Genomic DNA, 144,179 nt, shown 5'->3' with positions numbered 1-144,179 from the left:
CCCTGAGCTCCAAAGTTGGGAGGTATGTGAAAGGGACTTTGATGTTGGAGCAAAAAAAAATACCCATATATTTCCCTGACTTTAGGCAATGCACAGAGTTATGCGAAAGTGAAGTATAACATCATAGACAAACCGAGGGGTGGTTTTCTTGTGCCTGGTAACCCCCCTCCCAGCCTGGGATACTGTATGCTTGAGGTGGCTGGACCCTGCTCCGGGACCAGCCACTTTGCAGCTTGTGTGCAGATCGTTTCTGTCTGCACTGTTCACAGCCATCTCTCCCCAACAAGTATTGAAAGCGGCAAGAACAGGTAGGAGAGAGCAGGACAGTCTGTCGACTGTTCTGACACACTCAGTCAGGACTTTGTCCTGATTGTAGAGGCAGTTGGGAGGTATGTCCCGCTTCACACGGCTCTGCTCGAAAAGGGAGAGCTATGTGCCCCTAACAGTAGTGCACGCAGCATTGCCCGTGTATGTGATGGGGATAGGAAGAGTTGGAGAGCAGCCAAGCACTGTCTAAAATTATAGCCAAGCCCCGAAGCATTGGAATTAATTGCACTGCAGGGGATGTGGCCCAAAATGACCGCTTCTCCTCTGATCTACGTTCCATCTTCTTCCTATTGCGGTCACCAGTGCTCGATGTGGGGCAGTATATGCCGATATAGCATACCAGCTCTTCTTCTCCCCATTTAGGCTGCACACATGCCCTGCCCTGCTACCCTTGCAGAGCATGTGTGCATTAGACTTGCAGCTGATCCGTTCCCGCTTCCCCCTCTTATTGTGTGTGTGACTATGTCCATGCACTACATGCGTGTGTGTCTGTGTCAGTCCTCACTGCCTTCCTTGTGTGTCTCTGGGTTCCTTCTCTCTGACGAGTCACATAGGGTGCATCACATGACTGGTTGCCGTGCCATGCGTGCAGCTATCAGAGAGACAGAGGAGTCTCCAATACCTCATTCACACTGCCTCAAAAACCTGGGATATTGCCGGGGCAAGCCCCAATGACCCAGGTCGAGGCTCAGTATGAATGGGTCCAGGCCTAATTCCCGGGTCGGATGAGGGCCCCAGGTAAAAGGATGCCAGGCTGCTGGTGACCTGCAGGCTGCAAGTTGTTCCTACACAGATGCACACTCCCAATCAGCTTGAAGTGCATCCATGCTGGCTCAACAATGTGTGGGATTGCAGTCTGTAAATAAAGAGCACAAATCTCCAAAGTAAATATGCTATTGTAGGGTCCATTAGATTTATGTGGTGTGCTATTAATGTAATGTGGCCACAGGTGGAGGCTATTTATTTAATGAGAGGGCTGGTTGGATCTACAAATGTAATGTGGAAGTTGGTGTAGGGTATTAGTATTACTGTAATGTGGGGATGTAAATATAAAGGGGCAGGGACTACTTATGTATAGTAGAGGGTGGTGGAGGCTATTCATGTAATGTGGTGGCTATTCATTTAATGCAATAGCAGGTGGGGGCTAATCATTTAATATGGGGTCTCTTGTTATTAAATGTGGGTCTATTAATGTAATGTGGGGTACAGGAGTAGATAGGTGTGGATCAAATGTGTCATATGTCTCTTCACAATTTTCTGAATAAATTAATAAAACACCCCTGCCTATCAGCTAAGAAGAAGAAGCAAAGGTTGTCATGTGACACAGAAACCCAAACATTAGACAGTGGTTAGATGATATAGCACATTTTACTTTCCATTGGGGAAGGACTAGTGAGTCTTGTTTGATATTGTAAGAAGAGCGAATCAAAGGACTCATTGAGGCAGATGTCCACAATATTGGTGGTGTTACATGTGTGATAAAAGTATATTAAAGATCCACAGCTTATCAACCATTGATACTGTCCAAAACCTTCCATGGCTCTTCCCACCTGTCAGTTTGTCACAAGCCAGAGATGGTCTACAAGTGGGTTAATGATTACATGTCTATGAGAGCAACACTAGGTTTCTCCTCAGCTTCCAGGTGTCCATTGAGCTCTTTACATGGGGTCTTCATCGCGGATCAACCTGCATCAACTGTAGATCACACTAAACACAATGCCACCATCTCCCCTTGGGGGTCTCCTTGTCATCCGTGCCTTCCCTCTTGGACTCCGTCGCTGGCGGACCTTCCCCTCTCCCCTCCCCCGCCCTCTCTAGCTGTGCTTTGAGCTCACTGAGTTACTGTGCTTATTGTTTACTGTACTGTGCTGTCTCACCTCGTATTGTAATTTTGTTTGTCCCTGTACGGCGCTACGGACACCTAGTGGCGCCCTATAAATAAAAATGTATAATAATAATAATCTTTATTTCTGTGGCACACTGGCAAGACCTTACAAAGTCCATGAAGGCTAATTGGAGAGAAAAATGGGGTAGCTACTTGAAACTACAAAGGTGTGGTTAATAATGTGGTCACATTCTTTACACTTAGATTTGTTATCTGAAAACAGTGCAGGAACTACCGTCAGACCAGCACATGTGTCTGTTATGGGGCCCGGTGGAAAGGAGGGCCGCGCAATGCTAGCCCACCTGCAAGGAGTGCATCCTTTCTGAGCATGTTCTTCCAAGGCTCACTGTTCATGCAGACTCCCTGGCATGGGTTCAACATCATCTGGCTACCTCCCCTCCCCATTTTTCTGGCAACTGCTTACCTGCTTACTATCCACTAAATGCACCCCTTCTCTGGTCCTTAAAATGTTCAGCTAGAGATGAGTAGATTGTCTCCTAGTGCAAAGTCACACTGATGGCTTTTGACCATTAAAACCGATTTTCTATTCATTTGATTATTTTTGGAGCTCATGAAATTTCCTACAGTAAATGACCTCATATTTAGTCTATTATTTTAGAAGTGTTATTCATTTTCTTACGGGTCTGGATGTTGTGTCATTGCACAAAACATCTGTGAATTTAAATTTTGCCATAACTTATAACGCTGAATGCTTTACCCCAATCCCTCCACTTTCTGTGTTACTAGAAAGTCATTAAGAAAGAAAATAACTATCTACGGCGTTGTGGAAATTGTTGGATCTTTGGAAATTACAGTCATTTATTTATAAAGCTTCAATTGACATGTGCTGGGGATGATGGAATTTTGTTCATCAAAATATTTGTAGAAAAATATATAATTTTTTTATTTTTTTTTCAATTTCAATCGCCAAGTCAGGTCCTAAAGGGTTGGTCAGTGGGCAACGGGGGGTGATACGTCTCTTTGTGTTTCCTTCAAGTGAGGCTCTTGTATGTTATGAGTGTTTTATCAGCACATTTCGGGGGCCTGGTACACGAGACGGACAACGTCAAGAACTATTCTGTTTCATGAGAGAACCTGTGGAAAAATAAATGAGAAACTTAAGAGTGAAACCAGAGAGTGCGGGAGAGTGGCCACATCAGAGGAGAACGCGCGTCAGTAGAGAGGGAGCCCCCACGGCAACGCTGACAGCGCGCTGCGCTTTACAAAACCTGCCGGGGAGGGGGGGAAGGGTACAACAAGGCTGCACTTGTTCCAGAAAGCAGCCCTGTGCCATCAGATTCATACACGGCTGGTGGAACAGGACCTGGAGCCAGGAGAGCTGAGCTGTGCATTCGTGGAACTAGAGGCGCAGAGCAATCGATACTCGTTTTCTGCACAAGGGGCCCCCACATATAACATCTATCTATAAGGTTAACGCCTTGCTGTCAGCGAGGTAATACCTCCTGGGACGAGTTTCCATGTACATGTACATTCGTGTGCGTGGCGAGATGCATATATGTCATTATTTGTGTTCTTATATTGTTCTTGTAGACACTGGGGTGATTAATGATGTGCAAATCATCCGCTTTTACAGCGTAAAAGCAGCTTTGGACCACTGTACGTGCCACCAAGGTTGCATTGAGTTGCATTGGAGCAAAGTGGCATTGTTTGTGTAGGAGCAGAAGGTTGCGGCCAGAGGGGAAGTGTTGGGCAGATTGATGGTGATTCTAGTAAATTGTGCTCCTTGTTTTTTACCTCCCTGCAGGAGATTAGATGCAGAAATTTTAGGTTGTAAAAGATAAAAAAGAATTGAGCTTGGCAAGGGGTATTCTGTCCCTGAATAGGGCTAAGTTTGGGAGCCATGAGATACTGGCGGGTCATTTGGGTGGCAATGATCTGGAAAAATTGAAGGTTTTAGACTTCATCGAGCACATTAAGTCTGATTTTAAGGTTATTTTGTCCTTCTAGCTTGGAATCTGTTTAGCCTGGTCGGATTTTATCTCCAGAAGGACATGGAGAGACATTGTTAACCCAGTTCGCCTCTTTAAGGGCCGTTCTAAGGTCAACCTGGCCATTGGTAAATTTATGACGGGAATAGGGAGTTTGGTGGTGACCCATCCGAACATTAAGTTTCAGCTTCCCAACTTTTTTAGGTCAGGTGGGGTGCATATGTTGGATGAGGGCGCAGCTTGATTTGTGGAGCAGCTTTTTTGGATTATTTTTGGGCTTTGAGATGTCACTATGGGTGGTGGACTTCGTTTCCTTTATTCGGATCCTAGCTTAGGCGGAAAAGCATGCCAATCAGCAGCCATAATGACACATTCGGGTGGCGGTTGGGCACTCTCCCTTAGCAGGCAGGTTCATTTAGCACTACTCTCCCTCGGGGAGTTATGGTACACCGCCTGGTCGGGTGGGCACCAGAGATTGAGCCAAAACAGTGTAGATTCAGGCTCCACCACCTAGAAGTGTCCGAATACGTTAGTTTGTTATAATTCTGGTTTTGGAATGGCTGATAGCTGGTTGGTCGTGCAACCACTTATATTTAATTTTCAGTAAAATTCATGACCTTTCATTTGCCAAACAAGAGTCTTGTGTCCTTTAGGTAAGTAAAAGTCTAAAACAACCGCTAGGCGACTTACTGTTTTTTCAGAGCAAGGATTTTGTAGTGAGATAAACATTGTCAGGAGTGTTCTTGGCCATGCGGAGGAGCACACAACCATTTTCACTCTGCAAAAGGATTTGAGTATTACACCAGCTCAGAGGTGGCCATCTTCAGGTCTCGTCCTGTACTGTGAGGTGCACTCCAAGCGATGGAATAGAACATTTCATAAGCATCGACCACATGTAATAAAACCAAGACAAGCAGTGCTATAGGACAAATACATAATAGTTTAACTTAGTGAAAGAGGTCGGAAGGTGGAGTTTGATGCAGCTTGTCTTCCACCTCTCTGGATGCCAAGGTGCACTGGTTTGAGGAGGCGTGTCCAGAGAGTAGGCATGCACTAATTGTGCCAGCAGATCATTCAAATGTATCGGTGCAAAACCAAAGCATTTCTCGCTGCGCATTAGGTGTGCTTTGTAAATTACCTCCACTGTTAGGTAATTTAGTTAGAGGCAGTAAAGGTTATTTATGGATGTGAAATGCAATTCAATAAACGCAGTAGAGCATATTCACACATATAGGGGTACAGCTAGGTTCTGTACTCCCACAATTATGTCTAAAATAAGACCAAGAGGACAATGAGTGAGAAAGTGGCTCTGCTAACCAGGGATGCCCTAGTAATAGTGCCCTCTCTACACCTTGAGGGGCATATTTATTAATTAATGGGGTTTTGCCAATGATCGTAACGATGACAGCACGTCCGACAGGTAGCTGTCCCGGCGATGATTTCAATTACCTTAAAATTCACGTTTTCTGTCTCTTCTCTCCGGTTGGTATGGCAAAGTTGCTTTGCGCATGTGTGACATATTTGCAATAGTCACCGGAGAGAAGAGCAGGTAAGTTGCAGTGAGAGATCTGAAGATCCATCTACCGCAATGGTCTTCCCATAGGATTCAATGTCTGGGGCCATCTTCAGATGATGTTAGCTATTACGGACAAGAACTTGAACTTGGTAAATCACGTAAAATAGCAGTCCCCGTAGAAACCGATGAGGACTACTTTTGCGTACGATAACAGTGGGACTGCACCAGATCTCTCTGACAGCTATACAACCTCTTTCAGAATCATGTAATTGCATCGTATTATAGAGATCTCTGAGGGGGAGATAGACAGCAACCAAGTGGGAGTGGAAAAGGACAGTGCATAGGAAGGGGGCAGTCTGGTGCCAGAGTGTACCGAGGGCTAAGGTTGAATGTGTAGGAGTCCTTGACCAACAGGTCTTTCAATCCCCAATTTATATTTACATTTAGAAATGCACCCCAGCTACTAAAGTGCAGGGGAAACACAGTGAAAGAAGGCGAAAAAAGCAATAAAAAGTGTCAAAGTCATGATGGTCTTTCCGCAGTAGCTGCGCAGCCACAGATTGTTAACCTGGGAGGAGTGTCCAGGAGTTTTATCCACGCAAGCGACCTATAGCATTTTGCTAGCTGCAATGCCATCCCACAGATGCCCAGTTCTGCCATGCCACTTGTAAGCTCCGTTTCTCCTACTCCTGTCCCCAAGTGACTGTTTCATTTCATGTGCAAATGCAATTTTTTTTTTCAGGATATTTTTCACCCAAAATTTTAGCATCCTAGTAAGAATCATAACAAAAAATAACATGGAAACATCTTTTGAATTTCCTAGAGGGCTTTGCGTGAGAAAATAAATTGGGTTTGTAGAGGAACGGCACCGTTAATCTTCTGTGTTTCCTATAGCGACAATTTTGCAAACGTTTCTTACGTAACACTGTTATATCTGTACTGAGTATACAGAGGAGAATATTTGCAGGAATGAAGCCCAAAGCGATCATTTTGAAAATGGTCCAAACCCCCCCAAGGTGCAAATATTCCATATGTTTCCAGCAGTGAAAAGGTTAATTATGTTATCGCGCAAAAGGAAAATCTTGCAAGTGGATTTAGCTCAAGGTAGATGAGAGCGCCCGACCAGGGTTTATGTAGGAAAAAAATCCCAGCGACTCTGATAAGATGTTAAATTTTGCAACCGGGTGGACGCTGCCATTTGAACACACAAATTTGTCCTCTGCGGGTGAATTTACGCAAATATAAGTGCATTGCTGGGCAACATGGCATAATGGACTTCGAGCATTCTTGCATGCTCCTCAATACCCCTTATGTGACTTCATTCGGCCTAAATATTCCTTGGCCAACATTATAGCTATGCTATACCCATGGGAACACTTGCAGTCATGCCCTGTCATAGTGGCCCTGATTTAAATGCCTCCTGCCACAATAACAGCATAGATCCATTACCCACGTGTCCACCACGCCCCATCTGTATATAAGACAAAAAACATTTACTGTAAACAGTAGTTAAAACAACACAACACCCCCCCCCCCCCCGCACACACACTGCCACCCTTGTACAGAGAGATAGAAATTAAATCCGTATGTACGTGAACTTACATGTCACCCATGTGATGTAAATTTCACCAAGCCTTGAAAGCCACCCCATACTTTATTATGACTGCTTATAAACTTATATAGGAACCCCTATCCCCACTTATCCTGAGAGTCTAGATTATGGGTGAAACATGCAGTGCACAGGAAATTTTTCCAATGGTAAAAACCAGGACTGTCTTGGGAAAACTGGGACATGTGAACCTAATTAAAGGACAGAACACATCATCTTTGTTGCATTCAGGAACACTCAGGAAAACTCGTTGGTCGAAATGTTCTTCTTTCTTTTTTTTGTGGGGGGGGGTAACTATTAGCAGAAGACCACACACAATTTCACAGTCTAAGATCAATAACACACACACACACACACACACACACACACACTATAAGAGACTTCAGAGCAGCACTGAGTTAAGGTTGAAATACCTCTGTCTATGGCACAGATGTGACAAACTGTTTCACAGTCCAGAAATGTAGAGTTTCCAACTTCAGTCCGTCCTGTGGGCTGCAGGCTGTGTTCAATACTATTTCAAAGAAACAACTAGATGTGGCTAACCATTGCTTTTGAAATATCTGCACTTGTCTGCCCTAGACCAGCAATCATTAATACTTCTTCCACCTTAAAATATTTTGTGTATCCTCCTTTTGTACATAAATGTCTCATTGTTGCTGAGACCACGCGTCAAACATGTCTCATAGCTCATTGCCCCAATCTGTGCTCTTAATTTGTCTGGCAGAGGTCTCTAAAGAGCAAACTGCTTGTCCAATTGTGCAAGCACCTCTGGAAAAATCCGCTATGCTTCAGAAAAATGCCAGATGTCTCAAATATTCAAAGAATGAACGAGATGCATTTTGTCCAAACTTCTATTTTTGTCTTTTGTGAGGGGGCAGGTGGAATCTAAATTAAGGAGAAACACAATTGCGCTTACAAATTCCGGGAGAAAAAACTTGAAGTACACTATGACTTTGCGGTTGCGCCCAGAACTATGGATGTAAATGATTTTCACACCGTTGATAAAAACCCTAAAGTGGCTTTAATTTTGTACGAACATAGTTAGTGTCTCTAATGAGAGGGCATAGATACAAGTACATGTTGGAGCGTGCGTTGCAAGGTCTTATGCTCCAAACACCTCATCTCCTCTGTCCGTGATTTGCTCCCAAATCTCTTTTCCAAGCCCCAAGGCTCTCGCTCACAAGGCTTGGCGTAGATCCATCTTCACTGTACAGACACAAGAAGTGCCTTATTGTCCGGCTGCAATTTTACCTGAAGCTGTGTTTTGATCGTTAATTGAAAAATTGAAGTTGAAAAGGCCAAAGCACACAGAAGACGGCAGCAGCGGGCACTCTGGCTCAGTAGCAGGTACTTTCTGGCTCAGTAGCAGGTACTTTCTGGCTCAGTAATAGGTACAATCTGTCACTACCTGGCTCAGCAGTCGGCAGAACCCATCACACTGGCTTCGTAGCGGGCACTATTTGTTCTTGCATTGGTAACCCTTCACCCTGGTTCAGCAGTGAGTCCTCTCACTTAATAATATTGCAATTCCCTCCTTACTGGTTTTCCCCAAAGCAAACTCAAACCCTACAATCTATTTTGCACGCAGCGGCAAGATTGATTTTCCTTGCAAATCGTTATTCCTCTGTTGAATCATTCTGTATGTCTCTACACTGGTTGCCTGTTTTCTACCGAATCCAATATAAAATACTTTTACTAACCTACAAGGCCATCAACAAAGCAGCACCAACATACATCTCCTCTCTTGTCTCAAAATATCTCCCAACTCGGCAACTCCGTTCTGCACAAGATCTGCGTCTCTCATCCACCCTCAATACATCCTCCCATTCCCGGTTACAGGACTTTTTTCGGGCTGCACCCACTCTATGGAATTCTCTCCCTCGCACAATAAGACTCTCCTCTGGTCTATAAACTTTCAAGCGTTCTCTGAAAACCCACCTCTTCAGGCAAGCTTATAATATTCCTCAACCACCCTCTTAACCTCACTACATTACACTATTACCACCCATTACACAATTTCACACAAGACAACTACCCCCTGACCAACATTGTTGTGTGACAGGATCATTTAGTTTATGATTCACTTTTACCTTTGTAGTCTGGCTGGGTCGAAATGCAAAATGTAGACTTAACCTCATGTGTCAAACTCCCATTGCCCCATAGATTGTAAGCTTGTGAGCAGCCTTCTCACCTCTTTGTCTACTTTACCCAGTTTGTTTATTAGTTTACTGTGTTTGTCCCCAATTGTAAAGTGCTACGGAATATGTTGGCGCTATATAAATAAATTATGATGATGATGAATAATAGGCACTGTAGACTTTAGATCTATGTAGTGTAGCTCACTCACAGAGTTAGTCGTTCGGTGTCGAAGCCCAGGCAACACTCCTCCTTTGTTTTGATTTTATATTTTGTCAGTATACCCATCAGCCAACCATTGACTTATTCAGCTACATACAGGATGGGAAATTTGACAGTATGATGATTTTAGGGCACTTAGATGTATGTTGAGTATTAACATGAAATAAAATCTAGCCTATCTATCATTTTCACCAAAAAACAATGTACTTTTTTACATACATAGTGGAATAAGAGTAATAATCACTGTTACATTGTATGAGCAAAGACTGCGCATTCTATTTCACTCTGACACAGCAAGGACACTCTTGGAGTGCACAGCTTAGCATAGTACATTCTAGTTGATACTTTAGCTTACCACTGTCCATAATATTGTATGGTCTTACATTTGTTAACCCAGAACACACCCAGCAGTCATGGAAGCACAATGTTGAGAAGTACCATGAGCAACCCGCTTTATCACCCACTGACTCTCGCAGAGTACAGTCCAATATTGTACATTCTATGCCAGACATGACCTTATGTGGTGGAAGTGGAATAGTATGAGGTGAAGCCGTGGCTATATGGTTTATGTGGTGGAAGTGGATTAGTATGAGGTGAAGGTGTGGCTACATGACCTTAGGTGGTGGAAGTGGATTAGTATGAGGTGAAGCCGTGGCTATATGGCCTTATATGGTGGAAGTGGATTAATGTGAGATGAAGCCGTGGCTACATGGTTTATGTGGTGGAAGTGGATTAGTGTGAGATGAAGCCGTGGCTACATGACCTTAGGTGGTGGAAGTGGATTAGTATGAGGTGAAGGCGTGGCTACATGACTTTAGGCGGTGGAAGTGGATTAGTATGAGGTGAAGCCGTGGCTATATGGTTTATGTGGAGGATGTGGATTAGTATGAGGTGAAGGTGTGGCTACATGACCTTAGGCGGTGGAAGTGGATTAGTATGAGGTGAAGCCGTGGCTATATGACCTTATGTGGTGGAAGTGGATTAGTATGAGGTGAAGCCATGGCTACATGACCTTATGTGGTGGAAGTGGATTAGTATGAGGTGAAGCCGTGGCTACATGACCTTATGTGGTGGAAGTGGATTAGTATGAGGTGAAGCCGTGGCTATATGACCTTATGTGGTGGAAGTGGATTAGTATGAGGTGAAGCCGTGGCTACATGACCTTATGTGGTGGAAGTGGATTAGTATGAGGTGAAGCCGTGGCTACATGACCTTATGTGGTGGAAGTGGATTAGTATGAGGTGAAGCCGTGGCTATATGACCTTATGTGGTGGAAGTGGATTAGTATGAGGTGAAGGCGTGGCTACATGACCTTAGGCGGTGGAAGTGGATTAGTATGAGGTGAAGCCGTGGCTACATGACCTTAGGCGGTGGAAGTGGATTAGTATGAGGTGAAGCCGTGGCTACATGACTTTAGGCGGTGGAAGTGGATTAGTATGAGGTGAAGCCGTGGCGACATGACCTTAGGCGGTGGAAGTGGATTAGTATGAGGTGAAGGCGTGGCTACATGACTTTAGGCGGTGGAAGTGGATTAGTATGAGGTGAAGGCGTGGCTACATGACTTTAGGCGGTGGAAGTGGATTAGTATGAGGTGAAGGCGTGGCTACATGACTTTAGGCGGTGGAAGTGGATTAGTATGAGGTGAAGGCGTGGCTACATGACTTTAGGCGGTGGAAGTGGATTAGTATGAGGTGAAGGCGTGGCTACATGACCTTAGGCGGTGGAAGTGGATTAGTATGAGGTGAAGCCGTGGCTATATGACTTTAGGCGGTGGAAGTGGATTAGTATGAGGTGAAGCCGTGGCGACATGACCTTAGGCGGTGGAAGTGGATTAGTATGAGGTGAAGGCGTGGCTACATGACCTTAGGCGGTGGAAGTGGATTAGTATGAGGTGAAGCCGTGGCGACATGACCTTAGGCGGTGGAAGTGGATTAGTATGAGGTGAAGGCGTGGCTACATGACCTTAGGCGGTGGAAGTGGATTAGTATGAGGTGAAGGCGTGGCTACATGACCTTAGGCAGTGGAAGTGGATTAGTATGAGGTGAAGGCGTGGCTACATGACCTTAGGCGGTGGAAGTGGATTAGTATGAGGTGAAGCCGTGGCGACATGACCTTAGGCGGTGGAAGTGGATTAGTATGAGGTGAAGGCGTGGCTATATGACCTTATGTGGTGGAAGTGTAATAGTATGAGGTGAAGCCGTGGCTACATGACCTTAGGCGGTGGAAGTGGATTAGTATGAGGTGAAGGTGTGGCTACATGACCTTAGGTGGTGGAAGTGGATTAGTATGAGGTGAAGACATGGCTATATGACCTTATGTGGTGGAAGTGTAATAGTATGAGGTGAAGCCGTGGCTACATGACCTTAGGCGGTGGAAGTGGATTAGTATGAGGTGAAGGTGTGGCTACATGACCTTAGGTGGTGGAAGTGGATTAGTATGAGGTGAAGGCGTGGCTATATGACCTTATGTGGTGGAAGTGTAATAGTATGAGGTGAAGCCGTGGCTACATGACCTTAGGCGGTGGAAGTGGATTAGTATGAGGTGAAGGCGTGGCTATATGACCTTATGTGGTGGAAGTGTAATAGTATGAGGTGAAGCCGTGGCTACATGACCTTAGGCGGTGGAAGTGGATTAGTATGAGGTGAAGGTGTGGCTACATGACCTTAGGCGGTGGAAGTGGATTAGTATGAGGTGAAGGCGTGGCTATATGACCTTATGTGGTGGAAGTGTAATAGTATGAGGTGAAGCCGTGGCTACATGACCTTAGGCGGTGGAAGTGGATTAGTATGAGGTGAAGGCGTGGCTACATGACCTTAGGCAGTGGAAGTGGATTAGTATGAGGTGAAGGCGTGGCTACATGACCTTAGGTGGTGGAAGTGGATTAGTATGAGGTGAAGGCGTGGCTACATGACCTTAGGCAGTGGAAGTGGATTAGTATGAGGTGAAGGTGTGGCTACATGACCTTAGGCAGTGGAAGTGGATTAGTATGAGGTGAAGGCATGGCTATATGACCTTATGTGGTGGAAGTGTAATAGTATGAGGTGAAGCCGTGGCTACATGACCTTAGGCGGTGGAAGTGGATTAGTATGAGGTGAAGGTGTGGCTACATGACCTTAGGTGGTGGAAGTGGATTAGTATGAGGTGAAGACATGGCTATATGACCTTATGTGGTGGAAGTGTAATAGTATGAGGTGAAGCCGTGGCTACATGACCTTAGGCGGTGGAAGTGGATTAGTATGAGGTGAAGGCGTAGCTACATGACCTTAGGCAGTGGAAGTGGATTAGTATGAGGTGAAGGCGTGGCTACATGACCTTAGGTGGTGGAAGTGGATTAGTATGAGGTGAAGGCGTGGCTACATGACTTTAGGCAGTGGAAGTGGATTAGTATGAGGTGAAGCCGTGGCTACATGACCTTAGGTGGTGGAAGTGGATTAGTATGAGGTGAAGGCGTGGCTACATGACCTTAGGTGGTGGAAGTGGATTAGTATGAGGTGAAGGCGTGGCTACATGACTTTAGGCAGTGGAAGTGGATTAGTATGAGGTGAAGCCGTGGCTACATGACCTTAGGTGGTGGAAGTGGATTAGTATGAGGTGAAGGCGTGGCTACATGACCTTAGGCAGTGGAAGTGGATTAGTATGAGGTGAAGGCGTGGCTACATGACCTTAGGTGGTGGAAGTGGATTAGTATGAGGTGAAGGCGTGGCTACATGACTTTAGGCAGTGGAAGTGGATTAGTATGAGGTGAAGGCGTGGCTACATGACCTTAGGTGGTGGAAGTGGATTAGTATGAGGTGAAGGCGTGGCTACATGACTTTAGGCAGTGGAAGTGGATTAGTATGAGGTGAAGCCGTGGCTACATGACCTTAGGCAGTGGAAGTGGATTAGTATGAGGTGAAGGTGTGGCTACATGACCTTAGGCGGTGGAAGTGGATTAGTATGAGGTGAAGGTGTGGCTACATGACCTTAGGTGGTGGAAGTGTAATAGTATGAGGTGAAGCCGTGGCTACATGACCTTAGGCAGTGGAAGTGGATTAGTATGAGGTGAAGGCGTGGCTACATGACCTTAGGTGGTGGAAGTGGATTAGTATGAGGTGAAGGCGTGGCTACATGACTTTAGGCAGTGGAAGTGGATTAGTATGAGGTGAAGCCGTGGCTACATGACCTTAGGTGGTGGAAGTGGATTAGTATGAGGTGAAGCCGTGGCTACATGACCTTAGGTGGTGGAAGTGGATTAGTATGAGGTGAAGCCGTGGCTACATGACCTTAGGCGGTGGAAGTGGATTAGTATGAGGTGAAGGCGTGGCTACATGACCTTAGGCGGTGGAAGTGGATTAGTATGAGGTGAAGCCGTGGCTACATGACCTTAGGCGGTGGAAGTGGATTAGTATGAGGTGAAGCCGTGTACATGACCTTAGGTGGTGGAAGTGGATTAGTATGAGGTGAAGCCGTGGCTACATGACCTTAGGCGGTGGAAGTGGATTAGTATGAGGTGAAGGCATGGCTACATGACTTTAGGTGGTGGAAGTGGATTAGTATGAGGTGAAGCCGTGGCTACATGACCTTAGGTGGTGGAAGTGGATTAGTATGAGGTGAAGCCGTGGCTACATGACCTTAGGCGGTGGAAGTGGATTAGTATGAGGTGAAGCCGTGGCTACATGACCTTAGGCGGTGGAAGTGGATTAGTATGAGGTGAAGCCGTGGCTACATGACCTTAGGCGGTGGAAGTGGATTAGTATGAGGTGAAGCCGTGGCTACATGACCTTAGGCGGTAGAAGTGGATTAGTATGAGGTGAAGCCGTGGCTACATGACTTTAGGTGGTGGAAGTGGATTAGTATGAGGTGAAGCCGTGGCTATATGACCTTATGTGGTGGAAGTCTTTTAGTACCAAATTATCTGTTGTTTTCCTTTTCAAAAATGGAATGGTACTCTCCTGTCCTGCAGTAATACAAATGAAAAAATCAAGTAAGTAATGCAAACAGACGGCCGTGACTTCATATAATATAGCTGCGACGGTAATGACTTATGTACTAACAGCTGGTGCTGTCAATGTGCAAGAAGTTGATCAGAAGTGTCTCAAGTGCTGCTAATAGTCATCGGCATTGCGTATCGTTGCACCAGGCCTGCCGCACCCGCAAGAGATACGCCCCCTAAAGGGCTTATATTCAGATGCACCTAGTCGTGTCACAAAAGTGTGAACACGCCGTTATAGCTTGCCCATCCCTGCCCTCCCCCTCGTTTCCGCCAATGATATGCAAAAATTATATACACAGCGGCCGAATTGGGGCTCTATATGGTGCTACGCCAGACCACCACTTCTCCTACTACCTTCATGTAACACTATACTAATAAAGCATGTTTTCCTTACAGCGCCCCCGGGTTATCGGCATCCTGAGGCGTCACTAGCTGTAGGAGGACAGCGGCTTTACCTGATAAATAGGCTGGCGATAGTCTTCACCTATCCGGGGCTTTGATAAATAGGAAGAATCCCTATATCCAATAAAAACTCCCTTTTCCCTGGATCTAGGGATTTTAACCTATTGATAAATAGAGCCGTATGTCTTACAGTATATATCCCAGCATTGAACATTCTATTTTACTTTTATTTATTAATAGCATATATGCAGTATAATAAACTCACATCATATATCCCAGCATTGAGCATTCTATTTAACTCTGACATTCTATTCAACTCTGACCGATTACTAGACGCTTTATTTAACTCTAACTGATTTGTAGACACTCTGTTTAACTCTGACTGATTAGCAGACACTCTCACTCGCTAATTACACTCTCGCAGTCTACAGCAAGGCATTGTGTATTCTTCTGCACTCTCCGCCAGACTTGTCAGTATAAATTATTCATTTTGACTTGGCCGTTGGCCCTGGTAATTAGAGTTTTCCGGAGGGCTCTTTATACATTGACTGTGGGCACATACTTTGGTTCACCGGTGATCAATCTAGTGCTGATGTTGCTGCAGTCCTTACTGTTGGCTCCACAACTAAAGAAACAGCTTGCTAAGTGTCTCTGATATCCAGCACAGAAAAAGAACTAGAGGCAGCTAACAATATTCCTGACTTACAGGAGGAACTTTCGGGTCCATCTTGGCCAACGGACCGACGGAGGACTGGAATCCTCAGACTTGTGCCCCCCCCCATCATATCATTACTTTACTGTCTGTGAGCTGATAGTAGTTATTTGTTAAGTTTAAGCAGTATCATCATCATCACCATTTATTTATATAGCGCCACCAATTCCGCAGCGCTGTACAGAGAACTCACTCACATCAGTCCCTGCCCCATCAGAGCTTACAGTCTAAATTTCCTAACACACACACAGAGAGACACACAAACTAGGGTCAATATGATAGCAGCCAATTAAACTACTAGTATGTTTTTGGAATGTGGGAGGAAACCGGAGCACCCAGAAGAAGTCCACACAAACACCAGGAGAACATACAAACTCCACACAGATAAAGCAGCATGTCAGTGTGTTTGACTATTATATGACTTTTAACTATAACATTGTATCAGGCTAGTGCCTATAGCTAGGTCCTGCTATCTAGTTGTGTGATATTGTTCTACTACCGTTTGCAACATACATAAATTTGCACAATTATTAAGTACATCTGGTTTACTGAGTGACACGGTGGTTAGCATTGCTGTCTCACAGCACTAGGGCCGTGCGTTTAATTCCAAGCAGGGCGCTATCTGTGTGGAGTTTGTATGTTCTCCCAGTGTTTGCTGGGTTACCTTTGGGTGCTCCGTGATCCTCCCACACTCCACTTCTGATGATATTAACCCTTGTGTGTGTGTCCATGTGGTAGAGAATATGGATTTGTAAGCTCCAGAGTCTGATGCAAATGTTTAAAATATCTATAATAAGTAAGCGCTATATCAGTAGTAATTACGCACTGTTATTCTGTTTTACCGCTGCTACACTCCTATCCTCATTGCCTACTAAATGTAAATAAATGCTCTGTTTTGGTTTTACAACTGTACCACTTGCACGATTACTCGGTGTTGCTGGTCAGACAGGAAATGGTTTTCCCAAGTTGATCCTAGACAGGTGAAACAATGATCCACTAACTTTTCCAAGACCATTTAAGGTTAGAGACACTGATGGCGTCAACAGTAAGAGAATTTACTCTCACCTTACAAAACCCGTGAGTGTCACCTGCACCGGTGTTAATACCAATTGGCATTGATCGGTGTACCACGGAAGTTGATTGTTACTATACAGATTCTCGCAACTTACATCTTGTAAAACTGAGAATATTTCTGGTATTGGCTCATTTATGATCTTCTATCAGCAGAGACAATATATTTGGGTGGACAGTGAACTCTACTGGTACACCCTCTTATAATATTACTGTAAATAGCAAAGGAAGAAAAGGAAAAAAAACAAAACTAAACCTAAAACCGTTGCCTCCTGAACAGCACTACGCTAACCGTATGTCTAGTTGGCCAATATGGTAAATACAGCCCTGGCAATTTCTGTTTTTGAGAAAGGTACTACTTCCCTTGGCCGTACATTTTATTAGGTCAACAATATTTTTTGGAATGAGCACTTTCTGGCACAGTGGGTGTTCCCCGAAGGTGATATCTAAGCTCTAGGAGCGCCCAGAGATGTCATCTGAGGGCAACAGTGACGGCCTCGGATGACATCCCGTATGGAATGCAGTGGGGTTGTGTATCTTCAAGCAAGTTTGTTTACATTCCGTTAAATTATTGTGATTGGGAACCTGATAGCTCTTTACCTTGGTAGCCAGATAAAAAAAGCTGTCATCTTTTTTTTTCTTCTGTTCTGAGATGATTCTTGAGAACCAGGGCCTCAGAATCTGTGAGCACGTTGTCTAGAGTCAGGGAGAAACCTGGGCGGAGGGGAAAGGATTGTTACAGCAGCTGCTGGATCAAAGGGAAAAATGTGTCACTGTCAATGTGCGGCTGATAGGTATAAGACCCTCATCACCTGGAAGCGTCATTAGCCAGCAAGGGTTGCAGAGTCCTGTGGGGAGGTCAAGAGGGTCAATAGTGCCTGGCATAGTAGTGAAAGTGAAGGGGAAGAGGGAGCAGGGAGTTTTTAGTAGAGAGAAGAAAAAGGAGAGCAGGGCAGGAGTTGGATGAAGGACAGGAGAGGCCTATGATGGTGAGGCCTACTGAAGGTGAGGACTACTGAAGGTGAAGGAGAGGCCTACTGAAGGTGAGGCCTACTGAAGGAGAGGCCTACTGAAGGTGAGGACTACTGAAGGTGAGGCCTAATGAGGGAGAGGCCTATTGAAGGAGAGGCCTACTGAAGGTGAGGCCTATTGAAGGAGAGGCCTATGAAGGTGAAGCCTACTGAAGGTGATGCCTACTGAAGGAGAGGCCTACTGAAGGTGAGGACTACTGAAGGTGAAGGAGAGGCCTACTGAAGGTGAGGTCTACTGAAGGAGAGGCCTACTGAAGGTGAGGACTACTGAAGGTGAGGCCTAGTGAAGAAGAGGCCTACTGAAGGTGAGGCCTACTGAAGGTGAGGCCTAGTGAAGGAGAGGCCTAGTGAAGGAGAGGACTACTGAAGGAGAGGCCTACTGAAGGAGAGGCCTGCTGAAGGTGAGGTCTACTGAAGGAGAGGCCTACTGAAGGAGAGGCCTGCTGAAGGTGAGGCCTAGTGAAGGAGAGGCCTACTGAAGGAGAGGACTACTGAAATGCAATCTCATGCCTTAGAGGCTGATGCATGTAGTGGTCATCAGGACAGACAGCATTACCCTGGTTCTGACATTTTCATCTTGGAGGCACAACGGGAAGCATGGAACAGTGGTGGGGATGGCACAACACTCAGCGCCTATGGACTATCCTCGAGCATCTCTGGGGCAGTAATTGATTACAAAGATCACACTGCTGCATCAGGCTTAGTGAGAGAAGTGGAAACAGAGCCTCTGAGTACTGTTCTATAGCTGAGACACAAAATAAGGATAAGCAATATAAATTAAATTCTTTTTAGTTAATAATTTTAATCAATTTACAGAAATCATTTACATTTGGCAGGTCCATGCCACTGTGAAAACCTGTAGTAAAGTACCATGTGTAATTTCTCCGAAATTGGAAATATGGCAGCCCAGGGCAGTGAGAACCATAATCTCCAGTTAGTCCTATTTCTAACAACCACTTTTAATTCTCCGGTGTGGATTTTTATGCACCTCCAGGTTGCCATGTTTTGGCTCTCTGGGCACGGGTGTAATGAGTCCCTGGATCTTAATATTATTGGTGGATGTTGTCTATATGTTGTTGAAGAGCGAGAGGTTCATTAGGCACCCCATCAATGTGACTTGCTCATGGATATCGAGAATCCTGTAGAAGGTAATTCCAGATACCAATGAGGGGTTCCTGGGTGGGCTTAACCTTTATTGACAGTACCCAATACTCATCTCTTATCACAGGGGATGAGGGCAAGCTGCCCTTAGAGAAGGTGGATTTTAGAGACAGTTTGGCAGATGGATGAACTTTGGCAAGGATGAGGGCAACAAGGAGTTATGTGAGAGTTGGAAGGCATAGTTGGAGAGACTTAGTTGTGAGATGAGTTTGGACGGGAATGGGAAGTATAAGGGGGATAACTGAGACTAGTGAGAAGAGAAGAAAGTTGGGTCAGAGAGGGCGATTGAGTTTTCTATTATTGCCTTGTCAGGAGTAAGATGCCATGGTAAGGAGGACTTGGCTCCAGAGCAAGGAGGCATCTAGATGTCCCACTGCCTTTTCAGGAATGTCTGGCAGACGTGAAACCCCTGCAGATATTAAGTGAATCATATGTTTGATCTGTTACACACTCTGAGAAGGGTTTTTTTTCCAATCATTAGGGAGTTGTTATGTTAATAGAAGACAGAAAGGCCATGCTGAGAAGTTTTGTGAATTCCCTTCAAACATTATCTATCTACCTTCTATTCTCTGGCTAGCATAATAAGTGAGACAATGTCAGAGCAATGATTGACCATTTTTTGCAAATTGGACGCCATTCAGTATGCCAATAGGACATACCCCCATACAGTGTTAGCGGATCGTGGCAGTTACATAATAGAGACATTGGTGTTTGGATAAGGGTCCTGCATGCAAGGGGAGTAGTACTCAGAATATCCGGGTTTGTTAGGGGCAGCCCCCTTTTCCATCAACCTTTAATGGTCAGGCCTTCAGTGCATCAGAATTACAGAAGAGAGGCTGTTGGTCCTTCAGTGACTCATCTCGTCACTGGGACACAACTCACAAGTTTCAAAATTACCGTTCAGGATGTAGGGTAAGTCACCCTATTGGCAGATGAATAAAGAGAGGTAAATCAGAGAGCAGTAAATCAGATGAAGCTACTAGAAAGAAGGGGACCCCAGTAAATACAGAGGCATGACTTGAAAGATACTGAATACTCTCCAAGTCAAGTGGTTGTCGTAAAACAAGTCAACATTTAAAGTCATCCAGGATACGTTCCGATGTTGTGGACTAAAATAACTGAAGAAAAAATTTACATTAGGGACGGTAAACTCCCCACTGTGAACTTAAGTGTGTCGACCCCGGGGAAGGTGCGGAAGAAAGAGATGCCGATGTTTTGGTTGATCCGTCATTCGTTGTTGGATAATGTTGAGATTGATAAGGTACTTTACTCTGTGCTCTATACTATACAATGGGAAGAGGGGCACTGGTGACAATGATGGACACAGAGGCAACTTTTTATCTGCTTTTTGTCCAACTGGAGAGCCAGGAGAGCCATCATCTTCTGGGGTTTCTCCTTACAGTATACTCAATTTCATGTTCTTACTTATTCAACACTTGGAATGGGTCGCAAAGGAAGTGACTCAGTTGACCATGGTCATCCATTATTTAGATGATTTCTTTTGTGTTCCCCTTCTGATTCTAGGCTGCGTACTGTCACGGGCACTAGGAGTCTTGCCCAGGATTTCACCAGATGACTGGGCTTACCAGAGTAGTGAAGTTCACACAACGGTCCTCTGGTAGCAGGGTGACTAGCGGAACATATATCACAGCAGATGGAGAGAGAATGCCAATAAATAATTGGAAAGTCAGTGACTTGCAGCAATCTTGGTCAATGAGTCAGCGACTAGCTGATATTGTGGAAAGGCAGATTTGAAGACGGAGATCAGGATGGACGTGAGTAGATGCGGGAAGGTAGTAGGGAAGTCAGTGGTCTGCGAACAGCAAGTTGTACCACTGCTAATGGTGAGAAGACTTGTCCAGGTGCAGGTAGGTAGCGGGGAAGTCAGTGGTCTGCGTACAGCAAGTTGTACCACTGCTTATGGTGAGAAGACTTGTCCAGGTGCAGGTAGGTAGCGGGGTAGTCAGTGGTCTGCGTACAGCAAGTTGTACCACTGCTTATGGTGAGAATGTGTGGAGGCATACAAGGATAATAGGATGCAGACACTGAGAGCACAGAGGAACTTGATCCCAATAGGTATACAGCGTATCCAGCAAAGTCTATATAACGGTATGTGTGGCGCTGCTTGGTAGAGACTTGCTCAGCACAGATATGCAGGCCAATAAAGGATAGTCAATCACAATTATGCATATAACGACTGAGTAGTACCGTTAATTCCAAACAGATATGCAGCGTAACAATAACAGTCTATAGCGGGTATGGATACCGCTGCTGAGAGTGGAAACTTGTCCTAGCGGATATGCAGAGTAAACGTAGAAAGTCAATAACAGATAGGCATACCGCTATTCAGTAGAACAGTCTGTCCACAGGGAGATGCAGGGACTGCAGAGACGCTGGACGGCAGAGACGAGTGTAGGAACCACAGGTGAGTAGATCCGGTAATCAGAGTCCAGCTGAGGACACAGACAGGAAACAGGAGACTGTAGCGGGTATGGAGACCAGCGATGAGTAGAACAGGAATCAGCAGGAAACTGAAGACACTAGTAGAACACAGGAGACACCTTCAGAGACTCATAGGGAATGAGACTCAAGATCAGGCAATGAGGTAATGAGCACAGGTGCCTTAAATAGGGAGTTGCCTGATCAACCAATTTAGATTAAAAGCAACAGTCACAAGAGTTCTTGGGGGCTGCGCATGCGCAGACCATCAGGATGGCGGACGGCCGCGGTTCAGGATAGGTGCCGGCAGGAAGGCTAGGGAGCCACGCACCAGCGCAGAGGCACTCACAGTCCGGTGAGTGACACGTACTATCTTGTTAAATACCATAGTCCAAAGGCACTGCAATACTTTCTAGGGATCAAGCACAACCCATGAGATATTTTCCGACTTGTGATGGACTGTGCCACCAACGTGACTGGTAAGTACTTTTTACAGCAGGATGGTACTGCTTTATCTGGGTTTAGTTTGCAGCAGTTCTTAGGAAGAGCTACGTGACCATAGTCCTTGATCACAGGAGTACAGACCTCCTTTATGGTTGAGGCGACCATGCAGGTAGCAAAGCTGAGGATAGCAGAAGAGTCAATGAAGAGAATCGAGAGGTAAGCATCTAGGTAGGTGACTATGATCCTAGATATACACAGTATGTAGGGTGGGGCAAAATACAGATAATGGGGCATGTAATACGAGTTAAACCCACCTGTTATCCTAATTTTCTAAGAGGTGTCGACCATTCACTGTACCCAACCATTGTTTTGAATAATGCTTTAATTATGACCACATTCAGATGTACAACACAACAAAGGACTAATATGTTATCCTACTATGTCCCTTCACTTTTTCAGAATTTTGGATAATTTTATTGTAGAATCTCACTCCGCCCATTACTGTACAGTGATCAGGTTATTTGACTAGTTATGCAAATACAGGCCCACTAGGATAATTTCCCCAGGGAGAGGTTGGGATCCAGGATGGGGGAGGTGTTAAACATTTGGTGATGAAGGGATATGTTTTGTTGTGGTTGGGATCAAAGGAGGAGCTGAGACTGGAAATTGCAGGACTACCCAACTCTACGAACATGAACATTCTTCCAGTACTTTGGGTGGCAGTATGTTAAGGTATATGAGGTGAGCCGGTCTACAGTGGGGGGATTTGTACATCCCAGAGTCGAATAGCATTGAACAGAGGCCATATCAAAAAGACTTTGGTCAGAGAACCCAATAAGTTCCCAGTTGCTGCAGGAACCATCCTTCAAGTGTTCCCTGAAAACTCAACTCTTTAGGAAACCTTATTAAATTCCTGAACCATCTTCTTAACCTTCCTAGGCTATTCTATCAGATTACCATCCTGCTACAGTTCCCTCAAACTTATTACAATTGCTGTTTGAATGGATCACATAGCAGCACTAACAGCTTTTTCCATAACGGTTGAACCATTATGCAATCAGTGGGAACTAACCTCATGTATCCCATTTTCCTATATATTTTAAGCTTGGAACAGTGCCCTCTTTGACTGTCTGTTAATACCCAATTTTGTTGTATTACTGTGTCTTTTCCCAATGCTATGGGGTATGCTGGCTCTTTATAAATTTCGATAAATGTTATTAAAAATAACTTACCGTATCATTTCTTAGTTCTAGAAAGTGGGCACTGATGGAATTGTCTGTAAACAGTCTGGCATTCACTGGCTTGCATAAAGTTCTGCGCCATGCTTTGATACATTGTACCACAGCAGTCTGTCTCTGGTACTACCTTAATTGATGGCAATCACTCTTGCCCATCTTTGGTAGCTTATTGACACATTGACACAGTTTTAAATTCACTGAGCCTGAATCATTAAGGAACATAAATGCTGATACATGCTGTATTTTCTGTAAAATCGCTCTGTCCATGTCTAAAAATGGGCTAAAAGCCAGTGAACACAAGAACATCCAATTCATCTTTGGGAGCAAAGGACACGTTTGACAGCCTATGATTTCAGGTGCAGAACGTAGACAATGTACAGTAAGGGCGCGCCAAGCTCAAGTGCACGCTGCAGGGTCCGATTCAGGCTTTGGACGTCTCAAAGGTACGTGTCATACAACTTGCACCAGCTACAGGTCAGGTGTAAGTGTCCAATGATAGTGATGACGGCTGTTTATACAGCTAGACCATGTGTCTGAGATGAGGAGCAACTGTAATAATGTATTTTATGTGCAGTAGACATTAATAACATCCTGAGAAATGCACTTAATTTTTTCATTAATGACTATATGATTTTTTTCATTAATGACAGGTGAGGATAATGGAAAATATTGTTTTTTCTGTGGCTCTGCTAAGACTTTATATTCCACATATGTATTGGATGTACCCTGAAATGTATTGTGTCTGTAGGTACAAAGCGCATCTAGTTCTGTATTCAACAAGATGCGTTATTTTGAGATCCGCTTCTTGTTAAATACCGTAGTGAGTATGGCAGAATTCCGTGCATTTTTTTTTTATAAAAAATGTAATTTACGTTCGCTTTGCGTTCCTTAATGAATCAGGAACACTGTCTTAGTTTGAAGATAATCTGTGGCACTTTTTTGGCTGAGATGCCAAAGTTCGTCGAAGATCAATTTTTGGTTTATTTTAATAATCATGAGCTAATTGCAGATGTCTCAGTGCTCTGGGGACCAGACTTACACTTGTTTGGGGTTCACACAAACACCTATTCTGTTACTTGCATCTCTCTAAGCATACCACCCCCTAAAGCTTCACCAGGGGTGCACAGAATATGCTCCCCCTTTCTTTTCCTGTAGAATGGATTCACTTATTGCTCCTTGGCATCAACTCGCTAACCCTGGGCAGCCCTCGGCCATTTCTGCTCATAAATCCAATGCTTGGGGCCACTCCTTCAGGGGGCTGATGCCCTCCCAAGTAGACGAATGAGTGAGACTTGGCAAAGTATCTCCTGCAAATCCAACTCTGCAGATCAGCTCTCCCTCTGCTCCGGTGGGAGTCCGAGATTCAGGCCTCTCTCAGAAGCCACCGTGGGAGCTCAAAGTCGTGATACATAAATTCTCTATACGTGTGAAATGATTCTTTTCATCCAAGTCCTGCTCAGGTTTTTTTTTCTCCTCTGCATGTTCTGAAAAGCAGTCATTGATTAAATAAAAAATAAAAAAAACTTAATTTGAGGGCAGCCGAAAGCTGTGTGTGTGGGGGGGCCCCACAGAAGCATGGCTCTTTATCCTCTACTCTGTTCACCTGCCCCGAGCACCTAGGCCAGCCACCCATCCCCCCCCCCTCCTTCCCTCTCTCATTTGTCGACCTGCCTCCGTCACGTGATTTCCAGGCACTGAGCTTGCAATGAAATATCGCTGTTCACCTGGAAAAGAGACTCAGACATTCGAGGGAACAAACACACAAAAATACTTCAGTTCTTAAAACATTTATGGCAAATAACGGGATCTCTGTAATAAAATACCTTTCCAAGAAATAAAATGTGCTTTCATGGTGTGTTCCTGGTGGAGATAGAAAAAAAAAAAAAAAAGAGTACGCATTACGGCATTAAAGGGAACCAATCGCCAAAATCCTTAATCCTATCAAATAGATTTATGCTTTTAATAGCAAGCACCTTTGTACTTTAAGTTAAGGAATTCTCTTGTACCGTAAAAGACTTTTTATATAATGCCTTGTTTGTGCTTATTTTCAACTCAGTTGTACGGTGTAAAAGCAAAATGGTAGAGCTTTTATGGGTGGATGTGGGGTTATTGGACGTGTTTACGGTTATTAAAAGCTTATTGTGAAAAAGGACCAATTTATCAGTGAAAACTCCAGCGCGGCAATAAGACTGATCTTTTATTTATTGAGCTCACCGTGGCAATGAAATAGGAGATCACCACAATGTAACAAGAAATATCACAAGGGCAGTTGGGTGATACCCAGCTGCCGCAGCGACCCTGGCCCAGAGTGCCAGTTTGTTGACCCGTTGTCTGCTGATGAGCAAGCTCGTGAGTCGGCCGGCTGAATCTCGTATGCGCAGTGGAAATGGAAGCTGAGATGTGGCCTTTCACTTCATTAAAATAAAAGTATATAAATAGATAAAATTGAAAACATACCTCAAAAAGGGCTTTATTCAAGGTATAGGGCATTATAAAAAAAAATATTTCAACAGAAATAGGCTTTGCCGTGCAAGTACAAGGTCACCACAATGCAATGGCCAGTGGTAAATTCAGCGGTGGGATAGGGGGCGTGGCCATGTTATGTTGGAGGTGTGGCAACATCACTATGGGGGTGTGTCCCCAGATGGCTGCCTAGATGGAAAGTGCTAGGATGCTTATTAGGTATCACCCCCCCCCCTCCCAACATTAGCCCTAAAATCAGTACTGTTCCCGGGACAGTTGGGGGGTATGCATATATCGGGCAATGTGACAACAAGATCGCCCTCGGATACACCCGCTTTTTTAAAAATATAATAATTATCAGCATGGTGTCATTACAAGCATGTATACTTTAACATGTTAATTCAATTAATTATCTCAACTGAGTAAATACAATAACATAGATTGGATGACATCAAATCAATAAAACTATTGTACATATGTGTCTGTGTATCTCTTACTACTAATATAAAGGGGATACTTCACACCCTCTAATACATTTATTCAGAGACTTGAGTTTTCTCACATGTAAAATATAAACATATATAAAATCACTAAAAAAAATGTATTTTATTATCTCCATATTACTTTGTTTTCATTCAACAAATGTAAAATTAGTATGAATCAATTAGCCATTAGAGCTGTTAATTACATATTTATACATATAAATATTTTTATATATCTTATTACATGTGCCAAAAAGGGATTCTTATATGTTGCAAGTCAGTACGCAAGCTATGTAACACTGTAACACATTTGGGTGGTATATTTACTAAACTGCGGGTTTGAAAAAGTGGAGATGTTGCCTATAGCAACCAATCAGATTCTAGTTATCATTTTGTAGAATGTACTAAATAAATGATAACTAGTATCTCTTCCTAAGGATAACAAATCAATCATTTTAACTCTAATTTCTTAGTAATAATTTATCTTTCTTATGCTTTTCCTCCTTCAGTAATCATCATCATCATTTATTTATATAGTAAGTAATGGGTCTGTGAACCCTGACACCATCTCAGGAACTGAAGATTTTAAAATGAATAGGACTATTGCCCAGACCCTAGCAAATAAATAGTATTTGCTTGGGAAAAAAAGGTAGATTGTAATATAACCTTGTTTTTATATATATGATTTGTCATGTGTTTGGGATGGGGGTCAATGTTTTAAAATGCAAGAGCAGAATTGGTGGCTTCTAGTGCTACGTTTGGTCCACACTTACTCGGTAGAATGAACGGTCACCTCCAGATTGATAAGTAACGCTAATCGCTTCGGATATTTTTCATCTGGGCAGCTGAGTACGGCAATTCTACCACCGCAATAAACTTATGGTAAACTAAGTTTGACAGTTTTCGCTGTGCTAAGGACAATATTGATAGCAAAACAAGCCTGTATCCTGTTGCCTGTGTATTAAGAGCAGGGGAGATGTGTGTGTAATTTTTTGCAATCCTGATTGATTTTATTTTCTTTTTTTCTTGATTAATAGATCCTCTTCTCTTTTTTTTAGTTGATCTACTTCTTTTGATGGTTACAATGTTCCACTGCACGTTCAGAAGTCTGTGCGGACCGACAGTCCCAGACACCCCTGTGAGACCAGACACGTTACCTATGGATTAGAGCGGATTTAAGGATCCCCATGAAGTAGCTCGCCAGTCACCTCCCACTGAGAGATAAACCCAAATTACAAAGAGAGAATTGTGTTTCTCAAGTTTGATCAAAGGTGGCAGAGGTGCCCGCCCTTACCTCCCGAACCTGGCTCCGTGCCCGACGTCACTAAACTGCAGGTGTGCAAAACACTGTTATTCCAGTGGAAGAACATTGTGATGTTTAGAAATAAGCAGAATGTAATTGATATGTTTGGAGGTTATAAGGACCACCAGCGGATCATGTGTTGCCAGATTGCTGCGGTGCAGGGCGTCTAAGGGCATAGGATCAAACCTGAACTACCTTTTATTTATCCGATGCTCTGAAAGCTCTGGTAGAATCATAGCACGAATACTGAACAACTAGTGATACATTTGTTTGAACTTATATTTCAATGTGCATGAATCAAATGCAATATTTGTCTTTCTTTTGTATGATATGTAACATGCGAGTGGATGGATCTCTTTATTGTTGACTACAGATAAATGCAAAGGATTATTTGGGCGCAGCTTGTATGGGTTTCCTTTGCTTGCCCCTGATGTGGGTATGTGTTTGCATGCCATTGGTTGGGAAATTAGATTATAGACTCCACTTGGACAAGTGCTAATTTGCCTGAATTATATTCTCTGATTGTAAAGTGGTACAGATTTTATGTGGCTCTATTCAAATAATGGAAAATAAAAATGAAGCACTTGTAGAGGATGCGAGAGAAGCTCATTGTCCAAGGTATCGATAACCTTCCAACCTGCGCCATTTACAATCTCACCTCTGCAGACAGACGATTGATGGCATTGTCACTCAACACATGCAAGGAATGTGTATACTAGGTCTTGATTGATGGATTGCAGTCTTTAGTAAAAAACGGGTGTGCTGTACCTTTAAGTTCAAAGGGTGACTCCTGGGACTCAGGTAATAGCAAGTCCAGACACTAGCCAGGGGTCTGAGCCAGAGAGGTAGTGACACGAAAGCCAGGGGTTAAGTGCCAGAAAGTTTGTCACCATAAATCCAGGGGTCAAAAGATATGAAGGCAGCCAGGAAGGTAAAGTATCCAGACTGTGTTTCACAGAAATAAATATAATAGACTGGCAATTTGCGGTTCACAGGAAGCCGTTTATATAGGCCTGAACCTATGGTAACAAGTGAAGCCATGTAAAAAACAAATTCAATGCTGGTTCTGCTTTTTTTATAATGAATTTTTGGCTGAGGAATTACCATTCAAAAAGACCATGACTTTTAGTTATGACAGAAGCCCAAAATGTTGATTTTTCTGACTAGACACAAGTGTGCCAGTCACATATAAGACCCTGTATGAAATACAAGTGGTACTTTGTGCCCCTTAATTTAAAAAGTAGTCAAATGGTTCACTGTTGTGCAAACTTGCCTACTCTCCTGGAAAGTCCACGAGACTCCCAAATTTTGGGGAGTTCTCCCAGTCTCCCAGAAGAGCAACGCCATTTGGCGTTGGAGCCGAGAGAAAAAATGTGGAAGGGGTGGAGATGGGAAGAGAGATATAATTAAATACATCTGCAAAAGTGGCCCTGGTGGTCAGCTTAGGTTAACAATGTGCCCACCAACCGCCACAGCCGAATGCATTGATGTGGTCTACCCGAACCGCCCTCACTTTCAAATTCAGTTACTATGGGTTCTATTTACGAAGCGGTGAAGAGCCGAAAATCTGGAAAAAGTGCCAGAAAAAGGTTCTTTCACCACATTATCCCATTTAAAAAAGGTTTAACACCGGAGAAATCAGAGATTTCTCCGACCTTGAACATCCATCAGCTGTTTAACACTGTCCCCATAGACCTCTATGGGGACAGAGAACTGAATCACTCAACATCTTAACACCAAAGATCTGGTAAGTCTATATGGATCCTTTTTATTAATTAACAGGTTTTTGCCTTTTCAGCTACTTTTACTAATCAGACACGTGCTGTCCCGACGTGACTTATAAGAGGCTGTCCCGGTGATGACTTTTTACTACTGAAGATTTCAGGTTCTGACCTAGGTTTGCACATGTGCAGAAACCATTTGCGGAAAACAGCGCAGGTAAGAGGAGCAATGCTTTAATGTGGTAATTTGCCTAATGCCGGAGATATTTTAGATATCTTCTGTATTAGGCTGTTCTTAATTGAACATTTGCCTAAACCATGCAGAAAAAGCAGTTCCCGCATTTCTAGGGCTTCATATATACGTCCCATAGAGAGTTACCAGATCGGCCAAGTTAATATTCACATATAAATGATACATGCTACAAGGCTGAAATGCAATTAGTTCACATGACCAGGGCCGGATTAAGGGAATGGAGGCCCCTGGGCTAAGGGGCCCTCCATTCCCCGCGAGGCCCCCAATGTGAGCTGTCCGCCGCCCCCCACCCCCCGCGAGGAACCCCCCAAGCACTTACCTGTCAGTGCAGTCCTCCGTCCCGGCGCGCTGTAAGCTCCTTACTGAGGAGATCTCGCGAGAGTTCATGAACTCTCGCGAGATATCCTCAGTAAGCAGACTACAGCGCGCCGGGACGGAGGACTGCACTGACAGTACTCAGCAGCATCGATCGGGCCGGGGGCGCCCCCGCCCCCGACCGATCAATAATGCTGCTGAGGAGTTTGAAGGGCCCCCTGGATGCCCGAGGCCCCTGGGCTATAGCCCAGTTAGACCTCGGGTTAATCTGGCCCTGCACATGACATCTTGAAGTTTAGCAGCCATGCAGTATATATGTGTCCTATGACCAGAGCCGTAACTTAGAATTCTAGCGCCTGGGGCGAGAAAGACAAATGCCGCCCCCCTAGCCTTCAATTTTAACCAAATGAACCTAAAATATTCCTAAATTGCGCCCCCCTTCAGCGTTGCGCCCTGGGTGGTCGCCCCTATCGCACAGCCCTAGTTACGGTCCTGCCTATGACATCCAGACATGTGTAATCCACGTCTCGATTTATAAGTCGGATCTGAATCTTTCCTTTTTTTTTTTTTTTTTTTAACATGGGCGGGGCTTATCCTAGTTATTGCTGTATTGTTTAAAAATAACAAGTCAAGTTTTGGTATCAAGTCCCTTTCAGGGTTAAATCCGTCGGCCAGCGATGTCTGTAGGGATCTAGGAGTCATGGAAAACTGCACCCAGAGATCGGAGGTCAGAAGTTGACATAAAACACAGCGTCCTGTTACCTGCAGCCAGGAATATCAGCAGAGAAAGCCTGCGGTTGGGTTTGATATTCTACAGAACAGGTTTATTATAAATTACGGTTACACTTCCACTTAGAGCCTATCTCGCGGTGCAGAGTAAGTGTCTCTACGACCATCAGCCCCGGGACAAAGAGGCCTGTGTGTCCACAGCCAAACATAAGGAGGGAGACTCGGTGCCAACATGAATCTACTGGCACGAAGTCAGGGAGCAGAGTTACTGCATGTAACAAGATGGAGATGAACATGTTATATGGAGCGATAGAAGCAGAGTTTACATTATAAGATTTATGTGATACTTGTTTAGGTGTACTTACAGGAGAAGTTATAGGTTAGATGTGTGTGGTGTCTGGGAGGGAAGGAAGTAGCAGTTATCACATGTTTAATGACAATAAACATCTTTAATTTCTCCTTTCATGTGGTCATATTTAATGTTTTCACAGAACTCCGCTGCAATAACATCTTTACTCCAACTTAAAGGGACACTAAACTGAAACTTTACTTATTATAAAAATGATCTATGTTGTGCAGAGCTCTTTCTGCTGTATGAAACATGGGTACTTGAGAGATGCTTTCTATAAAAATGATTACATTCAACTGAGCAAGCTTACTATCCACTGCAGGGTGAATTGGACACAAATGTCACTGATCCATTTAAGCATACTTGCCAACTCTCCCGAAATTCGGTTCAGTCTCCCGGGCTCCCGAGCTCGTTGGCATTTCTCCCGCATCCTGGATTTCACAGAGAATCGCGTCAAATGACGCGATTCTCGGTGATTGACGCCATTTTGGCCCCGCCCCCCGGCGACGTAAATTACGTTTTCGTAGGTGGCGGGACCAAAATGACACGTTTGGCCTCGTCCCGCCCTCCAGTCACGCCCCCTCTCCCGGAAACTTGTTTCCGAGAGTTGGCAAGTATGCATTTAAGTCTATGGATAGTTTGTTGTACCTCAGCTGAGGTACCAGCATGGCAGCTTACATTCATGTTCTGTCTAGTTTGTTCATACAACCATATAATTATATTCATTACCCAGAGGCACTACTAGCTCGAGTCATTAAGGAGAGCAAAGCACAAAAAAAACTTTGCACCTGGGCAAAACCATGTTGCATTTGAGAAGGAGGTAATTGTAAACTGTGGGGACAGATTTATAGTTGGGGTAGGGCATGTCCTAGATCAACTTTACATTTCAGTGTAAAACCTATCAAGTATTTGTGTGCTACATGGCAAAAAAGTCATTATTTTCTTTATGTGCAAAATAATAAACTAATTTACACCCCTTGCATTGTAACATGGATTGTCCAGGATTAAATTTACTCTTTTATTTTGCCTTGCTCTCCTTAATGACTCAGGCCCTACAAATGCAAGTATGCTCAGCCACCCATGAGCTTGTAGTACCAAAAGTGCCCCACGGAGGACCCCACCCAATGCTGAGGAGGGCTTTTAGAAAATGGAGGAGAGGGGACGTTTCTCTTTTTGTTTTCCAGCAGTAGAGTGGGGTTTGAGCTATCTGACCTGTCAAAATGACATCCGCTCTCTATGTGCAGAGCGCTGCTGGGTACAGGGCCGAATCTGTAGGTTTCCCATCTGACATATTGCGGGTTCAGTTCGGGCGGTGTTGGCGTGCGCTTTACTGCACCTTAGTAAATGATCCCCTTGTAGGACGGAAATGAGGACGACTGTTTGTAGTGGGTAATATCAGATATGAGAGAGGACGGTATAAATATAGCTGTACAGGGGCAATGCTCAGCTTCTCTCCCTGGTTATATCCCCGGGGGTTCTGCTGCTGTATGAGGTGGAGGCGGCCGCTGACCACGTACCACAAGTATCTGCTGAGCTCACCAGAGCCTGAGAAACCCAAACAGAGAGTGACCGCAGCAAGCGCCACTAAGTGTGTACTACTGAGATGGACTATTCGAGTGCATGTTCTACACAGTGCGATGACAGTGTCATTCCACTGCACAATATACACAGTGTGGGGACAGTGTCATTCCACTGCACAATATACACAGTGTGGGGACAGTGTCATTCCACTGCACAATATACACAGTGTGGGGACAGTGTCATTCCAATGCACGATATACACAGTCAGTGTGGGGACAGTGTCATTCCAATGCACAATATACACAGTGTGGGGACAGTGTCATTCCAATGCATGATATACACAGTGTGGGGACAGTGTCATTCCAATGCATGATATACACAGTGTGGGGACAGTGTCATTCCAATGCACGATATACACAGTGTGGGGACAGTGTCATTCCAATGCACGATATACACAGTGTGGGGACAGTGTCATTCCACTGCACGATATACACAGTGCGATGACAGTGTCATTCCACTGCACAATATACACAGTGTGGGGACAGTGTCATTCCACTGCACAATATACACAGTGCGGGGACAGTGTCATTCCAATGCACGATATACACAGTGTGGGGACAGTGTCATTCCAATGCACGATATACACAGTGTGGGGACAGTGTCATTCCAATGCACAATATACACAGTGTGGGGACAGTGTCATTCCAATGCACGATATACACAGTGTGGGGACAGTGTCATTCCAATGCACGATATACACAGTGCGATGACAGTGTCATTCCACTGCACAATATACACAGTGTGGGGACAGTGTCATTCCAATGCACGATATACACAGTGTGGGGACAGTGTCATTCCAATGCACGATATACACAGTGTGGGGACAGTGTCATTCCACTGCACAATATACACAGTGTGGGGACAGTGTCATTCCAATGCACGATATACACAGTGTGGGGACAGTGTCATTCCACTGCACAATATACACAGTGTGGGGACAGTGTCATTCCAATGCACGATATACACAGTGCGGGGACAGTGTCATTCCAATGCACGATATATACAGTGTGGGGACAGTGTCATTCCACTGCACAATATACACAGTGTGGGGACAGTGTCATTCCAATGCACGATATACACAGTGCGGGGACAGTGTCATTCCAATGCACGATATATACAGTGTGGGGACAGTGTCATTCCACTGCACAATATACACAGTGCGATGACAGTGTCATTCCAATGCACGATATACACAGTGCGGGGACAGTGTCATTCCAATGCACGATATACACAGTGCGGGGACAGTGTTATTCTAGTGCACGTTCTATACAGTGCGATGACAGTGTCATTCCACTGCACAATATACACAGTGCGGGGACAGTGTCATTCTAGTGCATGTTCTATACAGTGCGATGACAGTGTCATTCCAGGACAGGTTCTACACAGCGCGGGGACAGTGTCATTCCCGTGCATGTTCTATACAGTGCGGGGACAGTGTCATTCCAGTACAGGTTCTACACAGCGCGGGGACAGTGTCATTCCAGTGCATGTTCTATACAGTGCGGGGACAGTGTCATTCCAGTACAGGTTCTACACAGCGCGGGGACAGTGTCATTCCCGTGCATGTTCTATACAGTGCGGGGACAGTGTCATTCCAGTACAGGTTCTACACAGCGCGGGGACAGTGTCATTCCAGTGCATGTTCTATACAGTGCTGGAACAGTGTCATTCCAGTGCATGTTCTATACAGTGCGGGACAGTGTCATTCCACTGCATGATATACACAGTGCGGGGACAGTGTCATTCTAGTGCATGTTCTATACAGTGCGGGGACAGTGTTTTTCAGTGCTCGATATACACAGTGCGGGGACAGTGTCATTCCAGTGCACGATATACACAGTGCGGGGACAGTGTCATTCCAGTGCACGATATACACAGTGCGGGGACAATGTCATTCCAGTGCACGATATTCACAGTGCGAGGCCAATGCCATTCCAGTGCACGATATACACAGTGCGAGGGCAGTGTTATTCTAGTGCATGATATACACAGTGCGCGGACAGTGTCATTCCAGTGCATGATATACACAGTGCGCGGACAGTGCCATTGCAGTGCACGTTCTACACAGTGCGGGGACAGTGTCATTCCAGTGCAGGTTCTACACAGCTCGGGGACAATGCATTCCAGTGCACGATATACAGAGTGCGAGGACAGTGTCATTCCAGTGCATGTTCTACACAGAGCGGGCACAGTGTCATTCTAGTGCACAATATACACAGTGCGGGGACAGTGTAATTCCAGTGCACGATATACACAGTGCGGGGACAGTGTCATTGAAGTGCACAATATACACAGTGTGGGGACAGTGTCATCCCAGTGCATGTTCTACACAGTGCAGGGACAGTGTCATTCCAGTGCACGATATACACAGTGCGGGGACAGTGTCATTCCAGCGCATGATATACACAGTGCGGGGACAGTGTAATTCCAGTGCATGTTCTATACAGTGTGGGGACAGTGTAATTCCAGTGCACGATATACACAGTGCGGGCAGTGTAATTCCAGTGCACGATATACACAGTGTGGGGAAAGTGTCATTCCAGTGCACGATATACACAGTGCGGGGACAGTGTAATTCCAGTGCATGTTCTATACAGTGCGGGGACAGTGTAATTCCAGTGCACGATATACACAGTGCGGGGACAGTGGCATTCTTGTGCACGATATACACAGTGCGGGGACAGTGTCATTCCAGTGCACGATATACACAGTGCAGGGACAGTGTCATTCTAGTGCATGTTCTATACAGTGCAGGGACAGTGTCATTTCAGTGCACGATATACACAGTGTGGGGACAGTGTTATTCCAGTGCACGATATACACAGTGCGGGGACAGTGTCATTTCGGTGCACGATATACACAGTGCGGGGACAGTGTAATTCCAGTGCACGATATACACAGTGTGGGGACAGTGTCATTCCAATGCACAATATACACAGTGCGAGGACAGTGTCATTCCACTGCACAATATACAAAGTTCGGGGACAGTGTCATTCTAGTGCATGTTCTATACAGTGCGGGGACAGTGTAATTCCAGTGCACGATATACACAGTGCGGGGACAGTGTCATTCTAGTGCATGTTCTATACAGTGCGGGGACAGTGTAATTCCAGTGCACAATATACACAGTGCGGGGACTGTAATTCCAGTGCACGATATACACAGTGCAGGGAAAGTGTCATTTCAGTGCACAATATACACAGTGCGGGGACAGTGTCATTTCAGTGCATGTTCTACACAGTGCAGGGACAGTGTCATTCCAGTGCAATATATACACAGTGCAAGGACAGTGTTATTCCACTGCACGATATACACAGTGCAGGGACAGTGTCCTTCCAGTGCATGTTCTATACAGTGCGGGGACAGTGTCATTCCAGTGCACGATATACACAGTGCGAGGACAATTGTCATTCCAGTGCATGTTCTATACAGTGCGAGGACAGTGTCATTCCAGTGCACAATATACACAGTGCGAGGACAGTGTCAAACCAGTGCATGTTCTATACAGTGCGAGGACAGTGTCATTCCAGTGCACAATATACACAGTGCGAGGACAGTGTCATTCCAGTGCAGGTTCTACACAGCGCGGGGACAGTGTCATTCCAGTGCATGTTCTGTACAGTGCGGGAAGTGTCATTCCAGTGCATGTTCTATACAGTGCGGGGACAGTGTCATTTCAGTGCACGATATACACAGTGCAGGGACAGTGTCATTCCAGTGCACGATATACACAGTGCGGGGACAGTGTCATTCCAGTGCACGATATACACAGTGCGGGGACAGTGTCATTCCAGTGCACGATATACACAGTGCGGGGACAGTGTCATTCCAGTGCACGATATACACAGTGCGGGGACAGTGTTATTCCAGGGCACGATATACACAGTGCGGGGACAGTGTCATTTCAGTGCACGATATACACAGTGCGGGGACAGTGTCATCCCAGTGCATGTTCTACACAGTGCAGGGACAGTGTCATTCCAGTGCACGATATACACAGTGCGGGGACAGTGTCATTCCAGCGCATGATATACACAGTGCGGTGACAGTGTAATTCCAGTGCATGTTCTATACAGTGTGGGGACAGTGTAATTCCAGTGCACGATATACACAGTGCGGGCAGTGTAATTCCAGTGCACGATATACAGTGCGGGGAAAGTGTCATTCCAGTGCACGATATACACAGTGCGGGGACAGTGTAATTCCAGTGCATGTTCTATACAGTGCGGGGACAGTGTAATTCCAGTGCACGATATACACAGTGCGGGGACAGTGGCATTCTTGTGCACAATATACACAGTGCGGGGACAGTGTCATTCCAGTGCATGATATACACAGTGCAGGGACAGTGTCATTCTAGTGCATGTTCTATACAGTGCAGGGACAGTGTCATTTCAGTGCACGATATACACAGTGTGGGGACAGTGTTATTCCAGTGCACGATATACACAGTGCGGGGACAGTGTCATTTCGGTGCACGATATACACAGTGCGGGGACAGTGTAATTCCAGTGCACGATATACACAGTGTGGGGACAGTGTCATTCCACTGCACAATATACAAAGTTCGGGGACAGTGTCATTCTAGTGCATGTTCTATACAGTGCGGGGACAGTGTAATTACAGTGCACGATATACACAGTGCGGGGACAGTGTCATTCTAGTGCATGTTCTATACAGTGCGGGGACAGTGTAATTCCAGTGCACGATATACACAGTGCGGGGACTGTAATTCCAGTGCACGATATACACAGTGCGGGGAAAGTGTCATTTCAGTGCACAATATACACAGTGCGGGGACAGTGTCATTTCAGTGCATGTTCTACACAGTGCATGATATACACAGTGCAAGGACAGTGTTATTCCACTGCACGATATACACAGTGCAGGGACAGTGTCCTTCCAGTGCATGTTCTATACAGTGCGGGGACAGTGTCATTCCAGTGCACGATATACACAGTGCGAGGACAATTGTCATTCCAGTGCATGTTCTATACAGTGCGAGGACAGTGTCATTCCAGTGCACAATATACACAGTGCGAGGACAGTGTCAAACCAGTGCATGTTCTATACAGTGCGAGGACAGTGTCATTCCAGTGCACAATATACACAGTGCGAGGACAGTGTCATTCCAGTGCAGGTTCTACACAGCGCGGGGACAGTGTCATTCCAGTGCATGTTCTATACAGTGCGGGAAGTGTCATTCCAGTGCATGTTCTATACAGTGCGGGGACAGTGTCATTTCAGTGCACGATATACACAGTGCAGGGACAGTGTAATTCCAGTGCACGATATACACAGTGCGGGGACAGTGTCATTCCAGTGCCCGATATACACAGTGCGGGGACAGTGTCATTCCAGTGCACGATATACACAGTGCGGGGACAGTGTCATTCCAGTGCACGATATACACAGTGCGGGGACAGTGTTATTCCAGTGCACAATATACAAAGTGCGGGGACAATGTCATTTCAATGCATGTTCTACACAGTGCAGGGACAGTGTCATTCCAGTGCATGATATACACAGTGCGAGGACAGTGTCATTCCAATGCACGATATACACAGTGCAAGGACAGTGTCATTCCACTGCACAATATACACAGTGCGGGGACAGTGTCATTCCAGTGCACAATATACACAGTGCGGGGACAGTGTCCTTCCAGTGCATGTTTTATACAGTGCGGGGACAGTGTCATTCCAGTGCACGATATACACAGTGCGAGGACAATTGTCATTCTAGTGCATGTTCTATACAGTGCGAGGACAGTGTCATTCCATTGTACAATATACACAGTGCGAGGACAGTGTCATTCCAGTGCAGGTTCTACACAGCGCGGGGACAGTGTCATTCCAGTGCAGGTTCTATACAGTGCGAGGACAGTGTCATTCCAGTACAGGTTCTACACAGCGCGGGGACAGTGTCATTCCAGTGCATGTTCTATACAGTGCGGGAAGTGTCATTCCAGTGCATGTTCTATACAGTGCGGGGACTGTGTCATTCCACTGCACGATACACACAGCGCGGGGACAGTGTCATTCTAGTGCACGATATACACAGTGCGGGGACAGTGTCATTCCAGTGCATCTTCTATACAGTGCGGGAACAGTGTCATCCCAGTGCATTTTCTATACAGTGCGGGGACAGTGTCATTCCAGTGCACGATATTCACAGTGCGAGGACAATGTCATTCCAGTGCACGATATACACAGTGCGAGGGCAGTATTATTCCAGTGCATGATATACACAGAGCGAGGACAGTGTCATTCCAGTGCATGATATACACAGTGCACGGACAGTGTCATTGCAGTGCGGGTTCTACACAGTGCGAGGACAGTGTCATTCCAGTGCAGGTTTTACACAGCTTGCGGACAATGCATTCCAGTGCACGATATACAGAGTGCGAGGACAGTGTCATTCCAGTGCATGCTCTACACAGAGCGGGCACAGTGTCATTCCAGTGCACGATATACACAGTGCAGGGACAGTGTTATTCCAGTGCATGTTCTACAGTGCGAGGACAGTGTCATTCCAGTGCATGATATACACAGTGCGGGGACAGTGTCATTCTAGTGCATGTTCTATACAGTCCGGGGACAGTGTTTTTCAGTGCTCGATATACACAGTGCAGGGACAGTGTCATTCCAGTGCACGATATACACAGTGTGGGGACAGTGTCATTCCAGTGCATGTTCTATACAGTGCGGGAACAGTGTCATTCCAGTGCATGTTCTATACAGTGAGGGGACAGTGTCATTCCAGTGCATAATATTCAGTGTGAGGACAATGTCATTTCAGTGCACGATATACACAGTGCGAGGGCAGTGCATGATATACACAGTGCGAGGACAGTGTCATTCCAGTGCATGATATACACAGTGCAAGGACAGTGTCATTGCAGTGCGCTTTCTACACAGTGCGAGGACAGTGTCATTCCAGTGCAGGTTCTACACAGAGTGGGCACAGTGTCATTCCAGTGCACGATATACACAGTGCAGGGACAGTGTTATTCCACAGCATACAGTGCAATCAGCCATTCTGTATTTAGACATTATAAAATCTGGAATGAAAGAGCAACTGGGATTGTACATTGTACAAGGCCGTCAACAAAATTGCACCAATATACATCTCCTCACTTGTTTCAAAATATCTCCCAACTCGATACCTCCGTTCTGCACAAGATATTCCTTTCTCTTCCACTCTCATCACATCCTCCCATTCTCGGTTACAGGACTTTATTTGGACTGCACCCACTTTGTGGAATTCCCTCCCTCGCACAGTAAGACTTCCTCTAGTTTTCGAACCTTCAAGAGTTCTCTGAAAACCCACCTCTTCAGGCAAGCTTATAATATTCCTCTACCATCCTCTTAATCTCCCCAGGTTACTTTATTACCACCCTCTACACAGCTAACACAAGACAGCAACCCTTACCTTTACATTCTAGCTGGTCCATTGTGCAATATGATGTAGCACATGCCCTTGTGTTTCTAACTCCCATTGTCCTATAGATTGTAAGCTTGCGAGCAGGGTTCTCTTACCTCTCTGTCTGTATGTATTACCCAGTATTGTCTTATCAATGTTTGTTCCCAATTGTAAAGCGCTACGGAATTTGCTGGCGCTATATAAATAAATGATGATGATGATGATACAGTGGTGTTATATGAAGCTGACCCTGGACACTCCGTAAGTTATAGCTCCCAATATGTGCTCTAGGCTGGTTGGGACACTACGTGGGGGGCTCATGGTCATTCTGGGGCTGTGATCCATCTTTTCCGAAGTGCTCAGCTGCCCTAATATCTCCTGCAAACACCTCTACCTAGAAACGCGGCACCTCTTCTCCGTGCTCAGGCCGCGCCTCCCAACATACATAGATTGTGTGCCGAAAACTTTACTGTACCAGTAAATACAATCTTCTAGTAAGACACCACAGTCCAATATCAATTTGGGGGCGTCTGTTCTCTTCAAGAAAACAAAATAAAAGCCTCCCCAGCTTTGATCTCCTCGCTGTAGGTGGCTACAGGTGTCTTGTTGACGTTAGAAAGCAAAGCATTAAATACAAGCAGGGAAATATGCTGTAATCTGCCAGTTTCAGGCCCCAAGCGTTGTGGATCAACTGTGTGGTTTTTAATGCAGGCTGGGTATTTAATGTTCTCCTTCTCAGATGCTATTTTTGCAGGCATAAATATTCTTTTTTTTTTTTTTTTATATCCGAGTGACAGTTTTGGATTAAATTGAACGTATCCGTGCCAGTGCGTGATGCTTTCCTGATCTGTCCCGCTCCGGTTCTGCATAAACACATTTAGGGAGATTTACAAAGGCACGAGCGGATTTAAAGGCTTTTTAAAATGACATTTGCATCCTCCTCATCACAGAGCTTTATTTTTGGGTGCCAAAAAAAAGATCATGGTGGTAGATTTATTAAACCTTTCTGAAAGTAAAAGTGGAGCTGTTGGCCATAACAACCAACCAATCACATTCCAGCGATCATCTTCTATAATGTACTAGATAAACGATAACTAGAATCTGATTGGTTGGTATAGGCAACACCTCCACTTTTACTTTTTAGGTTTAGTAAACCTACACCCTCTGGTGTTATTACAAGCGTTGTAGTATAAAGGACAATAGCTGTACAATACATATTACAGTGGACCTTTCAGCTAGGCACCGTGGAGGCAGCCATATTGTGGATGGAATCTAGCCACATCACATAGACATGCCTCACTAAAGCTCTAACTTCCCGATTCCGACCAGGACTTCTGTCCCCACTGCCAGAATTCTGGTGACTATTTGTAGGATGATTATCTGTTCTCCTGTTGTCTCCATGACAACATGCAAATGAGATTTATCCAACAATTAAAAAAAGGTAGGGATTACTACAGATGTGGGTTTGATGTCTGTGTGTAATCAGTCTGGAAGGGGTCCCTGCAGAGACGCATTTTCCCCATTCAACAGAACGAGTTCTGCTCATGACTGTGGTGTTATGTACAAGGGATTGCGATTGGTATAATCACGTTGCTACATTGTATGAAATCTACTATTCATTACCCTCCCTATAGAGTTCAGCAGTCATCTGTACCTGAATACCTTTACATGTAGATATGGATGCGGGGTATTTTCCTTCTGCAATTCAGCTCTTGCTCATCAGACCTGACTTTGGTTTAGACGTACTGTATCTGTAGCCCTCTACCAGTGGAGTGACAAACCGTGGGTCACCTATCGGAATTTTTTTTAACGGATGTGTCTCGCTGCAGGTAACGGTTTCATTTAATGAATTAATGTGCAAATTCTGCACACACATAAGAGGCCAAATCAGATACCAGCTGGCCATTCGGCCCCTGTCAGTGCGGTTTGATGATGACCAAAAGCACGGAGATAATGACCATCTACAATCATCTTCTGATCACACGTATAAACAGGCCCAATGGTGAGACTATCTCAAGACAATCATTACTGGGAATCGCAATGCTTTTTGGACCACATGTAATTTCCAATGAGAACGTACATTATAGAGTGCGATAACAGGGCACACGTCCTACAGAGCACAGATGTGTGATGACTGTCAGAGCATGCTGCAACTTGTAGTTCAACAACAGCAGGCTACCCCCTATACTGAGACTTTTTTTTGGGGGGGGGGGGGATTTGAACCTCCTCCGTTCTTACACATTACTGCTGCAATCAAAAACAAACTTGTACTTTATGGAAACTTCTGGGACATCACAGAATAAGGAACAGGCTTCCGCTTTAACCTGAAAAATCACTTTTTTATGAAAGAAACACGTTACATTCCACACTGTAACAGGTGAGACACAGACCAAGGGGTATATTTACTAAACTGCGGGTTTGAAAAGGTGTTGATGCTGCCTATAGCAACCAATCAGATCCTAGCTGTCATTTTGTATAATGTACTAAAGAAATAACAAGAATCTGATTGGTTGCAGTTTAGGTGTAACACTTTGGGGGTATATTTACTAAAGTATTTGTCAGATCTGTGACCTCACTAACGAAACAATGGCTGCCTGTGCGACCAATTAGTAATACCTGAACTGTAATGTACTTTGCACGTAGATGCTCCCAGGAGTGAGAGTACCTTCACTTTATTATGTAAAAGAATTCCAGAGTATAGTGGGAATCATATATTCACCAATTAAAGGGGATACATCGAAAACTTGGGAAAAAAAATAAATCCATAGGGGGGTATTCAATTGTTAGCGAGATCGCTGAAATACTCGCGCTCCAAAAATATTACCGTTAATACGGTAAAATTGCGCGTAAATACCGTTAATACGGTAATTTACTCGCTGGATTTCAGCTCAGCGAGATAGTACCGTATTAACGGTAATATTTTTGGAGCGCCAGTATTTCAGCGATCTCGCTAACAATTGAATACCCCCCATATAGTCTCAAAATCTGTTCTTTCTTAATAAATTGTTATTCCCAGGTTCGGATTATGCCCTGATCAAAAGTTTTCACTGGAAATGTCATGAAGACATTGTATAATTTTCTTGATGGTTTGACCACTGGGGGGCGCTACATAATGATTTAAACTGACCTCAGCATAAGAAAAATGCAATGGTCTATATTCTAAACAGAGTCACTCACAGCAACACACACACAAAGGTCTGAGTCTGGAAGAGGACAGGTTATATTGCAGATGGTTGTGGAGGGGGACAGCGCCACCTCCTGTAATAAGACATTATTAGTCTACTAAATGTTTCTTTGCTGGGGAAAACTTTAAAAATATAGGGGTCATATTTTCTTAATCAATTCTATAAATTGAAATATATAGTTTAATTATACTTTATATAGTGTAATTCTTGCTCTAAAATTATTTAATATTTTATCCAGACTTTGCACTGAAAACTTGGGAGAAACAAGGGATGGCATTTTTTTTATTTGTATTAATTACTATGGAGTAATCGTCTGCAGCCTCCACTTTTATAGTATACTCCTCAGTACGGCAGATGAGTAGAAACCAGCAACCATGGGCTTCGATTAAGGTGCGTCTGACACCTATTGCAGTAACTTCTACAGATCCTGCTCACCCAGGATGTCCTCAGTTTTGAAGTTGGTGGATAAAGAAAAACCTACAGCCAATCAAAGCACAGGGCTGGTTACAGTTGTACAGTAGATGAGGGCAGTGACCTGTCCTGTGATTGGGTGAGGACAGGACTGCATGTGACATGATGTGAGGAGGGGAATGGAGGCAGCAGGGAGCCACAGACTGAGAGTTATATAGTGAAAGGAGCAGGGTCCCCCAGCAGCACAGAGTATATCAGGAGATAAGTGATGTGTTAGTGAGGACAGGGCTGCATGCGACAGGGGCAGTGACATGATGTGAAGAGGGGAATGGAGACAGCAGGAAGCCACAGACTGAGAGTTATATAGTGTAAGGAGCAGGGTCCCCCAGCAGCACAGAGTATATCAGGAGATGAGTGATGTGTTAGTGAGGACAGGGCTGCATGTGACAGGGGCAGTGACATGATGTGAGGAGGGGAATGGAGGCAGCAGGAAGCCACAGTCAGAGTTTGGATGCTCTGGGACATGTATAAAAACTGATGCAAAAAAAAAAAAGTGGTGTTACCCGTAGGAATCAGAGTTCCATATTTTTTTTAGTTCGGTCTAAAGTTCTAATAGTGTACGACAGGTAACACCACCTTTTTTGTTTGCACCAGTTGTAGCCTTCAGCAGCTCTGTGTGGCCCCCGCGGTGACTAAACACCGTAATAAAGGTCCAGCATATACAGCGCTCACCTCACCCCGTAACACGGACATACAAAGCGATAACCGCTCTGATCAGCGGAGACAGATGAATTCTGCTTTTCGAGCTGCAAAGTAAAAGTTTCCTGTTTTTGGGCGACCTCTCCCTGGTCCCATCCAGTCTGATCCGACGTCCTTTGTCAACCGCCACAAGCAGCACTGAAAACTCACATGGGGACGAAAGTGTAAAACACCAGATATGTTTATTGTAATAAAAGTTCTGATCGCTCAAAGTGGGTCCGGGGGGGCGGTCTCTGCGCAGTGGTTGGAGGAGATATTGTGTTCGCGGTTGTCCTGGAAGACAGAAATGAGGAGCGGAACGTTGGCTACTTCAGGACCGGAAAATTTTGTGAACGAATTAAATGTCTATTTTTTTCAGTTTATTCACATAAATTTTACATTGTTTTGGGGACAGATGGGATGTCATTTGATAACATATTGGAATAAATAACGTCTCTCTTTAGTGTATGGATAAATATTGTAAAGACAATAAAACACTTTGCGGAGAATACTTGCACTCAGAACAACCCGGGAAAATTACCACAAACGTCACCAGCTCTTTCTCTAGTGTTTGGTAGAATTTTTGGTCAGTTTGCATTATTTTCAATTCGCTTTTATTTTTTTGTGGGGACCAGATCCATGCCCCCCATTACCCCACAGTGCATCGCTGCAGCAACAGTGATCTATTACCACCCATTTATTAACGATTCAGGTTGGAGGAAGCGGTTTGTAACAGGTTCTCAAACCTAACCCCAACGCGGATCCAGGTCCGTTCAACGTGGGCGCTATGTAAGTAGTGATCCGGTGCCCGTAGATGTTCCCACAGACACCCTGATGCCAGCGCTGGAAGGAGAGAGGCTCCTGATCTGCCGCCATCATTAAATGTCGCTTATACACAGCCGCTAAGTCTGCGCTGCCATTTATATATCACTGGCAGATGGTCGTAATTTACACCAATACACTCACAATCAATGAAAAATGTAAAGAGGTAAAGATGACAAGTATGAGGAATAAAAGGACAGCGAGATGGGCACCAGGTCTAACGGGACATGGATTCCAGAAATGACATCACACTACTAGGGTACGTACGTACAAGCTGTGATTACTGTAAATATAACCTAATAAAAGAAACATTACAGACAGATATAGTAAACAAACGATGGCGTACATCTTTAAACCAACATTATAAGCCGATCCCAAACACCCTGGTTTCCCAAGAGGAATCACAAGACACAAACTCACTTCCAGGCGACTGTAAACTCCGAGTCTGAAACGGCAGCAAACAAGATCCACGAAGAACTCGGCTAGTCCGTGTATCATGCCTACGGCGACAAGACAACACGTTCGTAAACTTGGCTTCTGCCCACGCGTGCGCAGCAGTGTACCGCCAGGCCGCGGACTCACCCGTGGTGGTGAAGATTCCTCCCACGATGCCACACAGCCGTACAAGAAACTTCCACAGGGGCATGTGGTCCTCCGTGACCGTCACCATCAACGAACTGATGTCATACTTCATAAATATCCCCGACACGCCGTGACTGCCGGTAGCGTGATTTATGGCACGCTCCTGTACAGGGGATAATGAGACAGAGTAAGGAGAGTGAAATCGGCCGGTCACTGGTACACACAGAGAGGTCGCACACCGATCCCACGCTCACCCTTTCGGTCACGGAGAACTGGTGCGTGTCTCCGTACACTTTGTGCGTGTTCAGTTTGGTCGGCACGATGGTGATAAAATACTGGTACATCTGATTACCTGCCGAAAGGTAGAAGATGTCAGAGTTAATGAGCCGGTCAAAAAAGTGGGCAGGGGAAAAAATGGCTCCCTGTGGAGACGAGAATGCAAAAAAATGGGTACGAGAAATGGCGGACAGGCTTTCATGCAACATTGGCAAGGAGTAGCTATCAACTGGCAAGACAAGCAGCAGCATGCAAAACAATGCTATCGATGGTATCTGATGGAAAAATAAAACCAAAAGCCACTTGAATCGAGAGTAATTAGCAGTCTGTGAGAGTGGAGGGTCTTAAGGGACAAGCTGCCTGCGAGAATGGAGAGACTCTTACTTTCAAGAGCTATTTTCTCGGTTCCGTCTAGCGGGTTGATGATCCCAGGCATGAGTTCTCCGAAAGACAAGTGGTCGATACGGTGAGAGAAGTTGTAACCTACAATAGTAATAAATGGAAAAGTGACTGTGGACTCTAGTCATTCACCTTACAGTGAGCAGAGCATTGGTTACCTGTTGTAACGCATAAGGATCAGAGCAATGACAAATCATTCATGATCTTATACTCACTGTCGTGGCTCACAAGAGCCGCCAAATGTGCGTGGCCCCTTGGATGTGGAATTGCTCTGAAAAACATATAAACGTACACACAATTACTTAAGCAAAAACAGAATAAGAAGTGGAAAAAACAAAAACATTCAAGTCTTGTACAACCAAGTTTCAAAATCCCAAGTGTGGTCTGCTGGCGGGCACCCTGCCACGTCTACAGAACTTTTGTCGAGTTCCAGGTTCAGGGTTTTTTTGTTAGTTAAAAAGTTTGAAGTTTCCAGGCAAGATTTTGCTTTTTTAAATATTGCCAATGCGATCTAGACATGGACTGAAGTTCACAATTTCAAATTCAGAGCCTACAAGGAGAATCTGTCGTCTTTCAGTAGAACTACTTTCTTGTACTATAAAAGCCATCTCTGACCGAAATCTGGCAACTAAAGATCTGAAGTCACCAGTACTCGAATATTCAGTTTAGTGGTTTTAGGCTTCATTTGTTATTTCTTCATAAACTGTTCCGCTTAGTTCCTTTTTCACATCTTACAAAGAAGGAACTCCTTTATCCCCAAAACCTTAGTTCACCTACAGAAATCCAGCTAATTTTTTTTTGGGATGTCTATTCCTGGAGAAAGTTCGACAACCAGCGGAGATCTGAGTACCCTACACTTCCAAAAACCTGCGGGGAGGAAGGTTAGACCCTGAAATAGAATATTTCACTGGACATTTTATTTCAAGGTTCAGCCGAGTCTTTCATTACCACAATGAAATTAGTGTTAGAGTATTTTATATATATATGCAAGGACTACAGACAGCGAGAATCCCCAATAAACGCTTGTCCCGTGCCCAGTCAATGACTGTAGAGATCACTCTCTGAGTCACTGTTACATGGGGTCCACGGACCACCCCAACACAGAAACGGTTTTATATTCTGCTTCATCATGAAGAACATTGATCAGACGCCCCTGAGAGAAGGACATACTTGCCCACAGTGATGTGGAAGTTCCCGGCAACTTTATTGATATCGAGATGGCCGTGGATCCGGCAGGAGCTGGGCGGATCAGACGGGGGAACCTCCCTGCAAGACACACAAGGCAATTAGACAATTTACACAGGTTGCCCCCTACATCATCTCATCCTATGCCGCCCCGTCTGCTCTGCATCGTATCTCTAGGCCCAATGGTTAACACCACACCCATTAACAAGGCCACACCCCAGTTGGTTGTATCGTACGAGGATTATCACACATGTAACGTATACAATGGCTCTATGGGCAAACTAACCAGATGTTGCTATAGAAGCTAGATATAGTCCTGCAACATGAATATTATTATACAATTGTCTCTGACCTTACATGAAGACACAGGGATTATAACACAGGGCAGCGTGCCCTTAGGGATAGTGATAAACGCAGGACCTCACCTAGGAGGTAGGGCAGTGACTGAACTCCTCATAGCGCTTTTAAACAGGAGATCCTGTAGAGACATCTCCTCCTGCAGCCTATTCTGGATCCGCTGTAACATCCTGCAAACGAAGAGGAACAATAATGTGAGACGTCCTAGAGGATCCCCTCCCACCGTTTAGCTGCTGGTCTCTGTGTCCCATTATCTCACCTTTGCCACTGTCTTTGTTGGGGGGACAGATCAAAGACCACCTGTGGAAATACAAGGCACAGTCAGTGTATTCACTATCAATGCACAGGACACCCCCCTCTCTCTGCACCCCCCCCCCCCCTACACGTCAGCCCCCAAAGTATCTCAGTTTTCCCAGCACAGTCCCTCTTTTTTTCTCTTCCCTCTGCCCAAATCTTAACCTGGTAATACTCATAATCCCACCATGTAAACTACTAATGAAGTTGGAATAGGATCAGAAACCTGTTATCTTATTTGGGACCTACAGGGAAAAATAGGGTGCGATTCATGTCCACAGCACACATGGGGGTGTCCCTGTTTTTCCATTTTAATATGATGTGAGCCCTACGAGTACATCAGCCGCTGACTAATCCCAGGTCCCTCGCTAGAGCGGACCACCTGCCACCCCCCCCCCCCCATCCACTCGGCCAATGCTGTACTTTAAGACAAGGTCAGGTTTCCTGTGGAACTACAATTCCCAGCATGCCCAAAACGGTTCCTCAACATATGGAAACCCTTTGTTTGCATAAACCAAGAGGAGACAAACTATGTGAGGAAAATGTAATCTCCGTTTCTAGGGGAATTTCAATTGTATGGTTTTTGTTTCCTTGGTTTTAGTAAGTTCTTGCCAACAACTCTGTAATCATAACACGTACAGGATCCTCCACCCATATGGCCTTACTCTAGTCTCCAACATATCAATATACCATTGCCTTTTCCTTCACCCATAAACCCCCAGCAGAACTTGTGTCCTGTTTGTCATCAACCCCCTTGTTTCTAGGTGTCCGACTGGTATAAACAATCACATTTATATTATTGCACAGTCAATCTCTATTTGTAAACTGCTACAATGTTGATGCTGTCATCTTCCTAATCGCATAAAATGCCACCAGCATTGGACAGCCTGATTTATACAGATACTTCATCATCATCATCAATTTATTTATATAGCGCCACTGATTCCGCAGCGATGTACAGAGAACTCACTCACATCAGTCCCTGAACCATTGGAGCTTACAGTCTAAATTTGCTAACACACACACAGAGAGAGACTAGGGTCAATTTTGATAGCAACCAATTAACCTGCTAGTGTGTTTTTTGGAATGTGGGAGGAAACGGGAGCACCCGGAGGAAACCCATGCAAACATGGGGGTAACATACAAACTCCACACAAATAAGGCCATGATCCTTGTGATATAGGACTGATGCTTATTCCAGGGAGACAAGTCCACTTTGGAAGGGGGTTTACAACACTCGCTTATCAGTTTGTACGCGTCCTACTGCAACTTTTACTTAACACACCATCCTTCTTTCCCAGATTCCTTGTATGTTGTTAGGTTATATCTTTAGATCATTGGGCACAGAGATTTACATTCATGCATTGTCCTGTAATGCAGGAAATATAAATCTATATATTTAGTATTAAAAAAAGCATAATGCTATGTACAAGCCAATAAAAAGGACCTCAATATGTAAAAACCCTTCTAAATTTTAGTGCGACCACTACCTCTCCCAACTCTGATCACATAAACAAGTTACTTGCTGCTGTGGTGTTCCGGCACCACCTTCAGTGGTTTGCAATAATGCTGCAAATAGGAATGTGATCCTTCTAAACCACTCAGATACAAGCTTGGTGCAGACTAACGACAGAACAATTCGCCGGTCGACACAGAAAAACAAGATTGCATATTGCTGGTCTCACCGGCTCGTACACGAGTCCTTCGGACGAGGTCACCATAGTTTCGGCCAGATCCAGAACATCGGCACCAACATCTAGAGAGCGCAGAAACCGTGTGAGCACCATGCAAAAGAGAACACAGAACAACAGCGCCACCTACTGTGGAAAACAAGACACTTACATTGACATCTCATGGCCACCGTGATGTCGATGTTAAGCCGCAATTTACTGCAAGATAAAAAATAAATAAATAAACAACATATGTGACATATCCATGTTCTGTGAGAGGTACTGGTGACCACAACTCCTCAATACCCACTGAAAAGAACAGAAAGGGTGAGCTACAAGCGGCAAACGTACATATAAAGTTAGGAACGCACCAGAGGTCAATGGTTCCTAGAGAATATTGGTGATATTGATTTTGATATTGATAGTGATAGTGATTTATATAATTAAGTATCATACCAGCCATCCCTTGTATATAAATGTACTAGGTTACTGGAGGGGAAGCACTTAAACAGATGTGCACAGTCGAGATTATAGTAACCTGGTGAAATCTTTGTCCACTTCATAATCGTATCTCATCCACGTGTCACGGTAAACCAGGAACTCCAAGACCGTGAGCACCGCCATGACGGAGAACGCCAGCAGGGAGACTGGAGAGAGAAACATGAGTGCGATTACAAACAGGGCCGAGATTCAACATTCTCCTGAAATAATTGCACATTTGAAGACAATGTCAGCACTGGTGAAAACAAAAGTGTCAGTGACTATTAGTAGCAGTTTGAGGGTGGGTATGATCACACCGTAGAACTGCAATGTGATAGTCATCCTCAGAGGCATCTTCTTCCCCATTAAAACATTTTAGTTATTAAAAAAAATATTGCATGCACACAAGTGAGAAATGTTTGCACCAAACAGACGTCAGACCACCACTGAGCATGGAATGACTGGAAATGTCTATCCTCATCCTCACTGTGTGCGATGATTTGATAAAGGATTGAATAGTAGAGATTGACGAGTTTCATTAACATCTGACTTGCCGACATGGGCAATTCCATAATTATTACTATGTTTATTTAGATAGCGCCAATCATATTACGCAGCGTTGTACAAAGGATACGCAGTCACTTACATCAGTCCTGCCCCATTGCAGCTTACAAGCTAAATTCCCTAACACTCACATACACACACAAGCACACATTAAGGTCCACTTTTTAATTAACCTATCAGTAGGTTTTGAACTGTGGGAGGTAACTCACAGAAATATGGGGAGTACAGACAAACATTACACAGATTGGAGACATCCGAAACCCAACGCATCCACCCCGGTACTCACCGGTCCCCCGGCTCGCCGACGTTTCAACATAGCTCTCGGGTACCTTGGGGAAAGCGTCCAGCTCTTTCACCATGCTCAGCGTCTTCTTGCGGTTCAGACGCCTCATGTTAAATGGATGTCAGGTGACGCTGACCACCAGAGGGGGATCTATGACACAAAGTAACAGAAAATCTCAACATTCCATTCACAATAAAGAGGATGACACTGGCAAGACATCATGTGACTTTCATTTACCCCCACCCCCCACCCCCCACCCCCACCAATCTGCAGCTCAGACTTAGTCCTCACACCCCAATGACGTGTGTATGTCAGACACCAATCAAACTGATCCGTTTCACCCAGGATACGTGTCTCTGCTTTTCTGACTGATTTAACCCGAGCTAAGTTCACTGGAGTAGAAGTTGGTTTTTATATCAAATTAATTAATTATACCCAGGTAACTTCAGTCTAAGTCGGTGCCAAGTTCAGGAGCAGACAAATGTCTCCCGGATAATGTCAGGTTGACATCTCTGAATTATAAGTAGGGAGTAATCTACACAACATGTAATCCTTAGTAGATGGCTTACTCTACTGACACTGTGTGCCCATATAAGCTTACATGACTTTATATTACATATGTATGTGTATGCACGGCCTGTGTATGTTGGTAGGTCAGCTTCCAGTGTGCAAAAAATATATATACTAATAATTCCCATAGCGGGCATCAGGTAACTAAATAAAGCATATACAGACAGGGTGTATCAGGGGACCATGCAAAACAGACCCAAATGTTTGTGTAACGAATATCAGAGGGCAATGTATATGTAAGAAAGGACATGTTTGTGTATTGTATAAAGGCAAGGGGACATGTACAGTAAGTATGGGAAGGGAGAGTCTGTGTATAACATGGAGGCTGGGGGCCAAGCGTGCATGTATATATGTATATATTTAAATGCACAGTCTGGAGGTAGGAGGCATGCAGTCTGTATATTATATATGGAGGTAGGAGGCATGCAGTCTGTATATTATATATGGAGGTGAGAGGCATGCAGTCTGTATATTATATATGGAGGTGAGAGGCATGCAGTCTGTATATTATATATGGAGGTAGGAGGCATGCAGTCTGTATATTATATATGGAGGCGAGAGGCATGCAGTCTGTATATTATATATGGAGGCGAGAGGCATGCAGTCTGTATATTATATATGGAGGTGGGAGGCATGCAGTCTGTATATTATATATGGAGGTGGGAGGCATGCAGTCTGTATATTATATATGGAGGTGGGAGGCATGCAGTCTGTATATTATATATGGAGGTGGGAGGCATGCAGTCTGTATATTATATATGGAGGTGGGAGGCATGCAGTCTGTATATTATATATGGAGGTGAGAGGCATGCAGTCTGTATATTATATATGGAGGTAGGAGGCATGCAGGTAGGAGGCATGCAGGCCGTATATTATATATGGAGGTAGGAGGCATGCAGGCCGTATATTATATATGGAGGTAGGAGGCATGCAGGCCGTATATTATATATGGAGGTGGGAGGCATGCAGGCCGTATATTATATATGGAGGTGGGAGGCATGCAGGCCGTATATTATATATGGAGGTGGGAGGCATGCAGGCCGTATATTATATATGGAGGTGGGAGGAATGCAGGCCGTATATTATATAAGGAGGTGGGAGGCATGCAGGACGTATATTATATATGGAGGTAGGAGGAATGCAGTCTGTATATTATATATGGAGGTAGGAGGCATGCAGGCCGTATATTATATATGGAGGTGGGAGGCATGCAGGCCGTATATTATATATGGAGGTGGGAGGCATGCAGGCCGTATATTATATATGGAGGTGGGAGGCATGCAGGCCGTATATTATATATGGAGGTGGGAGGAATGCAGGCCGTATATTATATAAGGAGGTGGGAGGCATGCAGGACGTATATTATATATGGAGGTAGGAGGAATGCAGTCTGTATATTATATATGGAGGTAGGAGGGATGCAGGCCGTATATTATATATGGAGGTGGGAGGCATGCAGTCTGTATATTATATATGGAGGTGGGAGGCATGCAGTCTGTATATTATATAAGGAGGTGGGAGGAATGCAGTCTGTATATTATATATGGAGGTGGGAGGCATGCAGTCTGTATATTATATAAGGAGGTGGGAGGCATGCAGTCTGTATATTATATATGGAGGTGGGAGGCATGCAGTCTGTATATTATATATGGAGGTGGGAGGCATGCAGTCTGTATATTAAATATGGAGGTGGGAGGCATGCAGTCTGTATATTATATATGGAGGTGGGAGGCACGCATGTATATTATATATGGAGGTGTATAACTATCCTGTATATATGGAGGTGGGAGGCACGCATGTATATTATAGGGGGCGGTATAAGTAGCCTGTATATATATATGCAGACGGACACCTACCGGTTCCTGTGCTCGGGGTCTCCCCCTAGGTGACAGAGAAGCTGGCAGTCGGATCAGAGACCATAGCTTGAACGAATAGATCGGAGTCACTTCCGGCCCCGTCAGCACTGTGCTCTGGATACAGAATATGCTGCACTGTCCTCAGTGACGGAGACATTTCAATAGCGCCAGCTGTGTGCAGAGGGATGAGGTATGGTCTTCAAGAAAATGGCCGCCGTCAATATTCCCAGGTAGTGCTCTAGTGCTTGGAATTAGCAGGTGCGGTCGGGAGGATTAGTCACATGGTATACTGCAGACGCCATGATTAATGAGGGCAAGTCATTCAGCATGTTCTGCGGTGATTTTTTTTGACGCTCAGTTGCCCATTTTACCTAGTTATAAATAAATATTAATGGGCTCTTGTTTTCTTGTTCCGTTGCTTATGTTGTAATATATATATATATATATATATATATATATATATATATATATTATACTTTTTATATTATAGCTCTATGTGATGCATGTATTGCAGTTCAGCCCAAAAATATATGTTTATTGTAATGTCAAGACTGATCTCCACGTAAAACAGACATACTAGAAATACATTACACATATTGGGGGGAATTCAATTTCCCCCATGGTACCGCCGCGTTAATTGTATTACTGTTATTACGGTAATATTAACCCGACTCGGAGCTGCGAGCAAAAAGCCAACGATAAAACTACCGTAATGGTATTTGTGCGCACTATTACCGTAATAGTACGGTAATAGTGCGCAGGCCACGTTACTTTTTCAAGTAACGCGTCCAATTGAATTCCCCCCCATTGTCCAATATATTACACAATTAGTATTGCCACCTGGCTATAGGAATTTTATTTTTCAGAAATAACCCCACACAGGGACACAGGTTAGATCCTGAGCCTTGGAGGGCTGGCAGATATTAGCCCAGGGGACAAGACTTAATCCAGCAGCCTATTAGGAACTTTTGAAACAAAAACAAATGCAGGTGGCTCAGCTCAGAGTTGCCCACTATGGGACTGTCCCTGGAAGGCACATGGGCCCCAGCCTCATCCTGAGCACTGTTCCTGGTAAATTGCACTGAATACCTCTCCAATAATTTCTCATCTGCTCCAGGTTTGCACAGAGGGGTTAGACTGGCCACCAGCAGCTGGAAGTTCAGGTTGCTGGGAGGTTAAGAAGAGTTGCGTCTTTCCTTCTCCAATACCTGATTGCCAGTAGTTAGTTCTCTCTTCTATGCTTCCTCTACAGGAAGCATTGAACAACTGGGCACCCTGTGACATCACAAAGTAGTGTAAGGGGTTAATTTTAGGAGGGGCTGACTGCTACTCCATCTCTGGAGGTGGGGGAAGCCAATTAGTATTCATTGGAATAGCCCAGACGTTTTGTCTGCATCCCAGCAGGAGGTTTCTGTTGAAGCACAGCACAGCTTATCTCCACTTCCCCCTCCAAACACCTGATGCAGGACCCACCAATGTTTCAAGAGAGAGAGAACCAGGGATTTGCCAAGGGAGGGGAAACACTGTGGAAATTTGTCCCTAGATTGAAGGAGCCACTCCAGGGGGGAAGGTGAAGTTCGTTCTGGGATTTCATTCATGGAAGGTAAAAGGTCTGGTTTTTGCGTTGTCATTCTCTATCAGAATCTACATATGCAGCTGACTTTTGCCTTACCAATTTTGTCACCACCAATGTTTTTTCTGAAGAGTTGACATGCCTACTCAGGAACACTTTAGTTCTCCCTTTAGCTAAGTTAATTTCTCACAACTTACTTTAATAAGTTATCATAAACCAAATGATCTCCACTGACCTAGAGTTATCATAAACCAAATGATCTCCTATGTTTCAGCTATGTAGTGTAATACCAAGCTAAGTCTGACACGTGAATTTAAAAAAGAACACAGAGACATGAACTTATTAAGTGTAAGTTAATATGGAAAATAAATCCACAATGTTTAAGATGAAAAACAATAAGCAAAAATAACATGTAAAGTTTATATACCATAATTTCTTATAAAAGAAAAGGGAGAAAACAATAGAAAAATGGTAGACTGACAAATGATCAGATTTCTGTCTGCTGGTAGAGCATGAATGTTTGAACACTTGTCAATATGAAATGGACTCCCAAAAGTAAACAAAACCAGTTAGAATTTCAGGATATTTTAAACATACTTCAGGTGCCCACAGCCCCTCTTTAACTACATTTACACAAATTCCTTTACACTGGCCTAACTTCTTACCAGAATGTCGTACAAAGATGGTATTACCTCCACACAACAGGTCATAGGTTTCCTTTGTTATGACATTTTATGGTGTCCTTATTGCACTTCATTCAAACTTATCCCAGCTGCTCCGCTTCTTTTCACCCAGTTAAGATGTGCACAGATATCACAGAACTACAAAGAATGTGAATGGTCTATTTTTAGATATTAATGATGTATCTTTAAAGAGAGGTTACAAGAGGTGTTAGCTTTTACGACCTGTGTCATAAATTGGTATTGGGCACTCATCTGGATATTTCTATCCATAAACACCTCATGGGTTGAGCAGAAGAATAGAGACAATCAAAAAGCAGTTTTATATGACTTGTAAAATAGCTTACTGTACATATGAGGCAGGAAGTAATATTTCCTTGAATTTCAGAACATAGTCTGCTTAATCTGTGATGGATGGCGTACTTCCATAGAAGGCTTCACCACATTTCTCTTCACAGACTTGGATCAGTGCATTAAATGTTGTGTTAATGGTAAGGTTACCTAGAGCAGACTCTTTCCTCTCTCTTCTATGCTCCAATAGCTTGAATATTACAGCCATATATCCTTACTGACACCAACAATACCCCCCCAAAAATCATCCATTTCCCTTGTTTTTCTTTTCTTTGTGCTGCAATTAGACACATGGTTACGTGACCAGAGAGACTTTGATCTCACCCTCTGAGTTCTGTCTGCACTGTGAAATCCACCCCCTCCCATCACATAACATGTTGAGAGTACTTGTTTCTGGCAGCTGTTTTTGTTAAATATTTGAAAATAATGATTTGTAAGAGGTTAGCCAAGAAAAATGTGGGATTTCTGCTTGCCTATTTAGGACTTTTGTGCAAGAGTGCTTTTTGCAAGTTTGTCTTCCAGTAGGTATGCAGTATTCACAAGGGCACCAATGAAGAATGGAATATAGACATAAACAGTGTGTGCAGTACTGAGCATGTCCACAATTTTTTGCACCTGCGTAGCGGCATCTTAAATCTAGCAATTACATTGCATCAAAAACTACATAATATTTCGTGATGCAGGAACACCTTTAGACAATCGCATTCTTTAGTTGTCAACCAACTCCCCCGTAGCTTGTTGCAATACCACATGTTACAGCTAGGAGGGGAATAAGCAGTAAGCACTATACAGAAGACAGGGGGGGCGGAGTCAGACCTGCCGGGCCAGAGGTGTTTAGTTAGTCTGATTGGACAGGAGCTACAGCCAATATCAGGTGAGACCTTCAATACCCCGGTTCTAGAAGACATCATCCCTCCAACAGATTTAGGGGCCTATTTAATAATTATTTTTCCACGTTAAATATTGCTGCGATGACAGATGACTTTGAGGCAAATTAATAAGCAAGTCATGTTGGGACAGTGCGTCCGATAGGCAATTCCTGTTTTCTAAGGAAGACTCTGTGTTCTGACCCGGAGTCTGTACTCCGCATGTGTGACTTAGAGTTGCTCATGCGCAGTTGCAATTTGCGGTATGCAGCACAGGGGAGAACAGCAACGCTGCCTAAGAGGGATCTGAGGATTACTCTCCTGCGATGCTATTCCCATAGGGTTGAATGACTAATGCCATCTTCAGATTGACATTAGCCATTGGGGTCAAGTCATTGGCGCTCGATAAAATTGCCCAGACCGCAGTCCGCATTGAATATTATGGGTTCTGCGGTTTAATACGGAAATTTGATATCTCCGATATCTCCTCTTAAATTAAGAGGTTACGGTTACTTAAACCACGTGGAAAAAGCAGTTTCCGTATGATTTAGGGCTTCATAAATACGCCCTTAGTCGTCCAACATTCCCAGCTTCTCTCTAAGCAGCACATTGATGGCCGAAATACAGTTACAATGGTGGGTATCAAGTGCTACGTGGGGGGTCTGACTGTAGGGGTCGTTTTAAAGTGGGCAACTCCTTTGAATGCTCATCTGCTTTTAGAGGCTGAAGAATGAGATGGGAATGACAAGGGCAGAGCGAGTTATTCAATCTTTTAATGGGCAGGAAAGTTTAAAGTCAATTATTCAGATTAATGTTAATCTCTTGCTGGAAGAACCTCGCACTGCTTTCACTGCTTCTGGGGGGGTTCAATCAACATAATCAGATCAAGATTTAAACATTCAATAAAAGCCATGGATTTTATTAGTAGATAATTTAAAGTACATTTTTCCATGATTACAATGCCTTGGAATTTTTGCATTTGGAAAGAGTAACGCGCTCCATCTCCCAGAATAATCAGCAAAGACGCTGTGTGACTGATGGAGGGAGATTTCCTTACATGTAACAAGGTAACTGCGGAGCTCATTAAGGATCTCCAGCCTTGGAATGTTATTGGCAGAGTATTAAAGCTAGCGCTGAATGCAGAAACTCGTGTTTAAAGTTCTGTACCCAACTTGTGGCAGAGATACATCTACGAATCTGCAGGAACACTTAGGGTCTAGAGCAGGCTCGGCAACCTGTGGCTGGAGAGGTGTTGTAAAACTACAGGTTTCATCATGCTTTGCCAGTAGATAGCCAGTCGATAACTGGCAAGGCATGCTGGGACTTGTAGTTTTGCAACACCTGGAGAGCCACAGGTAGGACAGGCCAGCTCTAGAGTCTTAACCTGGAGAACTTCAACTCCAGGGTGCCTGGGACAAGTTCAGGGGGAAATCAGCCTGTTAAATTAACAGTTTAATGTATTGGCAAAGAATAAACTTTCTAAATCACTTATTAGTTAGCCCATACTTGCCCACTCTCCTGGAATGTCCGGGAGACTCCCACATTTTGCGAGAGTCTCACGGACTCCCGGGAGAGATTGTTGGAGTTAATTCTGCCCACTTCACTAGGAAGTGGGCAGATCCGGGAGATTGCCAAACATGGCCCCACCCCTGCTGTAAGATGACGCGTTTGCGTCATTACGTCACGGGACGGGGCCAAAATGCAACGTTGGTAAGTATGAGTTAGCCCCAGAGTGGGCTTATGTTTCATATCATATCAAAAGAAAACCCTCCACCAGCCCAGTACAGTAGCTACACTTCACTTTGTATACAAATAGACATAGCGGTGCCAGTCATTCACTCCTTCATCCAACCTTATCTGGGGTTACGGGATTATAGGGGCTTGAAATTCTCCCGCTGAGCACAAATTACCGATTGGGAAGTTGCCAAAACAGTCAAACCTTCGTGCATTCACTAGGCTACATCCAAATGGCCTCTCTCCCAGGAATTTTAGCCGAGAGTAGGAACAAAATGGAGAGTTGAAACGAAAGTCTTGTTTTCCACACTACTTGACGCTCCTTTTGTGGCCAAAAAACCTGAGAGAAGCCATCTGTGCACCGGACACTGCACTAAACCACTGCAGACTATTGTAGAGAGCTGTTAACTATCTTAGGGTAAGATGATCTAAACCTACCATTGTGGGGTGGTTGCTTCATGTTTAGATAATATTTTATGTTGTGCACATATTGTTTAACATTTCAAAAATCGCCCGATAACTTGAGAAGTGTCGTAACCCATGAAAAAGATCTAATAGGAAGACAGGATTACAAAGCAGCGGAAAAAGACAGAAGATTAAGCAGAGCCTGTACCAGGCAATATGTTAAAGTCGTCTAGAGATGGAGCACGCTTATATTACTTTAATTAATCCAGAAAATAAAAGTTTAGAACCCATCTGAAAGAAAAATATTTGCAATGCGTTCTAATAAAATTTAGGAAAATGTGTTGGTACTATGGCTTGCAGTTTAGTTGTATATTTAATGTAGTATTTAAAATAACCAACAACAAATGACATAAGCAAAGCTGTGCTAACACGTACATAAAAGATTTTACTAACGTGCCTCTAGTCAGAGTTCCTGGGCGGAAAAAGGGGTAGTTTTTGGGGTTCCAGGAAAGGTAGGACAACAAGCTGCAATCTTAGTTATGGCTTGTGATTGGTCCTTCCAAGTTGGTGAACTGATTTGATTTGACAATTCCATAATAAAGAACGGACAGACCCCTGGGGAAAAAGGCTGCATGTGGCAGCCCCTAGGGATTTGGCAACTGGGGGGCAAGTTAGCGCAATCTTCCATGCACGTGATAACGCAGTTTTCAGTTCTATGATTGATGTCAACCGAAACCAGGTAAACGTCTAGAAAACTTTTATTAAAACCCAGTGTGTTGCTTAATCCAGTCTCTGTACTTGGATATGGCGGTGTAGACGGCCGGAGCGAGGGGGTCACAGGTATCGCTGCCCCAGCTGACTATTCCCACCAGCACGTATTTGTTGTGGACGCTGCAAATCAGCGGACCCCCAGAATCCCCCTGCGGAGAGACAGAATGACAGACTCAGCTCAGACATTGTAACAAGTTTCATTCATGTCCCCAAACTAATGAGGATTTGCAGATTGGGGCGATCACTTACCAGGCAGGAGGATGCCCCGGATGTACCCGCACACACATTGCGCTCTGTTATATCGGTGCCCCAGTAGTTCCTGCAGTCCTCTGTGGTCACCAGGGGGACTATCGCCTGCTGGAGTAACTTGGAGTACTGGGTACCTGAAATAGAGCAGAGAATTACACGGATGTCCGTTCCCAAAACTGGACAATATAGCTCCTATAACCCACCATTATCAGGCCGGACCAGTATACATGTATAGACTACTGTTAGTAAAATGACAAATTAAAATTTTTGCCTCAGTCTCAGTTTATTTAAATGTTACTTGTGTTATTTAAAACTAATTATATTGCAAAAGTGGAGGAATTTGGAAACGTCCTTAAAAATGTCTGAGCGACTATATAATTGTACACCATGCTCTATTAAAGAGTCTATTCAGGATGCAAAAACATTTCTTAAAATAAGTAGTATATATTTTTTCCTGTGTTATCCTAAGAAAATCAACATTTTATGGCTGCTTATTTTTTTAACGTGAAGTGCTGATGTGTTCAAATATTTTAAAAAACAATGACCAAATGCCATGTGACTTATTTTGGCGTTATTGAAGCCACTCCCACTGCGCCCTCATTGGCATAAGCAGAAGGGGAAAGAATGTTGATGTAACGTTATAAAATATGGAGAACAAAGAAGGTCAATCCTTAAAGTTACAGCTAAAATTTTTGTTTTATTATATACAATATTTATTTAACCGCCTTAAAAGAAAACGCTCACACATCATTTCCGTACTTAAAACAAACATTTACCCCTTGACATTATCACAAAAGTATTTGGCATTCTGACACCAATACGAAGCCTTCAGTAGCAATATCAAACATTTATTAAAAAAGTGGGCTCCAGTTTGTGTACCCCCCCCCCCCACCAGTTTAATATCCATCTCCCCAATGAAGCACTTTGTTGGGGTCCCGCGAAGTTACCCAGGGAGTAACTGACACCGCTTGTCTGAAGAGTTCTATTGGGAGGGGAGGGGTTCTTAAAAGGGGGTGGATTGTGCCAATGCAGAGAACACATTTAAAAAGAAAAAAAAAAAAAAGATGATACTTTATAAAAATAATAATAATAATTATGTTTATGAGACGTGGGGTTTTAAAGTCACATTTCACGCAAACACGACCATCAAAGTCTACATAATAAGTGTTAAACCCAATACCAGTTTTTATTTTCTGTAAACCCCTCTAGACACATTCACACGGTACAGAGACTGTGGATTAGAATTTTTAATGAAAAGATTATAAATCTGCTTTGAGTTATTCAAGAATTATTATCCGGTTGCATAATTAGATCAAATAACTCAGGCCGGTCGCAGACACAATTAAGAACAATAAAGATTAAGTGGGAAGATTCGGAGTGACATAAGTGTCTAGTTGGGTTTCATTATAGAACATCACAGAAGCAACACTTCACCCATATCTACGCTCTACGCAAGGACAGACATGGGGGACATGGGGGATGGGAACTTCCCGAGAGATATAAGACCGTACATCCTTATATATAAAAATATTAGCAACAAACTGGCATGTGGGCAATTTACAGAAGGTTTAGAAGAGGTCACGTTACCTTGTTTATTTAGGTTTTAGTTTTTTTTTTTATTACTAGAAGATTTGTGTAGTTTAAGTGAGCGCAGCGTTCCCAGGTACCTGGTAAGTACAAATAGTTGGCACAACTTTAACATTTTCTTTTTTAAGTTGATGTTTAGACGCACAGAGGGGAATTCAACTCCCACCGAAGTAGCGCAGCGTTAAACCAATTACCGTTAATACGGTAATTTAGCCCTGGTTTCTACTCGTGGCTTCCTGAGCCGCGAGCAAAAACCATTGTTAAAGAATACCGTATTAATGCGCACTATTAATATCGGTAATAGTGCGCAGGCTGCTTTACTTTCGGCAGTAACGCGGTCAATTGAATTCCCCCCATAGAGTCACTAAAAGATTTATAAACGAGAACTGATTCTATGGATAATCTTCCCACATGAATTTCCACCTCATGAACTTTGAATGGAGATCAATAGTTTTTAAATAAAAGGGAAAGTGACAGCAGAAAAAGGATTAATTAATTGATTGATTGATTGATTGATTCATCTTGTCCGCCCATTTCAGAAAGAATATTGTAGGGTTTCAGTTTGGTATTGTGGTCACGGTCAGGCTTTGTGGGTTTTTACACTCTATGGTTTCGGGAAGAGTTAGGTACGGAGATAGTTTTGCACTTTTCTATCCCTAAATAAATCTCTGACATTATTGTCAGCGAATTCCAGTAAATCATTCCGCTGTTCAACCACTGATACATCCCCACCAGATCCTCCATTCATTTGGCTCAAGCAGCTGTAGGCGTCGTTAACACACAGACACGAACATTAATCAGGAATTGGCAGATATACAGTATTAGATTATCCATGCAGTACATTACTTGTTATGTAGATAAAGATGAGAATCTTGATATTCTATTTATACACTGTACAGGTAATGTATTATCAGGGTTAGTTTAAGTGATATTTACAGATTTCAAGTATTTTATATTTAATATTTCACCTTATTATAGGTGCACTTGTGAGAGATCCCTGAATTTATGGTGCTTTAATACCACCTTGTGGCCAATCATAGGTACTGCAGCTTACAGCTGAAAAGAAAGCGTGTAATAAATACATTGTAAGCCTGTGTCTGTGTAGTGGACCAAGCAGAGCCAGATTTAGACCTCATGGGGCCCTAGGCAAGATACTGGTGTGGGGCCCCCTCCCTGAAAAAATCCATAGCACTATAGTTTTTAGCATAACATATACCCCTATTCAGGGGCTGGCTGACTTTAGCCCAGGGGGGCAAGCACATAGCACTGGCCCATAAGTAGCGGCCCATTTTTAAAGGTTGGAGACCGCTGGGCCCTAGGCAGTTGCCTAGTGGTAAATCCGGCCCTGGGACCAAGGGGCCTATATGTTAATGGCTACATTTCTCCATTGTTAATTATCATCCCTTATAGATAAGGGATGATATAACACAGCCATTTATTAAAAAAAACTCACCCCGGGACAGCAAACAGAGGCTGTCCAAGAGATAACCTTACTGCAGCGATACTCTCCCCATAGGGCAGAATGGCTAACACCATCGGACTTAAGCTTCCAAAAGCTAGGCGGTATAATGCGATACGTAGCCTAATGCAGGAGATATCTAGGATATCTCCTTTGTTAGGCCTTTGTTACATAGCTAGGGCACAGGAAACAGCCTTAATAAAGAGCCCCTTTATGTCTGCGCCTGGCAGACATTTTTGTTTGTCAAGATTGAAAAGCAGATAATGATTTGTAGGGAAGCTAAAATGATTATTAGATGCGTGCTTAAAAAGGTGCTTAAAGAATAATAATCTTCTATGTGGGCTGTGCTTTAATGATAAGTTGCAAATCATTCAGGTTTTCACTTACTCATGCGTTTTGTTGCACCCCATCCCGCGGTTAGACAGACATCATTCATAAGATCTTCCACTTCCTGGGGCAAACAAATCGCAGCAATCGATTCGCCTGATAGAAAGAAAAAGTTGAACTTATCGGTCTTAAATTGTATTCTACCACAGAACGATCTATACGATTGCATTTAATCAAGGAGCTAAATCAGTCATTACCAGCAGGCGGCCCTCCGATCTTTCACAATCTCTCTCGCGCTTCATTGTCAGATCTGTTATAGCGTGTAACACTTGTTTAAAACGCCGGCTGATGTGTTATTACAGATAGTTGTCTCTTTGATTACATGTATTGCTTTCATTTATTACAGATTGAGGGTAATGTGTAGCCCTTTTGAAGGTTAGAGAACCGCTAATAGAGGTGTGAGCTAAAATAAATTAGGTTTTCACTAGAGATGGTCACTGACCCCCGTGTTTTGGTTTTGGATTCGGTTTTGGATCTGGATTACCGTCGTGTTTTGGTTTTGGTTTTGGTTTTGCAAAACCTCCATTGCGTGTTTTGGTTTTGGTTTTGGTTTTGTTTGGTTTTGTTTTGCTATTTTTTGGGAAAATCCATGTTTTTGGGCCTAAATTAACCCAATTTAGTGCTCCAACTGTTTTAGAGACAAGTAATCTAATTGTTGAGGTAATAAATCATCCCAAAAAACAGTTTAATTCTTCGTTGGTAGGCCTATTCTACACACAAAACAGATTGTCTTCCTCTCCATCTATGCATATTGGCAATGCAGCCATCGTCTTTGAATGTATATTACACCCTACACTTATAGTTAAATATGTAAAGAAATGGAAAAAGCCAGTTTGGTTTCTGTCTCTCAAGGCCCCCCTCCACTTGTATAAAATACCAAAAAATTCAGCCATTATAGACTGTACAATATTAATTGACATGGAGAAAGCCAGTTTGGTTTCTGTCTCTCAAGGCCCCCCTCCACTTGTATAAAATACCCAAAAATTCAGCCATTATAGACTGTACAATATTAATTGACATGGAGAAAGCCAGTTTGGTTTCTGTCTCTCTAGGCCCCCCTCCACTTGTATAAAATACTAAAAAATTCAGCCATTATAGACTGTACAATATTAATTGACATGGAGAAAGCCAGTTTGGTTTCTGTCTCTCTAGGCCCCCCTCCACTTGTATAAAATACTAAAAAATTCAGCCATTATAGACTGTACAATATTAATTGACATGGAGAAAGCCAGTTTGGTTTCTGTCTCTCTAGGCCCCCCTCCACTTGTATAAAATACTAAAAAATTCAGCCATTATAGACTGTACAATATTAATTGACATGGAGAAAGCCAGTTTGGTTTCTGTCTCTCTAGGCCCCCCTCCACTTGTATAAAATACTAAAAAATTCAGCCATTATAGACTGTACAATATTAATTGACATGGAGAAAGACAGTTTGGTTTCTGTCTCTCTAGGCCCCCCTCCACTTGTATAAAATACTAAAAAATTCAGCCATTATAGACTGTACAATATTAATTGACATGGAGAAAGCCAGTTTGGTTTCTGTCTCTCTAGGCCCCCCTCCACTTGTATAAAATACTAAAAAATTCAGCCATTATAGACTGTACAATATTATGAAAAATGGACAAAGCCAGTTTAGGGTCACTCTGTCTATGACACCCTACCCTTAAGGATAAATTGCCCTAACAGCAGCCTTTCAAGATGGTATGTGATATGGAAATGCCACAAGTCCCTTTCCTCTTTGGGGGTAGATTGCACCCTACACTTACATAGAAAGTTTTAAAAAGATGTTATCGGCATCATCTTCAGCTTCATCCTCACCCTCATCAGTGTTATCGTCATCATCACAGACTATCAATTCATCGCCGCTTGAATCCGCCATTAGAGAACAGTCAGTGCTTGCATGTCTTGGATGGTGAAGGCCTTCCTCGTGGAAGATGTAGTTCATTTTTATAAACATCATTTTCTCCACATTTTTGGGAAGTAACCTTCTACGGCGATCACTGACTAAGTTCCCTGCTGTGCTGAACACTCGTTCAGAGTACACACTGGAGGGTGGGCAGCTTAGGTATTGCAAAGCAAGTTTGTACATGGGTTTCCAAATAGCTTGCTTTTCTTCCCAGTAAGGAAAGGGACTGTCTGACATTTCCATATCAACTACCTCTTGAAAGTAATCCTCCACCATCCTTTGCATGTTTATACTCATATTGGATGGACTTATGGGCAAAGTGACACTTTTTTTTGAAAAATCCTTCAAACCAGCCCAGATGTTAAATTGTTCTCGTCTGCCCCCTGTGTCTTCCCTGCTTCTTTTTTGGAAATTTAATTTTTTACGAGCAACAGCTTGAGAAAGTGAAGGAGGACACGTCGTCAAGCCGAGGCCCAGTTCAGCGGCCAACTTGCTGAGCAATAGCTCCTTGCAAAAGTTCACATCTCGCTCATTTACAAGTAAAGACTCAATGTAGGTTTTAAACCTTGGATCAAGCACAGTGGCCAAAACGTACTGATCCGAGTTCAAGATCTTAATAACTCGAGGATCATTGTGAAGCGAATTAAGTACTTGATCGACAAGGCCAACATACTTTGCTGAATTGCTTGCTTTCAGCTCCTCCTTCATTTTCTCAAGCTGCTTTTCCAATAGTCTAATTAAAGGAATGACTTGGCTCAAACTAGCAGAGTCTGCACTGACCTCACATGTCACAACTTCAAATGGTTTCAGCACCTTGCACAGCACTGAAAGGATTCCCCACTGTGCAAGAGTGAAATACATCCCCCCTCCTTTCCCAATGTCATGACTTGTGCAATATGCTTGGATGGCTTTGCGCTGTTCCTCCATCCTCTGAAGCATGTACAGGGTGGAATTCCACCGAGTTACCACCTCTTGCTTAAGTTGGTGGCAGGGCAAGTTAAACTGCTCTTGGAGCTGCTGTAATCTCCTACATGCTGTGGCTGAATGCCTGAAATGGCCTGAAATTTTACGGGCCACCGAAAGCATCTCCTGCACCTCACGGTTGTTTCGTAGGAAGCTCTGCACCACCAAGTTGATGGTGTGAGCAAAACAGGGAATATGTTGGAAATCACCCAGCTGTAATGCTCGCACTATATTGTTGGCGTTATCTGAAATGACATACCCTGGGGAGAGTCCGAGTGGTATAAGCCATGCATCAATCACATCTCTCAGTTTGCGTAACAAATTGTCAGCCGTATGCCTGTTAGTGAAGCCGGTGATACAAAGAGTGGCCTGCCTGTGACAAATGTTACGTAGTGGTGTACATGCTGCTGCTGTTCCTGCTGGTGAAGGTGAATGACCAACCCAGTGGGCTGTCACAGTCATATAGTCTTTGGTTTGGCCACTTCCACTTGTCCACATATCTGTGGTTAAGTGAACAGTGGGCAGAATGGCATTTTTCAGCGCAATCTCTACATTTTTACACACTTTTTGGTATAGTTGTGGAATAGCTTTACGGGAGAAATGGTGTCGCGATGGAATTCTGTAACGCGGACACAAAACCTCAATTAACTGTGAAAAACCAGCTGCGTTTATGGTGGAGATTGGACGCAGATCTAACACTAACATTGCAGCCATGGCGTCTGTGATTCGCTTGGCGACTGGGTGACTGCTGTCATATTTGCTTCCCCTCGCAAAGGATTGTTTCACAGTTAATTGCTGAAATGTAGGACTGCTCATTTTATTCACCTGCCTCTGGGATGACGATTCACCCCCAGCAGCAGCAACAGCAGCAGCAGGACTAACGCTTTCTTCAGAGGAATCAATAATAGTGCCGGAGTCATCCAGCCTTAAGTGGGATGCCGGGCTAACTCCGAGCGCTACTGAGGATATTGATGAGGATGGTGTGGTGGGTGTATTTTGTGGCCGTCGGTATGTCGGTGAGCGGAGGGTCTTAGCTGATGAGGGAGTGCTTGTATTCTTTTGGGAAGAACTTTCAGCTTTTCCCAACACTTTGCCATGAACTCTCGTTAAATGGCGTAACATAGACGAGGTTCCAAGATGGTTAAGGTCCCTCCCTCGACTGACTGTGGCTTCACATACACTACAAATGGCTATACAATTGTTGTCTGGATTTGGGTAGAAATAATTCCACACATAAGAAGTGGATTTTTTTGTTTTATGCCCAGGCATGACAATGGCCTTTTTCTTGTCACGTGCCAGAACTGCTGCCACTGGTGCAGGACTTACACAAACAACCTCATCCTCATCAACATCCTCATTAGCGCCCTCGTCGCCTACACAAATCTCCCCCTCATCCTCTTCTAATTCCAAAGTGGCATCCTCAATTTGGGTATCACCGGCTACACTCGGGCTATTAAGGCACACATCAGCAGAATGCTCACGATTAGACATCCCACTGTTGGATGGACTCTCCACAGGGATTGTTGTCATTTGTGAATCAGAGCAAATATTCTCCTGTAATGCCTCACTGGTATCTTGCAGCTCAGCTTTGACGCGTAACAGTAGTTGTGCACCAATTGTAGGCTGGGTAACTTTTTGGGATCTGCCACTAATAGCCAAAGGTGAAGGCCTCATTCTCTCTTTGCCACTGCGTGTGTAGAATGGCATGCTTGCAATTTTTTTTTTATCGTCACTTAACTTTTGCTCAGTTACACTTCGTTTTCGCTTCAATACAGTAAATTTTTTTTTGGTTTTTGTTTTTTGCACTAATTTGAAAACACTCTGTTGTTTGACATCGCCTTGGCCAGATGACGTACTGGGAACACTAACATCAGGACTGGTGACAGAACCTGGTTGCTCATTTAGATCATATGTGGACTGCTTTGAATCCATTGCGTAGATACTGCTGACAGATATGACTTTTGACAGCCAGAAATATTAATGCACAATTAGGGAGGACACCCCAAAAACACAGAGGAGTGCTAAAATTTATTGAGTAGATACTGCTGACAGATATGACTTTTGACAGCCAGAAATATTAATGCACAATTAGAGAGGACACCCCAAAAACACTGAGGAGTGCTTAAAATTATTGAGTAGATACTGCTGACAGATATGACTTTTGACAGCCAGAAATATTAATGCACAATTAGAGAGGACACCCCAAAAACACTGAGGAGTGCTTAAAATTATTGAGTAGATACTGCTGACAGATATGACTTTTGACAGCCAGAAATATTAATGCACAATTAGAGAGGACACCCCAAAAACACTGAGGAGTGCTAACATTTATTGAGTAGATACTGCTGACAGATATGACTTTTGACAGCCAGAAATATTAATGCACAATTAGGGAGGACACCCCAAAAACACAGAGGAGTGCTAAAATTTATTGAGTAGATACTGCTGACAGATATGACTTTTGACAGCCAGAAATATTAATGCACAATTAGAGAGGACACCCCAAAAACACTGAGGAGTGCTTAAAATTATTGAGTAGATACTGCTGACAGATATGACTTTTGACAGCCAGAAATATTAATGCACAATTAGAGAGGACACCCCAAAAACACTGAGGAGTGCTAACATTTATTGAGTAGATACTGCTGACAGATATGACTTTTGACAGCCAGAAATATTAATGCACAATTAGGGAGGACACCCCAAAAACACAGAGGAGTGCTAAAATTTATTGAGTAGATACTGCTGACAGATATGACTTTTGACAGCCAGAAATATTAATGCACAATTAGAGAGGACACCCCAAAAACACTGAGGAGTGCTTAAAATTATTGAGTAGATACTGCTGACAGATATGACTTTTGACAGCCAGAAATATTAATGCACAATTAGGGAGGACACCCCAAAAACACAGAGGAGTGCTAAAATTTATTGAGTAGATACTGCTGACAGATATGACTTTTGACAGCCAGAAATATTAATGCACAATTAGAGAGGACACCCCAAAAACACTGAGGAGTGCTTAAAATTATTGAGTAGATACTGCTGACAGATATGACTTTTGACAGCCAGAAATATTAATGCACAATTAGAGAGGACACCCCAAAAACACTGAGGAGTGCTTAAAATTATTGAGTAGATACTGCTGACAGATATGACTTTTGACAGCCAGAAATATTAATGCACAATTAGAGAGGACACCCCAAAAACACTGAGGAGTGCTAACATTTATTGAGTAGATACTGCTGACAGATATGACTTTTGACAGCCAGAAATATTAATGCACAATTAGGGAGGACACCCCAAAAACACAGAGGAGTGCTAAAATTTATTGAGTAGATACTGCTGACAGATATGACTTTTGACAGCCAGAAATATTAATGCACAATTAGAGAGGACACCCCAAAAACACTGAGGAGTGCTTAAAATTATTGAGTAGATACTGCTGACAGATATGACTTTTGACAGCCAGAAATATTAATGCACAATTAGGGAGGACACCCCAAAAACACAGAGGAGTGCTAAAATTTATTGAGTAGATACTGCTGACAGATATGACTTTTGACAGCCAGAAATATTAATGCACAATTAGAGAGGACACCCCAAAAACACTGAGGAGTGCTTAAAATTATTGAGTAGATACTGCTGACAGATATGACTTTTGACAGCCAGAAATATTAATGCACAATTAGAGAGGACACCCCAAAAACACTGAGGAGTGCTTAAAATTATTGAGTAGATACTGCTGACAGATATGACTTTTGACAGCCAGAAATATTAATGCACAATTAGAGAGGACACCCCAAAAACACTGAGGAGTGCTAACATTTATTGAGTAGATACTGCTGACAGATATGACTTTTGACAGCCAGAAATATTAATGCACAATTATGGGGGACAACCCAAAAGCGCTGGGGAGTGCCAAATATGAAGAAAAAATAATAAACCTCTATCCTCCTCTCTGCACTAGCGATTTTGGTTAGAGCAATTGCAAGAACAATATTGTATTCTTTCTCTGTCCCTGCTCTAATTAGCCTATGACTACACCCTGCTCTCTCCCTCTGTCAAATGGCGATGGATTGCTGTGGAGGCGTGTATTTATAAAGTTGAAGTATCGCGAGAACCGAGTCCCGAGATCCGACGACGTCACAATGACGTTCGGCCTCGATTTGGATTCGGAATTGGCGGGAGAGTACCGAGCTGCTCAGCTCGGTACTCGGATACCCAAAGTTCGGGTGGGTTCGGTTCTCGGAGAACCGGACCCGCCCATCTCTAGTTTTCACTAATGTAAATGCAGTGCAGACACATGGCCACGAGATTACTAAAGAACCTCGTGGCTAATTGACTTATGCCCGAATGAAGACAAACAATACACCCCACCATTAAATAGGTCTCACTACCCTCTCCCTAGTATCTAGCAATACTGTCAAACATACAATGCCCGATGGAAGCAGAGAATTCTCAGACAACCAGAACCATATTACCACTACTCATCCCACCGCAGGCACCAACACATTATCCCTTAAATACAGCAAACCCTGCCAAATAAACATATAAGGAAACTGATAGAAAGCATGTACTACCCATACTAAAGCAACCAACCCCATAGTCAATCACAAATAGAGTTAGAAAGACCATATCTATCCAAGACACACCAACAGACCACAAAACAGCAATTTAACATGCACCCTTTAAACAACACACCTCACTATCAAGACACTAAAGCACACAGCCTGCTTAATAAAGGGACTCACATTTGCCCCCACAACACACACATGAAGCTTTGACTCATTGATAGACACCAGCAAATTCTGCAGAAAATGAACACTTTCAAGATATTTCACCAAAACAAACCACCATAAAGAGGGAAGTATAACAAAACCACAAAGATACAGACAAACAATATAAAACACCACACCTAAAAATAAACCTAGATACTCCTTCCAAACACACAAAGGCAATGCAACCACACTCTCTGAAAAACTAGTAACACAATATATCGAAGATCTACGCAATCCAAAAAAAATCTAGACCTAAAATTTAACCTCACCAAAGACGAGAACAATGCGTTAAACTGACTAGAAAAGGACTTGGATGGAAATCAAAGCCAGTAGACAAAAAGGAGGAGGAATTGTTATTCTGTAGACAACCAAATACATAGAGTAATAAAACAGACTCCTGTTAAGCCCCCGCACATTCCAAATACTCACATACGACTCCGCAAGTAAATTCATCACAGAACTTGACAAAATTTTGGAAGAAGGAAACAACAACAAACTACTGAACCAAAAAGAATTCCAATACCTACAAACCAAACAATTCCAAATTCCTACATCTACTTCCTTTCCAAGATACATAAGTGAATCACAAATCCATCTGGAAAAGGAAGCATTGTAAGTAGCGATTTCATAATCCAAGCACTTACTACACTACAACTACATAGACATGTTCTTCTTACACCATATGCCAGCAAAAGAGCAACATACCTCATGCTATAAACTAACAAGTGCAAGTATAATAAAAGCTTTAAAGCACAAAATATCTACACATATTCTGCTTTTATCAAACACTGCACATATAAGGTAATTGTATTGTAACTTAATGTGTGAGTCCTTGTATTTTTATGATACTGCAACTCTGATATGAAGAAATAAGAGAAATAAGAGGTGAATGTGGGCAATTAGAAGGTAATGTTGTACTAGACACAGAGAGGAAAGATAAGTGAATGTTTTGCACATTCTTGGGAATCCTGTACTTTGTTCACCTGCTTAAGCAATTGTTTTTCCATATAAGCAATATATATATATAAGCTATATGTAAGATATATATATATATATATATATATATATATATATATATATATATATATATATATATATATATATATATATATATATATATATATATATTCCTTGTAGTGATTAATAAATCACTATTTTGAGGTCAGATTAAATTGTGTTCAACAGGGCAATGCACAATGGGTGGGCTTATACAAGTCATAAATTGCATCATAATAAACCCGACATTTGTTGGCAAATGAGGCAGCTGGTGAGCCAGGACAGAAGATCTCTCGTGATTATAGGCTGGGGGGTTCACCGTTCAACATGTGAGCTGCTATGGCAACAACTGCACTAAGAGAGTGAAATACGGTTAGGAAGACTTAAGATCCTTCCTTGTTACTATATGAAATTAGTCACTTATATTAAAGGAGCAATTAAAGTGCTTTACATGCTTAGATGAAGATTCCTATGCTACACTGATGAGCCCCAAACAGTGCCGAACAGTCTGTCTGTAAATAGGATTCTGCCTCAACACTGCCCAATGCCATGCTCCCAACACTTACAGGCTCAAATTGCAGCTTAACTGTTTGTGTACATAAACACTGGGTAGATTCTTACCCAGGACAAGAGGAGTCTCGAGCTCCAGTAGGCAGATGTCATAGTCGGGGGGTAGGAAATCTTTGTCGTACAGATCGTGGACGTAGGAATTTTTAACTATGGCTTCTGTTCTGGGTGTAAGTGAAAGGTCCGTCTGTCCCACAAACACTCTGTCTGACCCCACACTGCAGATACAAAAGAAAAATAAAATATAAGACATTTTTGTGGACGGCACGGTGGCTCAGTGGTTAGCACTTCTGCCTCACAGTACTGGGGTCATGAGTTCGATTCCCGACCTTGGCCTTATCTGTGTGGAGTTTGTATGTTCTCCTTGTGTTCGCGTGGGTGCTCTGGTTTCAAATAATTCTACACTGTATCCTTCAACAATAGGTGGAATTCACAAAGCTACCGCGTTATTTGTTTTAACACATTTCATTTAACAAGGAATTCACAAATAGCAAAAGTTGATGTATAAATGCAGAAAATAATGTAGTTTGACCGAACAGCAGCTAATAGGTTCTTTTTTATATTCAGCCATCTCTGACAATATCAGAAAAATATTATGATACATAGAAAAGGTAAAAGTTACATGAAGCCGCAGTGCGCTGCGGTCAGTATCCACTTTTCATGGATGATTGACGCCCCGCAGAAGAATTTTCCCCTCTTATCTTCAAGGCGGACTATCCAAGGCCAGGACTTCGAGGCAGCGGCGAGACCTCCCACCACGCGCGGTGTTGCTCGCTCATCGGTAAGAACTTCGGACTTTCCTTTCGTCATGGGGTCTACGTGTGTACTCCCGCAGTTCTCTGTGAATAGTACAAAATAAACTCTTTAGCTCTCACGCATATACACTGCAAAATAAACAGTATTTTATAATAAATGTTATTAAATTCCAAATTACCATAATCCTCCCCAGTCCCCGCTGTACAACATGTCTCCGTTGGAGAGGTCGCAATCTCACTGTAGTGGATGTGAAATCCACGGCTGACCACGGACTCATCGGTGTGGAAGTGGAGCGTTAGGAAGTTGCTGCTGGTGTGTAGGATCAGATTGGACTTGTTCCCGCAAAGTGTAACTGGAATAAAAACACAAAAGCAATTAAACGGTCCTTTAATTCCCCGGATGACACACAAGCTGGGCGGGTGCAAGTTCTGGGATCGCTAGAGATTGTACCAGCTTTATCAGGCTTTAGACACGGATATTAAACGCACGTGTGTACGGGCACTTACAATGTTACCAGCAGCCCAGGATATAGAACTCCAGTATGTTCATGCGTTAGGATAGTTTGAAGTGGGAGGGGCTGGACCAATCAGAGCATCTGAATATTAAGAGCCTGATTCATCCAGGAAAGCAATGTGAACGCAACTTACATTTTGAAGAAAACATACGTAACATCTACCGGTATTCAAGTACAAGCAGATCTCAGTTTTAATCTGGATACAAGTACGCTCTGGATATACATTACTTGCCGTATGTAGACAGATAAAACATACAGCATGATACGTACATACATATGTGCAATATAAAGTCCTATTAACACATGCAAAAAAATAAAAAAATTTATAGAAAAAAAAAGAAAAAAGACATTTAAAAGTATTAATACTATAATCATTAATAGAAAGAGAAGTAATTTGTTTTATTCCATGAAATATATACATAAGGATGCTCTTAATGCGTACTATACATAAAATGCATTTTTACCATTACTCTTACTTCCAAACACATGTTGTGGCATGCATACATGTAGACATCACTATCAGTCGGCACTTACACCAGACCTGCAGCCGGTGCAAAGGATACGGTTAAAAAAAACATGTACCTAAGAGATGCCCTGAACTCTAATCGGACAAATGTGCGTATGTTCGACCTCAGCACTCCGTACTGTGCACTGCCAACGTTAGTCCTCCCTATCCCACCTCCGCTCTGCCCTTCAAACCATAGGCAGTCGAAGTGTCATTGGCATGCAACCATGACTTGCATGCGATTGCGTTCACTGGCATTATTCTGGTGTCCCATTCTGGCGCATGCGCAGAGAGATTTCATGCAAGAAACGGCACGCTTATGGGCTTGCGATCATAGATGAATCAGGCGCTCAAAGCAGGGTAGTGATTTGAGGCTCCAGTCATCCTTATACAGGAAGATTTTGGTGTCATTCGCACCTCTATACAATACAAAGTTCATACATCACCTTATAGCAATTTGTTACTCATATTTTTTGTTATTTCCTTCATAAGGAAGTGTTGGGGGGGTCACGTACAGTACAGCATAGCGGAGGAAAGTTTTGCTTTTCCCACCATTTGCCAACTTTGGTGCCCAGCACAATGCAGACTTTCTGCAATTATTCCTTGTGGTCAATGATCAATGTGTAGTGCGCTCGACAAAAGTCAGGCAGTCATGTTTAATATGGGAAACGGTTTAAATCGTTCAAATACCTTTTATTCCAGAAACCTACCCAACAACCGTGTCTTGTTACTGGCTCCGTCATAAATGCTCAGAAAGTCCCAGGTGCAGTTTGGTGAACTCTCCAAAGCCAAATCCACAACGAGAAGCTCTAGCTGGTTTCCAGAGGTCAACTGAATGATCCACCAACAATCCAGGGCATTGGGGTAGGAGCTCGGATAATTGGGGGATCTCAAGTCTGCTGACCCAGCTGTGAGGAGATCCAGGGTGGGACAACCTGGGGAAATGGACAATTGACTGTAAGGAACCAAACCCATTTATTGGAGAGCAGGTCTGCGGAGATGTACCACTGGGATGTGTAGACGTAGAACCACCAATAGAGGGGCACACATGCTTAATGAGTAAATATATAATATATGAAATGTTAGTGGCATCACTACAGTACCCTACAAAGATAATATGCTCCACCCCACTCCACCAAAACAGATCTGTGGCAAGTAATCTCTTTCGGTTAATCCCATATTATATATTTATATATTATGCATTTCTAGCAAAATGAAAATATGAGGTCTTGGTTCATATTTTTAACAAAACCTTTAAGCCTGCATCCCAGCACCAAGGGCACCTTATTGTAAAATAACAAAATGTTATCATAAGAGTTTACTACAAATTATTTTTGAAATATTTAACTAGAAATGCTCTTCATACCTTAATGTTACAAGTTGTATCATACAGAAGTGATGATAATATACGTATAAATTCCTGGAAATAATATCTGCATAAATAGAGATATCTGCCATCATCGCTTCAGTGTATTATAAGGAATAGTGTACCCCCCGTGTATTATAAGGAATAGTGTACCCCCCGTGTATTATAAGGAATAGTGTACCCCCCGTGTATTATAAGGAATAGTGTACCCCCCGTGTATTATAAGGAATAGTGTACCCCCCCCCCCCCCCCCCCCGTGTATGAATAAGGATATTAGAAGCCACCTTAGATTCCTGTAAGCTGTATAAAAGTATTTGGCCTACAATGTAATTATCCCATTGTGATATATAAACACAAGACACACACAGACACATAACCACACTTACCTACAGCAAGCTGGCTATCGCCTGATGTCATAGAGTCTATAAATTAAAACACAAAAATATATACGTTTTTCAGACTGGAATTAGTTAATATTGGGCCACGTCTAGGAAATACATGTGAAGCGCAATAAATTTACAGCAAGAGGGAAGAGGGGTGATAATGTGAGTACGGAGGGCAGATTCTACTCCGGGCATCACACAAATTATACTTATAGGACCTATCGCCTATAGAAATGTGGGTTTATTTTACAGAGTGTTTGTGCCAGGAACAATATACAGATACACACTTTGTCGATGGATCGCAGCGGCCTTAATGAGGGAGGTATTCAACGCTGGCATGGAGGGTAATGAGATACAGTGCCACGGGACTAGAGTGTACAGTGCAGGAGGTGAATTTAAGAACCGCTTCAAGGATGGTACAGTCCCTGCTGCGACTTTTACGGAATACTGGTCTTAATCTTTCCGCCCGTCCTCCTATGCTTTTCAGTCATTATTTATATCATCAGGCAGAGTTCTTCCCATCTTGGTTCCCCCATTCCTTTGCCGACGTCAAAAAGCTGTCCCAAGCAACCTTGTCTTCACTAACGGTGCCACCGACAAGACCATCACACATCTTCTGAAACACACTGTGCTGCTCTAAACATCATGATGATCAGAGGCTACAGGTGGTTCAATTCAAAACTAAGGACACAGCCGCAGCCTCAATCCCTCCAATCGTGTGCACATTTAATGGAGACTCCCCCCTCTGACCCCATCGGTCACTTTAACTGGGGACACTTGGGGGGAAAACGTCAAGTCTATGGCTCTAATACCTGGTTGTAGCTTCCAGAAAGAATATCTCAGTGAAAATCCATTCATGACCACTCTGGAGTTTGTCGTAAACACCAAAGTCATCTCCGGGTCTTTCGACTTCATTGCGTAGCTGGACATGTTCCCACAGAGTGAACCTGTGGCGGAAATGTGTGTTATTAACAATAAAATCCAAGTTGCTGAATATGAATGAGATTAGATCAACTAAAAACAAAAGGAGGAGCCCCAGGCAAAAATAGACAAATGGTAGAGAGATAATAGGGGAAAATGAACCTTCTACTGTAAATAGTCTGCAAACTCTTGAGAAAAAGCAATAAATGATAAATAAAAAAAAACAGTGCTGGAACCAATAGCCAAACTAATTGAGCTCAAGAAATGGTAAAAAGCAAACAATTTATTAAAACACTCCTGAAAAACACTATCTCGGGCATTGTCCTGGGAATATCCCATAAATGCTCAATGGAATTCAGATCTGGTGACTAAGAAGGTCATGACATATGGATTCCACCAGTTTCATACTCATCAAACCATCGAGTGACCACATGCATCGTGTGGATGGGGCGATTGTCATCGTGGAAGACACACCTGACGTCAGGGAAGTAACGATGCAACATGGGGTGAAGATGATCACTCAGAGGGCAAGGTCTCTACTTAAGGGTACTAAGGGCATTTGCACCTAAATAATTCTGGAAAAATGCGTCCTTCAACTTCAAGGAACCACCAGAACCCAAGAGCTCCAAGTATAGCGTTGTTTAGGTTAGTGCCATGCATTGAGAACATGGTGAAGGTATATTCATCTGAGCGTATTGCCTTCCCACCGCCTTGTAGTCTATTGTCTGTGTTTTTGCACCACTGAACTCAGAAATATCTACTATATAAATGCCTAGTGGCGTGTGTGAAAAAAAAAAACCAGGCTGCAGCGCCACCTGCTGGGCAGAGTTATACACTGACCTATATATTTCTTGAAGGAGAAGAAGTGACAGTTGGGAGTGGTTGGTGGTTGCCGGGGGTGACAGTGGGGAGTTTTTAACACCTTAAGTAGCTTGATGAAAGAAGTGGCGATGAAGATGAAGGATGAGGTGATGGAGAAAAATGATGAGGTGGTGACATGTGGACAAAACCACGTTAAAAAAGGGCGCTTGCGTCGGGAAGTAACGCTCTTCCCCTGAGGAGGCCTGGGCTAGGCCCAAATGCATGACAAGAACCTTTTTAACACCTTAAGTAGCTTGATTTGACTAGAATGCATGAGTATCATGCACGGGTTAACTTGTAGCATAATATATTTCCAGGTGGGACGAGTGGCTTATGCCATATAAATTAATCGCAAAGGAATGTTATCCACTATCAAATAGTAGTACTAAGTGCCAAATATATACCAATATATATCCAAGCACGCATCAATCACATATTATGTACAATTGTATCCACTCTGTGGGATAAGACTTACTATTGCACAGAATGTCAACCATGGGGCAACACAGGAAAATCTGCCCTCGGCTAGCTATCAATGCTATATCTAATTGCAAATATTAAATTCAGTCTTCACATACACATTCTTGGTGAATTTTACAAATTTAAAGGTTTACAGTGTATAGACCTTCATTATTTTGTCATCGCCAGATCAAGTCTCTCTTTACACATCACCTAGTAAAATTTTGCCATCTCCGATGCCGTCGTAGACTAGGAGACTGTCCTGACAGCCCATTTCATCCTTCTCGGTATTCAGGTACTCAATATCCAGCCGTATGATGCTTCCAAGCGGGGCAATGATCCTCCATTCACATCTATAATTACAATTGCACAATGCAAATGAACGTTACGGTTATAGGGAAAATTGCAATCAAAATGCTTGAACAAGCACCTGACAAGCGTCAAGCTCTGTGTTGAGTCGTTGCATTTAGCTGAACTTGAATCAGGGCCCTTTTAAAACAGCCCCGTCATGCAGGGTTGAAAAACCTATTGTACAATCTAAGTAAAAGCATCTCTGCAATGAAAAGTTGATAACACACATACTATTCTTGATTGAAGCAGGTATAAAAGTGCCCCTGTGTCTGTGTGTGGAGTTTCCTGCAATAATTCAGCATTTCTTTTTAAAAAACATTAGCTGTTGCTTTAGCCAAGGAACCTGTGACACTGGTCTCATGTGACCTTTCAGAGCCAATCAGGAGCCTCTCCTGAAAGCTGGCAGACTTCCTACAGTTTGGTGACATCACTGGATGTTTCTTAGGAGCACGCTGGACATGCTAACACTAACACACAGTAAATGTGTATTGTCTGATTAGAGGACTGTCTAATGTGTAGTTGTGATTAGGGGAACAGGTACTCTTTAAAAAGGGGGATTATGGGGTAGTGATAGGGGCCAACTAGACTGTGCAGAAATGGATCCAGGATACTATTGGCGTTAACATAGAATTCTTTGTCATTCAACGTCCTACATGTGAACTTGACCCAGGTGATCCTAAGATTTGTTTGGTCAAACTGATAAACAAATTAAACTGTGCAAGTCCTGGTGTTTGGGATCCTCCTTCACTGTATTGGAAAGGTCTGTGACCACACCCAGAAAGCTCATTAAGGAGTTGAGTAGAGGGCAAAGGTGTGTCCTGCAAGAGTCTTTGAGAAGTCATCTCAGAAGAGAGCTGAGGAGATTGCTCAGTGGAGAGCTCGCTAGACAGCCAAGTGAGGAGCGATGGTGTGACCTGCAGAAAGCTGGTGAGAGAAGCAAAGGTGAGACAAGTTGGAGACAGGGGGTCTGTTTAACAAAGTTTTTTGGGAGGAGAGAAGAGGAGAGAAGAGGAGAGAAGAGGAGAGAAGAGGAGAGAAGAGGAGAGAAGAGGAGAGAAGAGGAGAGAAGAGGAGAGAAGAGGAGAGAAGAGGAGAGAAGAGGAGAGAAGAGGAGAGAAGAGGAGAGAAGAGGAGAGAAGAGGAGAGAAGAGGAGAGAAGAGGAGAGAAGAGGAGAGAAGAGGAGAGAAGAGGAGAGAAGAGGAGAGAAGAGGAGAGAAGAGGAGAGAAGAGGAGAGAAGAGGAGAGAAGAGGAGAGAAGAGGAGAGAAGAGGAGAGAAGAGGAGAGAAGAGGAGAGAAGAGGAGAGAAGAGGAGAGAAGAGGAGAGAAGAGGAGAGAAGAGGAGAGAAGAGGAGAGAAGAGGAGAGAAGAGGAGAGAAGAGGAGAGAAGAGGAGAGAAGAGGAGAGAAGAGGAGAGAAGAGGAGAGAAGAGGAGAGAAGAGGAGAGAAGAGGAGAGGAGAGGAGAGGAGAGAAGAGGAGAGAAGAGGAGAGAAGAGGAGAGAAGAGGAGAGAAGAGGAGAGAAGAGGAGAGAAGAGGAGAGAAGAGGAGAGAAGAGGAGAGGAGAGGAGAGGAGAGGAGAGGAGAGAAGAGGAGACCACAGGGACTGGTAGGAATACAGCACTTCTAAAGCTGGGGTTCCATTCTCTATGTGTGGCCAATAAAGTAATAGTGATAAGTGGCCTAGCTGCCCAGTGGTTAAATGGCACCCTGAATTGTGGCTAGGTGTTTGTTATTTTTAGTTATGGTCAACCTCCAATTTTTGCTGGGCTGAGATTTTTATTTTGCATCTAAATACCAGGCGCTGCAACATTTGAGCCAATTCCCATTATAATATACTGTATATTAGAACTGTCCAATACTCAGGACACTTCCCGCTGCACCGAGATCCGGTCCGCTCTCAGTGCTAACCCTCGTCTGCGGGCCTTACCTCAAATTATTGGGGTATTTCTTCGGGTATCTGGGAGAAGAAATCACCCCGTTATCTGTAGTTTCAATTCCATCATTACAGCTCTCTGCAGCGCTAGATCTCATCCCACTGATTTTCTCCGTAAATTCCCTGGCTGCAAAACACTGAAAATCAGTTAATACTACTCTCCCAAAGACAGGCATATTTTGGTGACATTCCATAAAATAATAAATCATTTTGGGTTGAATAGGAAGAAGAGAGCTTATGTAATTGAGGCAACTCTATGTCCCATTCAAAGGATTCATATTGTATTTTTTGTGAAATTATAAAATAAGGAGTGGCAGAGCGTTTACGTGCCTTAACCACAAAACATTGGGCAAGGATTAATGTGAAACAGAGTATTGGTTTCTTGCAATCATGTTTAAGTTACTTAATAATTCCAGCCTAAAACTAAATATTGTTTTGGGGAAATTTAGGTAAAATTGAATTAAATTCATAATGTTACTTACCTGCACTCCATGGATCCCCGGACTACATCTAAGGACCCTGAGCTCAAAATCCTCCTTCATGCTCAGATGGGGCTTGTTCACGCTACCAGAGGTGTTGTCAAGGTCTATGTGAATTTCCCAATCATGCAGATGAAAAGTTTACAGGGGAGGGGCTTTAACAACCAGGGCCCATTCAAGAAGGAAAGGGAATCTTTGAGCCATATTAATGGGGTGCAGATAAGGAACATTTCAAATTTTATTCTCTCTCACCTAATTCCACCCAAAAATTGCATATTTGCTTTGGGTGGCCTTAGCCCTTAATTATAATGTTACCTTGTCCGCCATATATTTTGTACTGTAGTACAAAGCCCCGTCTACTGTGCGTGCCTTCCCTGATAGAGCTGAAAACCACTCTAACCGCCGAACAACGACATTCATAAGTAGTCGGAGAAGACAGAAAGCCACACGTTCTACCTGTAGGGAAAATATTGCAATCAAAATAAGACAAAGATTAATATGGCCAACTTAAGCACTAAGAGGATATTCAATTCCACAAATTTATATTATATATATATATATATATATATATATATATATATATATATATATATATATATATATATATATATATATATATATAAATTATCGTCCCACTGTTCAGGCTGAAGGGTTTGGGTGTATTCCAAATAAGAAAATCTAGATATGCCACGTACATATTGCAGGACATACAAGCACTCTAAAAGATCGCCAATTTTCTTCACAGTTGATATAGTTAACTTAGCATTTTATTTAGTAATACTGGAAGATGAGCAGAGACAAACAGATTTCACACATTTCTAACATCTACATACTTTAGATGGTTTTAATGATTTCAGAAGATCTATTAATTTTAGAAACAAAAGGTAAGGATCTATCTGTCTTGGCGACACTAGAGAACTCGTCTTTATATTTTACAATAATTTGTTTCTAGTTAAAAGTTTAGTGTCTGAAGAAGTGTTGTCCAACAATCTTGCGTATCCTCTTTAAAAGAAAGTAGGACATACTGGGTTCCTCAAGCTATAAAAAATATCTTAAGATGTAAAATATTATTAGTGATTAAAATCATGCCACCTTGCCAATTAACAAATCAGTCCTCTATCTGCCGTAGAACACCACGTTCACCACCAAATGGGCATGACCATGTGTAATTTTGTGTGTAACCCCCATATATAGGTTAGCAAAACTTGGTACTGTAATGGGGACCAGATTTGCCACAAGTGTTTAGATAATATTTGGTGTTAAAGATTGTTTCAAAATACTATCCTAAATTAACTCATCACTGTGTAAATAGTGTCATATTGTTTCTATATCTTGGTCATTTGGAATGTTGGCATAAAGCGATTGCAAATCATATCAACCAAAGGTAGTCTTCTTGCCCTTAATGATATTCATGGTGTTCTATACTAAGGTGGTATTTCTGATGCAGGACGTCAAGAGAGACAACATGAAGCAGAAGATAAAAATCAACAAACTAATCTCGAAATAAGTTGACCCGGTGGATTCGCAAGATCTTTGTGAACTTTAAATAGATGATAATATGCAGTTGTGATTGGTTTTTTTTCTCTCCCCCCCCAATTTGGATATAAATACCACCTGCCTCTGCTTCTCCCTGCAAATTGGTACGGATAATTAAACATCACATTCCAAAAAGTGTATTTACTTCACTGAGGTTATCAATCTAATCTTACACCACAATGCTCACTTACCCCTCATCCTCTGGTTTAATGATGATTCTCTTATCAAACATTCAGAATGTAAGGCTGTATGTTCTTTCATGGATAAATTATATTACTTTCTGTATACATCATATAGCCTAGACTTAATATTGGTATTTACATGCAATTTTCTAATTTGCTAAATTACAATTTTGTGAAAACTTTCTACAGAATTAACGAAAAAGATAAAAAAATACATTTAGATTTTAAGTAAGTGATGGATGTTCTTAATCTTTATTAAGTAAATTATATATTGAGGTCACCAAGAGGTCCTTTAAATCAACTGGAATATGAATACCCTCTCTATAAAAATAGCTATTGCCAATATTACATTGTATAAAAGTAGTTTTTTCCTCCCACAATATTTCCAATGCAAGCAACATCTCATTATTGGTTTGCTTCAATTTTCATTTTTAAAAGGTTTTTTTCGGTGCAAAATATTTTTATTTTTAGGCATAATTTTCTGATATACCTGATGGTGCCAATGGAAGACAATGTACAGTAGTCAAGGGGTCATTGACCATTAACCACTATACAATGCAAAAAATACTAAAAACCCTGATAGTTTTGGGACTTTTCTGACCATCTAACGCTTCCATGTTGTAAATAGTTTTTGAGTTTACAAGTATTTCTAATGCAAATTATCTATTTTCTGATAGTCCTAACTACAAGACCTAATTAAGGGCGTCATAAGCTTTCTTTTAACGGCTTCATAAAGTCAGTTTTGTTGACGGGACCTAGATGCCCCATTTAGTGGAAGGATCCTGGTGGAGATGTCGGCCCATACCTAATAATTTACTTCCATTCTTTGCCTCCTGGTAGATGGACAGAGATTCTGTGACGCAGTTTACAGACTCCTCAATAGACTGATCTTCCACCACAATTTTTATGATGCTGGATGAAGAATTGGAAGAGATCACCCATGAGCAGTGCAGGTTACTGGCGTACCCATACGGATATCCTGGAGAGGCGATGGAGCCCATTGAATCGCTTACATGAAGCCCATCGGGACACCCTACAGAAATACACTTAGTTATTTTCTGGTCACAGAGATGAAAAAATAAAAGAAAGAAAGTTTAGGTAAAAAATTTTTTTAACCTTTTTTAATTTAATCTTAAAATACAGAATTAGATTTGTGAGAATTAGGAGTAAATGTTATTGGATGTCATTCACAATCAGGGGAAGGATAGTAAGGAAGCCCGAAGCTCTTCTACTAGCACACTGCAACATCAACCAGTCCCTTCTGACTAGTATTCAAAGACTACTTTGACTGATGTACAGAGAGCACTCTAAGTGACCAACATGCAAGACAGAGAGCACCCTAAGTGAGCAACATGCAAGGCAGAGAGCACCCTAAGTGAGCAACATGCAAGGCAGAGAGCACCCTAAGTGAGCAACATGCAAGGCAGAGAGCACCCTAAGTGAGCAACATGCAAGGCAGAGAGCACCCTAAGTGAGCAACATGCAAGACATAGAGCACCCTAAGTGACCAACATGCAAGACAGAGAGCACCCTAAGTGAGCAACATGCAAGACAGAGAGCACCCTAAGTGAGCAACATGCAAGACAGAGAGCACCCTCTGTGAGCAACATGCAAGACAGAGAGCACCCTCTGTGAGCAACATGCAAGACAGAGAGCACCCTCTGTGAGCAACATGCAAGACAGAGAGCACCCTCTGTGAGCAACATGCAAGACAGAGAGCACCCTCTGTGAGCAACATGCAAGACAGAGAGCACCCTCTGTGAGCAACATGCAAGACAGAGAGCACCCTCTGTGAGCAACATGCAAGACAGAGAGCACCCTCTGTGAGCAATATGCAAGACAGAGAGCACCCTCTGTGAGCAATATGCAAGACAGAGAGCACCCTCTGTGGGCAATATGCAAGACAGAGAGCACCCTCTGTGGGCAATATGCAAGTCAATGATACAATGTATTCATCATTTATTAAGCTAACCCAAGCCAGAATTACTTGTTTAATCAACTAGGGGTATCTGATAGCTCTCAGAGTTGACAGCCTCCTAATGAGGTACCTCTGACCATTTTGGCCACTTATGCCTTTTTTTTAATCTCTTACAAGCAGGTGGTGATAGTTTATTCCTACTTGCCCCTAGCTTCTTTGGTGGAGTGCCATCATTGAGGATTTGGATTATTCCTTCAAAAGGGAAATATCACAGATAAGTCCAGCAGTGGGACTGAAGCATTGCTTACTGATGGAGTTCTTTGCATCTCTCAGTTGATTACCTTGTTGGGTATTTTGTATCCAGCTCAGGAAGGAACGGACTCTTGCATACACCCCTGGCTTCTTCGCCCTAGCACAGCCTATGGCCCAGCTGACAATGCCATAAAGTACATAGGTTTTATTCACACTGGGACAGACCAAGGGACCACCAGAATCTCCCTAAAATAAAATGGTTTGACATTTTTGCCAACACATAATAGAAAGTACATTTTTCATCGGTCCCTGTTGCTTTGCATAGTCCCTGAACACGCAGTGGATTTGGAAACCCCACAAGAAGCTTAGACCATCAACTATGTAGCTTTCTCTCCACCCAGTTTGTTGTTCGACCCAACAATAACGGAAAATTCAACCACAAGGTGATGGGCATATTATGGCTAATGTAAACTTGCCAAGCGCACGGGCCCAGTCACCAGGGCTATAATATACATAACAAAATCCAGTGACTTCAAACTGGGATCTGAGGTTTAGTTTTGGGGTGTATCACTACCAGTAAATACAAATTATTAGTTGACTAATGTTTGCCCACAGATGAACCTACTAACCTGGCAGGAATCTCTTCCTCCAGTGTTCGGAAACCCAGCACAGATCATTCTCTCTGAGATCATTCCAGGATAATAGTAGCTGTTGCAGATTTTAGGGTCCAGAATGGGAACTTGTAACTGCTGCAAGCGACTGGATAGTTGGCCAGCTGGAGTCCAAGACAATCAAAGTGCAGGAGGACAACAGGGAATTAGTACGCAGAATGTGGACATACAGACTAATAAAAATATGTCTTTTTTCTTAAGAAAACAAAGTATATAGTTAAACAAGGTGAAAAATGTGCCCTGGGGCAAAGGTTCAAGGACTTCCCCGAGAAATAAGTTCCTTGACAGCTATAAGGCCTCCAGGAGGCTGGGGTATTCTGCACCCTTCATTACACATTTACTTCCCCCATCCCAGGACCATAAGATCATTTTAGGGCAGTGGTCTTCAAGCTCTACTTCGCTGTAATGCTAGCGAGGACCCTCTCCCATGAGGCTGGCCGAATCCATTGACCCTCTGCCATCCACCAACCAATCCCCCTAGAAGTCTTTTAACCCAATTTATTAAGGTGAGCATGAGGTGGGCTACAAGGAGGAAATCGAACATATGAAAAGCCATATAAAACAATAGCTAATCGCTAGTCACTTTAGTGTGGGTTGAGATATGGAAATTACTCCTTATGTGTTCCATTGGCCAACTTTGACTCCTAAGCCACTGGTATACCAACACAGATGCAGCCAGATACATATTGCCATGTATCCATTTTATACAAAGCTGTTTCAATCTCATTAGATCTCCTCAGTGCAAGATACAGAACAATGGTTTCTACAGTGTAGGACCCAATTAGTAACAATTATACGATGAATAGCCAACCTTCTTCAGTTTTGCCCCAGCCAGTGACCACGCACAGAGAAGACGGCTCAAGAGGTTCACCGATTTTGGGCAAACAGACCGGACGTACAAAATCATTAAACTCAAACTTCTCCTCCAGGCGGAGCAAAGCCAAGTCATAGTCGTAGGTGATGGCATCAAACATCCCATGAGCTGCAATGGTTCGGATACTCCTCTCCTGTAGAAGACACAATTGTACTTCACTATAACTTATTGTCTGTTTCGCAATACTTTAACTGAAGCAACGGTAAAATTGTACGTCTGACCTGCTTACTGGGCTCATCTCGGTGCTGGTCATGGATGCCAGCAAATATCGCGTAAAGGGAGACATCCTTGGATCTGTAACCACACAAACGGGATGTGACACGGAGCAGGGTTAGATGTTTAAACGTCAAAATGATCAGCGACATTGGCGCTAGATTCAAAGAACCAGCAAATGAAGTATAAATCAAATAACATGAAGTCGTGATTATAAAAATGAATAGTTATTAATAGTGGTGATAGATGGTTGTATACCAAATAGGAATGAAGTAATGGTTTCTTCTTTGCGAATGGCAAGTCTTTTATCTGCTCTGGTTTTTCGTAATCACAAAGAAAAAAGTATATACATAGAGTAGTCATTTCATATAAATGCTATAATAAAGATAATAGCGCACGTCAGTAGAAAAATATAAAACAGCTTCTCTGGATGACAAGATAAAGTCCAATGATACCAGGTGAAACGCGTAGACACCATCTACAGGACACCTATCTCCACCTGCTGACCTGGCTGATTCTTCTGATGCTGGTACTGCCTACACCCCAGTGTGAAAATTATATCCTGATGTTCCTAAAGGCAGAGGGAACCTATGGACACTCTGCTCCAGGAGTGACCGTATCATGGGACTTTATCTTGTCAAGGTTGGAAGGAAAAAGCTTGGAGAGGTTGGCATTTTTCCATTCTTACGGTAGGCAGTGAGCGGCAGTCAGGACCCACTCTGGGGAGACAATCACTCCTCCACACTCAAACTTATGCTGAAACATGAGCCCGACCTGCCAGGGCCAACAGTTGGGACAGGCCTCCTCCCCGCCAACAACGCGACTCAGAAGCCACTGAGCGGACAGTGGTGCCACCCCACAAACACCTGAGAAATAGAAATATACATAAATAATGAGAGGAAACGTTGGGCCAAATTTGGCTTAAACAAAAAAAACAAAATGGCAGCTGTGGCATGTATCGTTGGCATGGTCAAGTACGAGCTCCTTACACGCATCTATTTCTCCAATGAATTACACAAGTATTTCAAAACACAAATATGTCTGAAGTAAGATACTTTGGGGCAGATTCAATTGTTAAAAAATAAAAATTGCAACCTCGTGCCCGGAACGGGGGCAATTTTTTTTAGTGAAATAACAGCTCACTTTTGCTCATGTCCCATAGAGGCAAAAGTGAGCATTATTTTTTACCGTATAAACAGTAAAAATTGTAAATTGAATGAACAGTAAAATTGTATCTTATCCATTAACTTTTGTTTTACACTTTAAAAAGGTAAAAAATGTCAACTTTTAAGCCTATTGGAATAGTATACAATAATAAAAAACATAAAAATTTTAATGCAGAATGTAAATGAGTAAAAAAAAAAAAAACACACAATATATCATCTAATTAGCAGGCACAAATTCCATGGGGGAAATAATTTGTTTTAGGATAAAGGAGTCTATTAGCTCCACAGCTGGTATCTGAGAAACCCAAGTAGATACATCGCTCCCTCTACACCCATAGACCGTTGCTGTGGGGTGCATCCAGCAGTGTCAGAATGGGGGGGAATTCAATTGACAGCTGTTGTTTTTTCCACAGCATTACAAAAAAACAATCCTGCGTGGGTTTTTAACTGTTATAGCGACTGTTTTTAGGTAACGCAACGTTAAAACTCGTGCTATTCAATTGAAAAAGAGGCAACGCTGCCCCGCACATCAATCAATTTTTGGGGAGTGAAGGGGAGGGTTTAACATGGTCATGTATAAAAAATAAATAAATTAAAAAAAAAATGATTGGCATACAATTGCATACATTAGATTGCATTACACAACTGTTCTATTTGATAATATCTACATACAGTACTTTATTTTAGCATATTTTTTATTTCACTATTTTTTTTTTACTAAGGAATCATCTATACCATGTCAAAACACATTAGTACATACATATTAGTACAAAAAACATACATAAATATAATTAGTGATTTATTTTATTATTTTTATGGGGTTTCTTTTCATTATCTTTTTTTAAAATAAAAATCAACTTTTTCATGTTATGCATTACTGATAAATATAGCTTATGTTTTTGTTTTTTTTTCATTATTACATGTGGTACGAGATAAAACAGCAAATTGGCCAGTTTAATGCGCCACGTTAAAAAACAACTGAATAGCTTTTAACGTGGCGGGCTCTCACCCACCCTATACTTTCAATAGACCTTCTACTGGAGCGCGATAGGACCATTTGATACAAAAACCTGCTGCGTTAAAAATGAAATTGAATCGTGGGTAAAGTTAACCCACTCGAAAATTCTAACAAACCTGCGTTATAATGAATTAACGCGGTGTTAAAAAAAATTTTAAAAAAAAATTGTGGTCAATTGAATTCCCCCCATTGTGGCTGAAACTCATAAAATAGTGTCTTCTCTCTAAAGATAAAGTGGTCAGTACACACCAGTGGAGGGTGAGCGTTTTAACAGATAAGCGATAGATGATTACACCTTAGAGTAACAAAAAACATAGGTACAGAGAGTTTGCCTAAGTGTATGTACCTGAACTTACCCTACATGTACAGAAATGCTTACATTTTCTAGCGGTCTCCTTGTTATCCAAGACTGTTTCTTTCTTGAGGCGAGGTAACAAATTCATCATTGGAGACACCATTCTATGGGCAATAGAGATGAGGCCCACTTCTGCCCCTCCTGACACTCCAGGTTATCGCTTTGCACTGTCTGCCTGCGGAGGAAGTGCGGTGACACAAGTCACCTGCTCTTCATCCTACATTCGGTGTATCGGGATCAAGGAGTGTCCAAAACAGAATTACAACTGCTCCCTTAAGCAGAAAAGAGGGACGTTCACTGTTTAGGACGCTTGATTTGGCTCTCCTTGGACAGGGTATGTGTCCTCTTCCCTGCACTCTTTCTCAGACCGTTTTCTCACGGTGCGGCTGTGACGATTATGTATAATTGTTATTTTTCCCTTAATATTCAGGTATGACAATGTATATTGTATGTAACCTTGTAATGTAATCTCAACGTATACTTTGCTAAATGACATGAGTCTGAGCCTATGCAAGTGTCAATAATCTTTTGAAATTAGCCAGATCTAGGGATAGATAAGAATATATGAGGAGTTTTTTTTGTATGCAGAGGATGCGGACCTGACCTGCCAAGAAGAACGAGCAGAGGTGAGAACTCAGGCCCTGTGAGCATTCCAGATCTCAGGACATCCTTAACTCACTTTGGAAATCTCTGTGTAATTTTGGGAATCAATCTGACATAATTGAAAATGTAAATCCTAAGGTGGGGGTGCAGAGGCATGTAAGAAGGGTTTAAAATCTTCTGCTTTAGACATTACATTGTGCATTTTCTTGAGAGGCTCTACCAAGACTGAAATGTCTCATATTTCTCAATTGTGTTCCCTCACACAAGCCAAGTCTTAACTAGTAAGCAGTGACTCTGGTTTAATTTCCCATTTTATTTTCTGAAACTTATTTGTGCAACTTATTGTATGTTGCTATTAACTTTTTTTGTAACTAAGCCTTGGAAACATTTTTCAGATTAAATAAATTCAATCTAGTGTATTCTCCGTTATGCTATGTGAATTTACGAACCCCAGGGAGGCTCATGCTACATGTGTATATGATTTAAGTGTGAAACATTAATAAGTGGTTTTGGTGAACGTAAGGACACCATAGTCACGGCCAGCTGTTCAGATTGCTGTATCTGAGACAGGCTGGGTGTTCGTCAAAGCCACTCTTTTGGATGAGTTGACCCCCCCTCACCAAGATAAAGAACGTGTGTAAATCAGCCATATTACTTGTGATTGTGTGAAAACCAGGCAGGTGAAGGTCATATGAGGACCAGTAACCAACTTAATAAATTTTACATTGCCCAGAAAAGTGTCGCCACCTAGTGGTTTAGTTGGGCTAAGCAGGGGCGAGGAGGTAAGGATAATTTACCTACATTCAGTAAAAACATTTCTCCGGTTACTCACTTGAATCAATATGTTTTGGCTTTGGATCAGGGACTGGAGAAAGTCCAATGATGCTAAAAGGTTTCCTTTTCTCTGCAAAACAGCACAAAAATAATAATTAATAAATAAGTAAAGAAGCCTTAACGAACTCACAGGAGACTACGACGTGAGGACATCAGACATATAACGTTCCATAGACATAGGATTTGTAACAAATTAAATCAGTGATTATTTTGCTTATGATGAGGCAGAATGACTTGTTAGAGACGTCTTTATTGAGCTTTGGGTACCAACTAAATAGTGAGAGAACTTACTAGGGTATAAAAAGATGAATCTGGCCATGAATCCAGAATAATTGTTTTCAAGATCGCTTTCAAATTTAATGACCATTATGTTGCTTGGGCTGAAGACTTGACGATTAACCAAAAAGCCGCATAATTTTACTGTATGAAGGAGGAGGGAAAAAAGTTTAGGACAGAATAACCAATGTACTATCAGACTTATGGTGAATACGTAACTTTATTAGGGCTTGTGTCAATATTTTCTCAAGACAGTATTACATCGTTTCAGGGTAATGAACCAGGATAAAGTACCATGGTACGAAAGACCAAATTACCAGAGGTGGGCAACTTAACTTGGGTCTTCTTTGGGGGTCCCCACATAGATATGCAATATTATTAGTAACTGCCTCTTTCAGGGTCCCAGTACAAAAGGAATCTGACTCTTAGGGCTATATTTACTAAACTTCAGGTTTGAAAAAGTGGAGATGTTGCCTATAGCAACCAATCAGATTCTAGCTGCCATTTATTTAGCACATTCTACAAAATGACAGCTAGAATTTGATTGGTTGCCATAGGCAACATCTCCACCTTTTTCAAACCCGCAGTTTAGTAAATATACCCCTTAAGCTAGAAAAAAAAAGGTTGAGAAGCTTCAAGAACTTAACCTGATATAGAGGAACAATCCTACTAGTTTCTGGACAGAACGTTACCTTCTAAACAGTTTACATCAAATTATTTCCTGTCCTATAAATGTAAACTTGTTCTAAAAAAAATAAAAAAAAAGTGGAATAAAAAACGCAAAACAAATATTTAAAGACAAACAAACCTAAGATACATCAGTGATCAGTAGGTAATATGTGCGGATTTATACCAGTTATACAGTCTCAGCCAAAGTTCTAACTTGGAATTCTTTGTATCCCTACAAGTTGTCCCCACCACCATTATTTTTCATGGGGTTAGTAAAGTCTGAGGGGCTTAGAAAAGTAAATAAAAAAATAAATAAAATAAAAACATAAAAAATAAAAACATTATATACTGCTTCCTGAATAATGCGGCATTCGGTATATCTTGCAGATCTGGGTGCAAATAACAGGTACAAATAACTTTACTTTGATTTGTATCAGCAAATAGGAATTTAATGCATCAGGTCACCGATTTCTAATGGACTTTAACAGAAATATGTCAGTGTGTTATGAGCAACTTAGATCCACTCTAATGTTGGCCATACTGTAATATTAGCCACATATCACCGCTCCAATAAGGAGACCAATAGGCAAGAATAATCCGGTACAAATGGTTTAAATCATTTTCAGGTACGCTAGTAAATCTAGTGACCGGAACGGTCTCTTTGTGACCAGCTCAACAAAGATATTTAAGTTCCTACTAATTAGCTGCGTTTCGTCTCTGTCGCTGTAAATCGAAACGCGATCATAATCGCATTCCTCCTGGTATTCCAGAGAAAAGTCTTCGAAAATGAGCTGAAAAGGACAGAAAGGAACAGTGACGAGATTAGGACATTGACGCACACTCCCATGCCCCCTGATTGAAACAATTCAGATTTGTGTCGCAAAGATTAAGGTACATATATAAGAACAGGCAATTTAAAAATGGTCTCAAAATGAGACACATGATTTACGTTCAGGGACAAATGGAACTAGACGGGGGAAGAGACACATCTGTCTCCTTCAAAGGAGATTTCCAGGAAAATAATATTTTGGTCAATAATCCACCCTACATCCACCTAGTTAAACCATGGAGTCAAGGACCAAGACCCCAGAGATTCAGAAGCTACTCAACTCCATATGCACTTGTAACCAATGCTTATCCAAATTCCTGGAGAAGCTTAAAATGACACAAACCAAATCGAAGCATCTGATTGGACAAGCGAAGGCAGTTAGCCAATCAGCCGTGTTTACAGTCATTAAATTCAGCCAGGTCCCTTTTAATTTCCCCTAGGCTCTCAACCACATCAGGTTTCGGCTAGGGAAAGTATTTCTGTAACCACTGAATTCCTGGGCATTATATCATTATGGTGTTACTAGCTTTGGGGAGTGGTTTATTCAAAGTATAATTTTCCTGAATTTCTGCTTTATTGGAACTAGGGCAATAATTTCTCCACGCTCAGAAACTCCCTTTGGTACGTACTTGGATAATGTTGCCTTCTGGTGCTTCAATGACCCAGCGACACGTGGTGAGACTGGGGTACAACCCGGGGTAATTAAGGCTAAATATCTTCCCTTCCTCTTTCAGCACAGCGACACTGCCGCACCCGGAACCTGTACGAAAAGAAAGCAGAATTAATTGCCCCTGGAGGGAGTACCTGGCGACTGAAGACTGTCCCATGTATTCAATACAACATCACTGTGGCCAAAACACCCACCTGTCCCGGACGTGGCTGGCAAGGTGGAAAACTTGAACCGAAACCCACCACCATTAACCGTGCTATCCGAAAGGAAGGTCATCGTCACCTTATTAGATGGGATTATTAAAGGAGATGGTAGGATGGATCCACAAACCTTTCCTAAAGAGCAGAAATCCACACAGAATATATCAATCATTTCTTATATATTAATTACTACTCACGATTCACCTTCTCAGTTCCCAACACCGACAAGTCTGAAGGGACAAGTCACTCATGCTGGTACCCCAGACCAAGAAGGATTAATACTTTAGGATGAAAGTGTGGGGGTATTTACAAACAAAGATCGTATGGAGTATGTATAACATTGTATCACATATTTGGGCAATAATTCATGTAGCTTAATACTTGTGAATCACAAAGTTCATTGCATTTTTATATACAGGCATATAGAAGACCTTTATCATACCTATTATGTCCTAAACTGCAAGGTACAGATATTAAAATAATTATTTTTGACCCTCCTTAGACAATGATGAAATTTCCAGAGAAAAGCTTATCAAAACATGTTGAGAGTGACTTTTTCAAGGCAAAATATGATTAAACAAATTTTGCTCAAATCATATTCTAAGCTTAGAGACGGAATGAAACAAACATTAGAATATTCTTTACTACGCAGAGCTGCTGCCATCTACTGTTGTATGTAATGGCCTTATATTGTACGCTTAAGTAATGTTATTTTATTGGGCCTGATTATCTGTATAATTTCGAAGTGTTCCTGTTGAGGTTGTAAATGTATCCAGTGGACTGTACTGGTTCTTGATGCTTGTACCTATTTGATAACATAATCAAAGTTAAGTCCAACTCTTTAATCGTCATAACTCCTTGAACAGAACCACCTTGCTCGTCGAAATGCATTGTGGATGATAGCTAAGTGTGATTACAGGTGATAGAGCAACCTAAATTGAAGCTTTGTCCAGCAATACCCCAGGACATCAATAAAGATCTGCATTTTTTTCTATTAAATGTCATGTTTATCTATTTGAGTTTTCTGTCTAGTGTAATAAAAGTTTTGTTTGTTATCTTTGAAACATATTGCACTTATTTTATACACTATTATTATGATGAATTAATGAGGGAATTCCAAATCTTAATCTAAACTTTACTTGAAAGAGAACTCTTCTGCGGCATCCTAAAGACTATTATATCAAGAGTCGAGTATAAACAATTTATCTAGTAAGTTCAATACCTACAGGGGATACCTATTTGGAAGATGATCTGTTGAAATTATTGATATCACGCAATTGTTAAAGTACTTTTTTTGTAAGTTTACCCACAAGAGGGGGAAAAAAAAATCACTTCCATGAATACAACAATCATAAGACACTGTATGAATGAGAGCTAAAATGGACACATTATGGGACCCTCTGACATATCTCAGCAGCTACCATACTCTTGGCTAGATGGGGTCAACGACGGTCATGAACTTGGGCCATCAGGTTGATTGTCTACAACAGTCCGTTCCAGAATCCTATGAACTGGTTTCATTCCTGGTCGAGAGGTGACAATCTATAACTATTACCTCAGGATAGCGGGAAACCCTCATTCCCACCAACAGCTTCCCGTATAGGCCGCAGTCCTGTTTTTTGATGGGACATTCCCAATATGTGAGGATGAAGAGCCGATGGGCCACTGCAAACTATTGGTGTGGCTGGCAGATTAGGACATAGTTTGGGTGGGACAATTAATCCCTATTTTTTCTTAGTTTGAAATGTTAAGAGGTATTCTAAGACCACTTCCTCTCCCAGATCTTGGGAAAGCACAGGACATTATTAATGTAATGCTGCCCCTTTATGTCATAATGGGGCACAGGTGGCATGATATGGGCAGTGCTGACAACATTTGGACACTGCTAAAACAATAGTAGGCAATACAAGTACAACGTAACAGAGTCATGCTGGCTATTCATAGGCAAACCGAGGGGGTTCCTAGTACCTGGAAACCCCCCTCCAAGCCAGGGGCACTGTATAATTGAGGTGGCTGGACCCTGCCCCCGCTTCAAAACGGCTCTGCTCGAAAAGAGAGCTGCGTGCACTTAACAGTAGTGCACGCAGCATTGCTCATGTATATTATGGGGATAGGGAGAGTTGGAGAGCAGCCAAGCACTGTCTAATATTATAGCCACACCCCCATGCATACTGGTCACGCCCACTGGCGGCGTGGTGTGGAAACACCCCTATACAAATTCTGCGTTTGATCCTGCTATTGCAAGTGTGGAATAGGACTTGTCTGGTATAATGTGGGCACTGACGGCATCAAGTGGGCATTGCTGTTATGTGGGGTTAATGGGATGATGTAGGCACTTCTGATAAACGTCAAAGCCACAGCTGCTGCAGTACCACTTGGGCTCAGCTAGGGGTAGATATACTCACGGAAATCCTTCTGTTCCACAGTAAAAGTCAGAGAATCTTGAGCACAGGTGATATGATCCTCGATGTCCATCTTAATAAAGTGGATCTGAATTATCTTATCCTTAGATGAAATTATTGTCCACCGACAGAGGCTGCAATGACAAATTTAAAGGAGGACATTATAGAACACCGGCAGGAAGGGGGGGGGGGGGGGGGAGATTTCCTAGGGGGTGTTTGACATTTGTTTCATATAAGAAGGTGCGTGTGACACCACAACATTCCGGCATCAGTGTCACAAGAGCCTCATTTTCTAGCAGTCTTCGCAGGCTCCTAAAACACGGAGCGCCAGCTGCTGACAGGACAGTTGCTAGGGGCCCCATGGAGTCTTATTCAGGCTTTGCTAAGGGGATTACTATGACCCAACACATGGTCGCAAACAGCGATAAGAACAATAAGGACGATAGGCATCCAGACAGCCAGCAAAAAGGTGAAACACTAAAGCATGCAGAGAATTTCTTTATCCAATATTCTTGGCTACTCCGATCTTACCTATTGCTGGAATAATTGCTGGTGGCATCCAACGGGTACTCGATGATACCGCTGTCGGCAACAATAATCAGAGGATCGGAGCTACAGTCGCCTAGAAGATAAATTGACGGATTTACCAAATTTGATGAACAATTAGCCTAAATCTTCAGCCAAGGTTACAGACTTTATTGTAGACTGATGTTGCAAAGTAAAAAAAACTCAAGTTAGCAGCATGGGTTAAAGTGAATCTGTCAACTACACAAAGAGGAGGTAACCATTGAATCAATGTTCATGAGATTACGAGGGACCAGTGACAATATATATTCATAGGCGCATGCTTTGCTTGGATAGTTTAGCTTTTTGACCCATCTCAGCAGCTGTTTAATCCTCCTGACTACAGGGGTAGGCCGAAGGTGAGACTGAGCACTGCATTTATCCCCCTGCTCCATAAATAAAAACATAACAGGCTGGTAATTTATGATCTATTTAAGTATACATGTGCTGATCATTCTCCTGCGCCGTCATCAGCCGTACTCACTGTCAGACGAGAAATTTCTCAGGAAGTCCAGCAGCGCTGAGACTTTTGCATATATGGCGGGGGATCCCATTGCGTCTCTGTCACTTATCGACTTTCCCCAAGGTCTTCCGCAACCAGCACCCCAGGATGAGCACCCAACCAGGACCCAGGAACCAGATCGTCGTTTGCAAACCAAGGGCCCGCCAGAGTCTCCCTGGATGCCACAAATTCAAGAGAAAGAAATTAGGGTCCGTCACTATCAGAATATAGCAGAATAAAATGCTATAAACCACAAACACAAAACACATAATCTGTGTATAGACACGACAGGTCTCAGACTCGTACACACCAGCAACACAACCGCACACTAATACCGCTGCACATTTTCTGCCATTCTTCTTAAAGATACGCTGTACTAAATACTGTGCTTCTTATAATGCCAGGTTAAAAACAGGCGCTGGCATTACACAGGATTATACAGAGAGTGGCATAATGAGCGTAATACATTTTGTAGACACTTTTGTGAAAAGCATATACCTAGCGGTATGAGCAGGTGGCTGTATAAGGGGGAGGACTATATGTTACGGTAAATGCATTCTAGTTATTACACCTCTTCCGTACAAAACACGTTCAACCGGCACCTTATCTACAATTTCCCATTCTAATGTGCTGTCAGAGGTAATACTAGACATCAAGGGTACAGGTCAAGGTCATAGGCAATACAAATTGAGGAGCTGTGAAAGAGTACAATGGGCAAAACAGTGGAGGATGGTGCAAAATTAGAGAGAAAAATTGAATAGGCAACCCCAGATGTGCCAACAGTCACAACTTTCCACAGGTGAAATTGGTGTTTCTTCTCGGTAAAGAGGATGTTTGTTAGTTGGGTAGATCAGGTTGGGGTTTGAGTGGACTGGGACACAGTCTACTTTGTTTTACTTCCCGCCATTGACAATGTTAGCGGACATGGCAACCTCAAGGGACATGAGGGGTTAAATCCAAAAGTAGGGAAGGGGGGGGGGGACCAGCAGCATTTTGTAGCATTTTGCTTTTTTTTTCTAGGAAGCTCCTACAGCAGTGTTGGCTAACCTGTGACACTCCAGGTGTTGTGAAACTACAAGTCCCAGCATACCCTTCCAGCAATAAGCTGCTATATATTGGCAAAGCATGCTGGGACTTGTAGTTTCACAACACCTGGAGTGTCACAGGTTAGCCAACACTGTCCTACCGGCTTTATTGCGCCATCCTCCCACCTGTTTACTTTGATTGACAAGCTCATGGCCCCACCTGACAAGCATCTTTGCCCCCACCCGGGAAGCCGGCACACATCATAGACTTGTGCAAGGTCGGGAGCCCCATGACATCCAGGACGGAGCGGCAGGTCTCATCATCTAATATAGGGAGCTCCACTTCCTGCAGGATGCTGGAGGACACCCCGTCTGAAAACATGAGGGATCGTGTTATTTCTGGGCACAAGTCTGAACAAGAAAGCTCTATCGAAGTGGACGATTCAATTCAGAGTGACGTGCCAGCGGACATCAACATGGTGTCTGGCTGCGCACATTAACGCCAATCATGGTAAGGAATCGCCGGTCATTTTTTTGCACACCCTAATGGGGTGCCAGGAAAAATGAGCGAAGATTTTGGGACAGGCATTGCCTACAATCGTCTCTGCAGGCTGTTTCAGAGGCACAGTGCATGAATCTCCCCAAAAGATTGTTGCAAAGTTAATTTTCACTCATTTGTTAAAATAATACTTACAAACAAAATGCGGTCTATACCTGCCTAGTGGACATTGTACCAGGACAAGAGTTATTCTAAAAACAATATATAGCCCTTCTGAAGATAAAAAGAATGGAAGTACTCCAAAGACTAAGGGGTATATTTACTAAACTGCGGGTTTGAAAAAGTGGAGATGTTGCCTATAGCAACCAATCAGATTCTAGCTGTCATTTTGTAGAATGTACTAAATAAAGGATAGCTGGAATTTGATTGGTAACTATTCCTCATTCACAAAAAAAACTGTCCTTGCGTTTTGCAGTAGAATTGACAGATAAAACTACAACAGATAACTATGGCCTGGTCTTGTACAATAGCAGAAAATATCGGTGTACGCAAATGGTAAGGAAGGAAAATAAAATTATGAATATATAAAAATAAAACAAAAAAAAATACTTACTCTCTTTAACTCGTCCCCATCCACTGGTGATACACAAAGTCCCAGGCTCAAACTTCTCTCCCACCTGTGGGAGGCAGACTGGCTGCACCTGGGACCCTGACATAAAGGAAAGAAAAGTTATAATTTTTTATTTCAATGTCATTCATACAGTATGTGCGATGTAGAGTCTCTTTCTCTCTCTGCACCTCTTCTATACTCACTCTGGAGGCAGCCAGGGTGTGTGCTGAACCAATTGTCAGCCATTTTCTGTGCTGAACCAATTGTCAGCCATTTTCTGTGCTGAACCAATTGTCAGCCATTTTCTGTGCTGAACCAATTGTCAGCCATTTTCTGTGCTGAACCAATGTCCATGACCATTCAGACTATTAATTCACTGGAAGCAGGGACATCACAGAGGGACTGTCAGGTCCTGATAACTGGCACAGACATCACGTGTCTGATGCATGATCTCCATTTATTTGTCAACTTGTTACTCACCCAGAACGATTTCCTTATCCAAATAAACCAAGGCAATGTCGTAGCTCATACTTCCATCGCTCCTGTATTGTGGGTGCATCTTCACGTTGGAGACTGAGATAGTTTGCTGTTGAGGATCATTGACATTTTGGTCATACTCTCCGACGACTATGGCCATATGTTTGACTTTTTCTCTGAAAACAGCCAAGACAAGGAGAAAGAGTCAGACACATGACTGGGGCCTTTCTCTTGCAGCATAAAATTGGGACATTCATGTACCATATTATGACGTTTCCTCACAAAAGTTAAGTTATATTTCCGCTAATCCTGGATTTAATGTCACCCACGCAAAGTGGAGGCAGCCATTTTGTGTGCCAAGGCGGGAGGCAGCAACAGGCAACAATCATAAAAAAATGCTTGTAAATTTATTAGGAACCAATACCTCGTAAATATTGACGTACCTTAGTCACAGGTTTCTAGTGAAACTAGTGTACCTTAGTCACAGGTTTCTAGTGAATTCATATTCTTCATTTGGGGGAATATTGGTTCTGACCAAAACATTATATCTCCCAACTGTCTCGTTTTAGTTGGGACAGTCCCACTAAGTGATGGCGTATCACTGCCATGCGTACCATTGGCAGGATTGCAAGTTGTGTTGAGCAGGAGAGAGAGACTTACTCAGTCAAGGGGTACACACAGTGAGCGGCCGTCACCACCAACGTTTTCTCCACAATACTCCCACCACAGATGTGTCTGTCGTACAACTGTATAGACACCTGAACAGGAAATTATCAAATTATTAATCTGGTCCTCAACATTCCTTTGCAACAACCGAAACTGTCAGAGATATGGGGGAGATATTCATTGGTAAGTTACCAGAGTCATTAAAGGGGGTCTCCACCTTCAGATATTTGTTATTATTGACTTGTACCTTGCAAGCTGACGCTTTCACTAAATACATTTCTAGCCCAGTCTGTGCTTTTTAGCCACGTCCTTACATCATCAGGCAGAGTTCTTTATTCTTGTGGCGAAAACTGCTGTTCTCTCTGCCCTGATAATTGTTTCCAAAGACCAGTACTCCAAAGCAACAAAATTAATGAAGTCTGCTCACAAAAATACTTATCTGGGAATCACAAAAGTAAGACATAAAGAAATGTTTTTATAAAAGTAAAATTTTAATCATCTGAACGTGGAAAACCTCATTAAAGAAATTGTTGAATAAAATAAGGAGGAAAAGGAAGGTTTTAGAATTATATTGCTGGACAGAGGGGTTTGAACCGACATGTTTCGATTTGTGAACGGATTTGATTAATAGTTCTTAGAAAAAATTAGAGATGGTCACTGACCCCCGTGTTTTGGTTTTGGATTCGGTTTTGGATCTGGATTACCGTTGTGTTTTGGTTTTGGTTTTGCAAAACCGCCATTGCGTGTTTTGGTTTTGGTTTTGGTTGGTTTTGTTTTGCTATTTTGTTGGAAAATACATATTTTTGTGCCTAAAATAACCCAATTTAGTGCTCCAACTGTTTTAGAGATAAGTAATCTAATTGTTGAGGTAATAAATCATCCAAAAAAACTGTTTAATTCTTCGTTGGTAGGCCTTCGTTTATTCTACACACAAAACAGATTGTCTTCCTCTCCATCTATGCATATTGGCAATGCAGCCATCGTCTTTGAATCTATATTACACCCTACACTTATAGTTAAATATGTAAAGAAATGGAAAAAGACAGTTTGCTTTCTGTCTCTCTAGGCCCCCCTCCACTTGTATAAAATACCAAAAAATCCAGCCGTTATATACTGTACAATATAAATTGAAATGGACAAAGGCAGTTTGGTATCTGTCTGCATCAGATCCTCTCTCCACTAGGAGTAAAATAGAAAACTATTCAGCCGTTATATAATCTAGAATATAAATAGAAATTGAGAAAGGCAATTTGGTATCTGTCTGCATCATAATCATCAACATCATCATTAGCGCCCTCGTCGCCTACACAAATCTCCACCTCATCCTCTTCTAATTCCAAAGTGGCATCCTCAATTTGGGTATCACCGGCTACACTTGGGCTATTAAGGCACACATCAGCAGAATGCTCACGATTAGACATCCCACTGTTGGATGGACTCTCCACAGGGATTGTTGTCATTTGTGAATCAGAGCAAATATTCTCCTGTAATGCCTCACTGTTATCTTGCAGTTAGGCTTTGACGCGTAACAGTAGTTGTGCACCAATTGTAGGCTGGGTAACTTTTTGGGATCTGACACTAATAGCCAAAGGTGAAGGCCTCATTCTCTCTTTGCCACTGCGTCTGTAGAATGGCATGCTTGCAATTTTTTTTTTATCGTCACTTAACTTTTGCTCAGTTACACTTCTTTTTCGCTTCAATACAGTAAATTTTTTTTTGGTTTTTGTTTTTTGCACTAATTTGAAAACACTCTGTTGTTTGACATCGCCTTGGCCAGATGACGTACTGGGAACACTGACATCAGGACTGGTGACAGAACCTGGTTGCTCATTCCGATCATATGTGGACTGCTTTGAATCCATTCTGAGCGCAAACCACTGGGGAGTGCTAAAAATTATTTAGTAGATACTGCTGACAGAAATGACTTTTGACAGCCAGAAATATTAATGCACAATTAGGGAGGACACCCCAAAAGCACTGAGGAGTGCTACAAATTATTTAGTAGATACTGCTGACAGATATGACTTGACAGCCAGAAATATTAATGCACAATTAGGGAGGACACCCCAAAAGCACTGAGGAGTGCTACAAATTATTTAGTAGATACTGCTGACAGATATGACTTGACAGCCAGAAATATTAATGCACAATTAGGGAGGACACCCCAAAAGCACTGAGGAGTGCTACAAATTATTTAGTAGATACTGCTGACAGATATGACTTTTGACAGCCAGAAATATTAATGCACAATTAGGGAGGACACCCCAAAAGCACTGAGGAGTGCTACAAATTATTTAGTAGATACTGCTGACAGATATGACTTTTGACAGCCAGAAATATTTATGCACAATTATGGGGGACACCCCAAAAGCGCTGGGGAGTGCCAAATATGAAGAAAAAATAATAAACCTCTATCCTCCTCTCTGCACTAGCGATTTTGGTTAGAGCAATTGCAAGAACAATATTGTATTCTCTGTCCCTGCTCTAATTAGCCTATGACTACACCCTGCTCTCTCCCTCTGTCAAATGGCGATGGATTACTGTGGAGGCGTGTATTTATAAAGTTGAAGTATCGCGAGAACCGAGCACCGAAATCCGACGACGTCACAATGACGTTCGGCCTCGATTTGGATTCGGAATGGGCGGGAGAGTACCGAGCTGCTCAGCTCGGTACTCGGATACCCAAAGTTCGGGTGGGTTCGGTTCTCGGAGAACCGGACCCGCTCATCTCTAGAAAAAATACCAAACACGAAAAACAAGCATAAGAAAGTAGAAAAAGTAGAAGAGGCTCGAACGAGTAAGTCCACACAAATTCAAATTAAATTTCAAAATATTTTGGCTTTTTCTGCGAACTGTGAAACTCAGAACACAGTAGTGTGTGCAGTTCCAGTCCTTATTTTTTTAAAATTAAAATATCATTTTAATATTTTTTTTTTTATTAAAAAAAACAAAACAAGTAAACATCACTATTTAAATCTGTTAGTGTAAGGAGGAACCCTCCTCCACTTCCATGGGGGTCCTAGAGAAACTCACTCACGCCTATACACCTCTTCCAAAATTTTTAAATCTGAATACGTTTCCCAAATTAAGTAAGAACTTCGCACAGGAATATCGTCCACATATTTTTAACTTACGGTCCAGGGCTGGTCCCCAGCTGCAGACTTCACTCCCCCAATGATGCGCGAGTACATTTCTACTAAATCTGTAGGCTCCTTCCTCAGGTGTCGAACGCCACATTTCATCTCTGAGCAGAAGACAAAACATCAAGTAGAGGCCAAAATTACCAGTACTGGCTCTTGTACCTTCTTACACTGAAAATCAACGGCTGCTTAAAGAGCAGACAAAACCGTCTACTGTGAGCAGAGCATTGAAAGCGTTCTCAGATGTTACTGCATTATAGTCCACTGAGCGCTCTCCATTATATTGTGCAGAGTGTTAATGCTTGTGAAATCCGCAGGTAGGGTTTTATTTACTAAACTGCGGGTTTGAAAAAGTGGAGATGTTGCCTATAGCAACCAATCAGATTCTAGCTGTTATTGTGTAGAATGTACTAAATAAATGATAACTAGAATCTGATTGGTTGCTATAGGCAACATCTACACTTTTTCAAACCCGCAGTTTAGTAAATATACCAAGTAATGTTAAAATTTGAGTGATGCAAGCGCTTTTGATAAAGTGTGTGTACGGTTCTATTTTCTAACATTGTTTTTCTTCTTTAATCATGGGCATTAAAGTGCGTTGTCCAGGTTTTAAGAAAGCCCACTGTACATGCAATATTAACACCTGTCTGCAGTCCATGTACTGTACCATCCGGGACACCTTAAAAATGTTAATAACCAACATCTAAAATGCTTCACCACGGACCTCCTGAGAGCTAGGATATTTAATTATTTTTATAACTTTTTATTTAGTTGTACATGGCAGAGGTGCAGCAGCTCCTTTTCGGCAGCACTGTACTATACAGCAGCCGCGGCGATGTCAAAGAAGCGTCCGCGGCGGTGCTGTCTACAATACAGAACCGCTGCGGCTGCTATATAGTACAGTGCCGCTAGGTGGGGCACTTCGTAAGCGGAAGGGAGGGGTTTCTGGAGTCACAGAAATCCCCCCTGCGTGCGCCCCTGCTTGGACATAAATTTGATCTTCCAACAGTACCAGTGTGGGTGGGACAGTCACTATTTGAGGGGAACGTCCTGACAGTCAGGAATTTTGGAAGGTTTATTCGGCAAACCAGAGTGACCACACACAACTGTCATTGATGCATGCTGCAATTCAAGGGACTTTTAGGGGAGGGCTGGGGGTTGGTGTTCTAGAGTTTTGGAAGCACCAGGAAAATAATGCAATTGGCCCAGTGATACAGCCCAAGGTAGCCCAGTACAGGACCAGCCTGCCCTCCAACCCAGCCTACCCCTGTATGGCACAACCGCACCCCGTTTTAGTGTGCGCGCGGTGGCACTTGTTCCCCTGATTCAGAGCAGCCGGCCAGCACACTGTCCCTGCCAAACGGACCTGCACATAGTGTGCAGCCGCCGGCAGCAAGCCCCTGCCATCGCCCCCCCCCCCCCCGCTGCCACTGTACCGCTGCCCCCCTCCCCCTGGATCCCCCCCGCTGCCCCCCTCCCCCTGGATCCCCCCGCTGCCACTGTAGCGCTGCCCCCCTCCCCCTGGATCCCCCCGCTGCCACTGTAGCGCTGCCCCCCTCCCCCTGGATCCCCCCGCTGCCCCCCTCACTCTGGATCCTCCCGCTACCACTGTAACGCTGCCCCCCTGCCTGGATCCCCTCGCTACCACTGTAACGCTGCCTCCCCCCACTCTATAAGACACACCCAGTCTTTAGACCCCAAATTTTTGGGAAAAAGGTGCATCTTATGCATGGGGAAATACGATACATCCGAACATGATTCAGGCCCTATGTTTGGGGAAAAAGGGGATTAACTCTTTATGCCCTGAAGCTCCTGATCCAAATATCATGAGCCAACGTACTGAAAGCTGGCAACGTGATGATGTCACAGGACGTTCCTCAGGGCACACGGAGCATGCTCCTGCCAGTACATGGCAGTGGCGATCGCCCCCCCTAGCAGGGGCTTGCTGCCGGCGGCTGCACACTGTGCAGGTCCGTTCAGCAGTGACAGTGTGCTGCCCGGCTGCTCTGATTGTGTTTTAAACACACTGCCAATGCTGAACGGACCTGCACATACTGTGCAGCCGTCAGCAGCCTTAGAAATTAGAAAGGGGACGGGGCCTAAATCGCCCCCCCCCCTAAAATTGCCCCGGGTAGAGCAGTTGCCTAGATCCGCCCCTGGTACATGGGGTGGTCACTCTCTGCAGAATACTCATGTACACCCGCCCCGTGGATGCACATATACAATAAGGTCAATTAAAGAAATGACACAAAAATGTAGCTGCGGGATGTAACTCATCAAATAATGTAATAATAAAACCACTAGACATCAAATGTTGCTCAGCTAACAGCGTGGGGTGGAATTTCTTTCATGCGCTCTATAATTATTCCTCAGGGGCATCAAAAAGCAGAATTTGAAAAGTAACCGTATCCTTTACTTAATTAAAAACACAGTCCCATTGTTAGAAATAAAATGATATAGGAATTAATAAAAGTGTTGTACAACAATCACTATAATTAAATACTGTTCTCTTAATCATTACACAATCTTAGATGAGTTTGATGACATTTAGTGGTGTGTTCTGAAGCTCCTCCTCTTTAAGGGTGTTGATACCTCGGACTGGTTTACAAACATTCCGTTTAGCTACAAAATTTTCAACTGAAACACAGTAACCAATCAGCAATTAGCTTTTATCTGCCAAGAACAAGGTAAACTATGAAAGCAACTGTCCGATTGGTTGCCATCAGTTAGTGCAAATCATGAAATGTTATGAGATGAGCCGTGTATTGTTCTTTTACAGAGAATTATAGCATGTAAGTTACACCTGGACACAAGGCCTACTAAGATCTGCTAAAAGTACATATATTTGAAAGTAAAAAAATAAAACATCATGGTGATTTTCCTTTAAATGACCCAATTCACCATAATCAGGAGTAATGCCATGCTGCAGCCTGGCTATCATTAGAGGTAAACGTGTAAATACATAATAAGTCACACAAAATCATCTCACCTCTGGTATTGTGCGATATGGTCCATCTGCTGGAGACATCATCCATCGTCACCCCAGCGATGGCTGCATATTAGATTATATTAGATATAGTGACACATATCACTATAGACATAAAACACACAGTAACAATATTACCAGTGAAAGGATTTCTGAGTTCTTATTAGAAGACACAACATCGCTGAACATTGAAACATTCTTAGATATTAAGACAAAACTGTTAAAAGAAAACCTTAGTATCTAAGTGTAGAAGGGGCAATGAGGGTGGAATTAGGAACCTGCACAGGGTGTATCGCAAACATAATATAACCAACGTTTAATCCCATGTTACAAGAGACGGATGTTTAACGCAGAAATATTATCTCACCCCATGACAGGAGCAGGGTAGGAAATACCAAGTTACAGAGACACATTCTGCCTGAAACAAGGAACCATCCAGGACTGAATTAGAGGAGTCCAGATACTCAGCTGCTGCAGGTACTGGTGATTGCAGCCAGGTGGAGGTGTGAGGGGCGAGGACTGGATCCAGGTGAACAAGTCTCAGAATGTGGTCAGTCCACGCAGTGATCACAGGGAATGGTGATGTTTTTAATATAACAAATTGCAGTCATTTGCTCTATATATATATATATATATATATATATATATATATATATATATATATATATATATATATAATTTGTTGGTGGAAGTGTAAATTTAGAAGTGGCGGTATGACATAGCCCCTAGATACACCACTGTGCAGCATGTGGTTCTGTAGCTGCTATGGAACTACAAGTCCCAGCCAGTGTTCCCTCTAAACTGAGCAATCTGGAAATTATAGAGATAAACCTGTATCTTACTAGGAAACATCCTGCAGATTGTGAATGCAAACCTTTCGGGTGGAGCCCTCGTTAGTGACCTTTTAACTCTTTCCTTTCCAGATTGCTCAGCTTAGAGGGAACACAGGTCCCAGCATGCCCATCATTCGAAGGACTGCAATATGTCATATCAGATATATAGCACTATTATTGCTATATTTCCTTTACTGTGTTATGTGTCAGAGATCTGAGAGCAGGGTTATAATGGGAGACACAGTATATATGGAAAACATTACATATTTTAAAAATAGTTACACTTTGTAAAGTCCATCTTTAAAAAAAATATGTTCCGTTCATGCCTGAGAGACGCCTTCAAAAGTTATTGTTTGGTAAAGATAAACTAGATTTGTACCCTTTACCAAGATAAAAAGGGCCCTGTACAGCCTGTCTGCCCTGTGACATCCTCCTTCTCCCCTCTCTTCCATCACATGATATGATGCATATTATATTTATGAGCATTATTGAATGTTTTATATATGTGTGTATATGTGCATATGTGTGTATATATATATATATATATATATATATATATATATATTATACACATTTATATGGTTATTTAATAAATTAATATATTATTAATTATTGTTTTTGCACTTGTTCAATCTTCGTTGGTAGTTTAATTTTAATTCCAAGTAGGGTACCAGACAACTCTCAGCACTGTACTCTTTTCTTCTTTCCATTGTTTGTTGTATAGGGAGAGCACTATTCCCTTGTAGATCACTATTCCCTTGTAGATTGAGAGCTGCCTAGAACACTGTTTGGTTATCTAGCATAATTATTCATTTTTGGTTATTGCATATATTTGCTTCACTTGATTCTTGGGTCATACTGTGCGCCAATAGGAGGTTGTGTGTTGTATATATTTTTGTTTTACACTCAGAGAGCTTTTGAAAAGGAGATAATAATTTATAGGAGGACAGCTAAGAACAATGACTATCAGATACATGCTTAAAGGTAATTAACTTGCTATTCAAAGAAGAAAAATAAATCTTCTACGTGGAATAACTGCTTTAAGTTGCCCATCGCCCACCTATGGAAAATTCCAGTTGTCTGTAAAATATTCAGATTCATCAATAGCCTTTAATTCATAGCAAAGTAATACCCTGAGAGGTTCACTCCAATAAAACATCTACAAAGAATAAAACATATAACTTTATTTGGTATAACATTGCACATAAGACACTGCCATATATTTACAGTCATGACAAAAGAACAACGTTTTTTTTACAGCGGATTCCCTCAAAGACATTTCCTTCAGGACAGAAAACAAATCATGTTCCAGGTCTGAATAATTCTATACTAAACACTGAGAATTTCTAAGTATGTCACAGTCTTGACATGAAACCTCACAATAAATAAATAACACAAGCGTGATAATATTTTTTTCTATATTCAGCTGAGCCGTTGTGTCTTCTGCATTACTAGCATTCAGCTATATTTGTGCTACAATTGTTTACACAAGTTGTAATCTTACTAATTGTTATTGTATAATGTCTTGTTCAGGGAAAAATATTTTACTTTGCATGTTTTATATATATATATCTTTTTAAATATATAGATATGTCACTGTAAAAAATAGAGCGTAATGTAGAAAACTTTATATATCGTGGTACAATATATATATATATTACATTAAATAATTTATTTAGATTATTACATTTGAAGGGTTGATGCTGTGCTTTGAAAATAATTTGGGCATTTGTTTAACCAATAAAACATTAAGGTATAAAATGTGAAACGCGTTTCTTCATTTACACCCCTATATTCACTAGACTTTTATCCCCATGCAAAACGTCCCACTGCTTTTATATTTTTTTTATTATTAAACACATTTAACATATTTCACACATGACACACACTCACTACATATATTTTTACATACGTCTCTGTTGGCATCTACAGACACTACGCGTTTCACATCCACCAGGTTTCTCTAACTGCATCTTCATATAGCATGTATTGTGCAGGTGATCCTGTGGCATATACTAGACGAAATATCCATATCTTGAAGTTGTGTCATACAGTGATTGCACACAACAGTTGTGAGTCTGGATAAATTAGCATTTGTGCAGACGGGGGTACTTTTGTTGTGTGTAACATTTTTGAGATCGCTACTATGAGGAGCACTTACTACCGATGCTGAAAAGTGCGGATGTGCGCTAAAGCCATAGTAACAAATTAGCAACGAGCGTACGTCAGTCTAGTGCAAGGTAGGGATATGATTGGTCAAAAGCAGCTGGTGTATAACACCCTGCAGGTAAGAACACTTTCTTCTCAGTTCTGTTATAAAGCGATTGTACTATAAAATATTATTGTTACTTATACCCGGGTCTTTTACATGTCAGGCTTTCTGTTCTGCATATTTACATGTATGTACAGGCATGTGTCTATATTTAAGGTTTTATGTTCACACATCTTTACACATCAAAGCTGATTCTAGGAGGAGCAACACAGCAATTTTTTTTCTCCCATTTAAAGGTCCACTATTCCCATATTATTTTATCTGCCTTTAGAATGTATTTAGTGTAATAATATTCATGTTGCATTCATTTACCTAACATCTATAAGGTGTTACCAAGTCTTGTTGCAGATGTTGCTATCGCTGACCCAATTTTTGTCCAATATTTCTCCTCCCCAAACCTTTCTGCGAATCTTATTTATCTCATAAACCTCCCTTTAAGGCTACGTACGTACTGGTCTATAATAAAACCCGCCTTGTGTCTCTGTACTAGTTTGATATGAATTTAGATAGGTGTACAAGTTCGTTGAAGCCGTGCTTTAAAAAAAAAAAAAAAAAAAGGAAATTGCTATCTTGTTCAATTTAAACAAATGTGGAGAAACTTTTAAACGGCATCTCACTGCGGTTTACACGGCGCTCTAATTGCGATGCGTGTACGCGTTGAACATCACTGAAATGGAGCAAGAGGTGTTTCAATTTAGTCTCATTTAGTAGAATGAGTATTATTTTCACATCTGTTTAAATGCGCTTAACTTGCGTTAAAAGTGTATTATAAATACCATCTTTCCGCCAGTGGGTACGTAATCTAAAATCGCTTGGGCAGCACGTTGGCTAAGTGGTTAGCACTTCTGCCTTACAGCACTGGGGTCATGAGTTCAATTCCCGACCATGGCCTTATCTGTGAGGAGTTTGTATGTTCGCCCTGTGTTTGCGTGGGTTTCCTCTGGGTGCTCCGGTTTACTCCCACACTCCAAAAACATACTGGTAGGTTAATTGGCTGCTAACAAATTGACCCTAGTCTGTGTGTGTGTGTGTGTGTGTTAGGGAATTTAGACTGTAAGCTCCAATGGGGCAGGGACTGATGTGAGTGAGTTCTCTGTACAGCGCTGCGGAATTAGTGGCGCTATATAAATAAATGGTGATGATGATGATTGAGCCTAGTGTCAGGAACGAGTGTGACATAATTGAGGACGTGATATCATGTAACTGGTACCATAGCTAGGTGCAGAGATCCAATAACCTTACAGATCACTGGGTTGCTGCTGTGATCTGTTGCTTGAGGTCTCGCCCAGATCCCGACCGTCTCCTGCGGGATTCTCCCCAGCCTCCAGCAGTCCCTCCAGCTTTCTCCCTCATCGTTGCCCCCCCGTTCTCTCTTTCTTTGTCTGTGATCTATCTGCGTATGATTCTCTATCTCTGGTAAGTCTTTCAGAGGATTTGTCTTCTTGTCTGTTGAATCTCTCCGGGATCCCACCGGATTCCTGCTGATCCATTTGTAAACCTGTATTTCTTTCCTTCGTTCCTTGTAACTTATTTTCTAAGCGCTGAAGTTTCGCCAGATTTTCTTTCAGCAACTTGCTGTCAGGATCCAGCGTGGCGGCCATCTTGTAGTAGGTGCGGGCAGCAATGTAATCCCCCTAGACAGGAACCAATGAGAAAATCTATTGCACTTGCAGCCATAACTCAACCCAAGATTCCAAACTCCGCTATACACCATTAAAAGGGGGGGAACGGACTCCTTGGAAGAGAGACATCCCCCATGGGTCCTTATAACCAAGCGCCAACATCTGTCTTATTGTTGGGTGAGTCTGTCTGGTGAATATTCTGCCCCAACTTCAAAATAAAATATTTGAGAGTCAGCATATAATGAAAAACGATACTTAGGGCTTAATGAAAGGAGATCTCCACCCAAATTAAATAAAAATGGCTGGGATTTCCCTAAAACAGATCCAGTTAACTGAGACCACATCCCGAATCATCCTCAATCCCTGCGTTTTTGGTGTTGAAAAGTGGGACTGTTGGGATGTATGCAAAAAGGTATGGTCTGCTGTAGCCCCTGGCAACCAATCAGGTATGAGCTTGTACAAATGTACTGTATTGTAAGCCAATATCTGATTGGTTGCTATGGACTGCGGCACAGATTTGAACTTGCATTATCTTATTAACTAAGCCCTGATTTACTGTCTGCATCGTGATTTCTCTCTTTTCCTGCCCGCCCTCTCTCTTCTTGAACAGCCCACCCTTCGCGGTTCGCCCCCTGCGCTCCCTTAGTACCTGGATGTGCTTGATGCCGCCCATATTCATCCAGGCCTGGGCTTGCTTCGGACTCAGATCGGCCACATGACTGTAACTCTGGAAAAAAATCAATATAGAAGATGTCAAATGTAATGTCCACCTCAGGGGTCCACACAGACACCCAAAGTCACTGATTCACATTCAGGAGGCCATTTTATGGCGTGAACAGATATTCTGGGAAATGCAGTCTATCAATTTAGCAGTAACCACTGACATTGATATGGCATGAGGCACAGAGAGACTCGCACTTCAGTTATGTTGGCAAAGTATTGGTTCAAAATGGCTGCTTCTGCTGTGGTTAGGGGACAGGTAAACTTTAATAATGACTGGGGGTGGGGAGTTGCATCAAAACTTCTAAAGTAGAAAAGTAGAGGTGTTGCCAATAGTAACCAATCAGATCCTAGTATCATTTATCTAGTATATTCTAGAATATAATAGCTAGAATCTGATTGGTTGCTATGGGCAACACCTCCACTTTTCCTCTTTAGAAGGGTTGATAGATCTACCCATGGGTTTAAGGAGTACATTTATCAAGCTGCGGGTTTGAAAAAGTGGAGATGTTGCCTATAGCAGCCAATCATTTCTTTAGTACATTCAACAAAATGACAGCTAGAATCTGATTGGTTGTTTTCATTATATTGATGGGGGGGGGGGGGGTAAAAAAAAGTTTAAAAAAACCCAGCAAACATTAAAAATTAAATAAACATATTGCTGAGCACGATTGGGTAACAAAATCCCTCTCTCCTTGCACCCGTCCCCTCCCCTCTTCCTTGTTTAAAAAAAATAAAAATTATATGGAGTTGTTCAGGTTAATGTGGTATATTTATTCATCAAGACTGAAAAACACGGATTGCTTTGTGAAAGCAAGAAAATAAACCAGTATTAATAAACACAGAATGCAGTAAATAAATAAATTCACTGAATTATTGGCTATTGATAGTTTAGGGGATACCTCGAAGGCTTCATCCAGCTGGTTCAGCTCCCTCTGTTGGTTGCCTTTGGTGAAATAAAGCTCGGATATTATTTTCGGATCTTTCGGGTTCATCTGCAGAGCGATGTCGATCATTTCTAGAGCCTGTGGCAGAGAGATTCGTGGTAAAGATGGCGGAGAGAGGGAAATGGAGACTATAGACTGATGACACTAAAAGGGCATAGACTGATGACACTAAAAGGGCAATGAGAGTCTCTTCCATAGAGGACAATAGGAGGCTCCCAGAGCCTAAAGGGCAGGAGGAGGCTCCCAGAGCCTAAAGGGCAAGAGGAGGCTCCCAGAGCCTAAAGGGCAAGAGGAGGCTCCCAGAGCCTAAATGGCAAGAGGAGGCTCCCAGAGCCTAAAGGACAATAGGAGGCTCCCAGAGCCTAAAGGGCGAGAGGAGGCTCCCAGAGCCTAAAGGACAATAGGAGGCTCCCAGAGCCTAAGGGGCGAGAGGAGGCTCCCAGAGCCTAAAGGACAATAGGAGGCTCCCAGAGCCTAAAGGGCAAGAGGAGGCTCCCAGAGCCTAAGGGGCGAGAGGAGGCTCCCAGAGCCTAAAGGGCGAGAGGAGGCTCCCAGAGCCTAAAGGGCAAGAGGAGGCTCCCAGAGCCTAAAGGGCAAGAGGAGGCTCCCTAAGCCTAAAGGGCAAGAGGAGGCTCCCAGAGCCTAAAGGGGAAGAGGAGGCTCCCAGAGCCTAAAGGGCAAGTGGAGGCTCCCAGAGCCTAAAGGGCAGGAGGAGGCTCCCAGAGCCTACAGGGCAGGAGGAGGCTCCCAGAGCCTACAGGGCAGGAGGAGGCTCCCAGAGTCTAAAGGACAAGAGGAGGCTCCCAGAGCCTACAGGGCAGGAGGAGGCTCCCAGAGCCTAAAGGGCAAGAGGAGGCTGTAGGGGCATAGGACAAAGGATGAACACTGGCCAGCACATAGATGACAATGGGAGGCTACTTGCTTCCGGAAGGAAAGGAGACTACCTGAATATAGAGAGTAATGACATGTGGTACACAAAGTATGAGAGGGTTTTATGTATTACTGTTTTGACCGCTGTCGGTGTGCTTTAGCAACCAGCCGCACGGCCCCAAATCCCAGAGTCTACCGGTCTCTACTGACCCACTGGTAGGAGCACACTTCACTGACCACCAGTTTCCATTACAGTTGTGAATGCAATTGCTCTCCGCTTATTGGAGTGGTGTCACAGACGGAGCAGCCAGAGACGTGACACAGAGAGAGGGGTTTTGTAGAAGATCACAGACCTTAGAATAGGCATCCTGCTTGCTGTAGATGGCGGAGAGGAAGCGGAAACACTCGATGCAGTCAGGGACATCTTCTGCTATCTGACGAGCCAGGTCCTCGGCCTCTTCCGTCCTACCCATCACAGCCTGGACTTGTGCCTGCAGGAGACAGAAGAGGAAACTAGTCCTAGAAGGTAGCAATGACATAACGGCAGAAAGATGGGCGTGCACAGGAAGACGGAGGTGTCGCTGAAAGGGGATTGAGAGATCATATAAACGAGCAATGAAAAAAAAGGTGCAAAACTCACAGAACTAAAAACCGGCATCTACAACGGTGTAAAACTGCAATCCCACAGCGCAAACGCTGACTTGTGATGTCACACGCTTAAAACGCAAATGCACCTAGTATCACAGGTAAGACTGTGGGTTTACCAGCTAAGTTGGTCTCCTCTGAAGAGTGCAAAAATAATGGGAGGAGTTGGACGGTTGGCAGCGTTGCTGTGTACGGGTTAAGCGCACAAATGCAACTGGTTAAATAAATGTAGGTTTGCAAAATTAGATTGTTTAAATGAGATGAAAGGACGGAGATGGCGCATAGACGGGGGCGTTTCTACTTTGCAGGAGGGCGCACAAACCTTTTCTCCCAGCAAAAAGCACTTGAATTTTGGGTCTGACCCTAACGCGACGCACGTTGCACCAGAACAGCGCTCTCTGACCAACCTGTTACTAACAACCACCAACCAGCAAACCTAGGCGCAGTCTGATTTAAATTTTTGTCCTCCTAGTGACCGTAAAGTGGGCGTGTACCTTGAAACGTGCTGGGTCATGTACTGAAAGACGCATTGAGGATCCAAACATGTTATGGTTCGTAAAAGATCCCTTTAAATAAAAACAGACGCAACCTTAAGCGCTGCTTCTGTGCTCACCAGGGACAGACGTATCTGAATGCTGTCTGGGTGCAGCGCCGTGGCCTCTTGGTACAGACGCAAGGCCTCCTCGTATTTCTCCGTGTTGTAATACAGAGCTCCAAGAGGGGTGATGACATCGATATCCTTGGATATCTGCAGGGCCCTAATGGCGACATAGAAACAATAAAACGTCATGTGACAGATTGTGAGCTCCAGTGACCAGAATTCTTTTACTCTGATTCATTAAGGAAAATAAGGCAAAAAAAAAGGAGTAAATTTGCTCCGGGACAAACCATGTTACAATACAAGGGGTGCAAAATAGTTTATTATTTTGCACATAAGTTAAATACTGGCTGTTTTTTCATGTAGCACACAAATACTTGATAGCTTTATTTTAACACTGAAATTTAAAGTTGATCTAGAACATGCCTTACCCCAACTATAAATCTATCCTCATATTTTAAATTTACCTCCCCCTCCAATGCAACATGGTATTGCCCAGGTGCAAAGTTACTCCTTTCTTTTGCTTTACTTTCCTTAACGACCCAGGTCCTAGATGTCTCAACACATGCTCCTGTATGGCTTCCATAGTATGTCCAATTTACCTCCCTCATTGTACCATGCTGAGGAATATGTTGGCGCTATATAAACACAGGATAAGCAGAATAGGAATTTTGTCAAGTTTATTTTAACCTGTTTACTGTTTAGACAAACTTGGCCAGAAATCCCACTGTGTGCTGATGTTCACTAAACACAGAAGATGAAAAGGAACAATTAAATTTCAGTTGCATGTTAATTATTCATGGATGAAAACGTGCTGGACTGCAAACATTATGTTTGTACAGTAATTTGCTGACTTCACTAATGAGACCTCAAACAGGGAGACTGGCCAAATTAGGCACAGATCGGGTGACATGTGCAGCCAGCTTCATAATAACGATAATAATAATTATAATTGGTCACTGCTGTAACTAATCTTCCTGGCAGCCAGAAAGAAACACAGAGCAGATTTATATGGCTGATTTTACCGTACAAAAAAGTGTTATCCAAATATCACATTATGTTGAAGAGAATAAAAAAGGTTATTTTACTCTAAAATATTCCATTTCATTGTCAATTAGAAGACAATAATATGTAAACCTAGCCATAGGTCATAGTAAATTAAATATGTAAATTAGCAAAAAAAAAAAATAAGAAAAGGAAGAGACATTAGGCCCAGGGGCAAGGTGGCAACTGCCCCCTGGGCCGGTCCCATAGTGGGCTACCGTGTCCTGGGTCACCTGCATGTTTTCCCATTGAAAATAGGCTGCTGAGTCTAGTCTTTCCCCCCCAGGCAAAAATATCCCAGCCCTCCCCCTCATCAAGCCACGTATTCTGAACACAACCCACGTTTAGAATTATACGCACGTATTTAGGCTTTGCGTCCGCCCGAATTCATCAAGGCATGGATCTCAAGATACGTGTGCTTTTGAAGATACGTGTGCTTTTGAGGATACGTGTGCTTTTAAAATCGGGGACTGGGATTTGATCAAGCATGATGTAAGTGGATAAAGGATGAATACGTTTAAAAAAACGAAGCACGTTGGGCCTGATTCACTAAGGAAAGTAAAGCAAAAACAAATGAGTAACTTTGCACCTTGGCAAAACCATGTTGCATTGGAGGGGGAGATAAATTTAAAATGTGGAGACAGATTTATAGTTGGTGGAGGGTATGTCCTAGATCAACTTTAATTTTCAGTGTAAAAATAAAGCTATCAAGTATTTGTGTGCTACATTAAAAAACAGACATTTAACTTATGTGCAAAATAATAAACTAATTTGCACCCCTTGCATTGTAACATGGTTTTGTCCAGGAGAAAACTTGTTTTTTTTGCCTTATTTTCCTTAATGATGTAGGACCCCCGTCGCTATAGTGCATGATGAATCTCAATATTACTGACATGTAGGTAGTTAATAAAGACTGAATATCTTCTGATGCAATACTACATCTGACATTACAAAGACAAGACAATAGCCGGTGCTTTCTTATACCGTGTTGTGAGCAGCAACAGAGCTGCGGAGGAAAGAAAAACTGCGCAAATCTGCATCTCTCGGCTGCAGGGAAAAGGAGGGTTCCTAGAAGCAACTCCCTATATCCTGAGCAAAACAGCAGATTAAATTAAGGGAGGTTCTCTAAAAGAAGACAATCCCTTTAAGTCCTGACTTGTTACACATCCTATATTCACCTGATTAAATATCCCAGTACAGTTAAATCTGTTAAAAGTCTTACTTTCTGTACCACATCTCAGCCTCCGCATTCTGGTTGAGAGAACGGTAGAGGCGTCCGAGATTCAGCATAGCCACGTGATGATCGGGGCGCAACCGAAGGGCAAGAAGATAATGAGACACGGCTTTCTGGGGAACTCCTGGAAGAGGAAGTCAGAGAATGTCAGCTCTTTGGACCAGCAAGAAGGGTTATTTTTTTTTTTTTATAAACACTACTCAAAAGGTCCAAAAGGACACTACGTAAAAGCGACCAATCACACTTTCATTGTCTAACTTGCAAAACGCAGATAAAAGCTAAATTATTAATAGAGATGCCAGAAAATCTTTCAGAGTGGTTCTCGAATTGGATTCTAAGGTTTGAATATTTCTGATAAATCTCTTGAAATTTAGATAGACTACAAAATGGAGCTAAATTTGAGCACAGCAAACAGGCTAAACTATGTCGGAGCTGGTTGGAACATGTTCAAACCTAAATGGCGACACTGTAAAATATTTGCACAATTTTCTGTGCATACATCACACTCAAACAAAGTAATGTATATACACAGGAATGTAGAAGACATAACTAAAGATTCTATAAAAGAGATGATATGAAAATGTTGCCCTAAATTTCAGATTTGACATTGTACTTAATATTTCCTATAACACAGTGGGTATGGTTTAGTTAGTGCTACAATAAAACGTCACTTTTATAACAAAAATTATTTAAAGGAATAAAAAGGACATATTTAAATCTTAAATAATGACGTTTTAAATTATGAGTATGGTGGTGTAAAATGTAATCCCTTCACAGACATTGCTCCACCTATATAGAGTACTCCCCATCGTCGGTGGCAGATATGGGGGGAGTGGGCGATTGGGGAAATAGCCCCCCCCCCCCTGCCCCCTAAAAGCACTCTCCATACCTTTCAATTCGGCTGAAAGGTCCAAACATTGAGAAGGAGGTGGCGGGTCCAACCGCGGCTAACCAATTAGAGTGAAGGAGGGGAGTGACTATGCTAACTTGCCCCCCCCCCCCCCCTGAAAAAAGTCTTGGTCTGCCCCTGCCCATCATGAGTGTTCCTCCTATTGCTCATTCATGTTAATTCTGCAAACTTTGAAATGATTAATTGAAACAATAAAACTCACACTCACCCACATCCACCAGGAACACCCCATAATTATTTTGCAGGTCTGAGCTTTCAGGACAATTCTTAATTCCTGTCAGATAAACCTCCTCAGCTTCTTCATGTCGCTTCTGGAGAGACAATAGTTGAAAATGTAATGTGACAATGCAACGTGTGGTATAAGACAATAGATGGCAGAGTCATTGCTTGACACATTGTCCTACATCGGGGTATGGTATGCCATTTTTCCCTATGCTAATCGGTAAGGAGTGCCTCGGAGCTAACCGACAACAACTCCTTTAACCACTTAACACCCAGTGCAGTTCCATGGCCAACCTCAATCTTTCACTGAATCTCTGGGGTTCCATGACCAAGTACGATATCATCCTGCTTTTGGCAGGCACACATTAACACAAGACCGAATGTAGTCGGTGATGGATAAAATTTGTGATTGTTGCACGGCTGCTCTTTATCAGCCCAATGAGAGCCATAACCCTTGTTGGTAATGTTATTCTCAACTCACTCCTTCTAGCACACAAAGTGGCCAAATCACTTGGATTGGTCGCATTTCGACTCCAATCTGAGCGACACTTTGGGTTTGAGGTAGCCTCTCATCATTGCAGCGAGAGGGACTTTTTTTTCCGGTGACAATCCGGGAGACAGTAGCTCTTTTGGGGCTCATGTACACCCTCCCACAAATGTACAGAAAATATCAACATTGTTTCTAAGAAGCAGAGGGGGTGTCTATTAGGAATAGCCTGGTACTTCACTCTATAAAATGACAGAGACCATGGTAAATAATGGTGATTGAGAGGATGACTGTAAGGGATGTCACAGAACAGTGGCCTATGGGAGCCAAAAATGTAAAACGTGGGTCTCGGGAAGGGGGGGGGGGGGGTGAGCCAGTGTAAGAGTCACATGACAGAGACCAGGGGGGGAAAAGCCAATGTGGGTTAAAGGAACCGGAGAGGATGAGGATGACGTGACCTAAATGGAGATATTACTTGTATTTGTATTATCACCATCTCACCTGATCAGCCAACAATGACCCAAGACTTGAATACGCATCAGCAAAATAAGGGCCATGAAGCAACGATTCTCTCAGTAAGATCTCAGCCTCGTCATTCTCGCCCCGAGTTCTGCCGCAAAGGAATAATCATTGCTTTAATTTTCTGACAGCCTATGAATTAAAGAGCACTTACCAGAAGCAATAACGGTATATTAAAATCCGGAATCGCAAGTCTTATGCGGGTAATGTTAATATATAAAACATTTTGCATAACATAAATGGTGTTTTGTACGACATGTGCTCTTCCTCACCTGAGCAAGTTTCCGAGATTGAAGAGCGCCCGGCTGTGCTGTGGGCTGATTGCCAGGGCCTTACGGTAATATTCCTCGGCTGCTGTGGCGTTGGTGGTTAAGGTGCCAAGGTTGTTGAGGGCGCTGGAGTGCTGCGGGTACAATCTATGAATGACAAAACACTTATAAACACAGCGACCTTGTGTCTCATTCTTTATAGGATATTATTTCAATTTATATAATATATATGTTAATATATAATATATATACAATTACTTTAGGCAGCCAGAAAGCAGCTGCTTTGCAAAGGAGTAACTTCCACCTGCATGTATAAATAGAAGTATACTGGAAAACTAGTCAAGAGTTTATATGTGTGTCCCTGGTTTCTGTCTGATGGATTCTTTTTAAACTCCAGGGAATTTTGGTATGTGTTAGAAGGCTGTATCCAATGTGTTCGGCTCAAGTAAAAAGTGTTCCGGTGTCCAGGGACTATTTCTTAGTCGCAATAGCGATCTGGTGCCTGGAACTTGCGTAGCCGTGAGCTATAGTTATGACTGCTAACATATCGCTAGACCCCACACATTAGACTATGTCCGCTGTTGTCCCTAAAAACAGTCCTACGCATTCTACTAAGCCCCATATATTACATGGTCCTCCACTATCAAACTTTCATCTGTACAGCTCCAAAAAGTACACAGCGCCCCATCTGCATTCACCGTCCAGTGTTAGATGGGAGGGGGAAGACACTCTGCTGGATTAAAGGACATACACCATATTTATCAGCGACAGGAAGAAGATGTTCCGATACCTCAGCACGGTTTTGTAATGGTTTATCGCCTCCTCCTTCCGATTTTGGTCCTTCAGAAAGTTGGCGTAGTTATAGTGCACTTTAGCATTGTGCGGCAAGGTCTGGACCCCCGATCTGCGACAAACGCGACACAACTGTGAGAAGACCAACGTAGGACAGTGTAGACGAGAGACACAACAGCGTTCTGTACTCTATAAATACCGGAAGAGCGATTCCCGCGACCTCCAGCACTCGCTCTGGGAGACGGATTTCCAGGAGAAGAGGAGGAGGAGGAGCAGGAAGCAGAGGGTGACGGCGGAGGACCCCCGAGGGCCAGCCCGGAGGTACAGACCCTTCAGCCCGTGGACACACAGGATGCAGAATCCCATACTAGAAGGAACGACAACATAAATAATAGGTAATAACATATTTGTGGATACAAAAATTAAAATACCTGTCAGACAAAACTTAACAAAAAAAAAAATCACAAAAGTGTATTGTGTGAGATAGACAATTCTTCAGGGGTACTTTCACGCTTTGTGAGCTCAACCCATTAGTTGGGCATCTTCCATACTAAAGGGAATACAGGGGTTAAATTATAAAGAGAGTTTAGAAAACTAAATTTATTTACTTTGGAGAAAAGGCCCCTTAAAGGTGACCGAATAATTAAATATAAATACTAAAAGGCAATGCCAAGATTCGTCTAATGAACTTTATGTAGCAAGGACCAGACAGAGGACAGAGGAGTCACCAATATCAAATGGAACAAAGATGGTTTCTCTATCAGCATAGGAAAGGGTTCTTTACTGTAAGAGTGGTTACACTGATGAATACCTTACCACAAGGTGGTGATGGCACCACAGCAGAATTTATAAATGGATTGGATCTGTAGCTATAATTGGTAGAGAAGGTTAGGGGGACGACTTATCCATTTTTTGGGTCAAAAAGGAATCCACACATCCCCTTGTGAGACTAATTGGCAAATCTCAAACTGGGTGTTTTGTTTTGTGTGTTTTTTTTGCCTTGCTCTGCATAGGCAAACCGAGGGGGGGGGGGGGGAGGGGGTTTGCTAGTGCCTGGAAACCCCCCTCAAACCCTGTGGCACTGTATAATTGAAGTGGCTGGACACTGCTCCCGCTTCACACAACTCTGCTTGAAAAGGGAGAGCTCCGTAGAGCACGCAGCATTGCCCGTGTATAATATGGGGATAGAAAGAGTTGGAGAGCAGCCAAACACTGTCTAAAATTATAGCCACACCCCCATGCATGCTGGTCACGCCCACTGGCGGCGTGGTGTATAAACCCCCCTCTACAAATCCTGCGTTTGCCACTGCTCTGGATCAACACAATCAGTGTTTATGAAAGGTTGAACTCTGACTTTTGTTCATCTTTACTAACGATGTAACCAATACTGAAGAGACTGCAACTAGGAACTAGTGACATGACGACATGATGTCACAGTGATGTCACTAGTTCCTTTGAATAATGTCTCATTCCACAATATGGCTGCCCCCAGTCTATGCAGACGACAGATACACGTGAAATAAACGTATCTCCCTAAATATGTTTTTGTTCAACTCTCATTCCCCCCCTGTGCTCTGCAGAACGTGCGGAGAGGTTTTGTGCTATTAGAAAACTACTGTATACTTTGTGCTATTTCTCTATTATAGGGTCCAGCCGCCTCCCAGGAGCAGACACATCATTACTTCCTGTCCAACTAAAACTCCACTAATATTATCCATTGGCTGCAGATACGTCCCCTCCACCCAGCGGGAAGGGAGATCCTCCGCTGAACAGCTTCCAAAAAACCTTCAATCTATCATCCCAGAGGCTGTTTGCTTTGGCCCCGGCTCTGGAGCCGTAGCTCTGTGAGGGGGGCCCCTATGAACGCAGGAGACATATTTTATTACTATGCTGATCAACATAAACAATTTGAAAGCTGCAACAAATCAGAATTTATTGCAGCTGAAACAAAATCACTTCCAATTTGAAGGAAACCCACGTTCAGAGTACGCGTTAAATGCTGCACACGTGGGGCTCTAAATATCCGGCATTTGGGAGACCCCAATCACTGCATCAAATATGTGTGTACAGCACATGAAAGGCAGATGCGCTACTTGATTTGATGAGGTTTTCACGTGGTTTTGAGGTGATGATTCGGCCTGTGTTGTCCCCTTACTAAAAAGCGGTAATAATTCTTATGGCTTCTCTCTGTTCTTGGCAAGGAAGGCGGGATGATAAAATAGCGCAGTGATTGTCAGCGTTTGCTAAAAGGTGGCACATTCCATTCCGTAATACTGACCTGTGGTGAGCGATACAATAGAGGCTCATTGATGGTTGGGGGAGGGGAGTGAAATGAGCTATCAGCACTTATTGCATTTTACTAATGGGACAAATGTACTTTGAGTCTGGGGCAGCACGGTGGCTCAGTGGTTAGCACTTCTGCCTTACAGCACTGGGGTCATGAGTTCAATTCCCAACTATGATCTTATCTGTGTGGAGTTTGTATGTTCTCCCCGTGTTTGCGTGGGTTTCCTCCGGGTGCTCCGGTTTCCTCCCACACTCCAAAAACACACCAGTAGGTTAATTGGCTGCTAACAAATTGACCCTAGTCTCTCTCTGCCTGTCTGTCTGTGTGTGTGTGTTAGGGAATTTAGACTGTAAGCCCCAATGGGGCATATAAATAAATGATGATGATGACACCGCTGAACTGAATTACATTCTGCCCGAGGAGACGAGCTCTAAATAAAGTCTCCCGAACATCACCGGCTTCAGACCAAATGCAACAGGTACTGACAATCCAGTATAAAATGTCTCATAATACTCTAATATCAGACAACTCGTTACAATACACAGAGAATCCCTCGCTACAAGTATATTAACATGCACAACAAGCCTTAGACTAACGGGAATTACACAGAAAAGGACAGGGTTGTAAATTGTCTTAAAACTCCAAATTCTATTAACAAAATACCACCACATTTACGGGTAGGATATAAGCGGGTGTATGCTTTGTAGAATACCGCCCCGTTCTGCAATTTTATGGAGTACCCCCCTAAATGTTTGACAATAAAATTCCATTGAAAACTTCTTGATTGTAAAACGCCAAGTGCTAAACATTCCCGGTAAATTATCCCAGAACCCCCCTTTATAGGACTTATAACCCCCCTTTATAACCCCCATTTATAGGACTTCAAGCGTGTTGTCTCAGACTACAGTGTAATTTTTCAATGCATGGAAACTTTTACTTATATTTTTGCCATGTAACATTCCGTTCAGGAGCAGAGTGAAGAGCGTGTACCTGGGCATGTAGAGAACCCGTTCGGCCACCACAAAGCCCACCCTGAAGAACAGATTACTGGCTGGTATGAAGGGGAAGATCAGGAAGAGAAGCCCCACAACGGTCTCCCGATGCCCGGACCTCTGTAGGATACACAGAAACATTTATTAACACACAGACTATCTCTAATATATTTGTGTTCCCTAAGAAAAAGTAGTTTCTAGTAATTGACCCCTGGGAAATATGAGAGTATTGATATAAAAAATCTAGTAGCATGTAAATGAAAATGATGTTCTTACTAACACTAGTGGAAAGAAAAGAGTTAATTATAAATTAAGTATAAATTATATGTGGTGCATGTTTAAATTTGAACATATCCAGTTGCCCTGGTTATCTCTCTGTTAGCAGCGCCATCTAGTGGATGAGACCAACATGACCCTTGAAAGTTAGCTCTCAATTTAGAAACACATATATACTAGAGATGCTCAGACTTGGTTCCTCAAGAACCGAACACACCTGAACTTAGGGGATCCGAGTACCGTGCTGAGCTGGCTCTGTACTCTCGCGCGCCCTCGGAATCGAAAACGAGACAAAACGTCATAGTTACATCGTCGGATCTCGCAATTTTTGGATTCCTTTTTAAGATCCAGCATATATATATTCTATCTTGCCCCACTTTTCTTTTCTGCCACTGCTGTGTGCCAATGTGTCCTAGATGTGCTAGGAGCTGCCGTGTGTTTGTGTCATTGCTCTGTCGCTTACCATCCAGCCAGGTCGCTGCAGTATTTGTCCGAAAGTGTATGAAAATAATATTGTGATCTGTGAGGTGGTCAAAATTGACTGCAAATGACTTGAAATTAGTGTTATTGAGGTTAATAATAATGTAGGAACAAAAAAATAGCAAAAATATGTGATTTTAGCATATTTTAGGATTTTTTCTAAAAATCCAAAACCAAAACACACGAGGGCGGTTTTGCCAAAACCAAAACACGAAGCTAATCCAGATCCAAAACTAAAACTAGTTCACGGGGGTCAGTGAGCATCTCTAATATATATGGCCCAAAACTAGGGACTCTCACTGTTTAGAGTTAAGTCCACCCTATTAGCAGAAGCGCCTTGACGGGGCGGGTGGCTTACCATACATTTGCAAATGTGTGCAACTGAAAATTCTGCATTTCTATGTACAAGTAGAAATAGCAGCTCCTTTGATGGTTATACCAGTGTGCTGGAGGATTTTTCTCTGTATTTCTTCCTTTTAGGATAACCCCACCCTCTCAAGCACCTGCTATGAGCCTATAAATTGATTGAGCAACTTCCACTTCGTATTTGTCTGAGAGGCATGTTGGTGTCAGTAGCTGAGGGGGAGTGCTGACATTGCATTGCTGTTTGGAGGCTTCTGGGGTGCCTCTTTGGTAAGTTAGAGCTCAATTTAAAAACACATATGTATGGGCCAAATATATGGGACTCTCATTGTTTAGAGTTAGGACCACCCTATTAGCAGAAGCGTCATGGAGTGGCGGGTGGCTTTAAACATACATTTGCAAATGTGTGCAACTAAGACTTTTGCATTTTTATCTACAGTAGAAATAGCAGATCTGTTGCTGACTATAGCAGTGTGCCGGGGGATCTCTCTGTGTGTTTGTTCCTTTTAGGATAACCCCACCCTTTCAAGCACCTGCTATGAACCTACAAATTGATTGAGCAACTTCCACTTCTGCTGTGTTCATTACTATAAACTGCCTTATCGAGCTGATCATTTTGAACATATCTATTGTGTGGATGTTAATGCAAAACTTAATAATACAAAAAAAATGTTTATTTTTGAAAAACCAAATAAACATTTATTAATACATTCTCTTTTCATTCTGACGCAATGAAACAGTTATTAAATACGACGAAGAGACATAAGATAAAAATACGGATGTCTGTGATAGAAACATTACTGACGTTTCGTATAATCAGATCAATAGCCTGAAACTCCCCAAGCCTCTGAATGAGTAACTTGTATAAGGTGACCCTTATGTAATGGAACGCTTAAATGCCAAAATACAATATAACACGTTCATCGAGAGTCATGTGATACACAATGGGCGTGGCCTATATCTTAAGTCAAAACATTCAGAGCTGGGCGTTGGCGAAAGTTAGGACTGAGTGTCTTTGAAAGTAAATTTGCAAAGAAATTAGATGGGGCTTTCACACTCCTCACTTCCACTATTTATGACTCATGCCTAAGACTTGCCAAAGCCAACAGCCAAATCATATCCTGACCGCTTTCCTCTACGGAACAGTTATCCATTATTGCTCCGGAGATACTGATAATCTCAACTGCTGCTTTTAAACATCGGGCAACAGCGAAAAAACGACCTTTCGACACCTCCGCCTCGTTAAACCAACTTTAAATCACTAAATACTGCACATGTTGGTCTGAATATAATATTTCTAATTACCCTTCCCCCCACCTCCTATCCAAAGATACAATTTTAGATCCCATCGTACTTTTTGAACTATGAGAAAGCTTGGTTGGTGTGTCTCCCTCTTAACGTAGGCATAGAATGGAATGTCATTAGGGAAGGGCTGTCGGCAAAACACTATTTATAGAGATATCATCGAGGGAGAATAAAATGAATATTAACCATTTGTGGGCTGTAATGTCTAATAGGATATGAGGGTGGGTTTCGTTTGATGTTCTGTCATGTCTAAAAAATCTTGTCTCTATCATGGTCATAGAGCCACTGTAGCCTAATCAGAAATATACCAATAAAATCACCAGGCGGCTGCGTTGTTTTTCCGTTACTACGGTAGAAATCAGCGCTCATTTTTCCTGGCACTCTTTTCCGCCGAGAAGTGTCTCTGAATGTCCGCGAGACACGTCGGAGCGAACTGAATCTCCCCACCCTAAATGTTTCTGAAACAATGATATAAGTATATATATATATATATATGGCGGTATTTCCAGGGCCGCGGAGTTGTGTTATACTTTAATGAGTTTTGTAAATCTGCCAAACATTTCATTCACACTCAACGGTAGCAGGAACCAAGTGTGAGGCCTGGAGAACAGTGACGGGCGATTGATGCATTATAAAACGTCATTTCAATGCCAAAACATCCGAAGGCATATTTGTTATTACACCGTTGTATTTTCTATAGGTTTTGCAGAAAACATAACAATTATCCCTGCACTTTAAGGGATAATTGTCCCCTTGTCTCAGTGTCAATGTTTCAAACAACTAATGAGAATTAGATGACAGCTTTGTCTATAGCAGAAGCAGGTGGTGCAATTGGATGAAATGCAGCCGTTTCAGCCGTTTCGCTGGGGTCCATTCGTGTGCTAGGAAGGTGATCACAAAAGACTATTACCGTCATCATCTGACCAAAAATGGATATCGACTTCCATTAGATTATTATCGGTAATGGCGGTCGTTTCCGCTCACGAATGCAGCAACAACAGACCAGTTTCCCGTTGTGCCAGCTATGTCACCTCATTGTATAAGAGAGTCTGCGGGAGACCCCTTCCGCTAATAGTGAACTTGAGATATCAACTGGTGGGACGTGACTGCTGTGCAGGACTCTTGTACAGACACAGTGGGCACACGCAGCCACTCCAAACTGGGCATGAGGCTGGGTACACACTACAGAAAATTTCTCCCAATGAGAAACGACTTTACAACGACTGAAAGTCCCGATCAGCAGCCGATTCCTGTGCACACACTATACACGTTTTACACGATTTACCATCAGATCTGTGCTCTTCATCTGTCATAACCATCGGCTGAAAAGATCCTGACTCTGTAAACTCTATGGAGATCTGAGTGCGTACACACTGCAGAATCTGCTCCACATCGTTCCATCGTTTATAGATTTTATTTTTTTAGTCCGTTTAGAAAATCAAATGAAACAATATGATGTCCTTTGGTCCGATAAAACATGATTGTGGGAGCGTACACACTAATCCTATAATGGAACTAACATTCGGGGCAGCACGGTGGCTCAGTGGTTAGCACTTCTGCCTTACAGCACTGGGGTCATGAGTTCAATTCCCGACCATGGCCTTATCTGTGAGGAGTTTGTATGTTCTCCCCGTGTTTGCGTGGGTTTCCTCCGGGTGCTCCGGTTTCCTCCCACACTCCAAAAACATACTGGTAGGTTAATTGGCTGGTAACAAATTGACCCTAGTCTGTGTGTCTGTGAATTTAGACTGTAAGCTTCAATGGGGCAGGGACTGATGTGAGTGAGTTCTCTGTACAGCGCTGCTGAATTAGCGGCGCTATATAAATAAATGGTGATGATGATGATGATTGTGTGATTGGCCCGATAATTGGGTGATAAACCTGTAGTGTGTAACCAGCCTAAGAACACTCTGGAAACAATCATTTGCAGACTCATCTAATGCCTTATTTAAAACACCAAACTCATTCTTGTTAGAACACCAGTTGATTTACAGGGGAAGTGCATTGAGCAAACATAACAAGATCGTTATCACACCGGTCACCCGGGTTCACGGCTAATGACCAATTAAAACAAACAGCAGCGGCTTTGTGAGAAGCAGTCAAATGAATTCTATACAAATTTCTTCAGAAAAAAAAAAGAACTTTCCAGGCACTTATTGGGATGATGAGATCTGCTTCCTGCAGCGCTGATAACAACCAGATATGAAGCAGTTTTCCTCCCACTAAGCTGAGGGAGAAAAGAAAAGTTTACAATTTATTTGCGTCCATTGGGATTATCCACTGGCTCCAAATCCGCTGGCGCCTTGTTGAATGGGGTGTGGTGATCCGGTGTCCTTCAGCTGGTGCAGAGTTACAACTCATCTACGATGGGAAAGGGTCAAAGGACGCTCATCCAAAAATAGGTCAGATTTAAAGTATACTTGCCCGGAATTTCCTGGAGATTCCTGAATTCCGGGTAGGTCTCCTGTACTCCCGGGAGAGCAGGGAATTCTCCCGCATCCTGCCCACTTCCGAGTGAAGCGAGCAAGATGGAGGCCTCCATGACGCATTTCTCGGAGAATTGCATCATTTTGGCCCCACAATGACGCAGTTTTGTGGTGGGTGGGCCAAAATTATGTGATTCGCTCTCCATACACCCCACATCCCCTTTGGGATCTCCCAGAAGGGAACATTTAAAAGTTAGTAAGTATGACTTACAAGGCCACTAACCCTAACATCCAAGATTTTCCACAGTAAACAGGTACTGGCGGCCATTTCTTCTGGGCTGAACCATTATTCATGAGAATGCAGCCTATACACCCATTAGGAGCCGCTACTTCATGAATGTTGGCCCTTTAGTGATGTCACTGGCTTAGTCCACAAAATGGCTGCACACATGAAGTGCCTCATGCCTCAGTGAGGTCACTGATTCCTAGTGAATTGAAAGGCAGAATATTGGTTCAGACGACAAAATGGCTGCCTCCACCGTGTGTAGGTGACAGGTGCACTTTAAGAGAACCTCTAGGTCTCAGATAGGTCTCACACATGAACAGGACATTAAATTGACAATTAGATCTCTTCTGTTACTTATGTCAGGGTCTCCGGGACAGCGCCCCCGGCAGGTGGGGGAGAATACAGGGTCTGGAACCTTTGTGTATCTCTAGTTCAGGCCTGGCCAACCTGTGGCTCTCCCGATGTTGTGAAACTACAAGTCCCAGCATACCCTGCCAGCTATCAGCTGACTATCTGCTAGCAGAGCATGCTGGGACTTGTAGTTCTGCAGCACCTGGAGAGCCACAGGGTGGACAGATCTGCAGGGAAGTGTAACTGAGAGTGTGTTTGCATCAAGTGTTTTATTTTCATAACTTCCTTAAATCTTTCTCCACAGATTGAGTCATTATTACCTCATTATTACACTCTGTGTACTTCATACCTTGCGGGCAGCCAGGCAGTGCAGCCCCAGAGATAGTAGCGCAGCCAGTAGGAGGAGAGTCTGCAGATTCCGGCTGTCCCAGATGGAATGGATCAGGGGTATACTGCCCACCTGCCAGTCGTAGCAGAGGGTGATCGGGGCGAGCAGCAGCCGGGCGTTGTATGCCAGGAGGTAGGAGAACGTCAGGAACCTGCAGCAGACAGAGCAGAATCTATCAGTGATCTGATGTTACAGTGTCACATGAGCCCCTCACCCCCCCATATACTCTGTATACACATAGAAAATCTAGGTATATGTGTACATGCATGTTCAGTGTTCTGTGCACATGTGTGGTCAGTGTTCCAGGCATATGTACTCATGCATGTTCAATGTTTTGTGCTCCTGTGTGTTTAGTGTTCTGGGTGTATGTGCATGTGTGTTCAGTGTTCTGTGTGTATGTGCATGTGTGTTCAGTGTTCTGGGCATGCTTGTTCAGTGTTCTGTGTGTATGTGCACATACATGTTCAGTGTTCTGGGTGTATGTGCATGTGAGTTCAGAGTTCTGGGTGTATGTGCATGTGTGTTCAGTGTTCTGGGTGTATGTGCGCATACATGTTCAATGTTCTGTGCACATGTGTGATCAGTCTTATGGGTGTATGTGCACATGTGTTCAATGTTCTTTGCACATGCGTGTTCAGTGTTCTGTGTGTATGTGCACATACATGTTCAATGTTCTGTGCACATGTGTGTTCAGTATTCTGGGTGTATGAGCACATATGTGTTCAACGTTCTGTGCACGTGTGTTCAGTGTTCTGGGTGTATGTGCACATGCATGTTCAATGTTCTGTGCGCATGTGTGTTCAGTGTTCTGTGTGTATGTGCACATGCATGTTCAATGTTCTGTGCGCATGTGTGTTCAGTGTTCTGTGTGTATGTGTGCATGCATGTTCAATGTTCTGTGCACATGCGTGTTCAGTGTTCTGGGTGTATGTAGATAGGGTGTCCCTTTGCTGCAGCAGAAGCTGACTCAGTTTTTCTACTTTCTCCCGCTGTGTTACATACCGAGCGTTGGTGTTTTATTTTCCTCTGCTGTAATAAGCTGCATATTATTATATTACTTTTATATCATAATTTACATCTAAGAGGTTGTTACATAAGAAACTATTATCTGCATAATTAACCTCTTCTAATCCAAGTCTGTTCTAGAATTATGTAACGTACAGGAGACAACCGTGTCCTGCTCCTAAAACAAGAGTACTCTGACTGCTGGGAGTCGCACCATCTATGTATTGTTGGAGGCCCCTGATGTGCACTAACCACGGCCTATCAGTGTAATGTGCTGGAGTCATCAGAAGGACCCAATGCGGACGAGCTTCACCCAGAGGCGCTTCCCATGTGACCTAGTTACACGCAGCATTCCTACAGTGTTCAGACCTGACGGCTCTTCTCCTACCACAAAGAGACACAGCGCTGGTCCCCGGCCACGTACCTGGTGAGGAGGTAAGGTGAGAAGGAGGCCGGGTTGTCCTGTTCTGAGAACAATGGCATCGATCCTCCCATGATATGGACACGGAAACATAAGACGGCCGTCACCTGCACCAGACACAAAAAGTCTATTCATAGATCCCAGAGCCTGAGACAGCTGCGGAGCAGAGACTGGGTGTAACAGACTCATTTATCACTGTGACATACAGACATCGTGAGGACAATACCACCCGCTGAGAGTGGATACAGTAAATAAAGGGTGCAGCTTAATCCCTGGAAACTTATTCACAAATAGAGTTGTGCAGGTTTTACAGGTAACACTGTCATATAGGGCCCCAGAGGCTCTGGGGGCCCGCTGTGACTCTTCTATACTACGGATGCTCAGGACTGTGTGGTTTCTTCCCTCTATATAGGACCGGGCAAGGAACACCTTGGGGTTAGAAATCGGGAGCGTCGTGTGATGGGGTCACTGGTCAGTTCTGCTGCAGGAGTTCAGAATGAGTAAGATTCCAACATCTAGTGTTACTGGGGAGCGCTGCCCAGGGGCAAACGTAGGATTTGTAGAGTGGGGTTTCCACACCACGCCGCCAGTGGGCGCGACCAGCATGCATGGGGGCGTAGCTATAATTTTAGACAGTGCTTGGCTGATCTCCAACTCTTCCTATCCCCATAATATACATGGGCAATGCTGCATGCACTACTGTTAGGTGCACGCAGCTCTCCCTTTTCAAGCAGAGCCGTGTGAAGCAGGGGCAGGGTCCAGCCACCTCAATTATACAGTGTCCCAGGCTTGGAGGGGGGTTTCCAGGCACTAGGAAACCCCCCCCCCCCCTCGGTTTGCCTATGCTGCCATAGGAACCCCGAACTTCCCTGAGTAAGATCACTGACCGGCAAAGTCACATATTTACCGTGAGCAGTTATAGCTAAGGGCGGAGCGGTATTTGTCATCTGCTTACTGTTAGTAACGCTCCCTATACCCAGGAAGGTCAGAATGTTAGTGCCCTGCGTTCTAGTGAGAGGGGGTCACAAATACAAACAGTCAGCACTGAGAACTGGATGGCTCAGTGGTCAGATTAAAGGACCACTAGACCCAAAATAGAAGTTTCCTGACATAAAACAACTTCTAATAAGCTTCACAATTATACATTTAAAGGACAACTCCACACAAAGCTGGAAATTCAGTTATAGGTGAAATGTACTAAGTAAAACCCAGTCCCAAAATATTACAACCCTGGGGTCTGGCATTCAGGCTATCCGAGGGGTTCCCCGATGTCTCACACGCGCACCTGACTCTGCGCCACTTTCTTCAGCGCGCTCCGGCTGGTGGTGTGTTAAATGCGCTTAAATGCGCTAAATGCGCTGAGCCTGAACGCCAGACTCCAAGTAATCATTTAGGACCGGGTGCTACTTCCGAAATTTCTAGTTTTGCATGAAATTGTCCTTTAAAACATTCAGATTATTCAAATTGAATATGTTACATAAATTGGAATATAGATAACTGGACTTGGGAGGGGGGATGTTTTTCCTGCATGAACTGCAGATTTCCTGTCTCTATATCTACTGATTAACAAATAAAATAGCTCTGAAGCATTACTGCATAATTCAATTAAGCAGCTATATTACATTGTAAATCTCCATTTAGTTCAAAACAGACATATTTTAACATGCTGCAAAGACGCGTGAATTGTTTATATGTCGATTTTGGCAGTCGACGTGTTAAATACTCTCCTTTTTTTAATTTGAACATGGAACTCTTTATTTGCTGTAAAAGAGCAATAAAACGCTGAGCCTGGCTCGGACAGGACATTATTTCTCATTATATGTGAGAACAGACCATGCTGGCTGTGTGCTAAGTGTCTCCCCCCCAGGACACAGCCTGTAACTTGGCTCCGTGGACGGTGCAGCCTCTCTGCTGGCTGAACTGAAAACCAATATTCCACATTCCACTTACATAGCAGGAAACCAGAGCGGCTCTCTTCAGGAAGGGACCGGCCACCTCCCAAATATTCATAGGGTGGTCGGAAGGCGAGGACCTAAAGGTTAGAGAAAGGGAGGGGTCATAATGGGATGAAGGTGCAGAGCGCACTGTCAGACATAGGTACTGAGAGGCTCTGTCACATGTTACTCTAATGTAAAGTTTATTTAAACTTCTGTGACCTAATCATTCCTTCCTGTGATAGATTACACAGTCCACTACAACTGTTATATAACCACGCACGTCATCTGTATGCACAATCTACACTAAACAATTGTGCTGCACAGTCTCACACACACACACACACACACACACACACACACACAGGTAGATTCACTAAAACCTCTAAAAAAGTAAAAGTGGAGGTGTTGCACCGTAGCAACCAATCAGATTCTAGCTATCATTGTCTAGACTGTACTTGATAAATGATAGCTAGAATCTGATTGGTTGCTATGGGCAACACCTCTACTTTTCCTTTGCAGAGGTTTTTGAGAATCTACCCCCTGGGTATTTGGGTTTGTGTGTGTCTAGGGTGTGATTCTACCTGGATTTTAACACAAAAATAGCAGTTTGTGGGCGTGCAAGGAATTTGGGTGGGAAATGAGCAGTTGGAACGTGCTGTGCGGAACAAAACTGAAGAAAAAAATCTGCCCACCCAAATTATACAGTGAAAAAAATATTCTATGGTTAACATATCATAGTGACACAGCCCCCCTCACCTAGGGGTCTTGAGAAAGGGGTGGCGGGATGTCCTGGAACACTGATTACTTTTTCTCACTGCATTATTTTTGGTGTGCGGATTTTGTCTGTCTGGTGTTCGGATTGGAGCCGTCGCAAAAAACCTGGTTACCCAGCATCCTTTGCTGTCTTGGAGGCGGGGATTAGACTACATATGTTTTCTGCACCTTGCACAGCGTATAACCATATAAGCAAATGTGTGGCATTGCATTTAACATTAAAATTAGCAAAAGGACAGTTAACTGTATATACAACATGCCCTTTGTTTGTGTAGGGTCATAGAGCTTTCCCAGCGGGTGAACAGAAAGGATTTTGATGCCCGCTCAGAAGTCTGTACACTTAACCTAGGTACACACTGGAAGTATACAGGCAATTATCCAGCCAATCACCCCGATAAACGACTGCTCGGCCACATATCATGTTAGTGTGTATTCTTACGATGTCTTATTCTTACGATAATCGTTCCAAAGTGCCGATTGTCATTTGATTTGATTCCAATCAATAGTTTCGATCATGCAGTGTGTACGCACACCCGATCACAATCTCCATAGAGGTTACAGAGTCAGGGGGTATATTTACTAAAATGCGGGTTTGAAAAAGTGGAGATGTTGCCTGTAGCAACCAATCAGATTCTAGCTGTCATTTTGTAGAATATACTAAATATATGATAACTAGAATCTGATTGGTTGCTATAGGCAACATCTCCCCCTTTTCAAACCCACAGCTTAGCAAATATACCCCCACGGTCTTTTCAGCCAATGCCGGAAATAAATATGTCCCGGTGACTAAATGGAGAGAGTGCTGTAGATGGAATAATTTGTTCGTTTGATCTGAGACTGAATATTTCGTTTCAGAGTCACAGAAGCTAACGAAATTCGCTTTGACATGTGGATAATTATAACAAAGTGATTAATCAGTGTGACAGGAATGAATAAATGACTATTGCGTGGTCATTCGCTAAACAACTATAGGTCCAGATGAAGAGCACAGATCTGCAGGTAAATCGTGTCAGTGTGTGTGTAGGAATCACCCCACCGGTTGGACCTTCAGTCGTAGGTACAATCGTTGTAGAGAACAGATTGGTCGGAAAACTCTACAGTGTGTACCCAGCCTTAGATAGATATTTGTGCACATCTGCGCACCAGAAATCAATAATCTTGAACAGTTACAACTAACAGACCTGATTCTTGAAGGTTACGTACGTTCATTGTAATAAAAAAACAAAAAAACTTTTAAATACATCAAAACAGTGACAGCGCAAAGCAGGACGTAGTACGGATTTTGGGTTGGGAACCTGTAGATTAACATGTCTATAAATGACTACTCGCAGACAGTTGTTAAACTTAACCAGGTACTAGTTTATGTTGTAATTCCAAGTTATATACAACCCCAAAAATGTCTGAAAATCTGTCCCCGACCTCTTCTGAAATGACGGGAAATCACTGCCTCAACCAACCTTTTAAATCTCCTCCGACACAGGATCTGTAAGTCGTACACCAAGCAAACCCCAAACACCGTGATGCCCGTCTCCTTCACCAGCATGGCACAAGTACCCAGCACCAGGCTCAGCAGCAGCAGGAACGGAGAGGTGGTGCCGGGGAAGCGATCCACCGGTGGTCTTGTCTCCACGCTCCTGGAACAGGCAACAAGGACAAAGCTTAATACACAAAGAAGGAAATGTTTACACCACAATCCTAAACAAATGAAATGTCAAAATATTGTTAGTCATGAATTAAACATTTAGTGAATAATAACATTCATCTTGCAGACCTTTCCCTACCTCATCTAATGCTAGGAACTGCTGAGAGCAGTGAAAACTCATTAATCGCAGCACTTGACTTATGGTGCCCCCCTCCCCCCGATAGACAGATCATGATGTGATGATTGTAACTGTGACATGTTGTACTCCCCCCCCCCCTCGTCTGATGACAAACCTTATATAGAAGAGGAAGGTGAGGAGAAACAGCAAACAAGACAGGACGTCCGCTCTTCCTACAATGCCGGCAACCTGCGCAAATAAACAAAACGTTGTGTGTAGAAGATATTAGTGAAATATGCATATAATGTACTCGTTACTGTAAATAATATGAGTATTATAAGGCACTGAAGTGCTCTTTGACATACTACTGAACGTTATACTGAATACTCTTGTTTCAAGTAAGAAAAAACCACACAAATTCACTTCACCGCTTCCCCTGATCAATAAAACGGCGGTACAAATTTAAAAATGAGGTGGCCACACATGGCCATCCGCGTTCCACACATAACCCAACTTTTAATAGGGATCGGTGATCCCTTTGTTGAACACACAGAGGTAGATTTACTCAAGCACCCTAAAAGCAAAAGTGGAGATGTTGCCCATAGTGACCAATCAGATTCTAGCTATCATTTATCTAGTGCATGCTAGAACATAGTAGATAGAATCTGATTGGTTGTTATGGGCAACACTTCCACTTTTCTGTCCCCGGAACGTCCACAAATAAATTTATAAAAAAAATAAAAAGCTTTATTCAAAGAATAAAGATTTTTTTGGGGGGGTTATAATCTGTTATCGCTATCCTGGGAGGTACCACCGCGGTACTTGTTATACAGACTTGCTCATGCGAAGGCACCAGGAAGCTTTTGCTGGCGAAACCGGGGGAGTTATCACCGGCAGTATCAAAGCAAAGTAAACTGATCCTTAAAGATATTATTTTAAAACTATTGAAAAACAATGACACAGTCAAGACGCCAATTCCACATTCATAACAAATATCGAGTTACTTACAGCCTCTGTGTGAACGGGGTGTACAGCGAAGAGCAGGGCGGAGGCCAGGGAGAGCCATCTATCCTCAAACACGGCTGTACTGCAGATATAACACAGCAGAGAGCTCACCGTACAGTGGAAGACCACGTTCACTGCGTGGAAATAGAAGGGGTCCAGACCCCCCAAATAAACATTGATTCTGTGGGAGAGACGCAAATGAAAGTCAGCTGACGCCAGAAAACACGTAATAAGCAACGCAGCATTTTATAGATTCGAGGGGCTTGAGCACATGTCAATCAAAATAAATCTAAAATATGAAGTAGTCGCTTTAGAGCCCTTTGTCTCCTTTAACTTCCTTACACCACTTTCTCTCGCAGAATTGCCCTGTCGCCCTCGGCGATGCTCAGCGTCATTTTAAATTGTAAGGCCTGCCCACTCTGAGGGGTAGATTAACTAAAACCTTTAAAAAGGAAAAGTGGACCAAAGCAACCAATCAGAAAAGTGGACCAAAGCAACCAATCAGATTCTAGCTCTCATGTTCTAGAACATGATAGATAGAATCTGATTGGCTACTATGGGCTACATATTCCCTATTCCTTTGAAGAAGTTCTAGTTAATTTAACCCTTAAGTGGTGATTCAACTAACCGCGTGGTGGCTCCGGAACGTCCGCCAGACACCTCGCGGCAGAGATTTGACAGCAATCTCTGCTCATTTTTCCTTGCACCATATAGAGGTAAAAGCACTCGGCTGTCATTCAGCGATCTCCCTTCCCCCAACATTACCACTCACGGGACAAACATGTCCCTGGGCTTGACAGAGTCCTAAGTTCGGGGCAGTTGGGATTAATGCATTTTTACTTCGATGATGTGCAAGGAAAAATTAGTTGAGATTCCAACCAGATGATTGCTGCGGAGTCTTAGAATTCTCTGAAATGAATCCCCTCCCTTAGATTCTTCATTTTATTTAATTATGCAGCCAACCCATCACATTTCAGACAGTAAATAAGTATGGGAGACCACAGATTTCAGATTAATATCCGAATGCAGGTGATATCCCAGGGAGGGAAATTTGATATACTTTTACTAAGGGGTCTATTTATTATAGGGAGAAAAGCCCTAGATTTAGGGATTCCCCCTGTTTTTCTTTCTTTCTTTAAATATTTAAAAAGGTCGTATTCAATAAAATTTAATTTTATAGTTTTTAAACATTGTATTCAATTTGTTTAAAATTATTTCTTATATATATATATATAAATATATTTTTAACCAGTCTGCAACTGGGAGTCCAAGTCCAGGATTCCAGTACCAGTGTCCATGTGCGAGCCGGCTCGGGCACACACAGGCGGTCAGAAGACGGCCGGTGAATTGTTAAGACCCCTCTTACCGCTCCCAGCTGGTATTGCCGGGAAGTTGACGATCACTCAAAACTTTATCGCTAAACTGAGCTAAAGACGATCTATCTGCGATAAATCGTCTTTAGCGCAGATAAAGACGATGGCAGATAAATTTCTATCGAGATACAAATTTTCTCAGATAACTTAAGGCTGTTAAATAGATCCCTAGGTCTTAAAGGAAGTAGGATGAGCCGACTACCCGTTGTCTGTTGTCATAGTGTAGCCAGCGACAAGCGTTGTCCCAGAAATCCCTCTATTTATGTCCCCTCTGCATTAAATCACTGTTGCACACAATACATTGTAATCACAGCTGTAACTGAATCCTTCTATACATGTATTTTATATATTTTATATTTTATATCTATATACAATTGTTCTATTTGTACAATGATGCAGAATTACAGCTTTGGCAGATGGAGCTTTGGGAGTTAACCAGGAAGATATTCCAGAAATGTGAGCAGTGGGGATAGAAGTGTTTCATAGGTCCAAGACTTCTATAAACAAACCGCACATTTTTACCATGGATAGAACTGAAGTAAAGTAGTTTCAGATGTTGTAGTATAAACAAACTATTCTGCTCTTTCTTCTTACAAGGTCTGAACAGCAGACAATGGAGGTACAAGGACTCAGTTACATTTGTATCAGGGGTTGTAACTGACGGGAAACTAACATGGATATAAAGCGGATTCTCTCTCCTGGTTATTTGGACACTTAGCACGGATTTTATTCTGAATTACGGGTCTTTTTAAGCATTGGATATACAGTGTATTTTAAAGCAAACAAAATAACTATTTTTGAAGAAGGTTTAGTTAATAAACAATATTTTCTATCATATAAACTTTAGCAATTAACCATCTTACAGGGGTCATATATTGTTGTTTTTTTTTAAAAGGGCAACCAAATCATGGTTATTGTTGCCCATAAGTCAGCAATCTGCTTTTTCATGAATCAATATATAGCACCGTCTCCAAACCTGGAAAATATTTTTTACTGGCAATTTTATAAAATGTTACTGACACGTTATTTATATAATTCTATCGTGTATCAAAAAGTGAAATTAAGGGGTCAATGGACTGACAATTGGGGCCACACGACCCTATTCAGACCCAAAATAATAGTACGTGAAATGTACTAACGTTGGAGGCAGTCATATGTTTAAATGATCCCTGTTTTTTTCTTACTGACATTAATAAATCTGGCAATTTTACTGGCCGTCAGTAAATTTAAGTCGGTCGCCAACTGTGATAAATAGATGGGTGAGCCCATATATCTAATGAATCAGTATATAGATGTCTGTATGTACATACACCGGCGTCTACACAGCAGAGGCAGAGTTATGGGTGTTGGGATTGTGTATCTGTGATATGTGTCTGGAGGCCTCAGGAGGGTCTGGAATGTATATTAAAGTGTTTGTGTTATATTCATTCCTGGGCTGTGCGTGAGAAACGGGTCCGATCCCCCGGGTGTACAAACAGCTCAGGGGTCACTCTGGGCAGAGTCTGTAGAACTGCAATAAGTGTCATCCAATAACCCAGTCACTGCGTAGAGCACCGCTAGTCAAAACAACAAGGAGGAATGTCATACACAAAGAAATAATCACTGAGTGTCTCCAGCTAAGGTCACTGTATAGAGCACCGCTAGTAAAACTGACAAGGAGGAATGTCACACACAGTCATGAACACCAAGCTCCTCTTACAATCACTGCGAGAAGCGCTGCTACATCAGGTATTAAAGAAAATGTCATAAACAAGGACATGTTCTAACAGTGTTTCCTTCTACAATCACTGTAAGGAGGGCTGCTACACAACATGACAAGGACAATGTCATATCTTATAGTCACTGTGAGGAGGGCTGCTACACAACATAACAAGGACACTGTCATACCCACAGATATGATTATGAAGTGTTTTCTCTCAGTCACTGTGAGGAGGGCTGCTACGCACGGGAATTAAGGGTAATGTTATGAGCACAGACATGATCACCAAGTGCCTCCTACTACAGTCACTGTGAGGAGCACTGCTATACCAGTTAATGATCAGAGACAAACATGATTGCTAAGCATCTACTCCTACAGTCACTTTGAGGAGTGCTGCTACACTAGGTAATTCAGAGTAATGTTATACACACAGACATTGATAATTGAGTGTCTCCATCTACAGACACTATGCTAAGCGCTGCTATACAAGATAATGTCATACTTACAAACATAATTAACAAGTGTCACTGTGAGGAGCATTGTTACAAATAATTTTTAACTGGGTTTTAGTACATTTTAAACCTAGTGCTCCAAACGACTGGGGGAAAACAACATTTCCCAATATATCTGGATAACTTATCCCGCACCTTTATATAGTTTTGTATATTATACTCAGGGAACAAATATAGAGATATCTGGACCTTTCATGGTCAGTCTGTATAGACAATTCTTACTGACGTGTACCAGACATTTCAGGGGCTGTACAAATATTTAGCCTAACAATTCCCAAAGGAACTAGTGTCATCTCTGAGGCAGTAGGCTTGTAGCCACTGGTTCCTCTACGCCCCATTAGCAGGCCAGGTTTTCAGGATCTACCCAGAGTAGATATATTGATCCATTGTTTCTTATGCAATGGGCCATGAAACTTGTACTGTTCATGATGCTTCTGGGCTGAGTTTCAGTTATTTTCCCTCATTACTATTGATTTAATCATCATGTAGTCTAATCATGTAATATTGCTACCCTCCCCTGAGTATACCACAGTACCTGAAGCTCAGTACACACAGCGGCCGGTAGGACTTGTGACTTGTGTTGTCATTCATGGCTTTGCCCCAGAAGTCATTCTTAAAGACGCTGCTCAGGTTGGTCTCCCCGCGGCTGTCTGGATTATTCAGGATAGCCCAAATGTCATCGTGGACAAACTCCCCCAGCAAAGACCTTCCGAAACAGAGACCGGCAACAAGCGCTGGTAGAGCCAATGCCCAGGCCCCGAGGGGGCCCACCATGGAAATGGGGGAATTTCTCAGTCTCCGGTCCCCCACTTTGTGATTGTCGTTTGGAGACTGACCCATAGGGTGGCCCTTCCCTAGTCCGTTGTTAGGCGCCTCCTTGTGGGTGATCTGTAACCCACCATTTGGATGGTCTCTGTGGATGGTGTTGGCGACGCTTTGTCTATCTCCATTGCCCAGGTCCTTGGGTAACATCCGGAGACTCTTGTGTCTTTTCTGATTGGCGCCATCACAAGGCGCCGGTTGGTGGTTGCTCAATGTTCCGCCATTACCCTTGTTGCTTGGTCTCTCCCTAAATACATCCTGTCCCCCGTGGTAGGAGGCGCCTTTGGGGATCTCTCTGAAGAGGATGTGGACGAGACTTCTCATAATCTCATAGGTATAGATGGGCGATCACATCGTGTCCTTCATCCACCATCAGAGTGTTTACTGCTCCGCTGTGATGAATAACGCCAACCATCTAATCCTGGGCGAGATCATGTCTTCTATCTTGTTCACGTCCATTCCGTCAGCGCCCGTCACCTGCATCCCAGCTGTGTCTGTAACGTGACAGCAACCCAGGCTCTTGTTACATTATTATTATTATAGTTATAACATTATTACATGGACAACAGTCACTGTCACTAACAGGAGTCTCTATATATCATTAAATAACTGTACATAATAGCGCCACAGTAATATTGCAGCATAGTATACGATTATATATGTGTGTATATAAATAAATATATATATATATATATATATATATATATATATATATATATATGTGTGTGTGTGTGTGTGTGTGTGTGTGTGTGTGTGTGCGCGTAGGTCCTAAGTCTGCATCCTTCCTGACTTTTCTGGAGCAGTCTCTTTATTTTGCAGTCCACCTCTATAGATTTACCATATAATTGACCCTCTCTGAAATACCTCTGCTCTCCAGATATCTATTTGTCTCTTTATACCAGCAGTCCCTTTCTAATAGCATATAACATCTGTCTGTTTACTGCTGCTCGCTGATACTGAGGCTGTCTCTCTATAGCAGCAGTCACACTCTTGCACCATGCCTGTCTCTTCATAGTAGTTGCCTCAGTAATAGAAGGTCTACTCTCCCTCCCTCTGTGTCAGCAGTCCCTATATGATATTCTAGCTGTCTCTTTTTTCTCAACAGACCCAAACCGATCTATACTCAGGGGCGGGCTGGTCTGGGGGGCATAGGGGCATCTGGGGGGCAGGCTGGTCTGGGGGGCAGGGGGTTCATCTGGGGGGCAGGGGGGCATCTGGGGGGGCAGGCTGGTCTGGGGGGCATCTGGTGGGCAGGGGGGTATCTGGGGGGGCGGGCTGGTCTGGGGGGCAGGGGGGCATCTGGGGGGCAGGCTGGTCTTGGGGGCAGGCTGGTCTGGGGGGCAGGGGGCATCTGGGGGCACGCTGGTCTGGGGGGCAGGGGGGCATCTGGGGGGCAGGCTGGTCTGGGGGGCAGGGGGGCATCTGGGGGGCAGGCTGGTCTGGGGGGCAGGGGGGCATCTGGGGGGCAGGCTGGTCTGGGGGGCAGGGGGGCATCTGGGCCACCTGCAATTTTTTTTCCTTTAAATGTCACAGTACCTGTCACTCTGTAGCAGTTGTGCCCCTGACACTACAGCTGTCTCTTTATATATTCTGTCCCTCCTGTATCAACTGTTCTACTCTGATACTGAATCTGTCTCTTAGTAACTGTCACATTCTGGTACTGTGCCTGTCTGTCTGTATAGCATTATATCTGCCCCCATATCAGCTGTCTCCTACCTCTACCGAGCAGTCTCTTTATATCAGCTGTCTCGCTATTATAGGCAGCCCCGTGTGACGCTGTAGCTGTCTCTCTGTATATTCTGCTAGCTCTCTGTGGACCGGCTGCCTCTGCCCTGTCTCGGTCCTGTCTCTTCTCTCTCTGCAGTCTATCCCTCTCCCTCTCTCTGCAGTCTCACTGTGTGCAGTCTCTGCCCTGTCTCTTCTCTCTCTGCCCTCTCTCTCTCTCTCTCTCTCTCTCTCTGCAGTCCCTCTGTGCAGTCTCTCTCTCTCTCTCTCTCTCTCTCTCTCTCTCTCTGCACCGTCTCGGCCGCGGTCCTACCTCCCGTCCAGCTGCGTCTGACGCTCCCTCTCTCTCTCTATGACGAGTCTCTGCCCAGCTGCAAATATCCAGCAGCCGCAGCCGCCCCCTCCGCGCATCCTCAGTGCGGGCTCCATGTGTCACTCAGGATTCCGCTACCTGAGGCTGTCCAGCTGCTGTGCGACTACAGGTCCCGGCATGTAACCTTAGGCAACCTGGGGAACTACAGGTCCCAGCATGTCATCACTGCCGGCTGTAACCTTAGGCCACCTGTGGAACTACAGGTCTCAGCATGTAACCTTAGGCAACCTGGGGAACTACAGGTCCCAGCATGTCATTACTGCCGGCTGTAATCTTAGGCCACCTGTGGAACTACAGGTCTCAGCATGTAACCTTAGGCAACCTGTGGAACTAAAGGTCCCAGCATGTCCTGCCATCACTTCCTGCTATAACCTTAGGCAACCTGTGGAACTACAGGTCCCAGCATGTCCTGCCATCACTTCCTGCTATAACATTAGGCAACCTGTGGAACTACAGGTTCCAGCATGTCCTGCCATCACTTCCTGCTATAACATTAGGCAACCTGTGGAACTACAGGTTCCAGCATGTCCTGCCATCACTTCCTGCTATAACCTTAGGCAACCTGTGGAACTACAGGTCCCAGCATGTCTTGCCGGCTGTAACCTTAGGCAACCTGTGGAACTACAGGTCCCAGCATGTCCTTCCATCACTGCCGGCTGTAACCTTAGGCAACCTGTGACTGTCCAGCTGATGTGGAACTACAAGTCCCAGATATACTGCCACACCTACCAGCTATCACCATACACAACCTCCGGGGCCTTACAGCCGGTGTGGAACTAGAGGTCCCAGCGTGTCCTGCAAACCAGAGGTGTAGGTAACCCAAAGCTTCCCAGCTTGTTACAGAACTACTGGTTCTGGTTCTGTGCCAGAGTCAGCGGGTGGCTCGCCAGCTGTTGTGGAACTACAAGTGCCAGCATGTTCTAGCTGTCTAACTGGTACGATGGGACTTCCCAGCAGCTGGAGAGCCCCAGCCTGGGCTGAGTGAGATTATCACAGTATGAGCACCCATATATATATATATAGATAGATAGATAGATAGATAGATAGATAGATAGACAGACATATATAGAATTTATATATCAGCTGTCAGACTGGTGATTGCCATGACATATATAAGACACAGCAGATCTTGCATACTTAATATTTGTGTCCAGCTGAACGTTACATTGTTGCCCCTGATACCGTGTGACAGGCCTAACAATACCATGATCTGGAAATACCGGTAGAACAGGACAACTGACAACATGTAACAGGTTCTCTGCATCAGACACAATAGTCCTGGCAGCTGC

At 43.1% G+C, this 144,179-nt stretch overlaps 3 protein-coding genes across 7 annotated transcripts; all 3 read right to left on the bottom strand.

Moving 5' to 3' along the window:
- Window positions 1-43,900: 43,900 nt before the first annotated feature.
- Window positions 43,901-53,522, bottom strand: ERGIC2 (ERGIC and golgi 2). 2 transcript variants are annotated; one of them, XM_075210546.1, is made up of 14 exons: window positions 53,405-53,519; window positions 50,982-51,128; window positions 50,190-50,298; window positions 49,824-49,870; window positions 49,667-49,737; window positions 47,947-47,987; window positions 47,756-47,857; window positions 47,316-47,411; window positions 46,361-46,416; window positions 46,131-46,229; window positions 45,725-45,822; window positions 45,471-45,633; window positions 45,309-45,388; window positions 44,251-44,360 (listed from the first exon to the last, which is right to left on the bottom strand). In XM_075210546.1, the coding sequence occupies exons 2-14, from the start codon at window positions 51,085-51,087 to the stop codon at window positions 44,295-44,297; spliced, it is 1,134 nt and encodes a 377-aa protein (XP_075066647.1). In that variant the 5' UTR covers window positions 51,088-51,128; window positions 53,405-53,519; the 3' UTR covers window positions 44,251-44,294. The 2 variants fall into 2 exon arrangements, with proteins under 2 accessions (XP_075066646.1, XP_075066647.1); XM_075210545.1 differs by lacking the exon at window positions 45,309-45,388 and having other exon boundaries at window positions 43,901-44,360; window positions 53,405-53,522.
- A 6,231-nt stretch (window positions 53,523-59,753) lies between these two features.
- On the bottom strand, window positions 59,754-106,407 carry OVCH1 (ovochymase 1). Its single transcript, XM_075206058.1, has 32 exons — window positions 106,350-106,407; window positions 103,355-103,464; window positions 100,215-100,312; window positions 99,558-99,730; window positions 99,081-99,176; window positions 98,189-98,340; window positions 96,926-97,118; window positions 96,409-96,499; window positions 95,881-96,011; window positions 93,470-93,610; window positions 93,235-93,365; window positions 92,474-92,567; window positions 91,123-91,251; window positions 90,830-90,901; window positions 87,544-87,721; window positions 86,864-86,936; window positions 86,580-86,775; window positions 85,727-85,872; window positions 85,187-85,343; window positions 83,733-83,960; window positions 81,525-81,665; window positions 80,725-80,857; window positions 78,659-78,798; window positions 77,017-77,151; window positions 76,208-76,243; window positions 75,166-75,390; window positions 73,615-73,788; window positions 73,303-73,519; window positions 72,735-72,898; window positions 63,467-63,562; window positions 60,034-60,167; window positions 59,754-59,933 (listed from the first exon to the last, which is right to left on the bottom strand). The coding sequence occupies exons 1-32, from the start codon at window positions 106,393-106,395 to the stop codon at window positions 59,775-59,777; spliced, it is 4,389 nt and encodes a 1,462-aa protein (XP_075062159.1). The 5' UTR covers window positions 106,396-106,407; the 3' UTR covers window positions 59,754-59,774.
- Window positions 106,408-108,343: 1,936 nt separating this feature from the next.
- TMTC1 (transmembrane O-mannosyltransferase targeting cadherins 1) lies at window positions 108,344-142,932 on the bottom strand. Of its 4 annotated transcripts, none has more exons than XM_075210540.1 (20): window positions 142,831-142,932; window positions 140,506-141,286; window positions 136,390-136,567; window positions 135,557-135,630; window positions 135,079-135,255; window positions 132,861-132,942; window positions 130,914-131,017; window positions 129,446-129,635; window positions 123,608-123,729; window positions 120,530-120,697; window positions 120,329-120,442; window positions 119,542-119,685; window positions 119,252-119,360; window positions 118,250-118,352; window positions 117,120-117,255; window positions 114,869-115,013; window positions 113,964-114,101; window positions 112,696-112,818; window positions 111,723-111,800; window positions 108,344-111,085 (listed from the first exon to the last, which is right to left on the bottom strand). In XM_075210540.1, exons 2-20 carry the CDS (start codon window positions 141,114-141,116, stop codon window positions 110,801-110,803), a joined length of 3,081 nt encoding a protein of 1,026 aa, XP_075066641.1. In that variant the 5' UTR covers window positions 141,117-141,286; window positions 142,831-142,932; the 3' UTR covers window positions 108,344-110,800. The 4 variants fall into 4 exon arrangements, with proteins under 4 accessions (XP_075066641.1, XP_075066644.1, XP_075066642.1 ...); XM_075210543.1 differs by lacking the exon at window positions 142,831-142,932 and adding an exon at window positions 142,688-142,706; XM_075210541.1 differs by lacking the exon at window positions 142,831-142,932 and adding an exon at window positions 142,329-142,667.
- Between the last annotated feature and the right edge of the window lie 1,247 nt (window positions 142,933-144,179).

The sequence above is a fragment of the Mixophyes fleayi genome, chromosome 4 (assembly GCF_038048845.1).
Source record: "Mixophyes fleayi isolate aMixFle1 chromosome 4, aMixFle1.hap1, whole genome shotgun sequence".
NCBI classification, from domain to species: domain Eukaryota; kingdom Metazoa; phylum Chordata; class Amphibia; order Anura; family Limnodynastidae; genus Mixophyes; species Mixophyes fleayi.
The sequence above is the reverse complement of the archived record's forward strand: the minus strand, read 5'-3'. Positions and strand labels throughout refer to the sequence as shown.

Coding starts and splice junctions, on each gene's coding strand:
- ERGIC2 (XM_075210545.1), bottom strand. CDS start 51,087: ATGAGGCGTCTGAACCGCAAGAAGACGCTGAGCATGGTGAAAGAGCTG. Junction 50,299..50,981: donor GTCGGCGAGCCGGGGGACCG/GTGAGTACCGGG, acceptor TTCTCTCTCCAG/TCTCCCTGCTGGCGTTCTCC. Junction 47,858..47,946: donor CAACAAAGACAGTGGCAAAG/GTGAGATAATGG, acceptor CTTCGTTTGCAG/GATGTTACAGCGGATCCAGA.
- OVCH1 (XM_075206058.1), bottom strand. CDS start 106,395: ATGGATGATGTCTCCAGCAGATGGACCATATCGCACAATACCAGAG. Junction 93,611..95,880: donor TGTGGAACAGAAGGATTTCC/GTGAGTATATCT, acceptor TCTGCTCTTTAG/GAAAGGTTTGTGGATCCATC. Junction 76,244..77,016: donor TTTCTGGAAGCTACAACCAG/GTATTAGAGCCA, acceptor TTTAATTTATAG/ACTCTATGACATCAGGCGAT.
- TMTC1 (XM_075210540.1), bottom strand. CDS start 141,116: ATGAGAAGTCTCGTCCACATCCTCTTCAGAGAGATCCCCAAAGGCGCC. Junction 129,636..130,913: donor TCACCTTACCTCCTCACCAG/GTACGTGGCCGG, acceptor TGTCTGCTGCAG/GTTCCTGACGTTCTCCTACC. Junction 112,819..113,963: donor AGCAGGATGCCTATTCTAAG/GTCTGTGATCTT, acceptor TCTCTGCCACAG/GCTCTAGAAATGATCGACAT.